The 144179-nt window shown below is 39.5% G+C and overlaps 2 protein-coding genes, 1 long non-coding RNA gene and 1 other non-coding gene across 9 annotated transcripts; 2 read left to right on the top strand and 2 right to left on the bottom strand.

Moving 5' to 3' along the window:
* Positions 1-49475: 49475 nt before the first annotated feature.
* Positions 49476-104491, bottom strand: CHIC2 (cysteine rich hydrophobic domain 2). 6 transcript variants are annotated; one of them, XM_073237607.1, is made up of 7 exons: positions 103755-104443; positions 103450-103506; positions 85031-85085; positions 84730-84885; positions 65178-65234; positions 64952-65011; positions 59275-60992 (listed from the first exon to the last, which is right to left on the bottom strand). In XM_073237607.1, the coding sequence occupies exons 1-7, from the start codon at positions 103871-103873 to the stop codon at positions 60942-60944; spliced, it is 555 nt and encodes a 184-aa protein (XP_073093708.1). In that variant the 5' UTR covers positions 103874-104443; the 3' UTR covers positions 59275-60941. The 6 variants fall into 6 exon arrangements, with proteins under 6 accessions (XP_073093712.1, XP_073093708.1, XP_073093709.1 ...); XM_073237606.1 differs by lacking the exon at positions 59275-60992 and adding an exon at positions 63539-64863 and having other exon boundaries at positions 103755-104472; XM_073237611.1 differs by lacking the exon at positions 84730-84885 and having other exon boundaries at positions 49476-60992; positions 103755-104472.
* Positions 73015-73118, top strand: LOC118968451 (small nucleolar RNA U13). The gene has a single exon (XR_005056106.2). It is a non-coding gene; the product is annotated as a small nucleolar RNA U13 (small nucleolar RNA).
* Positions 104492-127542: 23051 nt separating the features above from the next.
* Positions 127543-132478, bottom strand: LOC140849404 (uncharacterized). Its single transcript, XR_012131152.1, has 3 exons — positions 132342-132478; positions 131098-131226; positions 127543-128114 (listed from the first exon to the last, which is right to left on the bottom strand). It is a non-coding gene; the product is annotated as an uncharacterized lncRNA (long non-coding RNA).
* GSX2 (GS homeobox 2) lies at positions 132352-134403 on the top strand. Its single transcript, XM_036998787.2, has 2 exons — positions 132352-132925; positions 133585-134403. Exons 1-2 carry the CDS (start codon positions 132352-132354, stop codon positions 133923-133925), a joined length of 915 nt encoding a protein of 304 aa, XP_036854682.1. The 3' UTR covers positions 133926-134403.
* The last annotated feature ends 9776 nt before the right edge of the window (positions 134404-144179 follow it).

Genomic DNA, 144179 nt, shown 5'->3' with positions numbered 1-144179 from the left:
TTTAAGCTGTTAAATACATATGTTCCTGCCAGGAAAAAGCCAACCACTTCAAATACATTTAGTCCAAAATATAAAAATATCCCCAGTGTTGTTCTAACCTCTTCTGTGACTGCTTAAATGGTAATAGCGTTCTAGACAATTGCATTTTTCATCCCAAATACTGCCACAGGAAGGTTTGCACAGATTTCAGTTAAAATGATGGACTCAAAAAGGCTTCAGGTGGCCTACTGTTAGCTCCGGGTCCCAGCAGGAAGGCATCCCCGTACAACCTGACAATAATAACAGTAGCAGCAATTCCTAGTATTTTTGAGGGCCTAACTTTATGCCAGGCACTGTGCTAGGAATCTTCAACACATCTCTCTAGCCATGCCTCTTTCTGATCTCCTTAGAAGCTCCAGGAGGCAGATGCTCTTAGCCCCCTCTGGGAGGGGAGGAAATGAACCCAGAGTTGCCAAGGGCTGCTAAGTGACTGGCTACAGCCAGACTCCAGAGTCCAGATTCCTCCCAGTCCCACAGTGTCCAACCAGCTCTTGGTCCTTTTCCCTCTCATTTCTGAGACCAAAAGCAATATATTTCAGGATCTTATCATTCCTCAGAAAGTCCTTCTCAATATCTACTATAAATAGCTCACCTGCTACGATTCATGCCTCTCAGGCCTCTCCCTGCGGACAACACCCCTCCCCGCCATGGTGACATCATAAGGGCTCACTTGAGCCCGGAGGTTCTCAACCAGGGCAGTTTGCACCCCTGGGGACTTGTGGCCACATCTGGAGATATTTTTGGAGTCACAGCGAGGGGATGGCGTCTAGTGTGCCAAGGCCAGAGAGGCTGCTATACACATCCCACCGTGCCCAGGATGCCCCCCCGACAAAGAAGTATCTAGTCCAAAGTTAACAGTGCTGAGGCTGAGATACCCCGAAAACAGAACTCTTTGTTTTGGTCCCCTAAGCCCATTTCTCCTCTAGTCTGCCTGCTGTCCAAAAAAGGCACCCACCGTCTTTCATAAGTTACTCAGACCCCATACCTAAGAGTTTGCCTCAGTTTGTCCTTTTTTTCTCACTCCATTTTTCTGTGAATTTAACTGTGACTATTAGAAAAAGAATTGATTCTGGGATATTTGATTCATATGTCAACATCTGCAATGTTGATTCATTACAATATCCATTCATTCATTCATTCTATCAAAGACCCCCAGGGAGATCACCAGGTGCTCAACCACCATACCAGCTTTTACTGGGACCTTGTAAAGTCGTCTTGCAAAGTCTTACACAAGTACACTTCAGCACCAATGGACAATTCACCTACACGTGTTTAAAAGATTTTGCAAAAACATCAAATGAAGAAAAGTTTAAAGTTAAAACAAATGCTTGATGGCACAAAGTGAGAAGAAAGCCAACCAAACGAATCTTGAGAAAGGGGTCAGAGTCCATATCTTTACTGCCACGTACCTAGGCTGCATGGGCCGGGCTGGAGCCTACCCAGATCCTTGTCCTAAAGTTGCTTAGAGTCCATACATGGCAGAAATGTGTAGGGAGGGGAGGAGAGATTATTTCAATTTGCAGAAATCCTAATTCCAACTGAGTACTGCCTGTCCACTGATCTCTCAAAGACCCTCACCACTCCCCAACTTGTCACCATTGTTCAAAGCTGCAGAGGAGCCCCTGTGTGACACAAAGGTCAAGGTCATGCCACTAAAAGGACACCAAGCACTTCAGAGACATAACTTTCTTTTTCTGAAAAAGGCATAAACAAGTCTCATCCCTCACCTCATCCACTGGGCTTAATTGCTCCCAGAAATCCACTAAGAAGCTTTTTTAAGTGGCCATCTCAAAAAGGAAGCACAAATGGGCATGAGACCATTTGACAGGTCATCCTAGGAAATTCAGGCAAAATTCTGTCTTCCAGACCCAGAATAATGGGAACAAAGATGGCTAGGGAGCACTTCCATAGCCACATGAAGACCTTGCACACTATGGCATGGAGGCCAGACATCCAGCCATGTCCTGGGAACCCTGGGGCTCTCCCCCCACGGAAAGAGCTGGGTTCAGGAGAGGCCTAAACAGTTTTCTTCCACACTAGAGATATGGAGTCACGGATTAGTATCCCAGATTGTTACCTTGGGCAAGTCATACAAGCCCTATGAGCCTCATTTTTCTCATTGGTAAAATGGGGACAGTAATACCTACTTCAGAGAGTTCTTGTGAGGATTAAATGAGCTATTATCCATAGAGCACTCACAATTATACTTTATGTATATGTACAATTTCATGATTACTAGTATTGTTATTATTCTAGCTTTTAGTGCAGAGCCTGGTACATAAGAGAAACTCAGTAAATATCAACTATTATGACTTGGGCCTAGAGTAGACCTGAAAATTTTAGGTGGTCTTGTAAAACCCTGAGATGCTGAGATTCATCCAAAGGTTGCATATAATCATTCGGAAACAACATAGGAAAAAAACAAAAGCTCATATTTTAAGGAACAATAAACATTTATTAGGTATCTACTATTTGCCAGGGACTATGCAGGGCATTGAAAACACAGTGGCAAATTAGAGAAAGATCCTGCTTTCTCAGAAGTTTTTAGTAGCTGTAGGGTCATGCATTCCCTCTGAAAACTTAACTGATTGTATTGACCCTTTAATGCTGAAACCAAGGAAGTGCCTTAGGTCTTGGCAATGTTTTCCCTTGACTCTGGTTACATCATAAAGAGCTGAATCACTGTATTACCCAGTCAACTGGGAGTGAATTGTGAGCTGCATCTGCCGGCCACCACCCCTACCCTCCCCAGAGGTGGTTTATCTAGCTGCAAGCAAATGCTTTGATAAAGATGGGAGTGTGCGCTAGACCTGCAGAGGATCACAATTAGATTCCAACAGGAGGAATAGAAAGATAAGGGCAAGGCATTGTGCTCCTTGTTTTCTTTGTTTTCTGTTTTTTGTTTTTTGTTTTTTTTAAGTACCCAAGATAGCTAGAGAGAGACACAGGACACTGGATCTCCACCTTAACTCTTTCTTTGATTATAAAATTCAGTTTTCTTATCGAGTCAATTCCGAAGGTTCCCCAGAAACCACAATCTCTGGAATTTAACCCCTCCCTGCCTGTGGACCTTGCCCAACATAACTTTCCCACCTACATTTGGTTCAGAGAGGTAGCCGGCACCAGGTTGAATTGAAGGCAAGTGAGCATCTCATCTTGTCCCATGTCCATGTTGTGAGATTATTCAGGGACAAGACGACCACCCGTGGCCCCTCCACTCAACAACCTGTGTTCAGGTTGGAGAGTGGCTGCAGGCTGGCCTAGTGCACAGTGCAGCTTGGTGCAGGGCCTCCCTCCTCTAACTGCACTCAGCCAGACCCCACCAGGCCTCTCACAGCCCGCAGCCAGCCCAGCCTGCCCCTCTCTGTCTTGCCCACCCTATACTCTCTGCCTCACCCTTGTCCACTTAGTTCCCTCTGCCAGAAATGCTCATCTACCTTCAAACTTAGTATCTGCTGATCTTTCCAGACCAAACTGGAGCCTTCTTTTCTCCTGCCACCAGTGCCCCAGGACAGAATGACATACTCTCTTCAGCTTCTGTCCTCCCCATCCCAGGGTGCTCCACACACAGCCCCCTATTATGTACATGCACACATAGCATTTCTCCCAGTCATGTAAGTTCCTAGAAGGCTGGGGATGGGCCTGATTGATTTTAGTAATTTCTGATGCATATGAAGCTTTCAATAAACATGGAATGAATGGATAAATGGCTGAATAAATAAATGACATCAGTCTCAAATTGCTAAAGTTACTCTTCTGTGGAGTCATAGAAAGACTTTAGAGGTCATTTTCCCAACCCAGTTCCACTTCTAATAGCTATGTGGCCTTGGGTAAGTTACTTAACCATTCTGTGCCTCAGTGTCTGCTATGAAAGGTGAATAACAGAATGATCTATCTCAAAGGATGCCTGTTAGCATCAAATGTTGGTGTATATAAGGTACTTTGATCAGCGAGCACCTGGCATATATAAGTGTTCAGTGAATGTCAGAAGTTACCACTGTCACTGCAGCTGCAGGGGCCGAGGACAGGCTGCCCCACGATATGCCGCTTTAGTGTGCAGCTTATATCAGAGCTGAAAACAATCTAGGCCCAAAAGACTCAGACACTTTGACCTTCCCCCACCTACATAAACAGGATTTGGAAGGAGGACGTGCTCCAGGAGGAGCTCTCAGCGTAGATAACTAAATCACAATATGAATTAGGTAGAGAGGAAGGGATGTGGCTAAGTCTGTTAAAATGTCTATGTCCATTGTTTCTCTGTGGCCCAGAAATCATTTCTTTACCAAACATTTACTTTCATATTCCTGTGAATTGCTTCCCTTTTCCTTTGAAGCCTCAGATTCCTACCCTCTTCTTAGTTCAGGATGACATATATACTTCATTGCCCCTGACTGCCTTTATGGATTCCTTGTAGTATATAATTAAATTTTGTTTTATCTCCTGTTAATCTGTCTCATGTTTATTTGGTTCTTAAACCAGCTTAAAGGGTAGTGGAAATTGTTTTTCTGCAACACAGTGATACGATGCTCAATGCTCACCGTGTCCAGAGGTGCACCCGTCCCACCCCTATCCCATCCCCACTGCTGCAGGTTGGCTGCCAGGGTCCCACCTGTACCCATTCTTGGGAGACTTGCCCTCAGCCAAAGGGAGCAGCCTCACCCCGGTGGTTACCCTATGGGCTCCCTGTGCCCCGGCTGCCCCTCTGCAGCTCAGTCCAGGCCTGACTGACATGGGGTACAAAGGCCAGCCCCCTACATTTAGGAAGGAGAGACGTGAAGGTGCAATCAGTGCTCCAGAGCTCCCTGGGGATGCAGATTGAGCCCAGCTCCAGCTGAGCAATCCTGTTCACGGCCCTGCTTCCTCACCCTTTCTCCCAGAGCATCCCCGATAAATCCTTTACACAAGCATCCTATCTCAGGCTCTGTTTCTACACAATCACCGTCATCACCATTTATTATTAGAGAGGATGAAACAGACCTAGAGTGGTCGCCTGATTTATCAAGACCCAAGGTCAAGAACAGAACCACCGGAGGGCAGGCAGTGATGGGAGCTAATTTGTTAATTTAGAGAAGTGCATGTCTCCAAGTCTTCAAGGAGTCTTTTCTAAGAAACAGCAACTAAATGAATTAACTTACAATTAGCTAGAAAAACAACAAAAAGCCTGCAGTACCTGAGGTAGATGCAGAAAGTCATGGCCTTTGGGGCAGTGTGGGAGAGCAGGGCAGCCTCCGTTGAGACCAGATATCCTGGGATGAGGGCTGGGAGCCCAGGCTGACAGCAGGTGGGGGTGGCACCGTGAGGGCAAGCCCACCTTCCTGCTTGGCTTTATTAAGATCCCACCTGTGCAGATACACATACTCCTCACAGCTCAGGAGCCCAGGAGCCCTGAGCACCCGTCAGTCATCTTCCACCCCAGCTGAACATCATCTCCACTGATGACCCCATGCAGTTATCAATTTCTGTACTAGCTCGAGGCAGCCTCCACCACAAGGTCTTTGAGGGCAAGATTCAGGATGTGGGTCTTGGCCCTCCCTCAAAGAGGAACTGCAGCAGTGAGGGAAAATAAGGGAAAGAACTACAGGCACTCACTGTTTGGCAGGTGTGAGGTAGGGATCATTACCATGCTTTTCCTCAGAACCAAGGCTGCAAGCAATCTTTCACGTGTGTGGTCACACAGCTGCCGTGACTGATGAAGCTGGATTCAACCCCAAAGACAGAGCTAACACAGACTAGGAAAACGAAAATATACTCCAGGTGAAGAACTTAAAGACATTTGAAGTAATTAGATGGACATTTTTTTTAGGAAAGGGGCTGATAGGAAACTTCCGCAGGACATGGTGTGGAGAGTTTTTATGTGAAAGAATTTTTTTCTCCTAATTGTAAAAGTAGCATGTATTTGTAAAAAGTTCAAAGAAAGCAGAAGTGTATAAACAGTGTCCAGCATTCCCTCCCACCCTCAGCAATACCTGTGATGAAGAGTGTGACTATGCTTCCATTTTCTAATAGACATATTAGATGGATAAATAGAAGATGGGTATGTGAAATACATACAGACTTGTAACTTTTCCCGTTCTTTTCTCCTTTTTCATATATTTCTCCAATTAGTATCTCATTCTGTTTAACACCTGTAAATTTTATGTCACCATTCAATAAATACCTATTGTATACCTATTGTGCACCAAATAAACATGCTTAACACTGGTGATAAAGCAGTTCTATATTGGAAGACTTTTAGTTTCTTTTTTTTTTTTTGCTGTAACAAGCCAAACTATAATAAACATTTTTTTTACATATATCATTGGGACCTTGTTCAAGAATTTCTACAGGAAATCGATGGATCAAAGCAAATGTACGTTACTACTTGAAAGTTATTGCCCAAACGCTTTCCAAAAGAAAGTCATGACAGTTTATATTTCCACCAGCAACATATGAGAAATACATTTGCCTACATCTTAGTCAATAATAAATATCACTCTATTCATTGCCAATCTGATAGATAAAAGCTTACGTCATGTTTCTAAAATTTTCATTTTAAAAGCACTCTTGTGATTGGTATTTTTCATATGCTTGATAGTTACCTGAATTTTTTTTTTAGTGAAGTACCTCATACACTTTTCTATCTTTTAGAAAAATCAGGTTTTCATTGATTTGGAGTTCTTTATATGTAATGGACCTCAAATTCTCTATCATGTCAGTTGCAAATATTCTTCCCTAATTTGGTAATTTTGTATCCTTCTTTATAGTAGGCTTTTTTGAGCAGAAGTTTACAATGTTACATTGTCAGACTTTACCCACCTTATCTTTTGTGGTTTTTGGTTTTCATATCATGTTAGAAAGACTTTTTCTTTATGGATTAGCAAGCTAGTCAAGAGTTTTGATTTACAGGGATTGATTCCAGTACATGTGGAGCATTACACTGCATTGGGGGGCCAGGAAATTCCTTTTGTGAGGCAAATTGTTTTTTAAAGTCCTGTATTACAATTTAATACTAGGCTAAATATTAAAATTCTAGAAACAAGAACCTAAAGAATTACATTAAATTTAAAGTGAATATCCAGTGAATTGTTGTTTTCTTTTCCAGTGAATTGTTTTTAAATGGGTATTTTTTCCAATTACAGGAGTAATACATATTTATTATAATTGGGGGAAGGGATTCCGTAATAACACAAGGAACAAGTTTCCCTCATGAATGCATTCGCCCAAATAACCACAGTTGATATTTTACTATTTTTCTTCCTGTCTTTTTTCTAGGCTTCTGCACTTATAAAATTTTTCTTTTAACAAAATTGGATTCATACTCTTCTGGAAGGAGCTTTTTAAATTCTCTATCAGATTGTGGATTTGGGGGAGGGCTGAGTAACTGCTGTGAGCTCCATTACTCAGCCTGTGATAGGCTAACCTTTCAGTATTTTTTTCCTAAGGAGAATCTTTTAAGGTAATAAGGCATACACCCAAACTATCTTTCTTTACGTTTCTTCATCCTCTGACATTTTATCATCTGGTCCTTTCTCTTGAAGCCCCTCTTGTCGGTAACCGTGCAGCTGTGTTGCTGGGGAGGACCCACTGCCTCTTCAGCACTGTCACCAGACCCCCAGTTGAAGACCCTTTTAGTGACACTTCCGGGTGCTGTTTCAGGGGAGTTTAGAGAGCTTTTACTTTGTGCTCCTCCAAGCTTGTATAAATCCAGTACTCTGTTTTCCTGTGGACATCATCTCATCATATTTGAGAGATTCTTCATTTCTGACAGATCGCCAGCTTCTCAGAAGTGCCTCTTGACATGTTGGTTCTGCATTTCCGTCACACTTTCACTGCCCTCCAGTTTCCGACAACCCCGGTAACATTTGTTGAACCAGAACAGCCAGATGAGCTTAACTGTGCCTGGTGGTCTGTAGGACCACAGAAAATGCAGCTAGAGGGCGCTCACACCCTCACATATTTCTGAGGAATCAGGAGATGTGAAAGATGTTTGTCTCCCAAATTTAAGAAGCCTACTGTCTTAAAGGGAGGGAGAGCAATGTACCTGGACACACAAAATAACTTAAAAGAAATTGTAATATATTCATTTTCCAAATAAAACTAACATATAGTAAGTACAGCATGTCAAATGCAGTTCTTAGCCCTAAACTCTCCTCCCAGCACCCCTACAGCATAGGTATAACACAATCAAACTTCCCTTTACAGATGAGTGCTAAAGTAATTTTCCCAAGGTCGTGGGGCAGAGGCTAGTCAAACCCAGGCAGTGTGCTCCAAAGCCCACATTAATCAGCATGAACTGGCGTAAGAAAAAAGGCATTTGAGGATGGACATCAAATTAACGGTGGTTAGTCCTGGGAGCCAGGAGTGTTGGGGGGCCACATTATTTACTTTCTACACAAAGCTCTGTATTGTTGATGATTATTTCCTCATGCCTAAACTATTACAGCCACCTTTAAAATTCACTAAGACTTATAAGAATAATATGAGAAAGCATAAGAAATTGCTCAACTATAGTTAAGAGCAGATTCAGGCTGTGTGGGTCTTGAAGAGTATATGTGTAGGGGGTTACTTTAAGAAAGAATTAATACAAAATTAGGATGAAAGTCAGTATGTATTTAGACTGGAAGTCACAACAAATTACAAATTTTTAGAAGGTAAACATAACAAAACTGAAAATTACATACTATACCTCTGTTAACTTTTTCCATTTTTTTTTTGTTTGCATACTCTTTGTATGACTATCTCTTCGTAAGAAGACAATTCTCTAACATCATTTTCACAGAGAGAAAAGATAGCAATTCAAATGCATTAAAAATGACATTACATTGGATTGAGGTATACATAATTGTTAAATCGAATTACCCTTAAACTATGTACAATAACTTATGGATGAATATGTGTGAGAGTTTTGTCACAGGGACACTTAGTTGCTTTGCTCTGATTTAATGCTTTTGAATGCTTTTTCTGGAATTGCCAGACTTCATCAGGACAAGTTGTCTCAGATATGCTTAGACTGATCCAGTATGTTTAGGACGCATAAAAATGCAACTTGGCATGCATAAAAATGCTACTTTACAGTTGATAATATTACTACAGTTCTGTGCACTGCTCACACAAGAATGCTAGTCAGTTCCAGTTTGTACTGATTCTCATTTTAAAAGCATGGGTGTATGGCACATATAATTGTATATGCTGCATTACTGAGTATTTTCCTGAAAGTAATGTCTGTCCTGATTAGATGTCAATAAGAACTAAATATCCACATATAATTTTGTGCATCTGATAACTGAAAGAGCATTCCTCACACTAGCATCTGTTTCTGCACATTCTGACTCTCTTTTTCTTCTCCACTACCCACATGCTTCCAGTGTTAGGTATAGTGGGACACATTTATATAGCAATAAGACCCATGATGCCAGAAGAGTATGTACTGAGAACCTAAGGAGTATTCTTGGAAGCCATTCCTACCCTAGTCTAGCTAACATGGAAATAAGTGTGAACTATATGAATAGAGCCATTGAACACAAAACAAATGGATCTCCAACTCCACTTCCGTTTAGCTAAAGCCCCAAAATGCCCAGGGCTTCTCGAGTGACATGAACTCCTCAAGGGAAAACTGATGGAGGGGAGCTGAGTGGGAGGAGACCACATCCTTAGTCCACTGCATTAAAATATCTTACTTTTGCAATTTTACCAAAAGCATATTATCGTGCGAACTCATGCAAAGGCCACAGTATTGGATGTCATCCTTGAAACTAACAAGCCTTAACACCTAAGTTTCTTTCACTTTCTAGTAAATCTGCCTTGACTGTTGTGAAGACAATAATTACAGCAAGAGCTGAGATCATGGATAAATCAGTGTGGACTAGAGTTATCAAAAAAACTTGATGTAGGAAGCAGGCCCTAGCTAGCCCTTGAGCCATTGGTAGAGTCCAATAGACAAAGGCATAGGAAGGACCTGAGCCACACTTTCTGCAGGTGGCCAGAAAGTAGACACACATATATGTGGATGTAAGATGTGTTCTCCTGCCAATGAAAACATTTTTCCATCCTTGGCTTAGAACTATCTGGTAAGAGCCAATGGCAATACATTTACACAGCACCAAAGAATGAGAAGTGAACTTTCATTCCAGCCCCCTCCCTGCCTCCCCAGCAAATAATCACTCGTAAGAGCCAGGATCAACCAAAGCTTCAGGCATTTGGCACACATGTGTCCACCATCTGCCTTGTTCCAACACAAGGATCCAAGAATACTGGGTTTACACTCCAGGCAAAGGGAAGGGTGGGCAGGGGTGGGGGAGGGCGAGTGGGGACTGACCAGAGACAAAGTTTTCTGGGCGGACACAGGAGGCAAAGCCTGGGGAATTCCTGTCCAACCAGTGTGAGGACAGAAGGCCATGCCCAACACTCATTCCCCTTCTTTTCATTACTGTTGTGCCAAGATGCCCCTGGAGGAAAGCGAAAGGCACCCTGCCAGAGGTCGCAGCCAGCAGTCACTTGGATATCTGGGAGTTGATCTCCGCCACAGTCTTCTAGCTTCATCTTTAGTATGCTGTTTAATCCACAGTTTTGCTCCTCTGGATCTGAGTTCTACTCTGGAATATCAGAGAAATGCTTCTTTGGGGACCTTGAGTGTAAAGACTCTTTTTGCTTTAAGGAGCTCTAACAATGACAGTGTGGCTCAGGCGACAGCCACAACCATCAGCACTGAGGTCCTCAGTAACACAGACATTTGTTCAGCATCGACTGATGGCAGGTACTCCCTTAGAAGCTAGAGGGACAGAGTAGTTCAGGGTTCCCAAGTTCCCCCTTTCCTTCCAGATCATAAAAGTCATGACCCTCTTTTGTTTTCACAAAAGTTAATGTGTAGTAAATATGCAATTTGTCCATTGCCCAAATACCACATCGACTCTGGCTTCAGCTGGGTCAGTTCCCCCCAGGTCAGCCTCACCACTGCAGCACTGAAGACTGTTCACTGGTAAGGAAGCAGTCACCCTGCTGACCAGGTAGCTTGGTGTGGGGCCTGAGTGGGATTCAGAACACTGGCACAGGGAGAAGACAAAGTTAAGGAACAATTAACAAGTTTCAGGCTACATTCATTTCAGGATATAGTTTCAAGTATGAATCTAAAGTTCTTTTACCCTAATTTTGATCTTTCTATACAAAACCATTTTTTGGGTAATTCTTGCTTTCCCTTTGTGATCCTCACATAACCCTATATTTGATTATTAGGTATCTTTAGATCCATGTCCAGCTCTCTAGCCTATTTCACTGACCTACATTTTTATTGTGCTAAAATCACACTGCTTTCACTTGCAGAGCTAGACCCATTTCTCCTAAACTCCACCTCCTTCTCCTCATCCTTTCCCCCCTCCTTGCCCCTCCATTTGGGGGAGATAAGAAGAATAAGACAATTCTTATCCTCCCTAGAGAAGCCCGCATTCTATGTGGGAAAACAGCATTTCTGCCCATGGAATAAGTGAAGTGCTCACAGCCAGTGCTCAAAATATTTCAGCCAGGCTTGCTGAAATATTAAGTTCAAATACAATGTAAGGTATCACCATTATTTCTCTATAAATTACTTACTATTCACTAAAAATGGTCCCAATTACCCCAACACACACACACATATCTTTACTGTTGCATACTGTTGCTTTTGTTTTTCAGATTGGCACAGTTAAAATTGTGTAAAGTAAAATTCAGTGTGGTGACTTCACCCTAGTTACTTAGAAATGAAGAGCTAGTTATTTGAATTGTTGCTTTTGTTTTATTTTGGAGGGAAAAAAATAAGGTGGGGCAGGGATATTATCAGATAAACAGTTTACAGAAATTTGCAGCCATGGAGGGGGTAATGATTGGAATTTAGGGGCTATTTTTCTATTGGCACTCTGTTGACTTAGAAGCACAGGAATGTATTCTGTATCATCATATCTCTTATGAATATGTTATATTTGGCATTTCCAGAGATGTAACAGTTCGATTTAAGAAGACAAGGCTTCTCTTATCTTTATGCAAATCAGGAGGCATGATAGGCAAAAAAAATAATGAAAAGTAGTTTTCTCCAATTAAATTTCTCTGGTGTTAAAAACTCTAAAATTAGGATGTTTTCCAGTAACACAAGGTTAATTCTGGGCCTCCAAATTCTTTAACAAAACTACTTGGCTCTTCATCACTGTGCTATAAACCAGTCTGTCTCTTGACCTAGGCCATCCACATCACCTCGTTAGGGTGAAGCCTGCCTGGACTTAGAGGAGCAGCATGCCGGTGGAGAGCAGCTGAGGGGTCTCCAGAACCTTCTTTGAAGGCCTCGATAATTCTCTAAAGCTGAGTTGTGTGATTGGCCAAAATGGTACTTGCCCTCAACCAGTGTATCTCGAACATTGGGATGCATCAGAATTCCCTTTTAAATCAGGCTGCCCTGGAGTGGAGCCCACGCAGGCCAACTTCCAACAGGTTCCCTGAGAAATCTATGTCCCCAAGTCTGAGGAGCCCCTATTAGACTCTAAGTTCCACCAAGGCAGAAAAGATCTTTATTCATTCTTGTGTCTATGGCTTGGTGCGGCATCAGGCACGCAGCACTTCATAAATATTTACCAAATTGATCCAACTGGTACCAAGTTCTAGTTGGAATTTAAATTTTTAAGATTTTTTTTATTAGAAAATAAATGATTGAATTAGCTTACAACAGTAGACTCACAGACACCAAGAAAGGACTAGTAGTTATCAAAGAGGAGAGGTGGGGGCAGTAGTGGGGGAGGGTGAAGGGGATAAAGGGACTCAATAATTTGCAATCATACTATAAGTTAGTTAGTACAGCATGGAGAATATAGTCAGTGACTCTGCAACATCTAACTATGCTGGTACATAGTAATCACACTAGAAGGGGTGAGGATTTAATAATATGGATAACTGTTGAACCACTGTGTTGTACATTTGAAACCAACATAAGGTTGTATATTAACAATACTTCAATTTTAAAAAAAGAAATAGCTTACAGATACTGTCAAACCGATAAAAAAGGGGTGAGGGTATACTCAACTTGATTTCAAAGAAAATACAAAAGGATACTTAAATTTTTTTTCGCAGTTATCATCGCTACAAATTTAGCTGGTGTCAGGAGTCACTAAAAGCAAGATTCCTCCATGCTGGCTGCGTGAAACATCACCTTGTTTCACAAAAGCCAGAAGCAGTCAGGGGAAAAAATTTTCAGACAATAGACTTGAAGATACGGAATACTTAAAAGTAAAATCCACCTTGAGATTGTGACCCCACTTTCATTCTTTCTTGCTATCTTCCTTTCTTCTTCCCAGCTCGTTCTCTCTTTTGAATCATTCTCTCTGCCTGTTTCTCACTGGCATCCTTTTCAGCTGCCACTCTCTCATCTTCTCAGGAGCCATGAATGCATGACCTGATGCTCCGAGTGAGTGGTATAAAGGCTGCAGCTAGCACAAGGAGAAAGCAGACAGTGAGTCCATTGGACTTCCCAAAGGATTCGGAACTTGAGTGTGGACAGGCTTTAGCTTTGCAGGGAGTAGTGGGAGAGACAACATAGGAGAGCAATTTGTAAACACTTAAATGACCTGAAGCTGGCTGTTGAATTAAGAGTTCTCTATTAGATTCAGTTCACTGCAACAGAACTTCATAGACATAGGAGTGATGGTTAAGGCCACAGAGTCTACAGACAATCTGGTTTCCAATCCCAGCTCCAAAACTTGCCACCTGTGTGACCTTGGGCAGTTTTACTTCTCTGTGCCTTAGTTTCTTTATCTGGAAAATGGGGTCAACAATAGAGTTGAAGTGAAAACTAAATAAGGGTCTAATGAGCTACAAATATTAGTCATTTTTTGGGCATCATTGCTTTTCTTTTAAAAGTAAATGAAAGCAAGAGTTTATAATTTAGTTAGGGGTAGTGGGCAGGATAATATGAACAACTCACACTGATTTTTCTTTTCTGTAAATCTGATTCTTCCTGGTTTTGCTTTTTAAGCAGAACATAGCTTACATATATGTGTGTAATGGAAGGAATATTTATGAAGCACTCTGCCAAAGTGCTTTGCCTAACTATGTTAATTAAGGCTCATAAGCACTATGAGACAGAGATCAATATCCCTATGTAGCATATGAGGAAACTAAGGCTGAGAGGCACTAATGAACTTGCCCGTGGTCCCACAGGTAGTGATCTTGAGCAAAGGCTTGAGCTGTTTCACTCCAATCCATGAACCCTTGTGCTACACCATGAAGCAACCAGAGAGCTTCAAAAACAGTTAACCCAAAGTTCTAACATATGGTCACAACTCTGCTGACCAGCAGAATAAACCATGTCCTTGCCAGCGCCCCTCACTCCCCCACCCAGCTGACTCACCAACAGACTGAAAAGGCAGCATTCCCTAGAGAAGGTCACAGAAATATGGGAAATCTTGCCTGGCAGCAGCCACCTTATCCTTCAAGTCTCCCAGCTAAGTGATCGGGCTCTGGGGGGATTAGGTAATCTTTGGCGAATATGGGATTCCCTTGTTGCCAGGATTCACAGGAACTGTCAGATTTTGGGGTTTCTTGTGCACTTGCCAGACTCCCAAAAATGCCCTCTTAGAGCTCCTATTTTCTAAGGCAGAGACAAGAATGAATTGGGAGCTAATCCATCCATTTACTAAATGATAAAGCCTAAATTTGTCTATCAAGCAGACACCATTACTGTTTCTTCTCTCCATAAGGTATTCAGCAATGGGCAAAAGTTTTGAAGTCTTGTCCATACTGGCTCAGAAGGTCTCATTCCCAGAAGCATTTCAGAGATGGGGAAGTGACTGCTCCGTGACCTTCTTTAGGTAACTTGTAGCCAGATTTGGATAACATCCAAAATCTTACAACTGATCTCTTCTTTTTTGGATGCCATCAACCAAGGGGTGTTTAGGAATGTGTTAATAATTCCCAGGGGAAATTGGCCGGGATTACCTAGTCATGACTAATGAAGCTGTCATCCACCGTTCCTTCCCGCTGTTTAATAATGCCTTCCAAGGAGCACTTTATGAAGATGGATAGTATTGTAACACTGCACCCAAGAAACTGGCACAATGTCAATGAAAACAGAGGCCATCCTATTTCGCATGCCACTCTATTTTTCATTATACTTCACAATAACTTGTTATTAAATGAAAATGAATTTGCCATTAGGGACTAGATACTATTTAATAACTGTTCAGTAATATTTCATGGTTTTTTTTGTAACTAGTACAGTGGCAATGTGAGTAAATGTCATTCTGGATTAGATGAGAATGAATTTTCTAGAACAATCTTCAATGTTTCATGGAACTTCGTTATGAAAGCTTGTGGTCTGGAGCTTAGTTTGCAAGATTCTGACTTTGAATTGGCCATTTTAAAGACAGGAAGAGTGAAGTAGACTGTTACCATAAATGCTGCCAGACATGACATGCAATGGGGATAGGACAGGGAGTGTAAGTGCAAGTACAGTGGCTCTCCCCAAAGGGGCTAGGAGGCCTTCTAGACAGCCATCTCCCCAGTGCCCTCCTCAAAGAGTGTGCATCAGTCAGGAGAGTCACTATGATTTTGCATACACAAATAACAAATAACAAATACAACCCCAGGATTCTGGTGGCTTAAAATGACAAAGGTCTTGTTTGTCTACCTGTCAGGAATTTTTGAAGAGATGATGGAGCACCCACTATCTGGAATGGTAGCAAACAGAGAAAAAAGCTCTGGGGGAGGTTTCAAAGCAGCAACTGAAAGTTTGACCTTGAACTGATTACATGGCCCCAACCAACCCCAGGTGGGAGAGGGGACCAAGAATTACAATCTTACTATGTGCTCAAATGGACAGAAACAGCATATCTGGTGATCAGCCCTAATATGTACTAATATGATTTCAAAATGAGGACTTCATTCAGTCAGTTGAAAGCCTGAATAGAACACCAAGGCTGACCCTCACCCAAGCAGGAGAATTCTTCCTGCCTGACAGGCTTTGAACCAGGACATAGACTTTTTTCCTGTGCTCAGAATCAAACTGAAATACCAGGTCTTCCTGGGGCTTGAGCCACTCCTGCTAAGGGAGAAAATGTGTTTGCTCTGTAGCTCCACTCTAGACAGGCAAAGCCCTTGTGCCAACCCAGGGCTGGCTCATTGACCGAAAAACAGCAGATGGGAAATTCAGAGTTGTGCTACCCCAGGCCATCGACTGCTTACAGCTTGACCTTGGGTAAGCAACTCTGTCTTCGGTTTCTTTATCTGTAAAATGAATGACAATACTTCATGGCACTATCGTGAAGACAAGAAAGGATAATCTGTGTACAGCACAGTGCCTGGCACATGGTAAGCATTCAATAAAAGGTGGCTATTGTTTATTTTTATACCCCAAGACTGGTTGGTGTCCTCTTTCTCCTGGGTGGAATTCCCTCTGATCAATGATGATAGATAGTGGGAAAGAAGCTTCAGTCATGTGAGTCACGGCATCCAGATGAAGACTTCTGCATTTTTGGGTGATGGCAAATAGTCTTTATGTGCCTCAAAAAATTGTGACTCCCTCACAAATATGATAATAACTGTATATTTTTTAAATCCTTGATTGAAAAAAACATATGAAACCAAAAAGCCTCTCTAATTCAGTCATGCTTTAAATGCATTTTGTTGGCTTCGACAGCATGAACACACGTGTTTTTAAAAGGGCATTAGATGTATGAGGCAAAGAATTATTCATTCTAGAGACAATGTTTGGTGGACATCTGGGTTCAGAACCCCACAGTCCCAACTGCAGAGCCAATGGGGAGCCTGAAGCCCAGGGGGATGAAAACACTGATGTGGTTAAGGAACCATATAAGTCAGAGAAAACGCCCTGCCTTCTGCTCTTGCAAGCTTGATGTAGTTGTACTTCCTTCTCATGCTTCCAGCCATGCAGCCCTGCCCAAGCAGGTGTCCCCAGCCAGGGACTCCCCTTGAGGAGTGCCCCTCTATCAACATCAGCCATTTGCTTGGCTCTTACATGTACTCCAGTACGAATACATGACTATGAACTAGTGTTTCATTCTTAAAACTGTATTTCTGAATGTGTTTGCCAGAAAGATTAAAAACCTAAGGAGACACACACACACCTAAGTCAGAGACCTGAATGTCTGGTCATTTCCATGGAAAGGACTGTTGTAGCACCAAATGGCCAGAGCCGTGATACTGGGGACTCAACAGGGAGAGACGCGTCCTCTGTGCCTGACATGTTAATTCTGCCACCTCCTGGGGACAATGCTCCCCTAGGAAGGACTTGCTGGAGAAGGGAGGCAAACCCAGCAGCAAGTTCACAGTCTCACATGTGAGCTGGATCCCCCCTCTAGAATCTAGGGCAAAAGTGGCTCGTCAGTGGATTTGCAGGGACTTGGATGTAGAATCTGATGTCCATAAAGGTAGGCTGAGAAGGAGCTTAGCTAGCACTCTCAACATGCAGCCACACAAATCAGAAAGACCGCCAATGCTCCAAACAGGTGGAAGGTGTGGAACCCAAAGCAACAGGTAACAGAGAGCCCCATATGTGTGGCATGCATGCAGACCAGCAGGAAGAAACTAGTCTTCTTGGCCACTACTCATTCATTTATTCAACAAATACTTATCGAACTCCTGTTAGGGGGTTATACCGTAGGCTAGGCACTTTACTTTTGATCAAACAAAACAGACCAGGCCCATCTTCATGGAGCTGGCTTTCTACTGGGAGACAGATTATTAGTCATAAAATTGCACAAACAAATGCAAAATGGCAAAAGAGACAAATGACGCAAAGGGGAGGTACATGCTGCTAAGACAGCCATAAAGCAGGGTGGCCACTAATGAGGGAGGACAGGGAAGGCTTCCTGGGGAAATGCATCAGGGCTGAAGAGTTGAGGAAAGAAGTTTCCAGGCACAGGAAAAGCCTGTGCAAAGACCCAAGGGTGGGAAGAGGACTCCTCGGAAGATTTTGACCTTCTCTGCCCTAAATAAGATAAACAGGCAGTCATGTTTTCTTTTTGCTCTTCTGTGGTTTCAGTTTTTACTTTTGTTTTAACCTGTCTGGGAGAAAAGTTCTGATGCGTGATGGTGTGAACATCACTAAGAACCTCTGTTAGTTTCCTCACGGATTTGAAATCTCTCCTGCCTTTGGTTCTGTTTCCCACTTTATTTTCAGTGTCAGTGATTAATTTGTGTTCTAAACTCTTTTAATTATTGAAAACTCAAAATATCTGGACTGCAGACCCCACATTCCCCTCGGTCTTCTTTTTGGAAAAAATAAGATGAAAGCAGAAAAGTACAGAGAATAATATAACAGCACCTATCCCATATTATTAACAAATATTAACATTTTAACATTTATGCTTTAGACACATGACTTAGGAAAAGGTACAAAATGTAGCAGACTGACTGAAAGTCCCCAGCCCACTCCCTTTCCTCCCACCCTAGAGGTAACCACCAGCATGAATAATCTTTCAGTTCATGTTTTAAAACTTCAACTTCATATGTATCTACCCATAAATAAAATGTTGTATTGTTTTGTGAGTTTTCACTTATTTTTTCTTGCAGGTGAATTTTAGAATCATCTTGTCAAAATGCCTGTAGACTCCTTTTTGGATTTTTTATTGGAGATGCATTAAAGGGATTTATTAGTTTGGAGAATATTGACATCTTCACATTATTAGTTTTTTCCTCTAGGGACAAAGTATGTTTTTCATTTACTCAAGCCTCCATTATGTCCCTTTTTAAAATATTGTTATTTGTCCCCTTTTAAAAATTGTCATTTCCAGGTAACTTACAGTTTGTGTTGATGTTGAAAATAGGATTTTGTTTGTTTATTACAAATGCCAATTCATTCCTGCTAATATAAAAGAAAGAATTTATTAAATACTTCTTTTATAACTGGCCATATCAATGGTAGTTTTTCTGTCGACTCTTGTGTTTTCCTGGTAGACGATTACACATTATATGTAATACTAGAGATTTGCAAATAATAGTAACTCGGTCTGTTTCCTACTGACAATTACACTCCTTTTTTTTTTTCTTCTTTTCTCAATGAATTAGTTAGGACTTCCAGAACGATATTAAGTTATAATGGCAATAGTGGGTATTCATTTCTGATCCTAAAAAGAGTGCCTCTACTATTACACATTTTTATAAAGTGTCAACAGTTGAGACAGCCTTTATCAAGCTTTTTTCTTTTACAATGAGAGGTTATTTTTTTCCAATCTGTATATATTTACAAAGCAGAGTGATTTTTTTAAAAATTCAAACTCACAGCATTGTTTGGTAATATTTTGCAAAATTGAAGATTCAGTCCTTACCAATGCTCTTTTTGACTATTTGTATTCGAAAGAGCAATACCCTGGTTCTAGTTTTGGCGTTGAAACTAGTTAATGGTTCCATTTGGTATAAGTCCTCTCATTTCTCTGGGTCTCAGTCTCCTCCCCATACAATGGGAAGGATAAGATTATTTCTAAAATTTATTTCACTTTGAGACAAGCAGTGACTCTGTGGCATCTTACTACAGTGATGGACAGTGAATGGGGTATGGGGGACTCAATAATATGGGTGAATGTCGTAACCACATTGTTTTTCATGTGAAACCTTCATGAGTGTATATCAATAATACCTTCATTAAAAAATTATATTAAAAAATTTACTTCAATTTGTTAATAGTTTAAGCCCTATTTTAAGGAAACCTTTATTTTTTCAGTCAAAAAATCTTGCAAAGTCAATCACACCCCAAAATTTGACAAAGCTGAAGATTAAAAGCTTACGTTGAATACATAGAAAACAGAACTGAAGTCTGAGATAAGCAAACTGTAAACCTGCATGAAGTTCATGGCTAAAATTTTCAAAATATCACTCCTACTTATTGAGTATTTACCATGTCCTAGGAATAGTGTTTTACTGACAATATAGCCTATTAATTTCTTATAAAAACTATGAAATCGGTAAAATCATTATTTCTGTTTTATAGATGAGGAAACTGAGCATGGTAGGGTGGGAACTCTGTAGATTAGCTCCTTGCACAACCATGCTAGGGTCCTCTGGTGTACCTTGCTTCCTGTTTAAGTAGCCTGGCAAGCTGAAGTCCACATTTCTCAGACTCCCTTGCAAACAAAATTCTGGATATGATTTAACTTCCATCAATCAGCTGCATTGGTCAGAGACTTGATCCTAAAATGGAATTAGGCAGGGAGAGAGATGGCATGTAAGGCTATGTTTTGCAGATTATTATCCGAATACGAGGCTCTGATGCCTACATATCTGGGAGTGGATCCTGATCCCCAGATGATAGTCAAGACAGGGGGTCCTGGTCCCAGCGTCTAGGACAGCAACTTCCTGAATCTCCAGACTGAGGCAGAGAGTCAGTTCCCTCCACGGGCTGGTTCTACAGGGCCCTTCTGGAAACCACTTGGGCAGGCCAGTCTCTGGCCGCCCCTCCAGCCCTTCCAACAATGTCATAATCACCTAATTCCCTTCATAAATCCCTTTCAGTTTAAACCAACTCAAGTTATTTCTATTATCTGGACTTGAACTAGGATCATTGTAAGCAGTGTAATCCCCTTTTCTCATGTGCGTTCTTCAGGAGATGCCGTGGAGTAAAATGGGCCAGGCATTGATTTAGATTAGTGACCTGAGTTCTAGTCCTACCCATTAGTTAGTAGGTGTTCTCTACCCTCCCAGTGCTAGTATTTTTTATCTTTGACATGAGGGAATGCAGTGTCACCCTGGCTCTCATATTCTGTGATTATCGCCAACCCAGAAGAATATTAAACACCCATGATGCAGATTGCCTGCTCAGCAGTTCACAAAGGCCAATTACCAGCAAGGCTATTTCCCAAGTCTTGGCTCTTCCTTAGTTTAACCCATTTGGCAAAATGCTCTGTGGTGGGCCTGAAATCCAGACCCCTCCCCAGAGAGCATCGCCCTGAAGGCAGGGAGGGTGTCGCACCCGCAGGATTTAACTTCATTGGGAAGCTGCTTAGTAGGCAAACTGAGGGTTACAAAGCCTGTGGCTGCTAAAGATCAAGCCAAGCAAAAGGTCAGGAAACTGGAAAATCAGGACAGGACCACGGAGAATTCTGAGGGCAGAGGTCAGTCACAAGTCAGGGATGGAGGCCAGAAAGTCTAGCCTGAGGCCAAGGAGTCAACAGTTCATAAAGCTGTAGTCTAAGCAAGGAGACAGGGACATGGACAGGCCATCAAGCCTCACCAGCGAGGGGAGACAAAGAACTCAAGAGTCCAGGTTGCAAAGTAAAATGAGGGTCTCCATCCACCTTCCACTTGCCTGTTCAGATTCAAATAACTCAGCACCTTGCACAGTGTGGAAGCTCAGAAATGGTTGTTGCATCAGATTGACTTGAATGAGCAAAGACCTCAGGGGTCATAACAGAGAGTAAATGCTGTCTTGGAAGAGATGTTTCCAGCCCCAATGATAAGCCGGAAGCATTTTCATAAATGAGCAAATCAGCTGCAATTGGGGAGAATGGTTCTGGTTGACAGATGACAAAATATTGAAGTGCATTTGAATACTGACAAATTGTCTGGGAGGAAGGAGAGGGTGAAAACCTGGATTAAGTGGCACTCTGGCCTTAGAAAGGTGGACTTCTCATGTCCCACCGTCTTTCAGGGCGAACAAAGGCACATATTAACAGGAGAGTGTGCCCTTCTAGTTTGCTATCTCCATGTTCATAGTTCATCATCCCCTGTAGCCCATGTCCACTCTCTAAATACTGCTCTTTGTAAATCTGCTCTCGGATAGGTCCTTCCTGCAAGGAAGCTGCTAAACAAATTGTTAAGATACAAATAACTAAAATAACACAATCTGTTTCCCTCCCCACAGGTTGTTGCCTTTTTATTGGCAAACTAACCGTGATGAATTTACACCATCAGGGCAACAGTGTGGAACAGAAACCAGGATAATAACATCTCACCCTGAAGCACATACAGTGGATCTTGTATTTGTGGATTCTGTATTTTTGAGCTCCTTTGTAACCCCAAAATCAACACGTGCCAGGGATTTTGTGGTCACTTGCAGACATGCACAGTGGTGAAAAATCTGAGTCACCTAACCTGAATGGCTCCAGCTGAGGCTGAGCAAGGTGGTAGGCTGCCTCCTTGTTTGAGCTCTCATCCTGTTAACAAGTATCCTTCTCATGGTCCATGCAGTTTCATGTTTTTCATACTTGTGTGCTTTTTATTGGTGATTTCACTAATATTTAATGGCCACCAAACATGGCACGGAAGTGCTGTCTAGTGTCCCTTAGTGCAAGAAGGCTCTGATGTGCTTAGTAGGCAAATGCGTGTGTTAGGTAGGCTTCCTTCAAGCCTGAGATGGCTGTTGGCCATGAGTTCAGTGTGAATGAATCAACAATGTTTATTAAATAAGGGGTTATTCAATGGAAACACACATGAAACATGGTTATGTATTGATTGATAAAAATGTGGCCAAAAGCTCAAAGGAAGCTAATTCTGTATCTCCCCTAGGAAAAATAGTTCAGTATTTGTTAGTCAATTGCTCACAGTGGCTTTATAGAACATAACCACCTCAAATAAGAAGATTGGACTGTACATGTCTATCTACAAACACTTCCTCATCCTACAACTGTTACTAGGGAATGCTTCAGAGACCTCTTGCATGATTGTCACAAAGAATTACAATGAAAAAATTGGGAAACATTTTTCAAGATCCTAACTTTTTTACAGACATGGCTGAAAATTCTCCTTGACAAGTATATGACCGTGAGGCCCACTTAGGACTGTAGGGACTATTCAGGACACTGAGATAAAAGGAGCTCTGTAGTAATTCTGCCTGACTTTTATTTTAATGTTCTACAGCTTTGGGGGATTTTTCTGCCCAAACAGATTCCTGATGAGTGTGAAACTCTCGAAAGGGGCTTCTAAATAAAGAATAATTTCACTAAAAACTGTTCATGTGGAGATTTTACATGGAATCCTGAACAGCAAGTTGGGTCCAGAGCAGAAACGGGGGGATGAGGGGCAGAGGTTGACAAGGGAGTCTTCCTCCACCTCCAGCAGATGGTAGAGGATTTGATTTACTTACTGCGCAGGGAAATCTTTCTTGGCACTCCGTCTGAACTTAGTTTCTACCCTTCCAGAATTATCCTGGCTGGTATTGGAGCCTGATGACTCTCTGGCAAGAGTAAGTTCAAGCGACACCTGGAGACTGCTGCTAACATACACATCTGGTAAAAGTTTTTAATCCTTAGCACACACAGCCTGAGAATCCTGTGTTTGTTTTTAAGCAGTGATACCAGGTAATTCACCTTCCAAAATTGTTTAAGTGTATTGTGATGATTTGAGGAGCTCAAAGGTCAGCAAAAAGTTTTGCTTTCCTGGAAGGAAAGGCATTTCAAGGTGACAGGGGTCTCTTTTCTCTGTATTTCTCTTTCAGTTAAGTTGCAGTGAATTTCTTCTCTTTGCATTTAAATTCATGGCATAAAAAGGAGGCTTTTTTCCTCCCCATCATTCAATGCTGCCCAGGCTCTTAAATGACACATATTCTGAACTCCACGTCCCAGACACACATTCTCACAGAAAAGAACTGAAAGGCCTCTGAGTGCAGCCTGCCCCGCGCCAAGGGGCCCTCCGGCCCGGCCTCCCCTGGGGTCTTCGCAAGCGCCTGGGCAGCTCCCAGCAGAGCAGTTTGTGTGGGAGGAATTTGTAACTGGGGGCTGGGGTCATACGCCTTCCGGTTTTCTACTTACTGACACGCTTTCTCACACAGGGGTCGAGAGTGAGGGCCTCACAAATGCATCCTTTGAGATGAGTTGCTAGGAATGTTTTCTTAATAAGAGTCCTTTCCTTTTTCCCTTGAGACCCTGGGAGTTTGAACCTCAGACCTTACAATCCCTCCACAGAAGCCATAAACCACAAATGTGCTACATGTTGAAAGGATGTGCAAGTGGCCCGCCCTTTGGTCTTCTCCTCAGCCGACTCTTGGGCAGTCTGCCCATGCTGGGGGGGAGAGAGAAGGGGGAGCAGCCTCCTCTACCACCAGGGAGCCGCCAGTCCACTGGAGCCAGCCGTCTTCAGCAGGCCTCTTCTCAGCCCTCAGCCTGGCCCTAGATATGGGTGCTGCTCACGGCAGGTTTATAGGTGGCCTGCTTGTTTGACACGCCCTCTGAGAGCACCTTTCTGAGGAGTCTCATTTGGCCTTTTACAGTGAGCCAAGAAAAGCGACAGACCTAAAGAAGGTGCAGGAGGGTAAGTGGAAGTGAGGGTGAGGCCGGGTGCCCAGGCAGCAGGGCAGAATCCTGGCCCCGGAGAGACTACAAGGTAGGGACGACAAAGGGCAGCCCAGATCCTGACCCAGCCTCACAAACTGTGTTGCTGGGTCTGAAGCACCGACCTGGGGCCTTCCCCCCACACCCTAGCCTCTGCACTAACTGCTCCCCAGCTTGCCTTCTTCCTCCAGCTCTCTGCTCTTTCTGCTTCCCAGGACCAGCCAAAGGAGCCTGGGGTCACGGGTGTTCTGAGTGTCGTAGGGGACAGAGCTGGGGGCCGTGCAGTGTGTGAGGGGAGGGTCCTGGGACCTGCTGGGTCCCCGACACCTGAGAGTCTCTCCTCACAGCTTCTGTCTTCAACTTAACAGCAGTGTCCTCTCTCAAGATGCCAATGTCCGCAGAGGGGGACAGCACTTGAAGATGGAAGCAACATTATCCAAACACCAGACCAGAATATTTTACAAACCACTGTTCCTTTTTTTCACTCAATGAATCTTGTTTCCTAGAAATTTTTTCTACTATCAAAGAAAATCATAAATGCTATAACAAATTTTTTGTAAATAAAGCAAAACTATAGAAGAAAATCTATCCTACCCATATATCCTCCTCCTCCCATCTACTTTGCTGGAAATAAAACTGTGATTAACAATGTGTGGTGTGACCTTCCAGGTGTTTGTGTGTGTGTGTGTGTACGTGTGTGTTTTATCAAAAATGTGTTCCACTTTATGCACTCCAGTGGTTTTTGTTTTCAACTCACTGCATTAAAAACATCTTTTCAGGAAGAAATTATTTAACTCTATCAATATTACATGAAAAATCTTCAGAAGTTACATTTCATTTACTGTACATTTAACAGATAGACTTTATTTGTTTTTTTATTGTCCTCCTTTTTAAATAAAATCACAGGAAGTTAGGGATTTTCTAGGGCAGTGTTGTCTATGAGCACTTTCTGTGATGATGGAAGTGTTCTGTATCTGTGCCATCCAATATGGCAGCCACTAGCATTGTATAACCCTTGAAATGTGACTAGTGCCACTAAGGAAATGAATGCTTAATTTACTTAATTTTAATTAACTTAGATGCTAATTTAAATAGCTACATGTGGCTAGTGGCTATTGTATTTGACAGCACATTTCTAGAAAATCTGGGAAGAATCTATTATGTGCTCCTAGAGGAGTTATAGGAAGAAGCTTTGAAACCAGACTTCCTAGATTTGAACCACAATTCCTTCCATTTAGCAGCAGTGTGACTTTTGACAAATCATTCACCCTCTCTGAGCCTCAGTAAAATAAGGATGGTAATAGAAATCCTTTATTGTGTTATGAGGACTCATGTGAGTTGTACAGCAGTTGAACCAGTACATAGTAAGTGCTCAATAAATATTGGATACATAATTCTTTCCTAAGAATAGGAATGGAAAGGGGAGAAAAACGGGTGAGGAAAGGAGGCTAGAGAGAGGAACTTCTGTGTGAATTAAAAGGTGTTTTATTTCCTCACGGAAGGAGGGTAGACAGCGTTAACACGATAGTCTCTTAATTGCTTAGACCTTACCCTAACAGGGCAGTGAGCAAAAACATGGTCTGGAAAGTGAACTACGTCAGGGCCCCCACCCCTGCAGAACTGCTCTCAGCGAGGGCCCAGCTCAAACCCCGCCTGGGGCAAGTAAGACAAAGCACTGCTCAACAGCCGTGCTGCTGGCCTCAGCCTCAGCCCAGGTGGCAGCACAGGCCTCCCAGGCTTGCAGGCAAACAGCCTGCACGGCTTTCCCAGGCCCCAGAGCACTCTCTGCCCTGTGGCTGTTTGAAGGCTAATTCCGGTAAAAGTCAGGAAGGAAGAATCTAACTTTGTCAGGGAAGTGGGATCCTTCCTCCACAGGGGAAGCAGAGTCTGGTGAGTTGGAATAAATTGCTGAAGTGAAGCAAGTACTTTTCTCTAGGGCTCCTTAAGAGGAGTTAAGGCTCCATTCGGCCTGTTAGCCCTTGCCTCCTACACGCACACACACACACAACCTTATGCCCAGAATGTTCGGAATGTATTTCTCGGGTTATTGCTACCTCCTGAAAGGCCACTGCAGGCAGCAAGATCAGTTGAGCGCTTTATCTCTACTCCCTACCCAGTGAGTGGTTTTGCAATAAAAGAATGAATGAAGGACAGATCAGCAAGTGAGTCCCTGAATAACCATATAATAAAATACATATTCTCTGAACATCTACCTTCTACATTATGAAAATAGGATTTAAATAGGAGATTTCAATATGTTATGGATCTGGATCAGAGTTGATTGTAAGAATGCCAAGAAATACTCCCTTGTCTTAGGAAAAGGCACCAAGCACCAGACTGGCTATCAGGATGCTGGGGTTCAAGTTCCAAGTCTGCACTCCTGCATACAACCTCAACTTGCTTTTTTTTTTTTTTTTTCTGTAAACCATAGGAGAGATTCAGAGGACCTCCAGGACACCTCCAAGCTCACACATTGTACACAGCTCAGACCCAGCTGGGTGAAATGATCCTAGTCATTTCAGGTCACAGTTTTCCCAGCCAGGAGGCCACTGGGCAGCCTTTCTGAAGAATGGCAGGATATTGCCACTCTTGCTGCAACTTCTAAAAGGGCCAGTTAACCCAGTTGTTCGCAGAAAAGTTCACAGCACTTACCTTTTTTTGGATCCAACCCCATCCCATCCCCCCAGACACTAGTTACAGCTCTGGTCACCTCACTGACTTCTGAGGAGGGGGTTCCATCCACAAACCCCATTCAGAGGCTTTTTGGAAACCTTCTGTCCTGGAGCAATGAAGCACGCTGCCTCTTTTTCCACCAAATGTCACAGAGGAAATGACATGCACCAAGAATTTGGACAAACTTTCTTAGAAGAAGAAACAGTGTGAAAATTGCACAAATCCTTGTTACTTAAAGCATTTAAGAAGAAAACTACAGGAAGTGGTAGATTCGGGACATAAAGGACATCATTTGCCTGCCTTATTATCTCATTTTTCAGCAGAGCTGACAGGACAGCTGCCTGTTATTACAGGGCACACCAGGAAATGTTTAGCTGCCAAACAGAAAAGAGTCAGTGAGGGATTAGCAACCCTGTTCATGCCACACAAATAGAATTCTTGCACCTGGTAGTCATGCAGTTAGATTTATCATCTTCCTAGGATATGTTACTTAAATCCCATTTACAAAGAAACAGAAAGAATCCCAAAAGGCACCTTAATGTCATTGTAATTATGGTAAGTATTAGTAACCATTTTGCAGTTTTTAGTCTAGATTAAATTAATCGATGGTGGTTTTCATTTAATCCCACTAATCTTTTATTTGGTTTCCATAATGTTGTAAATTTACTATTCTATTTTGCAAATTGAAAGCATTCTTAAAAATGAAAGCCCCCTAAGAGTTTAATCCTTCAGAAGACTGTGATCATTAATGACGCTGTGTAACAGTAGTGATCCCTTAGCCAGATAGGCAGATCACCTATAGAAGTGACATTTCAAAGAAAGTCAGTAATTTGCTTCTCAGTTTCATTTCCTAATGCCAGGGGTTGGCGGGATCGGGGTGGAGGGCCAGCTCCTTGCGTTGGTAGCAGAGCAGAGATCTGGAGCCCAGAGCCAGACAGGCTGCTGAAGGACAGCAGGAGGCCCTAAATGGCCTCCTTGTTCCCACCAAGAGGGAATTCGCTTCCCTCATGCCAAGCTCCAGGGAGGAATCTAGCAGGAGGAAAAAGTGAGTCTTAGGCCCTGTGAAAACTGCCCTTTAGTATGAATCTTTGAATTAATAAAAAACCAAACTCCTCATGGAATCTTGTTGCTTATAGCATTATGGTAGAAACTAGAGATGGTTAACACTTCACTCCTCTTTTAGCATCTCCAGGGGCCTCTCTGTGCCAACCCTCAACGTAAAGAATGAGACCACATTGGGCCTCACAGTCTGGGAGCACCGACTCTGTGTGAGGTCTCAGAAATGTTTGGGTCTCCCAGTGGGTAGTGGCTCTCCAGGTGTAGTCAGGGATATCCCAGCTGGAGGGACCCACACAGAGAGCACCAGAAGGCCGGAGAGAGAAACACAGGCAGTCAGGTGGGCTACCGAGGAGGGATAGGAGAAGAGGCTGGCACCTGAGGAACGGAGGGGGCAGCTACAGAAAAGTAATACAGTATTGGGGATGTTTGTGACACTTACTCCTGTAGCATGAACTTGAAATGGCCGAAGAGGGAAAGACTTAGGAGACTTGGGATAGTCCAAGCAGGAGCTGCGGAAACTGCACAGCTGTGAGCATGGAGGAGAAACAGGTCCCAGAGAGCTTTAGGGCATAGATTTGACAAGATACCCATTGATGCAGGGAAGAGGAACTAGACTGCCTACCTGGGCACGTGGGTGAAGAACAATAATATTAATGAAGCTGGGGCATTTAGCAGGAGAATGGTTTAGGGAATGCCAAGTTTGAGGCACTGTGTGATATTCAAATGTCTGGTGCATTCAGGTGCTCCTTTAGGGAGTTCAGGAAGTCCAGATTTGGCAGTTATTTGAGCTGTTCTGTACTTACGTGAAGAGAGACAGTGTGTACTGACACTAAATGCAGGCTAAAAACAAGGGTAAAATATAGCCACTGTGGAAAGCAGTATGGAGCTTCCTCAAAAAACTAAAAATAGAAATACCATACGACCCAGTAATCCCAGTTCTAGGAATTTACCCAAAGAAAACAAAATCTCTGATTCGAAAAGATAAATGCACCCCTGTGTTTATTGCTGCATTATTTATAACAGCAAAGATATGGAAGCAACCAAAGTGCCCATTATTAGATGAATAAAAACAGTGTGGCACATATACACAATGAAAATTCAGCTATACAAAAGAATGAAATCCTGCCATTTGCAACAACATGGATGGACCTAGACAGTGTTATGCTCAGTGAAATAAGCCAGGTGGAAAAAGACAAATACCATATGATTTCACTTATTTGTGGAATAAACAAAACAAAACAAAATGAACAAAACATCAGGAGACTCATAGACACTGAGAAGTGACTGGTGGTTCAAGGGGGAGGGGCTGTGGTAGACAGGTGAGGAGAGTGAGGGGGATAAAATGGAACAAAAACTCTCAATCATAATGTATAGATTTGTTACAGGGATAGCATAGAGAATATAGCCAATGATTCTATAACATCTTCCTATGCTGACAGATAGTAACTATTATGGTGGGGGTGACAACTTAATAATGTGGATAACTGCTGAACCACTTGAAACTAATATGATTGTGTATCAATACTTCAATTTAAAAAAAAAGGAATAGAGAACATTTTAACCATAGGTTTCAGGGCGATTCAAGCTCTATCAACTAAAGCTGCAGGAACTAAATTCTCCTAAACAGTCTCATTCATATACTCAATTAATCAAATTCCTTTAAAATTTTTAAGCTGCACTATATATTTAATATACTGGATTTTTCTAGCACTTCAAATGCTTCTACCAAGCAAAATGTTCTCAAGTACTTAGATGACTCTAGCAAAAAAGAACTATAGTAAATCTCAAGTTCTCTTAAGCATTCTGGAATGGTTTAGAACTTTAGTCAAAGGTTCAAAGGTCTCTTTGTACATTTCAACTACAAATTAAACTTACACTCTTTAACTGGGATTACAATTCTCTAACAGGTCAAATCCTCCCTTGCAAATATTTGAAATACCAAATAATACACATCATACTCAAAATTATAAAAATCTCTTCCTGAACTTACACAAATATGCTAACCCTATGAGATCTGACTTACTGTACCACCTAATTAACTCCAAATCTCAGCAGCATTAAAAATGCCAATAAGAAAAATTTACACCATCCCAAACAAGTGAAGGTCACCACTTCCACAGAATGAGCATTCATATTAGCAGGAGGATTTTGGCCAAGGTGTGAGATTCTATTCTCCCTGTGACAGTGAACAACAATATAGTGAACTCTTTTTACAGTTGTCATAGCAAAAGCAACTTCAAGTCCGTGCCCTTTAAAAGGTGGTCTCTCCCAGTTTACAAATACATTATTACTCAGTGTATCTACAATCCAGGCCCTGTCTGTTTGCTTACCATTTTATTGGCCAGAATAATTTACTTATACAAGATTCTATTCTGAATGTCCTATATTCCAGTCTGACCAGGCTGTGACTCTTACAAATATCTAAATGACTTCCCATAAAATTCTGCATCTCTCTCTTTCCTTTGTTGGGCTCTGCTATAATGTGATCGAAGTGATGAAGCCAAAGCAAACTGTTCCCCTTCAAATGATCCACCTCATCTCCCAGGGTGAGGGAAGGTTGTTATGCTTTCTCTTCCTTTTCCCATTAGGTCCACCTCAAATATAAGCAGTTTTGTTTGTCCATTAAGGATTCCACCCAATTTCAGACACAGCAGACCAGTGAGGTAAGAAGTGGCTCAGGCACAAGAGCACTGCCTCGTAAACATTAACGTGCGTATGAATCCCTAGGGCTTCACTCAAGTGCAGATTCTGATGCAGCAGGTCTGGGCTGAGCCAGGATCCTCTACTTGTCACAGCTTCTGGGGCTGCTGCTGCTGGTCCTCAGACACACTGCCCAGGACAGTCTGACAGCTGATGGTATCAGAGTTGTGTGGTTAATCTGGCCTCCAATTTCTACAAATTATGCACAGCAACCATCTAGTTTTCCCTCACTAAACCCATTTCTTTTATCAATCAGTGATCCTCAGTTCATTTTCTCTTTCTCTTCTGTCTCTTATCTCACACACACACATCGTGTCTTTTCTCTGCCCCTTCTCAAACCTACCAGTGAGAATTCAACACTTTAGTTACTTTAAAGGTACTTTCTCTGCAAAGTTAGAGAGCAGGCTATATAGACAACACAAATTTCATCTATGTATTAATAATAATAGTTACCATTTATTGAGAGCTAATTACATGCCAGTTCCAAGAGCTATTTGTCTCCTATAATACAATCCTGTGAATAAGGTATCATTATTTACATTTTAAAGGGTAAGGGAATTGAGGCTCAGAAAGGTTAAGTAACTTGCCCTAGGTCAAAAAGCTAGTACCTGACCCAGGGTGGTAGCTGGTCAGACATTCTCTGAAACTCACCCTACCAGGCCGGCCTTGAGACTAACTTGGACTGAGAGAACATAGCAGAAGTGACTTCCTTGACTTCAGAAGGGCATGCAGCTTCCTCTCTAGCCTTTTTAGAATGTTGTTTCATTATGAACAAAATTTGTCTCGCCTCCTTGAAGACAACAAACTTCATGGGGAGAAATGCCCAGTTAGTATAGCAGTTCCAGCCAAATCACACTCAGGGGGCCAGTGAGGCCATCTGGGACCAGCCAGTGGGGCAAAGACAGCCATCCCAGCTGAGCCCTGCCTAAATTGCCAACACATAGACTCATGAATAAACAAATACTTGCTATTTTAAGTCACTAAAAACAGGGGGTGGTTTGTCATGGGACAATAAATAACTGAGCCAAGATTCGAATTCCAAGGATATATGACGCCAAACCTCTTCTGAGCACATAGCCAGGACCCACCAAACCCTAACGTGATGCTCCATAACTGGGCTGGGTCCTGACTGTTCCTCTCTGAGCTCCAGGCGTGGGCCTCGTGTAGCCACATGTTACTTCTGACTTTCCTGTGTCCCCCTCCTACCCCTGGACTGGCTGCCTCACCTGCTTTTTCTCTGGGTCCCAGTTCTCTTTCAAGACTGCTCTCTCATCTTCTTTGAGCTAACTTCCTAGTAATCTTTATTCAGGGCTCACATTCAGGTCTCCCTTTGACTCTGTAGGTCAGTGTTTCTTAAATTTTATTGTGCTTAAAATATTCTGAGGAGTTTGTTCAAATGCAAGTTCTGGTCTAGGTGCCCTAGGGTAGGACCTGAGATTCCACATGTCAGATGAGCTCCCAGGCCAGGCTGCTGCTGCCCCAGGATCACAGTGTGAGTAGGAAGACTGAGGCAACTACCCCTGGCTTCCTCATTCACACAAATAATGAACAGAGCTGATACAGGTGGCGGCTGGACTCTTCAGCCAAATAGGGAGCCTCAGCTGTGCACTTATCAAGGACCTTCCTGCACACAGAGGAATCTGAAGTAATGTGCTGCTATGAATTCATCATGCTTAACCCAGGAAACAATGTAAAAGGAAGGAAAGAATCAAAGATAAAGATTCTATTTTCAAGGCATTTATTCAACACTACAAGTATTTACCACACACCTATGCCAAACACTATGTGATGAGTATCTAGGGAGGGAGCCCTAGGAGATCCTCTTTTGGGGGCCTGGACCCCCTAAGCAAATACCATTTTAATAATGAATCTTTCTCTAATCACCAAGGGTCTCCTGAATTAGTTGAAGCCTGTGGGCTTTAAATATAAAGCTCTTAGCAAGATGTCCACCCTGGTCTTGGGAATGGGGGTGGCAGTGGGGACAGGAGAGGCTTTCCTAGGGGATTGTCCCCTAAACTGGGTATTAAAGAATGGAGAGCACCAAGCTAAGCAAGAAAGAAGGAAGGAGTGGTAAGAACATCCTGAAGGAGAAAAGCCATTGTGTAAAAAAGGTCTGAGCAAATTATTGAATCAAAGTCAAATCCAAGTGGCAGTGCATTATGTGGATAGAAGTTCAGTAGCATGATCTGGGCTGAAAATGGATTTGAGGAAGTCTCTGGGGGCCTATTAGTTTAAAACAGGTATATCTCATCATTATTTATAGGAAAAAATAAAATGCAAAAGAGTCTATGTCTTGAGAGGGGTAAGATTCCTCAAGGGAGGAACAACCTAAGACAGGCACAGTCGCAGGGGGGCCATCAGGTGAGAATTTGGGGATCAACAGAGGTGAGGCTCAGAACCTCACCCCTCCTGCTTTGAGAGAAATCTTCTGCATCCGTGGATGTTTTGCTGCCCTTGTCTAGCCTGGATTAATACTTAGTCCATAGGCACACACCTGATCACCCTCTTACAGCACTAAACTATGTTTTCTACCTTTATCTTGCATCTACCTACCACTTCAGCATTTTATTAAAAATAAAAATAATAATAATAATAAAGGGAGAAATGTGGGATCAACATATAAATCAAGTACAAAAATCAAACGAATATTCATATTTGACCTGATTGTTTATAGGTCATAATGCGTGATCAAAACCGAAAGTTTCTGTGATGAATGCCCTTGTACTGTTCACCATGTAAGAATTTATTCACTATGTAAGAATTCGTTCACCATGTAAGAACTTGTTCGTTATGCTTCAGAAGATTGGAGACTGACGAGAATTAGACTTGAGATGGATTAATGATTGTACATTGAGCATTGACGTCCCTATACTGAATTTTATTGTTGTTAACAACCATTTGATCAATAAATATGAGAGATGCCCTCTCAAAAAAAAAAAAAAAAGAGTCTATGTCTTATATTTTGAGTTTTGCTCCATTCTTTACAATTGTGCTCACTTCCAGAAAGTGAACTCTGTATTAGAAAGCTTCCATGGGGAATATGTGATAACTGGACAAAGCTGGGCTGACATTTACCTTTGCTGCACTTACAAAGAAAGGATTTGCTAGATAATGAATAGAGCAAACAAAGCAGGGGGTATACTTAATCTACTCCAAGGACACATTTTTTTCAGCATTTGTAAGTTTACTATATGTAAATGTTGTTATACATTAAATTAAAAATCAGCCTCATCTAGTCATCAAAGCAAGTTGTGGATAAACATCTTACTGGGAACACTTGCCATTATAAAAATAAACTTGAATTTAATTACACAGTGCAGTGTTTCATAAATTCTTTCATTAAACATTAAAACTTTATATGAATTTAACCTGATCTCCTAGCTTATCTGACCTGTGAGTTTTCACCAAAGGAATAAATGCTCAATTGTGAGTGACTTACATTTTTCCTAGACTTTCATATGGAAAGGAAAGTTTCTAAATTCTTCTGACATTATCAGTTTAAGCTGGACTGTTACAGTCAAACAAAAAAATTTCAGTTTTAATACAAAATTTAGACCGGATCTCTTTGTCTAATTTCTTACAGAGAATTTATTAGTAAAACAATTTCATTAATGTTCAGCAAAGGGTATCAAGGAATCAAAATGCTAAGCTTGAAAGTAGCCCAGAAATCTTTAAAACTCAAGGTCCTTTTTTTTACAATGAAGCAACTAATGTCTAGAGAAGTGAAGAGATTTCCCCTAAATTCACAACTTTAGTCAAAATATCAGTATAGGTTCATCTCTTGTCAGCAATTCTGAAATCTCAGAGGCTCTTAAAAACAAAAGTTGCTTGTTTTTTAAATTTAGTGCCAAAACTTATTAAATAGCAAAACCTGGCTTAAGGCTATGCATCCCATTTAATATAAATATTCATGCATTTTGCTGAAGAAATACTAATGTTTGATTACGAAGAGTTTTTCAGGACCTCAACAGAGACGTAAATGCATCACACAGCCTTTTACATCTGAAGACTCCTGAGTGATAAAGCAGAGATGTAAATGCATCATACAGCCTTTTACAACCTGAAGCATTTCTGGGTTATAAAGCACACCTGGTCTCAAAGATTTTGGATGAGGTATTATAAATGCCTAACAATAGGTATTAATTGGTGCGCATTTGTGTCGCACCAGATACTGTCCTAAGGTTTTAGATCCATTTTCATAATCTTGATTTGACACATCCACTCTGACCCACCTGCTGTCTTCCCAGCTCACTCTTCCTAGTAGCTCAGTTCCTCCAATCCTTCTAAGCCATGAGGATCGCCCATCCATTGGTCCTTCCTTTTCTCTTGGGGTTGTATCTTGTCTCCTGGTCCAGCTTAAATTCTTCAGGCAATTATCCTGTAGTAATTACTTACTTCATAGCCTCTGAAATTCCTTGCCCTTCTCACTTTGTCCCAGTTGCTTAGCAAAACCACACCCTGGCAAAACCCCATTGCTGGCCTGGACCAGAACAGCTGAATATGTCTGGTGAATAGCTCAACTGTGCTGACTGGCCTCATTTTGACTTCATGATCATGAACCTTTAAGGAGGTATTCATAGCACATTCCCTGAGTCCATCCATTCCCCAACTCTCCTAGAGAACAAGTTCATACTTTCTTCTCCTCCTTTCCTCTCAGCTAATTACTTTGTTTCCTACTTTTCTAAGAAATTGTGAGAGCCAGAACACTTCCATAGACTCCTATAAGCACACTGCCCACCTGTCAAAGGCCCCCACAACTGTCACCTCACTGTCTGTCATCCTAGAAGATCTCCCCATGCATCCATTGGAGCCCATCGCTCCCACCTACTCACGCACATCCCTCTAGTAACTTTTTCTCCTCATTCCTGCACCATCAGTACTCACTCAGCTAGATCATTCATGCAACTGGATCATTAGCACACAGACAGGCTATAATTTCTACCATAGCCACCTCCCCTTCCCCACCACCATCACCACATTTAAGAAATATTGGCCAGATAGGTTCCCTACCTTATTTTGGGTTCTGACAGTCCTTGAGGTCCTAGACAACCTGCTCTGCAGTTACTTCTCCACATCCAGGCCACACTAGCTTCTTTGCCTTTGTGCTCAAACATGCCTGGCATTCTCTCCTGCCCTCTGGCCTTTGTGCAGGCTATGCCCTTTGTCTAGGACATTCTGTCATTAGATACCCACGTGGCTTACTCTCTCACCAACTTCAAATCTTCATTGAAGCATCACTTTCTCAATAAGGCCTACCCTGTCTACTTTTGTCTGCTCTATATAAAACTGTTCCTCTCCCCAGCCTCCCATATTCCCCAACTCTGCCTCTGGAACCCTTTCCCTGCTATTTTTTTCTTAGCACAGAGAACGTTTAACATATCATACGTTTATTTTATTATGTGAATGGTTTTTTCTTTGCCTCCCATTCCCCTACAGGCATCACAAAGACAAGGATCTTTTACTCTGTTCACTGATGTATCCCAAACACCTAGGACAATGCCTGGTACAGAGTAGGCATGCAGTACATGCTGAATGAAATATTTTACTGAAACTTCACAATAACCTTATGAGTTAGCTTTTACATCATTCTTATTTTATACATGAAGAAACATGGCTGAAAGAAAAGGGGTTTAAAAATTGTACCCATGGTCATAAGAAAGGGTGAGAGCTAGTTACCCACTCTTTCTGACTCTACAGTCCACTTGGTAAATGGACATACCTTGTTGTGTCCCTGTATTGTGCCTGCCTCAAGGTTTGTGATAAACATGTTGAATTGCATCCCCCTTAAAATAACCACCATCCTGTGTCAAGGTGTCTTTATTATGTCCCTTTGGGGCACATAACAGTTTGCTAATTTTGATCTAAGATCAAATGCTCCTTAATCTACTTCCTTACTCCAGAAGAAAGCCTGCCAGAAAGCCAACCAGAAGGATTGGGTTTGGTTCATTCATCCACTCATGCATTCAATGTATATTTATTAAGCAGCACCAACTTCTGAAGCTATGGTGAGGACTGTAGATTGGGTGTAGTCGGTAAGCCAAATTTCTCCCTTAAACCACCAGAAGGGAACAAATGCCCCTATCATTTTTGGAGCTAAATCCACAGGTGAAAAATAACCTTTTCTTTAACTCCATGCAAACTAATGACACTCCCCTCAGCCTAGGAAGAGCCTCCTGTCTGGCCCCTGTTCTTGGGCCTCCCTTCCAAGGGAAGTAAACAAGGAAGTTGACAGGGACCAGGCTGGGCGTGTCTGCTGAGTTACATGGTTCACAGCTGGCTAGTTCTGAATAGTCTTGTGCTGGAATTTGGAAAGAATGTATAGTGCTCAATATGAAGCTCAGTTTGGCTTCGGGGACCATTTTAATTAAATTAGTTACCTCTAGAAGAAACACTTAGAGTGCTTAAGCCTAGATAATAGGTACTGGTTCTCATTTGTAATAGGAGTCACAGTATGCAGAGTTCTCGGTGAGCTCAGGACAATACAACCACCAGATATTTAAGGAAGGCTATCCCCTCTTGCTCCCCCTCCCCCTTCTCTTTTGCTCTCTTCTCACACACACAGAGGGGCTTTCAGAAAGGATGCAGACCCTGGCAAGATGTAAATGTCCCGAATTTGTATAAATGCATTCTACTGCTTCATTGACTTCCCTAACTCCTCTATGTCTTGCATTTCAGTCATGGAAACTGATTCATTTTGCCTTGCTTTGTATGGTCTGTGTTTCCAGGAAAAAGGATCCCATCCTTAGTGGCCCTTACTGTTACCCTAAAGTATGGGTAAAATTGTAATATTTCCAGAATATCTCTCCTGGTGTTAATACATCTGCATAGCAACAGGGGTTCCTCGGGGGTGGAAAGTAGTTTATCTCCAAATCAATGTGTAATTACCTGGGCAACTAAGGGCTTATCTGAACCTGAAAGATTAGTGGGAGGTCTTGCTTGCTTCCGCCAGAGCCAGGAAGAAAAACGGCCTCGGACTGCAGTTTGTAAGCAATAAACAGGTTTTAAACTTTGTTTCTCCCTTTGACTGATTTCAGTTTTAGAGGTATTTTGCACTGGGATTTCCTCTCCCTGGAGTTACATCTGGCGGTAGTCAGCAGGATCTCTGAACCCTAAATCTGTTAAAAATGGGTGTGACCTATGGGAAGGCTGCCCCTGGAGATGGTGGGGAGGCCACAGTAGATGCAGTGGCAGAGGGTGCAGCTTCACCTGTTATTATCCCCCCAGCTGTGGGACTCCAGTTTGGGCACCCCTAGTGGGGAATCTGGGGCACCCCAGAACTGGGGAAGGGTGGAAACACTGGAAGCTGTAGAATTAGTAGTCCATGAATTGGAAGACTGCTTGGAGACCCTAGGTGGCCATGTAGCAGCTGGCATTGTAGGGTCTCTTTTCATCAAGATAGTGAAAATGTTAGCGAGGAGAGAGAGGGACTTAGGCGGGAGAGACACACACTTCAGCATTGCTTGGAGGAGCTGGGAGATAACCTATGGGATGACATTAAGGAAGAGACAGTTACTGAAAAGGCAGGTCACACTCCTGGAAGATTCTTCAGCAGCCATGAGAGGGGAGGCAGCAGGAAAAGCCACGTTGCAGGAGGCCACGGGGGAGAGGGAGGAAAGAGTGGTGCCTTCAGCCCAGGAGATGGAGGAGGAGCTGGTTTCCTGGGACCCCTGCTGTGATAGATGACTATGGGGGTAAGGCAATTAGAATGAAGAAAGCAAATTCCATTGGGGGATAGGGCGTTTACCCCCAAAGGAGTATGCTGTGTACATTTCTCCTATCCTGGAATGTATTTTGAGGGTAGATATCCTGAAGGGCCTGTGGTTACAGACCACTGCAGGTGAATTTGGACTGAGGGTACGTGTGGTTAAGGCAATTCTGAGGGGACATGCTAAGCACCCACCTGTAGCTCTGCCTGTACCTCAGCAGGTGACAAATACTAAGCAGTATAAATTGCCTGAGGCAGCACAAGAATATTGGAGAAACTCTACAGGAGTTGGAGAAGTGGGCATCGTAAAGCCCACTCATAGTCCTTTTAATTCCCCAGTGTGGCCAGTGAAAAAGCCAGATGGCTCCTGGCATATGACCGTGAACTGTAGGAAACTGAATAAGGTCAGACCCCTTTGCATGCTGCTGTCCCCTCTATAGCTGACATTCTGGACACCCTCAGCCATGAACTGGGAATGTATCATTATGTAGTAGACCTTGCTAATGCTTTCTTCTCTATTGACATAGCACAGGAAAGCCAGGAACAGTTTGCCTTCACATGGGAAGGCCAGCAGTGGACATTCACTGTCCTTCCACAGGGATACCTCCACAGTCCCACCATCTGTCATGGACTTGTAGCCCAGGACTGGGCCACATGGAAGAAACCTCAAACGGTGCGGTTCTATCACGGCATTGATGATATTATGCTCACTTCTCATTCTCTTTCACATTTAGAAGGGGCAGTTTCTGGACTGTTAAAACATCTACAGGAGAAAGGATGGGCTGTGAACAGCACCAAGGTTCAGGGACCAAGTATGTCTGTAAAATTCTTGGGGGTTGTCTAGTCAGGTAAAACTAAAGTGATTCCTGAAGCATTTATAGACAAGGCCCAGGCTTTCCCTGCTCCTACCACTCTGGCAGTCTTACAAAAGAGTTTTTGGGTCTTTTGGACTACTGGAGAGTATTTATCCCACACTTGGCACAAATTCTGAAGCCCTTATACCGGTGTATGAAAGGGCATCAGGTGGGACTGGGATGAGACATGTGCAGCTGCTTTTACTGCTGCCAAGTGGGCAGTCAAGGCCGGGCAGAGTTTGAGTGTAGTGGGCACTTCAAGCCCCGTGAGCTAGATGTTCATATAAGCAAAGATGGTTATGGATGGAGTCTTTGGCAGCAGCTTGAATGGACATGCCAACCTATTGGATTCTGGTCACAACTATGAAAAGAAGCAGAGGTCTGGTACACCTTGATAGAGAAGCAACTGGCTGCTGTGTACCATACCTTGCTGGCTATGGAGCCCATCACTGGAACTGTTCTGACCAAGGTAATAACCACCTATCCCATTGCGGTGTGGGTGCGAGACTGGATCCAAAGGCCACAAAGTGGCATGGCAGAGACGCCTACACTGACCAAATGGGGTGCATATTTACAGCAGCACAGTGCACTCTACCAGCCTCTTAAGTGGAGAACTCCAACGCTTACTGAGGCCAGTAATCCATACCAGTGGAAAGCAGGAAGAATTTGCTTTTGACCATTAATAGCCAAGAGTCCTTATCAGGAGGGAAAAGCCCCTATACCTGAAGATGGTTGGTATGTAGACAGCTCCAGTCGTGGGCAGCCCCTGAAGTGGAGGGCTGTGGCTTTCCATTCTAAGAAGACAATATGGATGGAGGATGGAGAGGGGAAGAGCAGCCAATGGGCTGAGTTGCGGGCAGTATGGTTCATGATCACCCAGAAGTCTTCCCTCATAGTTGTCTGCACTGACAGCTGGGCCATCTATCAGGGCTTGACCCTGTGGTTACTGACATGGTACCATGCCAACTGGATGGTTGGTCACTGGCCTCCATGGGAGTAAGAGTTGTGGCAAGACCTATGGGCCTCTGGTCAGACTAAGACTGTTACTGTATATCATGTCACTGGCCATTTTCCTTTGGCATCTCCAGGGAATGATGAAGCCAACACATTGGCCCAGGTGTGCTGGCTAGAAGGAGAGCCTGCCTCTGATGTGGCCCAATGGCTACATCATTGTTTGTTGCATGCAGGACAAAAGACAATGTGGGCTGCATCTCACATTGTTGGGGCTCGCCATTGACCTTTGAAGAAGTCAGCCAAGCCTGGAAGGAGTGACTCGTGTGCTCTGAGAGGGTCTTATACTGAATCCCGCATCAATAGTAAAGGGGATGATACCCCTTGTCAGGTGGCAGACAGACTATATTGGGCCTCTGCCCATATCAGAAGGATATCGGTATGCCATGACTTGTGTGGACACGGCTACTGGACTATTGGTTGCTTTTCCTGCACGTCGTGCAGATCAGCAAACCACCAAGTGGGGCCTAGAGCATCTCTTTGCAGCCTATGGCTGGCCACAGTTACTGAGAGCAATCCAGGCACCCATTTTACTGGACATGCATTAAAAGAATGGGTGCAGCAATTAGGAATAAAGTGGCATTTTATGTACCATATAAGCCTACCGGGACAGGCATGACAGAGAGGTACAATGGTTTGTTGAAATCTGGCCTGAAGTCAGACACCAATAGTTTACAGGGTTGGTCAGTTCACTTATGGACAGTGCTACAGTGTTTAAATGAGAAACCCCATAAAGGAGCTTTGAGCCCTGTGAACACACTAACATACCTTGCTGCCTCTCCTGAACAACTGTATGTGCAAATCAAAGAACAGTTATTGAAGGCAGGATGTGGCCAGCAGAGCAACATCCTGCTGCCAGCCCCTACTGCATTAAACCCTGGAGACACTGTTGAATAGACACAGCCCTGGACATTTTGACACATGGATCAGCAATGGCTGGCCCTCCTGGCACCTTGGAATAAAGGCCTGGAAGCTGGCTTCATGTGTATTCCTGGAGTAACAGCAAAGTGGCACCCAAAGATCAAGGTAGTGTACCCGATACATCCAGGAGGTAAGAGCATCTTACAGGGATGCTCTTTATTTTTATGGCCAGTGCATGTACCTCCCATAGCCCTATATATTGACCCATCTGTAACTCCCACAGGGGAAAGTCTGATATACTAGACCAGGATGAGATCCCATTCCTGCCACTATTCTATCAAAGGACCACTCTCTGGTATGTATCCTACCTGATGGACAAGATTTGCCTGTGCCGGTGTCATTAAAACATGTATCTTATTGCCCTTAAGGTTATTTTCTTCTACAGTCCTTGTGGCCTGAATGCGCCCCCTGACTGCAGCTGCTACATGATAATTGCTCTGCATTCTCTTTCGCTTCAGCTGCGGCCTGCCTATGGAATGGGAGAGATGCAGACTTAACCTACATAGAACTTTGAACCTAGCTCAATCCTCCGGCTTGAAGATTATCATGATTTTATAGCTGTTGCTATTATTATGTCATTAGTCTGGACACAATGCTCCAGTTTTCTCGCTCAGGGACCATTGCGGAAGAGGGGGAACAAGTAGATTGTAAGGCGAGATTTCTGGAAGGGTGGCCTGTGGGTAAAATTATAATATTTTCAGAATATCTCGCCTGGCCTTAGTACACCTGCATTATCAACAGGCGTTCTTCAGGGGTGGAGAGTAGTTCATCTCCATATCAATGGGTAATTACCTGCGCAATTTAGGACTTACTGAACCTGAGAGGTTAGGGGATGTCTTCCTTGATTCTGCTGGAGCAGGGAAGAGAAACAGCCCCGGACCACAGTTTGTAAGCAGTAAGAGGGTTTTAAACTTTATTTCTCCCTTTGACTGATTTCGGTTTTAGAGATATTTTGCCCTGGAATTTCCTCTCTCCAGAGTTACGTAAAGGAATAGGTGTCACTACTTTATTATTTTCTCTCCTGTCCCACTGCCTCCTAGTATTCCTTGTTTTCAACAACTCCAGGTTTTTTTTTAAAGATATTGTATACTTGTCTCATTGCAGAAAAAGACTTGATCTAGTTCATTTGTTCCATTATATTTGTTATTTTTTAAATTGCAGGGAAAGGAAGTAAAGTCAGTCCCCTCCGTGCCTCAGTCTTATGCACTGCTCCTCCCATCCAGCTATGCCGCACAACTTTGTCACTAGCAAGAGGAGTGGCAGGGGTAGAGGAGTTCCCTTTAGCCTCAAAAGTCACTCTTTAGGCCTATGTATTATCTTTCAGGGTGCATCAGTCCTTCATGGGAAAATCTTGATATGGGGTCTTTTTTTTTATGATTGAAAGGGAGAATGTTTATAACCTTTCTTTAGTGTGATAAAGGCCTCTTCTCTGAGTTTCATTTACCCTCAGTAGAGCAATAAATGGCCTCTATTCTTGGTGGCAATCCCAGTGCCTGGTGGACATGGCACACAGCTGAGAGCCCTAAAGGCAGTCACTCTGGTAGACTGACAACAGCACTTTTATATGCCATAGGGCTGGGTTTACTTTAATGAGTGCAAAATAAAGACTAGAACTTATCAAATTAGCTCCACCTAGTAACAGTGAGCAAGTGGTGTTGGAAGACATGGCTAAGGCCCAGGCCACAGGCTAAACAGGTCCCATCTAGCTTTGACTATCTAGAGTTATTACTTAGCATCTGTAGTGTAAGTGGTAACTCCAGTGCTCTTAAACTAAAGTTGTGAGAAATAATGACTCAGGAATATTTTACTTCTGGTATATTCTAAATCATTAATAATGGGCAATAGAAAGAAGAAGGAAAACAGGCTTATTTTATTCTTTTTTTTCCTGAAATGACCCTATTCCCAACCTATTTGGCAAAAACTGTCCCATTGTTTTGAACAGTCAAATTTCAAATCTTTTCAACATCATTTGTTTACAGATAACAATCAAGTGGGTAGACCAAGTGCAAACGACCAATTTTTAAAGTTTTTCCGATTCGCTGTGGTACCATTTGTTCTGCACCCTGACTATAACGACCAGAACACTCTCCCTTCTACAGGTAAGAAAGCAGAGAACTAGGAAAAATTAACAGCAAATGTAAGCATGGTAATGGATTAGACTGAGGCAAACTTTAACTCATGAACTGCTAAACTTTAATGTAGTTAGTCCTTGAACTACTCGTTTCCTAAGATTTACAATGTTAGGTTCCAGAAGTTTCTGTATTTGAAAACAAATTTTGAATGAAGAGAGGTAAATAAAATAATCATACTCTGCTTCCCACTTTTGTGTGCTTAGTAAAGTTTACTCAGCATGCACACATTCTTACATTAGTAGATATATTTGGATTAAGTTTCACTGTTTCACTCACTTGAAAATTTAAAAAACTTTCTACATTACTTCAAGAAAGATTGTTCTGTGGTTGGAAAAGTATTACACTCTTGGGACTATCATCTAAACTCTCCTTTGGACAAACACAGAAAGGACAGAAATGTTAATGCTGTTTTTTTCCTGTGGTTTTTCCTCATAGGTCAGTGTGTGTGTGGTCTAAAATCATAACCTATCAGAGACTTACATGTTTCCAAAGTGGACTCAAGCTTTTGTCTTTTCTCTCTTCACATCGCATAATACTGTGCTACCTTTCATCAGCCACATAAGAGAAGTACAGTTGTTTATTTAAATCAAGGGTCAAGACAAATTACTCATGGGAGATTTTATGACAGTGTCTTTATTTTTGTTTTGGCCTCTATTGATAATTTTCTGATAAACTTCATCACTAATGTTTATTTAAAGACACTATTGTCCTTCTTTTCATTCTGAAGTGGTTTGGAGACAATATTTTTTAACAATGTCTGGTATAGATGAAAGGAATGGCCAAGCTGCTAAACGTAAGCAATGAGGTGATGAAGCCATGGGAGAAACAAGGCACATTTTCCTAGGGTCAAAGTTGTGGGGTAAAAGGAGTTTTACATTAAAACAAATATGACTACAAAATTTATTTATTTATTCAACAAATATTTATTGAGCACTTACCGTGTGTAATGTTCTGGGTGCTGGGAATTGAGTGCCGAGAACTAAATGGCCGGTCAAGGCTCCCAATTTCATGGAGCTGAGAGGCTAACAGAAGACCAAATAAGAAATAGGAATAAATTGCAGAGAGTGAAAAGTATAATCAAGAAAATAAAGCAGGATGCTGACCGGGGTAAAAGGGCTCATCGGATTGGGTGTCTAGGAAAGGTTTCACTGAGAAAGGGACTGTTGTACTGAACCAAATGACCAAGAGGAGTTTAGTCATTCTAGGCAGAGGCAACCATGAATAAAAGGCCTCCAAGCAGGACTTCACTGTGCCTTTTTAACCAAAAAGGCCATGCAGCTTCACTGCTGTGTGGGTCCTGGGAGGTAGGAAATGATGTCAAAAGGAAGGCAAGGCCAGATGGTGTAGGAAGTTGGGAGAACAGTCAAGAAGCTATTGAAATTATTCAAGTAAGAACTGACAGAAGATAATGGAAGCTTAGACAAAAATGAATGCAATGCTATGGAAAGAAATCAGTGTCCTGAGGATGTATTTCTGAGGTAAAGTACTGGGAATATGGGAAATGAAGGGGAATGACAAATTCTGGGTTACTGTCTTGAATATGTGAGTGAAAGGAGGTGCAATATACTGAAATAGAAGGAATGAAGAAAGAACAGTTCTCACAGCAAGAAAACCAAGCATCCTGCTTTGGCCATTTCAAGCGTGGGCTGTGCGAGGCACTCACTGCATGAAGTGCTGGGGACAAAATAATAAGGTTCACAGGGACTTGCTTCCATGGTATATCAGAGAACACAGATATTATTCAAATAACTACATTTAATATTTAAGTTCAGTCATGATAAACACTATAAAGGTTGAGCAGTGTTATACTTGGATAAGATGGAAATGTTGGAGTGATTAGACTTTTAAACTTTCAGTTAAACTTTTGTAAAAATGTCCAAAGAATCTGTTGTTACAAGTTTTAACATTCTGATTTACCTTTCGAGTATGAAAAATACTCATCCAAAGTAAAAATCTAAAACATAAGAAAAATCTTTTCACATAGGAGTAAAAAAAGTGCTGGCCAATAGGACTGGAATGACAGTTAATATAAACCTCAAAAATAGACCAAACTGTCCACGGTGCTAGGGTCATAGTGCATTTAAGAGTTGGACTCAGTATTATAATTCCTTAAGAAATATTTTTTAAGCCAATTTAACTTTATGTCAGGCATTGTGCTAAGTGATGAAAAAGAGAAAAGCAGCCCCTGGCACCTGGGAGTTGGCTTGTTACTATGAGCTAGGCCTTGGCATTCTCCTTCTGAAAATAACTTGATCTAACAGAACACCAGTATTGGGCAGGATCATTCTAGGACCCTGGTGAAATGAGACAAATAGAAAATTTCGTCCAGGTACAAACAGAAACAAAGCCATGGTGCGTAGTATAAATACCAAACTTTCCCCCCCTCACCTAATATTACTAATTGCTTGCTGCTGCTTTACTACAGCTTTAACTTTGCTTCATTCTTCCCTCCTTTTAAACAAGATCCATTAAGATACCCAATGATAAAGCTATCCCACTTCCTGAAAGAATCTAAATCAAGAGTAAGCTCTAGTTTCCTTGAACTCTTCCAAATCACCTGACAAGACCAAATTTTTAAAAAGCAGTTGTTTCTTGAAACAGGTTCTATTATAAATCTATTTTACAGCACAAAGCTGTTAAGTAACTTTTCCAAGGTCACATAGCTAGAAAGTGGCAGAGCCAAAATTAGATCCCAGGTTTGACTCTAGCAATTCCTTTATGTTCCAGATAATCATCCAGAATTGTTAAAAGGCTGATCTTTCAGTTAAACAAAGGGTAAAAGTGTTTTCCATACCTGCATTCCTTCGATCTCATCTATTATTTGGTCTTACTGCTAAAATAGTGAGGTCTTTAAGGAATTATGGCTTGTTAGCTTTACAGGTTAACACTGAGGTTTGTTTCGGCTTATTTCAAGTTCAGAATGAGCTTTGTCAATGACAGATATGATCAGGTCCACTCACCTACTACAAATCCTTCAATAGCTTCAGGTTGGAGTTAAGATTTCAACAAGATACACATGTTCCTTCTCCCTTTTGTGACCTTATCCCTTGATAAGCTTCCCCATAATTCATTAATGTAACAGATAATTATTATGTACTAGCCAATCTTTCCCTATTTTTCAGTCATGCAGAACCATTCAGTTTTTCAATGCAATGTATTTGTATCTCTCTGTGCCTTTGTAAATATCCATTAAGTTTCAACCGATCTATCAAAATCACCTTAATCACCTCTTCTGTGGACATCTTTGACCTTCCCATCCAATACAAAATTTATTGCTCCTTTGAAACAATGCACCATGTAATTCCCTTGATTATTGGCACTGATTATCATAAATTACATGCTTCTTTCTCCAGTCTCAAATCTTAAGAAGCGAAGATGTTATTTTCCTTAATATCCTTTGCACTTAACTGGGAATGGACCAAACTTAACACATTCTTTGTACCCTTCCTTCACCAAACCAATTTAAAGTATGACTCTATTAAACAGACCAATTCAAATGTCTCCAATTTCATTAGTATCGTATCTCTAGCTCTGTTACCTGTACTCAAATCTACATTAGTCATTTAGTAAATGTGCATGAGCCATGATAGACAATTGGTGTTCAGACTATTAAGGTAAGACCTATTGTGGATTGGATGGTAATTTATTGACTGGATTTTTATCTCATTGAGGTCAACAGGTCTTTAAGTTACAGCAGTGTCATTTCTTGAAGGTAAATTATTTTTTTAGGAAATCTCATCTGCTATTTCAGGCCACTATTTACATGATTTGGGATAAAGCTTTTATAGCTAGTAGGAAAATAAATGCTGTAACAAAAACAAAAACAATACAATGATTACTTTGTGGAAACAAACTGAAGAGAATGGAAACTAACAAGTATTCTTTTGTACCTTCTGAATTTTGAATTTATGCAAAAAGAAATCGATATAACTAATCTTTAAAGCTACAAATGTAGTTGTTGGAAGTAATAAAGTCATAAAGCCAATGTCAGATAATTAAGAGGCAACTTATCTACTTAAATGTAATGGGCAATCCTATAAAAAAAAGTATTAACAGGGCAGCTTTTAAAAGATTTTTTAAATTGAGCTGGATTCCCTTTTGTTTGAAGAAAAAGTATTTGCTAATCATCCATTTTTAAACTCTTAAGAATAAAATTGGGATAAAAGAAAATAAGCTTATCATGGCATTAAAATAACAAAATAAGTCTTTAAAATTTGTTTTCCCCTTTTTTTGAGAGGTAACTCTGAAAAGCAATTCTAGTGTAAAGAGGTTTGCTTTAATAGTAAATTCTATCTCGTTTAAATTATATTTGACATTCTATTTCCATAGGACCTGTTTTCAAAACTTTAACAATTACATGTAGCAGTTTCAAAAAATTCAAAGTCTAAACCCTCTCTTGTTGAATCATTACGTCAAAACAAACATAAAAATGAAACTCAAATTCTGAAATCTAAATGTTATTCAGCTACTACTGACTTTCTATTTCTGGCCAACACTGAATTATTAAAAACAAAAATCATTTTATCATCCTGTTTTAAGCTATTTAAATATTACCCCAATTGGCTTTAAACATCACCCAAAGGCATACTTTGAACAAATTTTAACATAGTATTTAAGCATCTAGGTTTCAACATTGCTAGCTTCTGTACTTACTTGAGAATATTCTCCAGTTGATTTTGAATGATGTAATGAGTATCATTTGTGATCCTGACACAAATTCATTCCAAGAATGCAATTTTGATAAGTAAATGGGAGTAATTCAATGGGGAAATAAAGGAGATAACCAAGAAATTATTCATGTTTACCCATTCACATTTGAAAATGTGGCTTTCAAGAATGACAACACATTTGAAGCATGGTTATAGGGACTCCATACTGCTGGAAGAAGACAGTGTAAGAAAGACAACTGTCAGGATTTCAGGAATCCTGCAACAGCAAAAGGCTATATTCTTCACTGATGGCTGCTTCTCCAAGAAGAGGATGTCAAACTACATCTAATTTCTGAGAGTGCTCCAGGCATTCAATAAAAAAAGCACTTTCATAAAAGTATTAAAAATTCTTTGATTTTTAAAGTAAATTTTATAGTTTTATCAAAAATATACTTAAGTTGCTAATAGTTTTTAAGTTGTTAAATTCTAAAACTAAATAAGAACAAGTTCTTAAATGAGACAATTCTGGTCAAAGGGCTTTTTTTGGTCAGTTAAAACAATTTTAGACCTTATGATTTTCTGCATTTGAAGCTAACATATTGCAAACTTATGTGATACACGACTTTACTCCCAGAAAATGTCTTTCTCAATGAAGGCCTAAAGCCATAATGTCATTACTACTGATGCCAATAACTAAAAATAGGGCCTTTTCTGTCTTTCACAGGCACCTGCTTGTCAATTACCCTCAACTGGCAGCCTGCTGGATAGCCAGCTCCCTTGAGCAGAGTTCTTAGTTCCAACAGTTCAACTCATGACATTAGCCAGCCACTATTTCCTCCACAACCCTTAAAAATTCCTTGTAAATTCACAGAACTTCCCAAAGTACATGTTTCAAAGAATGGCAAACTGGAGTTGAACTATTCTATCCTAATCTCTAGTGAATGTTGTCAAATAATACATTTTTATATTGTCATTATCAAGATGGTTGATTTCTATCCATTTGGATGCAGAACTAGAATGGTAAGTCTGTGGAAAATTGGTTTACTTCACAGTTGAGCAACGATGCTCAGAGTACCCTTTATTATCCCAAAGCATTTATTATGTAAGGGAACATTACATGGAGTTTATATGCACAGATCTATAGATGACATAAAATAGGATTCACTAAAATTAATGTTGCTACACATACAGTTAGCTTACACCTTAACATAAAAAGGGAATTTACTGGTAAGGAAACAGGATATAGTTAGAATTAGATTATTCACTGTTTGCTTAGAAAGTGCAATGAGAACACACATACACAAATCAGTATTTGTAGACCTGCCTTTGTAATTTAAAATGTTAATGAAATGTAAATTTTTTCTGTACAGAATTCATGAATGTTCATCTCTGGGCTGCATTGTGTCTAACCTTGTTGGGGTCTTTTTTTTTTTTTTATTAGTACAAAGTACCTCATTGTCCATTTCTCTTCCATCTCACCACCACCAAAGAAAATACACTTGACAATCAGAATCAGTACAGTGGCAGTAAAACATAAAATAATTTTTATTTAGAAAACAACACACCCCTTGCATTTTTTTGTAACAAAATCAAGTTTTGGGCTCCAAGCTATTCATCATGAAGAGAATGTGTTTAATCTGATGCAAAGCTAGCTACCCAGCAGTCTAGGCAGGCTGTAGAACGTTTAACTCAGGGTCTGGTAGGCTGCCAACCATTCTAAATGTTTTCACATGGACCAGCAATAAATAATTAAATGTCTAAGTCACAGTTCTCAGGTTGTGAGAGCTAAAGTTTCATCACTTACAGAGATAAGCAATTTGGGGTTTTTTTTTTGTCCAATTATTTGCCTTTCATTTCTCTAGGCATAGGTGATACTACTCATCGGTTACAGAATCACTTTGATAATGCTTTCTGGATTTCAAATAGTCACTTTAAGGATTTTTCTTAATCACTAAGTTTGAAAAAAAGGGAAGATTCTGTTTACATTTATTTCAGGGAAGCCCCCACATTTGCCAACTAGAGGTATACATGGTGTTTTGGCCCTGGCACTGTCACTAACAATCTATGAGCACAGACAAGTGACAAACTTCCTAGAGCATTACAATGTTAAAATGGGAAGCTAAGGTGTCTTACCATAATTGAGAAAAAAAAATTTAAATACTCTTCTTCCCTCGCCTCTAAACTCTGAGGGAGGGCATAGCCATATGTATTTAAAAAAAAAAAAAAACAACCCAATTACCCAGTTGATTCTAATCTACATCCCCACTAGACACCTCTGTGGTTTCTTTCAACTCAAATTCCATCTTTTTAAAAGTGGATAGGACTATGGCTAAAGAGCAAGACCCAGTGCTAATAGAACTGGGAAAGAAGATAGTGCATTCCTACACACAAAACTTCCTTCGAAGCTCTCTTTCCAGGTGATGCCTAATCATTGGTTCTGATAGTATTTACAAACATGCCATGCATTTATAAATGACCTAACTCATTTTGCTCTAAGCAGTATACAGAATACTGGTCAGACAGCAAGGACAAGAGTGCTTGATTTCTTAGTTACATTCTTTTAGAAAATCAGCCTTCAGCCATTGGTAGTGTTATAAACATAAAACTGTGAAGAACTGGTTTTTCAGAGTTTATAAATCTTAGAATACTCCTAGTAAATTTTATCTATCTTTGGGAAATATTTCCTTAGAGTTTTTGTTACATGTTGGGATGCTCTGAGTAAAACTATACAGCTTATGTTTCATGTACATGAGCAGGTTTTCCCACCTCCTCAGGTCAGGCTTTCCAAGTTTAAGAATTTTAAAGTAATTTTTAAAAGTCAGTTTCATGGTTAGCCAGAGACGGGTAAGATTCCTCAAGGGAAGAACAACCTAAGACAGGCACAGTCGCAGGGGGGCCATCAGGTGAGAATTTGGGGATCAACAGAGGTGAGGCTCAGAACCTCACCCCCCCTGCTTTGAGAGAAATCTTCTGCATTTGTGGATGTCTTGCTGCCCTTGTCTAGCCTGGATTAATACTTAGTCCATAGGCACACACCTGATCATCTGATCATCTACATTTGCCTTCTTACAGCACTAAACTATGTTTTCTACCTTTATCTTGCATCTACCTACCACTTCAGCATTTTATTAAAAATAAAAATAATAATAATAGGAGAAATGTGGGATCAACATATAAATCAAGTACAAAAATCAAACGAATATTCATATTTGACCTGATTGTTTATAGGTCATAATGCATGATCAAAACCGAAAGTTTCTGTGATGAATGCCCTTGTACTGTTCACCATGTAAGAATTTATTCACTATGTAAGAATTCGTTCACCATGTAAGAACTTGTTCATTATGCTTCAGAAGATTGGAGACTGACGAGAATTAGGCTTGAGATGGATTAATGATTGTACATTGAGCGTTGACCCCCCTATACTGAATTTTATTGTTGTTAACAACCATTTGATCAATAAATATGAGAGATGCCCTCTCAAAAAAAAAAAAAAAAAAATCAAAGAACTATAGTACAGATGACCCTTTAACAATGGTGGGAGAATGCCAATCCCCCACCATGCAGTGAAAACTGCATATGTTTTGACTCCCCCAAACTTTATGAATAGCCTACTTTTGATGGAAAGGAAGCCTTACCAACAACATAAATAGTCAATTAATACATATTTCATATGTTATATCACTATATATTCTATTCTTAAAATAAATAAACTAGAAAAAAAAATATTACTACCTTTCACCTATAATTAATTCTTAGCTATTTTCCTCATTCTTACAATTCTTAAATTTAGGATTATAACATGGAAGAATAGTATGATTAATATAAAGAACATTGACAAATATAGCCAGAAATACCAAGCTGAAAATATTAATTCCTCCCTGTTTTTTTCAACTTTAGTTATTAAGCTGTAGTTAAATTCTAAAATCTTTAAAAATATTACAGGGAGAAAAAAATGTCCAGAAGTACACATAAACCAAGGTTTGGGGCTATAGGACAAAAACTGTTGCCATATTTTACCTGGAAATTGGGATTTTATCCATGAAGCACAATAGCTGACAAACATCTTTTGGGGAGAAAAAAATTTACTGAAAATACAGTGAATATGTAAGAATCGATTTCCTTTACAAATGCTCTTTTACATTTCTTTTTCCCCACTGGTAGCAAAATGCCTCTGCAACCCATGCTGCTTGCCCAGATCATTCAACATTAGACTGATAATTTAGACTTTAATTTTGTTGAAGTAGTTTCGACAAAAACTGTCATTTTTCATCTTCAAATAGTGTAGGCTTGTTCTTTCAACACTTGAGATGCTTCTCTCATGATCAGTTTTAGATTTCCTCAGACTTGCGAAGCAATTTTTCTTCGTAACTTCTGTATTGTTTTTTACATTTCTCACTTAAAATGTCTAAAATTTCTTTAAGTTATATCAGCATAGTATTTGTGTTGGTTAAAAAACAAAACTGTACGTGTTAACTGTATCTGTTGAACAATGCAAACGTATGATTGTTCCAGAAAGGTATTCCTTAGCACTTCTGCAACTTAAACAAATCACTTCACTGGTTCAAGACACATCTAGTTGGGATTCTCCCTCCACTGAAGACATTTTATATTTGAGTTTTATAGGGAAGTCTTTAGAGTCTAGAATATAACACAAAATAAGATCATGCAACTAAAATTTTCAATTTAATCTAGCTAACATCCTTTTCACCCTTTCAGAGATGTATCAACCTTTGAATATGCTAGTTCTCACAACCAAAAGAACTGGTTCATCCATAGGGCTTCCTTTAAAGGACAACACAGTCATAAGGTGTATAAAGTCTACCCTCAGTTATGCTCTAGGAAGGACTCAAAACACAGATGTAGGGATAAGAAAGAACCATCTCTTTGAGACCTCAGAATAAGTTTCTCACTTTTTTAATGGTCCTATATTAGTCAGTGAGGTAATCTACAGTGTGCCAGCCTTGGCTCCAAAAAGTGGGTGGTCTTTGTGGAGGGAGGTGCTCGCTCACTCTACCTCTGGCAGGAGCCAGTTCCTGCAGCTGGACCTAAGGCAGCCCACAGACTACACTCCGCACATTTCTTCATTTCTCACTTGAGTGCCCTTCTTTAGATTCCCTTTCAACTGCCCACTTTATATCGGCTTCATTACACCACCGCTCCATTTGTAATGTAAATTGAGAAACTCGGGGAAGTTTTTCTTTTGGCCTTGTCTACAGAAGAATACCGAGAGGTATTCAAAACGTATTAACACAAATCAATGGCACCAATAAAAGCAAAATCTCCTTAGCAACATAATCTTGATTGCAAAAGGAGAACTGAGAGCATTTAGCAGAACAGTGGCCCACATGGAATACGCATTTGTCTGGAAGAATCCAGCACAAAGCCTAAAAGAGAGATTTTGAAAAAATCCAAAATTAACTCACAGAGAACAGTTACTCTTTTTTTCAAAAGTACACAATTGGCTACATTAAATCTATCGTGTGCTTTTGGCTCAGCAACATTGTATCACACTGCTTTGCAAACCAAAATTACAACACCCTGCATGCTTCACATGAGTTACAGGGTGTTTTTTGTTTGTTTTGTTTTTTGAGGGTTTTTTCCTTCGTTAATTTCTTTAGTAAAGCAAACAAAAAAGTCTCAAGAAATATTCATCTCACACACAATGCAAAGAAAATTGAATGGCTATCTAACAATATCTAAGACTGTAGGTACAAAAGGCTGAGCTATCTTTTAGGCTTTCTGTGATGGATTCTAAGATAATAACTACTGTGAGCAGTAATGGCATTTTTGCCTAGGTCTCCATTTGTGAAAAAGGAAACTTAATACACTTTAAGAACTCTCACATCTTTCACGTCAGGATGAAAAAAGTGAATGAAAAAATAAATTCAGAAAATATATCAATTCTTCTAAAACTACAGTATTAAAATGATTCAAGGAAACAATCTACATGCACAAATTCCCCTCAGTTTTTAAATGTTTCAAACAGAATTGTCATTTTGTATTTTAACTAAAACAATACAGGTGATAGAGGTAAGTGCATCTTTATTGCCTACTGCAGAGATGCCTCAATGCATTTACAATTAGAATTATGTGTGAGTGTATGCACATAATTTTTTTCTATATATATGAAACTATTTTTTAAAGGTTTACACTATCATCTGGGTCAATCAAGTAAATGAAAAAAGTTTGTATGACAAAGTCATTTGATACAATGTATCAGATAAAATTTAGCTAAATATGTGTATTTACAGGAGTAGTGATTAGAATTACTTCTGCTTCCTAACTGAAATCTTAAAAACCATTGCTAAGCCTAAGCAGAATCATTGAGAACCCTATTTAAGAGCTGTAGCATGCTTCACATGAGTTACAGGGTATTTTTTAAAAGCTGTAGCAGCTTTTAAAATTTACAGGCAACTTAAACATCTGGTGGAAAAAAGGCAGTATGTAAATTGCATTTTTTTCCTATTCCTTTTTCAAACTACAATGCAAGTTCATGAACACACAGTATAAAACTTAAAGCTTAGTGTGCAAAGTTCCTAAACTCACATTCATAATGCCAATTATTTATTCCAATGCTTCTACTACAGGGCAATTTCTGTGTGTATATCCATTCATATGGTCATTTCAACAGATATCATTAGTTGGGTCAATTTCCTTTAAAATGGTTTTTGATCTGTAAATTCCAGACTCCCGTTTCCAACTTTACCTAAATTGCCTTAAAATTTTATGTAATGTATTATAGTCTTTTAAAGACTAAATGCTGTGAATAGCTAGCCATATTTTATTTTTGAGCATGGAATCACATGTTGAAGTGCTACAACAGACTCACCTAAAAGCAAAAACTTAACTAGTCAAAGCAAGCAAAGTTAAAAAAAATCCTCTAGCTCAAATTCGGTCTCCATTTGCTTACTAGAAAAACCCCGTTTATGAAGATCTAATTTAATGAGAACAGATATACTGCAATCAACCAGGGACCAAAAACCAAGCCACCTTCAACATAGCCCATATACATTTCTTGGCAATCATGAAGGCCACCAAATTAGTCTAAAGAAAAAATAATCTCATTTTAACAAGAACGGACCATGTTTGTTCGACAATGGCTTTCTTAATAATGAAAGAAATATACATACCTTTAAAACTTAACTGTACCAGTTATTGTCATTTTTTAAATTTTACTAGAAAATGAATATAACTAGAATACCTGAAAGCACAATTAATACAGGCCTTGATCTTCCGAACAGCTCATCCATAAGAAGTTTCTGATCATTTAAAAATTATCCATGTGCATAAAATCCTTTATTTAACAGTATTTCTGAAAATTGTCACACTTGAATTATAGAAAATAGAATACTTTAAGTAGCCTCCCGCTATTTTCTCAAAGGACATGATAGAAGAAAACTCTTATGTAGAACAATTTTAAAAAATTACCACTGTAATACATGAAGAATGTATAAAGGAGGCACAAAGCTGTGTGCAATACCTGCCCATTGCATAACTTTTCACCCTGTAAAACAGTGTAGGATAACAATGCAGCTATTTCTCTTAGCCAGTAGTATTTAGCAGATTGCTTTCCAATCATACTTCCACTGCCAGTTTCACAATGCTTAACTCCTCTGAGGACAAAATGTCATTAGCTCCAAGAAATATAAAAAGAAATAGAGACTTTAAAGGGCTTTGATAACTTCAAAACAAGCTCTTTTTTCATGAAAACTTTATGGCAATGCAATGAGACTGTTGTAATTACCTAATTAAATAAACTGTTACTAGAGAAAAAAAGATGTGGGCTTTCATTTAGTAAAAAAGGTTTCTTGAGAGCATAGGATACTCTTTCCTTCTATAACATTTTACATTTATAGTGTATTTATGTCAATAAAGAATTGGAATCAATTTTACTGAATCAAGAACCAGTAAGAGTAGAAGAAAAAATCTGCAGTTTGTGGGTAAATGATAGTCCAATAGAGGAGAAGAGCCAAAATACTGATCTATTACTTGTCTTCTCTTGAAAGCTGATTGACATTGTTCCTTTAAAAAAAAAAAAGGAATGGCTGGCTTATCCACCAAAATCAAGAATGCCTGATATGGTTAGTCCATTTAAATATTTCTGAGATAAAGAGCTAGGAAAGCAATATACTATCTATTTTTCTTAAAGAGAAAAAAGCAGTCAACTCTCAAATTCAGAGCACCATGTTTATGAAGTAGAGGAAATGTTTAAAAAAGAAGTTATGATTTTGCTAAAGTATCTAAGATGTAACTATATTTTATAAGGTCCTATTAGAAATTTTTCTCAAGTAGTATATTAATGTTTACCTGATTTTTAAACATGTTATTCCTATAAGTATATATAGGAAGTACTCAAATTTTAAATGCAAAATTTGATAACTCAAGATTATCCTATGTAAATAAGTGAAAAAAAGCTACTCAATCATTACTGTTAAACATCAGCTATTTACTTTTATATAGGAGCTTTAATAACAACAAAATAAATAATTAAGAAATGTGAGGTAGTTACAGTAGCTTCCTTTTGTGGAAATGAAAATAAAACTAAAGGGGCCAAGTAACTTGATTATTTTATAGACTATCATAAGTGAATTCAAAATCAGGATTAACATTCTGGATTTGTTTTCAGTATTGTCCATTAAAGTTACAACTAACCTCTGTTGTTTCAATTTACCATGGGTTGGGGGAGGATATTGCTCTATATTACAGAAATAAGAACACAGAATTATGACTAGTAGAAACAATATTTAGACTTCTCTTAAATTACTATAAAAATTTTTGTACAGGACAAGATAGCAATGCAAGATTCAAAGACAAATCTCACCTCATATAAAAGATATGTTCCTAAAAGTAAAGCTGGATATTTTATTTATGGAAAATTAAGAGTTACTTTATTTCATTTTTAAGAGTGTTATATTAACACTAACTATTATGGGATAATTAATAGTTTGGTTTAAGATTGGCCTTGAGCCTATTCTTTATTCCTTAATACTAGATATAAATCACCTTTCTGGATGGAGCTAGAAGGTATTATGCTCAGTGAAATAAGCCAGGCGGAGAAAGACAAGTACCAAATGATTTCACTCATCTGTGGAGTATAACAACAAAGCAAAAACTAAAGGAATGAAACAGCAGCAGACTCATAGAACCCAAGAATGGACTACAGTTACCAAAGGGAAAGGGACTGGGGAGGACGGGTGGGAAGGAAGGGATAAGGGGGAAAAAGGGGCATTGCAATTAGCACACATAATGTGGGTGAAAGGGGCACAGGGAAGGCAGTATAACACAGAAGAGACAAGCAGTGATTCTATAGCATCTTACTACGCTGATGGACAGTGACTGTATTGGGGTATGTGGTGGGGACTTGATAATGGGGGGAGTCTAGTAAAGATCACGTTGCTCATGTAATTGTACATTAATGACACAAAAATAAATAAATCACCTTTCCTCAGAAATGGTAATTTAAGAATCCACAAATGCAATCACCCTACTACTCCCTCTCTGGAAAGTCTGGACTGATAGGGTCCAGTGAAAAGGAAAACACCACTATGACAATTGGAAATTTAAGTTAAGAAAGTCCCTTTTAAAATCCAAGTACCACCTTAGCAAAATTGAGAGTGTCAGCCATTCATCACTTAATGTGACTGACCCACTTTAATTTGCCTTCTACACACCTAGCTAAAAAATGCAGAATTAATATTCTTACTGGGAGCTTTGGAAAAAGAAGATAGAAACTCTGAACTATGTCCATCACTGGGTGAAGACTCTGGACATCAAGAGGTCAGTAAAAGGACCCACAGTGCTTCAGTAGGAAAGTAGAAGGAAAGAAAGAGTGTCCAAGACTAGATGTTAGAATTCAGTCAGACAGTTTTAAACACTTTGTACTTTTGACTTAGTACTACTGACCAACAGTTGAGCCAAAGAAAATATTTACAGTGAAAATTAGGCATGCAGCTAAAGATTATAATTGCAAAGCACAATATCATAAAAAGCTCAGTCTATGTACATAGTTACATAAAACTAGTGTAGTTTGAACTCACGCAACTGTGGGTCCAACTGTAGGTTAATATTTAGTATCATTCTTTTATAAACAAAGATTGATATGGAATGTTGTTACAGTTTTATACAGTTTGCCTGTATCTGCTAATATAAAGCAGCAATCAGAAGCTCCTTATAAATAACACTGAAAATACAACCATGGAGAAAGTTGTGGTTCTTTCTGATTTAAAATTATTCAATTATAAAACTAGGTTTTCTAGTATGAAAAGGAAGTCATTATTTACTATTATTCAAGGTTTTAAAATTTCTTGATTTTAGGCCAAAATTACATGTTCATATTTTAAATGAATGAAATGAAGAGTCTTAATAAAGCATCTGATGACCATTTTATATAGGCAAAGTAACCCTTTGAGAGGAAGGGGCAATCTACCTTAGAAGCTAAATGTGTCACTTCACTTTTACTACAGTAGCTTTTGGACATGTATTATAACCCAGATATACAAAAGTCATGTATTAAAATATAATAGGGTTTGCAAAGGGCATTATTTGATAAACTAATGTTTCTATACAGTAATGGTGGATTTATTGTAAAACGCCAGTAACTAGCCTATGTAAAATCTAGACATTAGATTTTCTGCCAATAATACCTTTCCTTGGCCAATAATAAAAATTAAAAGTACCTATGGTTCATGTCTTACAAACTTTAGGTAAGAAAACAGGAACTGAAGAATAACAATCATTTAAAATATTTCCTTTGGACTAATGTTCACATAGAGGCATCTCTGACATTTCTAATTTCCAACATAGGTGCTTAGATTCATGATTCAAGAAAGGATAGCCAAGAGAGCTTATACTGGGGGCTAATCAAAAAAACAAGTATGGAAACCTAACCCTAAGTTATGGTAATACCACATATGAAGCATTCATGGTTCTTTTCTATATAGACATTGAAATATAAGAGTGCACATTTCTAGGGAATTAAAGCAATTGACTCTTCTGCCCAAATTAGAAAAGCTTTTAAAAAATCCTACACTTAATACCACCAACTATGAAAATTATCTTAGTTAAAATATTTTATGGGAATAATTTTAAAATGATAATTTATAGAAACTAATAACAGGAGAAAGAAATGTCTAAATAGGTATAGTTTTTCCTATAAAGCTAATCAATACAATGCTCTACAAATTTACAAAATTTTAGATATTGAACACTATGTTGCATAGTATACACATTCATTGTACTTTTCTGCTCCTTCTGAACCCTGAAGCAGATTTTAGCCTTCTCCATAAAATAACTTTTCACACTGGAACCACAAAGAAATACTAGTTTTTGAATAACATTATCATTTAATTGCACTACTTTAAGGTAGTAGGACACACCCTATATACAAGGTAAATTTGAATTCTTTGACCTTTGCGCTTTTCATTGGAGAAGTTATTTTATAAATTCATGATAAGCGTTTTGGTGGGCAATGGAAACAAATAATTCTCAGACACCTCCCCCCGCCCAAATCCTAGTTTTTAAGATAATTTCTAATGTCCCATATAGGACATTTAATTGTTCAAATTTATACAGAATCACAGTACTTTAGAGAAGTGCAAAGAAATACTTAAAAAAAAATACAGGTATATAAGTTAATGAAACTGGTATTTAAAAGATTTAATACAAGGAAAAAAGGTATTATATAGTGGTACCAATTCTTAATACAAATTATTAAGCATAGTTTATATAATTTCAAAAGTTATTCACATTATTGCTTGATACCACAGTTGTATGGAACAAGTTCTTGACACACATTAAAAGTATAATTTCAGGTTTATAAAAATCAAAAATTTACATATAGGTCATTCAGAGGTTCAGAAAGTTTAAAATGAAGATATGTACAACCAAAAGGAGAAAAAAAATGCATGTTTGTATATATTTAAAAGAAACAAGCTGATGTGGTTCAAACTTATATGTCACACTCTCAATTTAAAAAGTATACATAACTAAAAGCAAAGTGAGTGAAAATTATATATGTCCTCCATTTCTTAGTAATAATCTGTTCTAAATATCAATGGGGAATTAAACACCAGCTTATTTTTAATTCTAGAACTTTTGCTTTCTTTCAAAAACTTTTCAGAAACATATATCCATTCTAAAATTGTTAAATTGGGAGAAATATTTTCCTTAGAAATTTTTAAAAGAAGAATCTTCATACTTTTGTATATAAGATTTGATAAATGATAAAAAATAACCCAAATAAGGCCATTATTAATGTCATCTTAATCAAAAATATATGCAGATTGTAATGCTACTATACTTTGTGATCCTGAGCTCTAGTAACCATTAGATACATGCATGCCATTCATTGATTTGACTATTCTATTAAAAATAATCTAATCCTGCCTTACTACCTTTGAAGACAGAATACTTTCAAAACTTTTTGACAGGTCTTCATGTTAGATATTTCTGCTGTAAACAGAGCATTAGGAATTTTATGAGAAAGGGTATGTTAGGTTCCAAAAAGCTATTAAAGAAAACTTACTATTTCAAAATAATAACTATGTTAAATTTAAAAAGGAAGAAAAATAATACAAAGAGTGTGCTTGGTAGAATAGATAAGTAGAGCCTTACAAAGGTGTTTTTCCATAAGGAATTAATAAATAAAGGACTTCATGTACCTTAGTGATAAAATAAAAAAGGCTGGCCACTTTTTATGCTAAGTTCAAATGTATTTTTTTGATAATACAAAAAAGTAGTCGTTGAAAATCAGAATACATAACTGAAAAGAGCACAATAACTTAAGTATTAAACATCTTTATGAAATAACTGTTGCAAAGTTTGACAAAAATGCACACTTAGAACATGCGGTTATTAAAAAAAAAAACAGAAATAAAAAAACACCACACAATTTCTGTAGAACCAATGTTATGTTACCACCAGGAGAGCACCAAGCAAGGCACCATTGGAAAGACAACATACTTGGAAAGTCTCTATAAATAAAGTGAATGCTAATCTGGTCGAAAAATTGGTGTCTTTGGTAAAAATTCTATAAGGATGACCTGTAGAAAGAGAAAAAAAAAGTTTTAAAAAGATTTAAATATATTTTTTTATCTTAAAAATTGTGTAGATATAGAACCTCACCCCACATTTTGAGAGAAATCTTCTGCATCCATGGTTGTTTTATTGCCCTTGTCTAGCTTGGATTAATACTTAGTCTACAGGCACACACCTGATCATCTAAATTTGCTCTCTTACAGCACTAAACTATGTTTTCTACCTTTATCTTGCATCTACCTACCACTTCAGCATTTTATTAAAATAATAATAATAATAATAATAATAATAATAATAATAATAATAAGGGAGAAATGTGGGATTCACATATAAATCAAGTATAAAAATCAAACGAATATTCATATTTGACCTGACTGTTTATAGTTCATAATGTGTAATCAAAACTGAAAGTTTCTGTGATGACTGCCCTTGTACTGTTCACCATGTAAGAACTTATTCACTATGTAAGAACTTGTTCACCATGTAAGAACTTGTTCGCTATGCTTCAGAAGATTGGAGACTGATGAGAATTAGGCTTGGGGTGGATTAATGATTGTACATTGAGCATTGAGTCCCCTATACAGAATTTTATTGTTGTTAACAACCATTTGATCAATAAATATGAGAGATGCCCTCTCAAAAAAAAAAAAAAAGAATATGTACACAGAAAAAAAAAGAATATTGTGTAGATATATTCCACTACTTAAATCAATTTTGAGAGTGCCTCGGACCCACAGAAGTAGAATGCATGCATTAATGAATAAGAAAAGCTAGCATTTACTGAGTACTAACTACATATGAAGTGCTTCATACTATATGGATCTATTTAATCCCAACAACTTTTCATGAGGCATGTATTATCGTCCTCATTTTACAGATGAGGAAACTGATGATGCAAGGAATGTTAACACCATGGATTGTGGACTCAGTGTCTGAAGAGAGAATTATCTTCACTTTAAAGCCTTGACCTTTCTACTGCACTATATCGGACTGCAACTTACCCAATCTTTATTTCTTCAGACTTCCTCCCTTTTATGTACACCAATTCCATAGGTCTTTAAGTTCTGGAGTTGCTCTCATTTTACTGTACCAGGATATGTGATCTCTAGTAAAAAGGTATCGGTCCTTTAACTCATATTTTTCTAAAGGGTCCTTTTCTTCTTCGATTAGCAAAAGTAAAAGTTAAAATTTGTTCCAAAGGACCTTTTACTAGGAAACTAAAGAAAAACTGACAAAAACAAAACAGAGCAATACAGAAAGACACAAGTTGAGCAAAGTTAATTTTTATTTCAAACTTGAACTGTCTTAAATTACAATCAGTTCTTTCCCTTGTTCCAACTCTGTATGAAACAGATGCTAAACAAAAAATTTTTTATTTGAACTGCTTCCAAATTCGATGAACTCCTCATTTATTTCAGAAACTATGCCTTGATATAACCTCCCGGTTTGGACACTCTTTTACATTTAGCCATCAGGGGCAGAAACCTTCATTTTTGCTCTTTGCTTCTCCTGGCTGTTGATCTGCCTCAGTCAAGAAGGTACTTCTATACCTTGTCCCCAAACATTGCTTTCCTAGTTTAGTTATCCTGCATAAGTCTTAGGTACCACGTTTACCACTATTCTGACTTACTTGTCCACAAAATGTTCACGAGCTTTCTGTCTAGCTATTTTATTTGAGCTAGATCCCTCCATTTCTCAGTTTCCTCATCTACAAAATAATTGGACTGAAGTAGATAGATTCTTTGAAGCTCTAAAATTCAGTAATTAAATGTCTAAACTACTTATAAATCAATATTCAATGAATACTTCTGTATTTCAAACATGTCCTCAATCAAGCAGTATGTGAGATTTCAGTTCTTGGGTATAGGCATTACATTCTATAGTATATACTACATAATGCAAAGTAAAGACTATCTTTGACTATGTTTGAATTTGTACTACTTTTAAAGAACATATCATATGAACTCTTCCTTCAGAAGTCACACACAAAAATTTCCCACTCTCATTTCTTCTAAATCATACTGCTCTACCACATATGAATGAAAGAAAAGTTGGTATCAAGCTGGTTTTTCTAGATTGTCTCCAATGTTATACAATCAAGGATAATTATTTTCCCATAAAAAATGAAATTTCTGTTAAGTTAAAAGAAAGTTGAGGCCAAAGAGAAACACTCAGTAAAAGGCCCTAAAATTCATTAGGTGAGGAAGCACACTCCCTTCTTACTAGATTATTTGCCATCTTAATTTTAAAAATTATTTTTTAGGGACATTTAGAAATTATGTTATTCCTCCATTCAACTATCACAAATATACATACTCCGAGAAAACTCAGAAAAAATACACTTTTTAAGCAATTCTTACACATTACTTTTTATTTTTACTACTATTCTGGATATCTTATGAAGGAGTGAGAAATAACATAATGACTTTAGGGGAAGTGTTTATCTAACAATTCATGATAAAGAAAACTATTTCACAAAGTATATCAGTCAGAATGTTTTGAAGGTTAGTAAATTATTTTTAGTTAATAAAAGAATGGCACAAAAATAAGCATGAATACAATGAGTATATTTTATGAATGAATGACATTTATATATTTTTTTCTGGGAATAATTTTTAAGTTTTCCTTTCCAAAGTAAATTAGAAATATGCAAAAAATATACCAATGAAAGCTTCAGTTTTAAGCTTAGTGTTTGGGTTCATAAGTATAATAAATATTTTTTCACAAAATCCTTTAAAACTCCTACTTATCCATTCTTCCCACAAAATACTAACTCTTACCATCGAAAGACTAGCATTTTCACAGGTCAATCTCAAAACAAGTTATCTGAATGTGCTTTTTTATTATAATGAAGCATCAAGTGTTTTTCTTATCATTATAAATTATCATGTTTAATATAGTAGATAATGATAAATCTACATTATTTAGTTCACTGAAAAGAGCTATTCTATGAAAAAAGACATTTTTAAGATGTTTTTATGTTCTAGGCTAGAAATTAAATCTGTATGATAATGAAAGGAAAAATGCTACAGAGAAAGATGATTTTATGGTAATTTCCAACTATTTAAGCACTGTTTTAATCAATTTATACACATACATACATACACAATCTGTGATGGCTTTACTGTTTCAAAGAATAGACAAAATTTGTCAGAAATAATGTGCCAGGTACCTCACAAAGGCTGACTTTAATTTTCAATAATTAACTCTTTCTTTAGATCTTCTTCTTTTAATATAATAACCTTTCCACATTTCAAACATCCAAACTCAAGGAAAAATAAACAAAAACAATAATTTTCTATAGTTTTCTGAACTTCTCAAAAGAAATGTTGTTAAAGTAAATCAAGGAGTCAATAAATTAAATCTCATACTGAACATAAGTTCTAAAATTCACTGAATATAGGTTAGATATCTTTTAAAGGATAAACACAGGATGAGACATGTCTCATCTTCTTACTTTTAAGATAATTTTTACAAAAAAAATCTAATTATACACTGAAAGATTCTTTAAAGACCTCTGAGGTACGGGCAGTTAAAATCTATAAAGGCTAAAGGTTTCTTAAGCTCGAATGGCTTGGCTCAAAGGTTTTCTTCCATACTTGGAAACTTGATTAGCATTATATAAAAAAGCCATATCTGACTTGCTGCGTAACCAAAGTTGTGGTTATTCTTTATACAGCATCTAAAATTTCACACTCCATCAACACATGTTCAGCCTATTTTATCTTGGCAATTAATTTATTATTTTTCAGAACACAGTGAAGCCTTGTTTTCAAGTCATTCATAACTTTATAAATCAGTCTTGCATATGAAACCATGCAACTGTGAACCGTAGAAAATTCTTGCACTCAGGAGATTAAGCTCTTGACACCTTTGCTGATTAATAATCATGGAAAGAATAAGATCAGAAGCAAAATAAATGATCATTTAATAGAGAAACTCACAAAACAGCCCTTTAACTTACATATTCCATCATGTTATTCGTTTCACATTTCCTTTTGCTCAGTCTCCAGTGCAGGCACAGCTAGACAAGTAGGAGAGTAAAAGAAGAAAAATGAGCTCTGTTTTATTGCAGCACACAGACTAACCCATTTGTCCACCTTTCATATTTTTAGTTCAACAAAAGCATCTGTTACCATACTGCGCAATTCAGACCCCAACAGTACGAAGCTGCTCCCTGTGGTACTCACCTTGTGGTATAACCTATTGTTTTCCCATTCTAATAACTTCTCAATCGATCTTCGTGTCTGGAAGACAAATGAGAAAGAAGTTTACTCTTGACTGGTTTTAGAAAAACTTTGTTTTGCAGCTGCTTTCTGTGTGAAAAGGAAAGAAACACAGACAGTGACTGAGTATAGGGTGGTCTATAACAGTATCAACATTCTAGTACTAAAGAGTGACCTGAACAGAAATAGCATCCTATTTTAATAAAGATGTGGTTTTGTTTTTTATTAGCACTACATCTTTTTTAAACTGTTTCAAACTTACTGGCCTCTGATTTAAAACTATTGAAGTATAAAAAGCTAATGTTAACTACCAAATTATATAAATTTAATCCTGATTTCTTTAAAAATATTTTTGTACTATGTAAACAGCACTGTAAGTTCATCAATATATATTTTAAAACCAAGGTTATTTAAGTGTTAGTTAACAAAATGCAAATGGCCTTTAGGGCAAATTCAAAAAGGAAACAATTAAAAGTTAATAAATGAAAGAAATCAATTAGTTATCAAACTACTTTCACATTGTACTTAAAAATAATGACCAAATTTAAAAGCTAATTTATTATTCCACAGATAAAGATTTTCAGAGAGAGGCAAAACTGTATTTAAACAAACAAAAAAATGACAGCAAATCAAACTCTCAATAGTACTGTTAAAGGAATCAAATGAGAAATTTACATTCAAGATCACTTGTTTTTTGCAATATATGCTATGCAGCATGAAATATTCTTATTTGGGAATATGAATAAAAGAGGGGATAATTCATGGTGCCAGGTGTTAGGATGAAACTGACACAGCTGCAGGTGCAAAAAGGACAGTGATGCCACAAGGATCAACTGCAACTTGGTGCAGCTGCAATTTCCTTGCAAAGGAAGAAAAAAAGCATCTAGTGCTATTAATATGGCACAACTAAAGTCCTAATAAATATGAAAATATGCATTTCAAGCAAGGATGAGCTAGGTGAAAAACAGTTGGGATGAAGAGGGTTTTGAATAGTGTTACATAATAAAATAGTTAATATTTATTTAAACATCTACTATAGTTACCTTATTACCTTTGAGCATGCTGAACATGCTGAAGACGCAGCATGTTCAGCATGTGTAGGTGTCAATTGTAGTACACAACTACAACAAATTACATTTTCGAAGCTTATTTCATAAAAATCAGAAAATCAACTTACTCTTTAGGTAATAATAAGCCAATGCAATGACTAATTTATTACATTACTTTTTCTGAACAGTTTTTTTTGGGGCAAGAATTTTAAAGGAAAAAAGTGCCCTTGTTAACAATGATCAGCAGACCTCACTTGTTTCTTTGTAAAGATAGCCTTTTAGAGGCAGCTCTCCTTTTAAATGAAAATAGGGCAGCAGTTATGGTCACACTTTTTGTTAATTTAGGTGCCAGTCAGCCCCAAATCAAAAGAAAATAAGGCTGCAGAGTGTAATTAACATTCAGTTCAGTCGTTTTGTCCCTTGTCTAGCCCCCAAGCTTTGTTAAAATTGCCATCTGAATGCTGAAGGCTGTAGGGAAATCGATTTGATTCTAATCGCACCATGAAAAGAACATGATCTAACTGCTTTCAGCCCTCCGTAAATCTGTACTAGGTCTTTAGCACAATGCAACTTCCAATTTAAAAAGCACTGAATGTCTCGTCAATGACTTTGTGAAGAAAAAAGAACAAGGAGCAGACATAAAAATTCCAATAGTTGTTTAAGCATTAAAGTTCATTTGCATCACAGCGAACCTGAAAAGGGCTGACCTCTCAAACCGCCTCTCAGGTCTATGAAGTTGTAGCCTTGACAAGCTCACATTGACAGAGCTCATTGACTCTGAAAGGCTACTCTATCAATGGGGAAAAATGGCAATAGGTTCTACTCCGAGCAGGCATCTGCCTGCCCACCCGCTGCTAAACCAATGGTAAAACCGATTCAAAACCTGAATCTACCTTGTAATCTTCCTTTCTGGGACCTTTTAATAATAGATTAAGATTACTATACAATTTGAAGTTTTACTTTTACTGATGGTTGAGAAGGGGAAAATGGGGTAAGAAAGAACAAGGATGGAGAGAACAAGATTTCCAAGGCTGTTGTTTTACATTAATGCATAAAATTAAGAGCTTAACATTACACTCTGCAAATACTCACTCAAAGAAAAAAGTGGAGTTGCTATCATTTCATCACAAATTTAAATCCATGCTATAAGGGTGGATCTCATTATGAATGGATCCCATGATGTATATGATACATAAACACACACAATTCAGAAACTTAAAAATACTTACTTTAAATGACTTAACTACCAGTATTTTGAATAAAACATAATTATAAAGCGTGAACCTTAAACTCCAAAATATTTATGTAGGAATTCTGAATCTACTCTTTGCCTCTAATTAGGAGTTTAATGACAGGGTTTGATATAATAATTGTACTTACAATATTGAAGGTTTCTGAACCAAACCTGGTAGGCCATGTTCTGAATAAACATCTAAATATAAAATATTTCTACACACTTGACAGTCTGGAGTAAAAGCTGTGAATTAGCACCCCCTAATCGTGTGGTTTAAGATTTCTTTCCTGCTTGACAGGTGAAAAAAAAGCACTTGCACGTGCAGCTTAATTAATCACTGCACTTGACATTTCGGTGATTTACAGTGAGGAGCAGGTGAGAACATACAAAACCAGAAAGGAACCCTTGATCAAAGTGAAACATTTCTAGCACACTAAGGTGACAAGAATGTAGATTCTAGCAGTAATGAAAAATTTTTAAAAATTAAAGAAAGAAACTGTGCCACAAATTATTTGTTAGTAACAACAAAAGCTTAAATTAAATGGGAAAAAAACTTTAACTACTGGGAATGTTTAATACTCTGCAATTATTTTCAGTTAACAAAATCAAAATATATTTTCAAGATTAAATACAATACCAATTTGGCAGATACTGAAAAAAATATATGACATTTCAGCATTTATAAAAGCTATTTAAAAGTCTTTAAACATGAAAAGAAAGCCTTATAATTGCAGTCATCTAGAAATAAGAGTTAAGAATTTAAGTCCACAGGGTTGTCAGATAGCTATTTCTAATAAAATGTAAAATTCAACTACCAAACTCTATAATGATCACTGGACAAGCAAATCTAACCATATAAAAATGTCCTTGATTTTTTAAAGGTTATATTAAAGGCTACCAAATTCAATACAAATTAAAGGAAACTAATAGGCATCAGGAAAAAATATGTATAGGGTTTGTCAATATGAAATATCCTCGCCCCCCCGAAAAAAAAATCTTTCAGTATTCTAGGCCAGTAGACTTCTAAAAACAAGTATCGTAATTTTCTTAAAAGAATTTGGTACTTGTGAAAAGCACCAGACTGACAGTCATGGGAACTAAAAATCTTCTATTTAACTGAAAGAACAGGGGAAAGGGCAGTACAGCCTTCAGTGCAAGCTTCCCTACAGTGGGCCTTAATCCTTTTCAGTGCTCACACCCTGGGGGTGAGAGGACAGGTTAGTGGTTCTTTACCAAAGAATCCTCAGTCCTCCTGTCTAAGATGATCAACAAGAAACCTTATTTTATCATAGATTATTATCCTTAATTAAAAAGACTAAGGCTCCCAGCTCACAATATGAAGCAGAACAAGTTTTTGATGAAAATGATGTCACGTCACTAACCTGGTCTGGAAGAGGAGAGCTCCAATCATCTGGGCCACCATCCATTCTCCCTCATCATACAGCTCACTTTTTCCCCCCACAAATTTGTCACTTCACACCTTGCTAATTATATTTTTCTCACTGGTGAACTATTTCTAATATAGCCATTCAGCAATGCTTTAGTAAAAAATAACAGAAATTCAAAAACATCATTTCAATTCTTAAATAGACATATTTGTTGAACAGATTTAACTTGAGTAATAACAAGTTCCAATAACAGAAGGATAGAAATTTGGGCACCTATTTTTTTTGTATTAAAGTATCATTGATATACAATCTTATGAATGTTTCACATGAACAACATAGTGGTTTCAACATTCACCTGTATTATCAAGTCCTCAGTGCCCGCCGCCCCCCCCCATTGCAGTCACTGTCTACCAGCGTAGTAAGATGCTACAGAGTCATTAGTTGTCTTCTCTGTGCTGTACTGTTGGGCATCTGTTTCTATTGCTTTGGTTCTTTTTAAATTTTTGGTAGGTTTGTGAAAATAAATCACAATATGAAAATTGCAAAGGAAGTAAAATAGCCTGAATAATTCACAAATGGCTAAACTATGATAATCAACAGTTAACTACAGCAGGCATGACATACTCCTATCACTGCTTGAGAAAGTGGTTTTTCAAAGAAGTGGTTTTCTAGAAGTTGCTAATAAAAATCAGTGGAAATCTCATGAATTTTAAAGTTCTTAAAGCCAAAGAAAAAATGTTACGTGTTAAAACTGCTAATAAAATTTCTCTGAACTGTTACCGAAGAAATAGCACTCAGTCTTTAGAACATAAAGATGCCAAGATATGTTAAAATGCATAAGTAGAATATCTCACAAATAGTTATTTATAGAAGTTCAGCTACTTTAATTTGAAATTAAAATTTGAATGGGATTTATTCATAACATCACAGAATGTCAAAGTGCAATTTCAAGTGTTTAACTTCTTGTTGAAAACAAGCTTAATTTTAAACTCCTAAGTTTATAATGCATTAACTAAGCTTTAACTTGAATAATGCTTTAAATATATTCATAATCTTTTTTTAAGTATTTTTCAAAAAAGAACCATACTTATCTTCTGACATCTGTGCAAATTCAAATTGCTACAAAAGTGAAACAAAAATGTTCTTAGTTATAAGTCATTAGAAGGAAACCATATAAAATGTTAATTGAATTATTTCAACTTTAGAGAAAATTATGTGATTCACTTGTTTGTTCTGGATTAATATAAATCTTTTATTATAGTGATATGCAAAAAATTAAAAGGCATTCTCAGTATGATGATAAATGAAAAATCTGGATCACCAAAAAGACAAATTAGAATCTGATCAGATTCCTCAAAAGGATTTTTAAACAAATGGCCTTCTTGTACTTAAAAGGCTCCTTTAAAGATTTTTTATGTGAACATTAACTTTTAAATAACCTAGATAAACTAAAACATCCACCAAAGTATCATAAGAATAACCCTTTCTTTTACTAATGTTTATTAAATGTAATGTTCAAAATGAGGTTAAGCTAAACGACTGCAAACATTTGGGTATGAAAAATAACCTCTTAATCCTGAGCAGTAACACATAGATACTAATCTTAAATAAGGGATTCTTACATGCAATTTCTTCAAAATTTGTGACCAAGGCTAGTGATTCTTAACTTTTTTAGGTTAAGAATCACTTACCTGACTACTTTGTGAATAATGGAAAAGGCACATATGCACAGATATTTAAATGCTGTACACAATTTTAAGGGAGTTATTCACTAACTTCTGGTAACATTTCAGAAAATACTAGTTAACACCTCAAAAAACTAAAACTGAGTTTCAATTGACAGTAGAAGATTACAAAAACTTGTTCATAACACAAATAGAGTTAACTAAGCCAATTAATCAAAAGTATTACTATCAGGGATTTGTAAAAAAAACACATAATTACACAAGAAAGAATCACTGGTTAGGACCAACTAGGTAGAGTGGAAAAAAAAAATCGCCTGCTCATTGATTATAATGAATAACCAGAGAAACCAAAAGAGGTAAGGAATAGTAATATGTATCTGACTCCATACCAGCTGTCTTCCCTTTGTTATTTTACTTAATCTACATGGCACCTTGTATTCCTTTCATTTTACAAATGAAAACTATGGCTTGGAGGAATTAAGACACTTAGCTACACTAGGAAAGGATCATGCTAGGATTCGAAACAAGGATTATATAGCCTTCCTTCAACATTATGCTCTTTCCATTATTCTACAGAGTTATGAATTTCTAAAGAACCCATAACTTGTCAAATAATATGCCTATGACATGGAGATATCTAAGCCACCAATCAGGCTGTCTGCCTTAAACAACCAACTTACTCTAAAACTAAACTTTTCCCAGCTCTAATTTTCTGTGGTTCTAAGGTCTGGGAAATACCTATTCTACTGTATTCTGCAGTCTCAAGGAGATTTATCCAAAGTGTCTTTTATCTGGTTTTAACACCTTTCCTCATGCAATAAAACATGACTTGAGGTATATTTCTTTTTTATAGATTACACAACACAGGTTTATTTTTAAAATCGTATTTTTAAACCATCAGAAAATTCCAGAAGCCATATGAACTAGATGAAATAAAATCCAGAGAAGGAAAGAGCCCTTCCTAAATTATTTGATAATTACTGGCCATTTTCTTACTTTGTAGATTTCAGGAGTGGGCTGAGGATCAAGCCTGGCACAACAAGTGGAACACTACTGGGAGGAAAGGGAAATCAACAGAGCTTCTGCAGGTTGTATGGGCTGGCTCAATGGACCGGAAATTAAATGTATCTTAAAATGCAAAGCCAGTTTTCCCTAGAAACATTACTGAGTTCTGGGGCAGCATGGAAGGGTGGCGGACCAAGCCAGAAAAGCAAAAAAAAATTATTCAGTCTCCCAGTGCTTAGGAGAGAAAGGAGGATCTGAAACATGCACATGATTGGTCTACCCCTTCAAGACACTTGAACTTGAATGAGATGGAAGGCTAAAAAGCCAATCTCAAAATATCCTAAGGTATACAGCTTTTAGGGTGAGGAGACAAAGACCTGCCAGGCCTTAATCAAAAGTCTAGAACAGCCATACCAGAGAAACAGAGAAAACCAGAGGTGAACTGAATCTTACTAAACTTGCAAACCAGACTGACCAGCTCAGTCTCTGATTAATGATCATTCCCTTTTACCTTATCTGCCTAATAGAGGAAAGAAGGGATCCTTGATCGTGGAAGATCTCATTTGGAGCTTCTACTTCATTTTGTATATAATATCTAGTACAAAATAAAGAACTGTAAGAGGTAGGAAAATGTGACCAATCATCAAAAGGAAAGAACCCACAGAAACAGACCCACCAGTAATCCAGGTATTGGTGTTAGCTGACACTCAACAAAATAGAGGGAAAAGACGGACAAAAATTTGGGTGAAAAGATGAAGAGTTTAAAAAGAGAAGTGGACTCTATAAAAGCATCAGATGGACATTCTGGAACTGAAATATACAGTATCTTAAGAACTCACTGAATGGGTTAACAACAGCCTGGACACCAGTGAAGATAGGCAAATCTTTCTACAAACCACCAAACCAATACTATGTCCTAAATATTCATAGAGAACTGAATGTCAGCCAACTTCTGGCAAATCACACTTTTGAAGGAGTTTAACACATCTATAAAGTCCCAGTGCTAGCTCTGCACATTTAAGGCTCAAAGTTCATACTTTTTTGAGTATCCTCTTTTATGATAATAGTAACATATCTTTATTACAATTAAAAACAAATTGTCAGTGCTGTTCACACTAATGGCTATAATTTATTTAGTTTATATTAAGAATGAATTTTCTAAGTGTCAAGCCTAAGATATTCTTTCAAATTAAATAACAATACATTCCTCCTCAATTTTATGATACAGGAGATACTGAGGAAAGGGCAAGAAACTACAAACTGAGCACCTACGGATTAACATAGAAAACCCAAATCTCCCTTCAGTGAGAGTCCCTGTCCCTCCTACACTGTTGGGTTAACTCATTTCACAGCATTCTCAATCTAAGAGTAAATACACAAGTTTCACGGAAGAATATAGTATTAGGAAAAAAAAATACTTTATCGAAAATCACGTGCATGATCCTTTCGTAGTGCATAAGAATGATGACTGGGTGTTCATGCTCTTGTGTGACATGTGCCTCCCTCAAACCTTGTTACAACACAGGCACATTATCCATACGATGTGAAGGAAAAGAAAAAAAAATCATGTGCTATTATTTGCTAGGGAGTGAATAACTAATAACTTTTTTTCAAAGACAGGTATGTTGGTTTCTATTTACTTTTGGAGAAGTAAAACAGAAGTAAAAGCAATATATCAACTGTCAGCTGTCCAACTGGAACTCTGTATAAAAACTGTTTAAAATGTACTTTTTGGACATTACATAATGATAAAGGGGTCAGTCCAACAAGAGGATATAACCATTATAAACATATATGCACCTAACACAGGAGCACCAGCATATGTGAAACAAATACTAACAGAATTAAAGGAGGAAATAGAATGCAATGCATTCATTTTAGGAGACTTCAACACACCAGTCACTCCAAAGGATAGATTGACCATACAGAAAATAAGTAAGGACACAGAGGCACTGAACAACACACCAGAACAGATGGACCTAATAGACCTCTATAGAACTCTACATCCAAAAGCAACAGGATACACATTCTTCTCAAGTCCACATGGAATAGACTACATACTAGGCCACAAAAAGAGCTCAGTAAATTCCAAAAGATTGAAATTCTACCAACCAACTTTTCAGACCACAAAGGTATAAAACTAGAAATAAATTGTACAAAGAAAGCAAACAGGCTCACAAACACATGGAGGGAGGCTTAACAACATGCTCCTAAATAATCAATGGCTTAAGGACCAAATTAAAATAGAGATCAAGCAATATATAGAAACAAATGACAACAACAACACAAAGCCCCAACTTCTGTGGGATGCAGCAAAAGCAGTCTTAAGAGGAAAGTATATAGCAATCCAGGCATATTTAAAAAAGGATGAACAATCCCAAATGAATAGTCTAAAGTCACAATTATCGAAATTGGAAAAAGAAGAACAAATGAGGCCTAAAGTCAGCAGAAGTAGGGACATAATAAAGATCAAAGAAGAAATAAATAAAATTGAGAAGAATAAAACAATAGAAAAAATCAATGAAACCAAGAGCTGGTTCTTTGAGAAAGTAAAATGTACTTTTCTACTGCACCTACTTTATCTACATTATGGTCTCCTTCCTTTACAATGAATGAGTTTGTATTGTCAAGAAACACAAATTCATTTAAGCATTAGAAAAATAACTAGCTGAAAGAGATAAATCTGCTGAAAATCTAAATAAAGTATTGTGAAAGCTGATATAAAATGCTTGGACACTGTTATCATTTATAAATCAACTGGATAAACTCAGTTAAGTTCCAACAACATTCTATGAGCCTGAACCTCTTAACTTACAAAATAATGATCTTTTAAACTCCTTCCAAACCTCCAAAATCACCCACTTCTAGGTATAAAATCAAATTATGATAAAAAATAGCTTTTGTATCATTACTGGAAAGTGAAAAAACAGATGAGATTTGAGTTATAAGCCTAAGTCATGGCTTAGTTTTATAGGCTATGAGACCTCAAACAAATCACTTAACTTCTAGGCCTCAGTTTTCTCACCCTTAAAATAGTAATAATATGAATAAAACCTATTAGCATTTGGTGAAGATTAAATTACATAGTACAAGCAAAATGATTAAATCAATCCCTAGCATATACTAAACACTCAGTAATTATTAGATGCTATCATGGTATTTATAAAACAGGATTGTTGTCAAGATTAAAAGAGAAAATGTATGGGTTTTACAATATATGCATGTACCAAATCATCATGTTGTACAATTTAAATTTGCACATTTTGCAACTGTATTTCAATAAATCTGGAAAAAAGGGGAGAATGTATAGGGTAGATCTTATGTTAAGTGTTATTACAAACACAGAGGAGAGAGAGGGAAGGAGGAAATTATTAGAGGTTGTGATTACATTTATGGCATTCTTTATAGTGACAATTTCATGGGTATATACTTATCTTCAAATTCATCAAGGAGTATACATTAAACATGCAGCTTTTTTGTATTGTCAGTCATATTTCAATTAAAAAAAGAAAGAAATTCAAAAAGAGAATGCATATAAAACATCTTGCTAATATCAGGTATATACAATAGATTTCTTTTCTCTGAAAGTAGAGCATTCCTATAAAAGTTTTCTTAAGCCACAATGGAGTAAAGCAAAGAAACAATTACCATTAATGAAATATTTTCTGACCATTTCCAGACCTAAAAAATAACCTCTCTTAGGTTTTTCTGATACCTTGGGCCACATCTTGCTAAAAGATTCACAGAGTAAATCAAGATAAAACACAGATGCTCACAAACACAGTTCAAAGCTGTGGCAGCTTGATGTGGAGACACTGAGTATATAGTTCTTGGGAAAGGAGTCTGGTGACACCACTCTCATTTCCTGGGGTCTGTGATGTCTCTGTAATGGCTCACTGCAAAACAAACCCTGAACACTATTTTTGCTTTTTGCTTTTTTGTGAAAGTGAAAATTCTCTTCAGATTTCTTTTGGTTAGTGGAAACAGGTACTAATGAAGGTCTTTCATAAAAGGGAAGTGGCATAACATCAACTTGTGAAAAACAGGGGATACTTGTAATCATTATCCTTCTCTTCATTTTTTCCTTGGAGTCTATTATTCCATTAATACCACTACAGTTTACATTTTATAGCAAAACGTCTTAAGTTGGACATCAGGAATTTAGCAATGTAGAGTGATCTGTATTATAAAGCAAATGTTAGTATCTTAAATTACATTAAGGCAGGTCTAAAGATCAAACATCTAATATTATGTGAAAAGTATTCTTAAATATAAAATCAAAATGTTTCTTATTTAAATATGCAAATGTATAAGTTTCTTTCTTCTGGGTACATGATAGAAATTTCTGTAAATCATATTTTATATTTCTACATCTATTACTGTACATTAAAACAGCATATAAACCTTTCTCTTTCACAAACATCAGGCTCCTAAAACCCCTCTGTAATAAGAGCATATGAAAGTGGAGAAAAAAGGAAACTGAAGAATATTATTGACCATATGAAAACCTCATAAGTATTTGTTATATTTACCAAAATAAAACAAACTGGATAACATTTAAAAAATTAGCAGTGACTCTCTATATCTTCAAATCAATAATAATGGCTATCATAAGAATACATTTCATTCATCATCCCTTGTTCACTGAAAGTTTTCAGGATTTTCCTTCACTAAAATTTCATTAAGATGCTTTTAAGTTTGTTTGCTTTGTTTCATTATCTACAATATATTAGAGGAATTTTTCTTCAAAATATTCACCCAAAAGTTCAATGCCATTCTCATTTTATGATTCAGTTACTGAATATAAATGCTCAAACAAAAACCCAGAGTAAATTTAGAGTTTTGAAAGCTCTGGGTAACTTTTAGCCCTGTCAATATACCTGAGTAAGTATATTTCAAATTTCTCCCATATACAAATTTTTGTAGCATTCTTAATTATGACTCACCCAAGTTCACTTAGCCTTAAATCTCTTTAGGTCTTACAAGGCTGCATTCTCACTCAAAAACCCCCATTCCTGACCTCTCCCATTTGGCTTCCCAACCCCTAGTATACCCCAAACAAAGCAATTCATAATTACCAGATAACTAAACTTCAGCATGAAAGAAAGATATCCAGAAGTAAATCAAAGCACAATTTATCTTAGAAGAAAAACAGACTGGATACAAACCCTTCAAAGTTTCAAAAACCAACTAGTAATTATCTAAAAAACAAGCCTCAGAGAAGAAAAAAAATGGTAATAAAAAACTAAACAATCTACATGAAAATATTTTACTGAAATGTTACTATTTAGATTTGAAATATGAGAACTTCTTTACTGAAAGCTTGGAAGCAGAGATGTTTTGTAGACCGACACAGCTCAATTTTCAAAGGATTATCAATTTTCAGAGCTGAAAAGTATCTGAGAAATCAGTCAGCCTCTCCTTTCCTCAGACTAAAAGAAAAAAAAGCACAAGTCGGGGAGGGGGAGAGAAAACCTTTAGCCTCAGAGAGGTTTTTATGTGACTCTTAAGGTCACCCAGCTTCAAACAGTGATTTACTAGGTTTACACTTTATCACACTGCCCCTGCAGAAAAAAAGTCTGTTATTTACTCTTAAAAAAAGATGCTTTTATTTACTTAGGAATCTTGTTTTTAATAATAAGGATCATATCTCCTAAAATGTTACAATCTGACTACTTCAAAAGCCAAAGAGTACATTCATTCAACAAATACTTACTGAGCACAAATAGATGCTAGGCATTGTGAGAGGCACGGGGGATACAGTAGTTAATTAGCAAGACTGACACTGGGAACAATAATAATAAAATGATCATAACAACAACTGCCATTAATTAAGCACCTACTATAGGCAAAATACTATACTAAGGATTCTAGAGGCACTTGCTCTAATTCTTAAGATAACACTGCAAGGAAAGATTAATAGCCCCATTTTAGTCAGGTAAAAACTGAGGTTCAGAGAGAATAAACTGATCAGCCACTTAAGAGTAAGTGCCATTTTCCAAACCAATTCTCACTAGAACCAAAGTGCAGAACACATGTTGCAGCCTACTTTCCTATTCCTAAGTCTCTGATACAGGACTAAATACAAGTTAAGAGTATAAAGGGGAATGGAAATACACACTATTTACAAGTCTATATAGAGAGCACTTTTAGAAAGCCATACAATTCTGGTCACCATATGTAAGAGAGAGATTAAAGCACTACAAAACCAAAAAGAGGTTAAGACAACTAACAAGATTAAGAAGCTAGTGTATAAACTGTCTAAAACTTAGGGTTTTTCAGTCAGAAAAGATAATGGCTGAGAGCACATGTAAACGAAGCCTATAAAGTCACTGAACTTAGGATATTATGTATGTGCGTGTGTGTGCGCGTGCATGCGCGCGCAAAATATCTCAGAAGACTGAAACTAATACTTTAGGATGGAAACAAACCAAAACAAACAAGAAATACTACAATACAACATACATTAAAATTATGAAACTTGTTTCCTCAAAAAATAAGCAGGCTGAAAGTACACACAAGTCACAGAGGGCTCACTAACCTGGACATCAATTTTCTTAACTATAATACTACAATTAAGGCACCATCAAGAAGCAAAATAGAAACAGAAATATAAACAAAAATAAGCTTTTACAAAGTAGACATCATAAAATCTAATGAAGCTGAAGCATTTAATTCACTTCTATGCTCCTTGGACTCTTACAGAGAACCTACTAAAAGGCTGAGGCTTCCTTTAAAAAAAGCTGTTTTACTGTCTTCCAAGTGCTTATCACTACTTGTAATGACCTCACTACTTTTTGTCTATCTTTAAAGTCCACAAAAGGAACCAAGTAACTTATAAACAGTACCTAAATGCATCTAGAAAAGTACAAAGCCCACATTGTGGGTTCAGAAATATTAAGTGAATTAATTAGTAAGTAACTTCCAAAGAATGGCACAATAATAGCAGCATAAAGAAATCTCAGCAAAAATGAGCAATTTCATTAAATATATATGCTTATCTTCCAAGAGTTATCAACTTTATTAAATAAGTCATTTTAAACATTATTAAAACAAATGTTATATAATAAAATGAAAAATTCAAATGAGTATTTGAGATATAACACAAGACCTCAAATACATGTTGTCACTGTGATTGCAAGTGGCTACTTCATATTTCTAGACCCTTAGACACATATTGTCTTTGTGATATGCTACTTCATGAAAAATATGACAAGTAGTTACAAACTTAAACTGTGTACTTACCTAGCGCATATTCCAAACAGACTATATGTTCTTTGAGTAAAGCATTAATATGTATCTTTCTATCCCCAGCACCTTAACATGGTACTGTTATGTCAAGAACACTTCTATAAAAAGAGGACCTTCAGACATTCATTTCAGCAAAGACAAAGAAATACGCACCATATGTACTCTCTGGCCTAGAACAACCAAAAAAAAGAGAGACAAAAATATATAAAAGTGTTTTCAAGACAATGGACAACAGACAACAAACGACAGTGATTCCTTATAGACCAGAAACAAATGAGATAGCCCTATGAATTCCCACGCTATTGAAGTAGGAGAGATTCCAGGCCACAGCAAAGGAAGGGAGAGCCTAGAAAAAGCCTGGGACTCCCTGAGAAACAGAGCTGAGAATCTTGGAAGACCAGGGCAGCTAGAAGCCACAGCACATGGTACCACAGAGGAGAGTGCTACACAAAGAATGAACTCCAAAGATCAGCAGATAGTTCCTACTGAATATAAGTGAGTATTGAGCAGCAAATGCAGGTAAGAAAACTACCAGATTTAGAACAAGGAACTACTGGGAAGGACTAGAGGCAACAGTGTCCAAAACTCACAAAGGTCCAGCTCAGGGCCACTTTCCATCAGACAGACTAGAAAGCATCAAAATTCCTAAGCCATTGAGTCTAGTATCCAGGATCTTATCTCACTAGTGAGAAATAACTACTCCTAGACTAATACTGCTCTGATTCAAGAAGTTAAACACAGAATTACCTTATGACCCCACACTCTTTGGTATATACCTAAAAAAACGGACAAGTACCAAACATGTACATGTACAACCATGTTCATAGCAGCACTAGTCACCTTTTGGATGGAAACAGCCTAAATATCCACCAATGGATGAATAACTAAACAAACTGTGTTACACACATACATACAATACTGTGGAATATTATTCAGCCATAAAAAGAATAAAGTATCAATATATGCTACAATATGGATGAACTTTGAAAACATCAAGCCAAGTGAAAAAAGCAAGACACATTAAGGTCATATATTGTATAATTCCATTTATACAAAATATCCAGAATAGATAAATCCATAGAGATAGAACACAAACTGGTGGTTGACAGGGGTGGGAGGGATAGGGTAATAGGAAGAAACTAGTTAATGGGTAAGTGGTTTTACTTTGGAGTGATGGAAATGTTTTGGAACAAGACAGATGTGATAGTTGCAAAACAGTGAATGTACTAAATGCTACTGAATTGTTATCCACTTTATAATGGCTAATTTCTGCCTATGTGAATTTCACCTCAATAAATTATTTTTGAAAATAAGAATGCAGAAAATGAAAATGGAAACTAAAAACTGGGAAGAAAAGAAAATAGCAAAACAGAAGACTTAAATTTAGCCATATCAATTATCACAATAAATGTAAATGCTTCAAAATCCCTAGTTAAAAGGCACAGATTATCCGACTGAATAAAAAAAGCAGGACCCAACATATTTTTATAAAAAATGAACTTTAAATAAAGGCACAAGTAAGTTGAAACTAAAATGATGGAAAAGCTGTGACATGCTAATATTAACCAAAAGAAAGTTGGAATGACTATTATTATTAGACAAAGTAGATTTCAGGGAAAAAATACGATTAGAGATGAAGAGGTCAATCCATGGAGTAGACAAAAAACCTGTTAAATTTATATACCTACTTAGAGTATCAAAATAAATGAAACAAAACTAAGAATAAATAGACAAACCCATAACTACACAAAGTCTAAGACTTTATTCATCCTTTCTGGATAAATGCTAGAACTAGGAGACAGAAAATCAGTAAGAATACAGATGATTTGAACAATGTTATCAAAAAACTTTTATAAAACTGACATTTATAAAACACTCCACCCCGTAACAGATGAATATACATTCTTTTCAAGTGCACAAGGATCAATTACCAAGACAGTTCATATTCTGGGTAATAAAACAAGTCTTAATAAATTTAAAAGGATCCACAACATACCAAGTATTATCTAACTACAATGAAATTAAAAAATCAGTAACAGAAAGGTATCTATAAAATCCCCCAAATATTTGGAAGCTAAATAAAATTCTTCTAAATAATGCATTGGTCATAGAAGAAATCAAAAGAGAAATACAAAAGTAAAATTAATGAAAATTAAAATATAACATATCAAAATGTGGGCAATACAACTAACAGTTCGAGGGAAGGAAATTTATAACACTAAAACATCAGAAGAAAGGTCTCAAATCAATGACCTTTGTTTCCATCTTAAGAAACCAGAAAGGAAGGAGCAAGGTAAATCCAAAGTAAGAAGAAATAAAATAATACAAGTCACACTGAAACCAATGAAATATAAAAAAAAACAATCAATAGAAATAATCAATGAAACCAAAAGCTGCTCTCTAAGGTTAATAAAATTGATAAACCACTAACCAGACTGGTCAGGGGGGGAAAAAAAAGAGAGACACACACACAAAGAATAATTTAACTTCAGGAATAAGTTAAGATGCCATCACTAGAGATTTTGCAGATAGTAAAGGAAAATAAATGAACATTATGAACTGTATGTATATTATTCAACAACTTAGGTAAAATAGACAAATCCCTTGAAAAACAAGCTTGGAAGCTCAACCAAGATAAAACAGATGACCTGAAAAGTCCAACATCTATTAAAAAGATTGAATTTGTAGTTAAAAACTTCCAACAAAGAAAACTCCATGCCCAGACAGCTTCACTGGTGAAATCTTCCAAAATTTAAGAAAGAAATAACACATATTTTGCACAAACTCTTTGGATAACTAAAGAGGAGAGAATACTTCTCAATTCATTTTATGAGGCTATGATTACCCTGTGCCAAATTCAGATATTACAAGAAGAGAAGAATACAGAAAAACATCCCTTGTGAACATAAATGTGAAATTAAACAAACCTAGTCAATCAAATCCAACAAAAATATAGAAAGAAAAAAGAGACATAATCGAGTGGAGTTTATTCTGAAATTTAAGGTTGGTTTAACATCCAAAAATTTAATCAATGTAATTCGACACATTTCTAAACTAAAAAGAAAAACCATACAACCATCTCTAAAGAAGCAGGAAAGGCATTTGACAAAATCCATTATCTATTTCTGATAAATAGTAAATAATAAACTATTGAAACACAAAACAAACAGATGAATCTCAAATGTAGTAGCTAAATGAAAGAAGCCAGATTCAGAAGGCTATACATACTCTATAATTCCAATTTACAAAATATTCTAGAAAAAGCAAAACTGTAGGGATAGAGAAGAGATCAGTGGTTCCAGGGTTTTAAGAGTCAAAGAGGTTATGACCACAACCACAAAGGGTAAGACAACACAAGAAGTTTTTTGGAGTGAGAGAATTGTAGTGCATCTTGATTGTGGTGGTGTTCACACAACTCTATTTGTCAAAAATCACAGAACTATACACCAAGAAGAGTGAGTTTCACAATATATTAAATAATTTTCAAAAATAGGCTAGTGCAATTTTTTTTTAAAAAAGGTAAAAGCAATTTGGAAGTCTAAAAATGATAATAGGACAGATTAAAAACAAGGTCTCCAGAACAAGACCAGGTCATAAAAAGAGGCACTCAGTTGAGGATAGGTTTCAAAGGCAAGGCAGAAACGTAGTTATTGAAACTGTTGAATAATGTCAGAAAGGTGAAAATGCTGAACTGCATACAGAGTGCACCTCTGGTCCTCATTTATCTTACAGTCTGAGACAATCACAAATGAGGACAAAGGAAAAGTTCAGAGGCTGGCAATCAGGCAGAGTTTTAGCCTTTATTTATACTAGTATCTCTCAATCAAGGATTCTTAAAATGGAATACCTAGATAGAATTTCAAAGAGTTCATAAAAATGGATGAACAAAAATATATCTTTATTTTCCACTAACCTCTAACTAAACTAGCATAATTTTTTCTTAGGTTATGAATGTATGCAACTAACTGTGGTAGACTAAACAGAACCTGTATCTTTATCACTCACAGAAATCAAAGCTTTTTCCTATCACATCATATTACTTTGGATCTTCTGCTTATTTTGCATGTATTAATAAAGAAACATTTATAAATCATACAAGGGGTTTTAGAATTCTAACAACTATATAATTGGTTTCCTCTAAAATCCCATGTATTTTATTTTATATATTTGGAACATATTACATCTTTTAAAATACAAATAAAACATTATTCTAAGAAAGGGTTCACAGGCTTCCCCAAAGTACTAGGGGTCCATGGTAAATAAAAGGTTAAAAATCTGAGCTCTAAACTAATCATCCTGCCCCCATCTTACAAAGCAACCCTTTTTCAAGACCTCTAATACTTTGAATACATGCACGAAGGGTCACTTTCTTTATGGTTATACAATAGTTTACACCCACAACAGCAAAATGCACAGCTTTTTGTCAAAGCAGTTCATATAAAACTAAACATATTTATACAGAGAGACATTAGACTGAATACTACACTGTTAAAGGAAATGTACTTTCTGAAACTACATAAGGGAATAGTCTAAAAAACATTAATCTACCTTATGGCTCAAATAAAAAGGAACTTAACCAAAGCCTCTGAAAAATTACCTTAGGTTGCTGAGAATGTGTGGAGAAAGATAGTAAATTTAATTTTGTTTACTTTAGTTGTCTAAATCCTACACTGTGCACACACTGAAGTATCTTGTTTAAAAAAGTAGAAAACAAAAGACCTCAAAACCTCAAAATCACACATTTCTACAGTAATAAAACTCTATAATTCTTTGTGTTAAATAACAGCAAATTGCCAATCAATGAGATACAGCAGTCATTTAAACAATGGAAAGATCCAAACAGTAGGAGGGATGCAAGAATCTAAATTATAAAAGCTTCAAGTTAAACTATGCATCTCGGGAAAAGCAGAGATTTTAAAAAGTCTATGATCTGAAGATGATCTGGTGAGAACTATGGGGAAAAATATTCTTGTAGAAAACCAAGTATTACAAATATTACAGTAAATATTACAAAAATTCTATTATCAAGACTATTTCCTTCCTATCACTAAAATATTATATAACAGAAATCAAGGGAAAAACAATTTGCTTTTCCGTATTTCCTATTTTTCAACAATAAAATGAAAAGGAGCCATACAAAACCATTCAATTTCAACTTAACAATACTTCATTTTCATACATGTAATTACCACAATTTTTTAGAACGTCAACAAAAATGCATTGCATTCAACTTAATTTGCCATTATCTCTACCCACCTCTTGGAAATTTTTTACTAAAACCAGTCAAAATTATGACTCCTTAGATTATTTTTTCTGATTACAGAATCACTATGTATTCATCTTGGGAAACTTGAAAAATACAAAACAGCAACAACAAAAAACAAAACAAAATTCCTCATAATTTTACCAAACAGAAAAAAGCATTTACATAAAGAAACTTTATTTCATCAAATGGGTATTGTTTTACATATTAGTAACAATGCTATTGATCAATATTTATTAGACACTTACTTTTAGCTGTTTATCTAAGAGCTTTACAAACAATCCTGCTCAAGTAGGTAGGTGAATACTGACATTTTACAGGTATGTCAACTAGAGTCTAAAGACAGGACACATGCCTGAGGTCACAGAGCTAAGTGGTAGACCTGAACCCAGCATTCTTGATCACTATACCATACTACCATTAGTGTATGTATACAGAATGCTGCATTCTAGTCTACTATTAATTTCCTATGTCATAAAAATTATGATAGCTATATAATATAACAGCATGTAGACATCATTTATTTAATCACCCCTGTATTCAGGATAGTGTGACTCATTCAACACAAAAAATAAAACTAGATAAATGCAAGACTGATCGTCTACTTCTAAATTTAAATTAAAATATATAATTGAACTTACTCTTTTACTGAGGCAAATAACTGGCCACATACTGCAACCTAACGTGCAGCAGCAACAAAGGCAGCCGCAAAGCAGCCAACGTACATTAACGGGAAGGTTCTTCTTAAGACAACTGTTAACTCTGTTGATGCTGGCTTTAAACTCTTCAGGAGCTACCTAAAGAAAGATTTTAAGAAATAACAACACTGCAATATTAATGTCAATAAACATGTCTCAAGCATAAATTTTTTCTAATTTGTTAGGAAAATACTTTAGTGTTTGAGGCATATAAACAGTACCTAAATAACTGATAGACACTCACTTTTCCAGTTAATGAAGAAGGGAATTCTGATTCAAATTTGTTGCTCAGTCCAAATCTATTAAAAAAGAAGAAAAATATATTATTACATGTCATCACTGGGAAAAAAATTAGACCATTTAACTTAACCGAAGGTCAAGTAAATAGAATGCAGAGTAAGAATGGAAGTTTGAGAGACAAAAACATTGTAATCAGCAATCTAGGAAATCTAACAAACAATTTAAGGAGCTCAATCAAAACTTTTGTTTAAGAAGCTGAGAATACAAAAAGGACTGACTTCTTTGGGGCTATCTTTGTGAACCAAGTATTAATGAAACAGAAAACAACCCAATTGTCCAATTCTGTCAAAATACTAAGAGTCTCCCAACTAAGTAAGAGAAGCTAAAATCTCTGCTTTGAGTACTCTTTAGGTCAAGAGCATCTGTTAACTCAATAAAGCAGTAATGTGTAGAAATATAAATTGACAAGCTAGAACTTTCTGAGCTCAATTAATGCATTCTATTACAGCCAAAAAATGCTTTAAAAAAAATCCATCTGGAACAATCAGATAGCTGGCCTGGCTACTTAAATTTTCAAGTACTAAGATATTTCCCATCATACCACCAAAGAAATGGAACCAAGGTAGTGAGTTTTAGTACCTTTAAGCTTTTAAATGTCTGCAAAGATCATAAGGATTGACTGGACACGTGATTATTTCTTTACATAAATTACTAGGAAAGAATAATATCTTAATAGACACACTGGTAAAAGACTGCACCCTGGAACAAAAATTAACATACTTAAATATGACTTTTGTGGATCCTAGAGCCAAAATATTTTTCACAAAAGAAGAAAAACAAAAACAAAAGAAAAAAAAAGGACAAAATATTTTTCAGTTTTACTGAGATATAATTGACATACAACATTATGATTTGATATATGTATATTTTATAAAATGATTACCACAATAATCTTAGTTATTAACATCCCTCACCTCACATAGTTACAATTTTTTTTCCTGTGATGAGAACGCTGAAGATCCACTCTATTAGTGACCTTTAAATACACAATATTATACTTTACGTAGCTGGCAGTGATTAAGAGGGATCTGCTGAGATATTCTGTATAAAACAGCTGGCCGGGTCAGGGGTTTCTAACTCAGTCATTAGTGGAGCTAGATAGAGAAATCAAGTAAGGTGGGCTGTGTGAAAGCAATAGAGTGGTATAGACTGGCCAAATGGAGGGTACATAATTTGTGTGTGTGTATAGCATCATGGGTCAGATCCAGCTGGTTACTATCACACTAGAATGTAAGCCTCTTTTGGAAAACTGCATAATTTTTTTCTATGAGGAGCTGGAAAACTAGATTTCTGTGCACTATTTCCCACCTTTAAAATACTGTATAAATCAAACAAAAAACTTCTGTGGGTCAGGCTGTGCTTTGCATCATGATCTAGATCCATACTATGGATGCCAGGTAATACGCTAAGTTATAGGAAAATTTAAACCCTAATATCCTTTCTTTCCAGAGCCTCAATAGTTTCTTATTGGCTGAGTGGCTGATGGTGATTCTCTGCCCAGGGAGCACTACCTACTAATTGCCCTGCTGTTCTGCAGGCTCCTTATATGTCAGGCTAGTAGTTACTTCTGAGTAAGAACTGGTAGTTCCAAGGACATTCTTTAGGCACTCAGTTCCTCTTCAGTCATACTTCTGGTTGTTTCTTAGAAAGAGATAGTGATTCGTCCTCTTCCTTCAACTCATTCCCAAAAGAAATGTCCCAGGAAAAATGACCAGTGACATAATTCGCACTAGATGGGTGTGCTTAGCTTTCTCACCAGCCATTAACTTGGGGCTGATTTTTCCATTCCTCTTTGCATTTGTTTCCATCTGCTGAACAAGAACACCCAGAAGGAGTGTCAAGAAGATGCTGTTTGGATCTTGTTGACCGCTTTGGGGTCTTCCCAGACCATAGGAGTGAATCTCAACTGCAATTTGGTTTCCCTTTAGAAGTCTCTAAATAAAACATTTAATATTTAAATCAGTACTTCATGATTTTGGGCAGAATGAGCTATAATAATCAAGTACCCTTTCTTCATCTCCATTTGGAATATAGTACTCTGCTATAGGGGTGCTCACACATGTGGTGCCAGGATCTCTTTTTGCTCTTTTAAATCCTTGAGGACCTCAATAAGCTTATTAAGTTTATGTGGTTTATATTTGTCAATATATTAGATCAGACAATAGAACTAAGACCTAAAGCATTAAAAAAATTTATTCATAAATGAGCCCATGAAATGCTTAAATAACATTTTTATGAAAAGTAACTGTTTTACTTTTTTTTGCATTTTTTATTTTTTTTTAATTAAGATATCACTGATATACACTCTTATGAAAGTTTCACATGAAAAACATTGTGGTTACTACATTCACCCATATTATCAAGTCCCCCCATACCCCACTGAAGTTACTATCAGCGTAATGAGATGCCAGTCTCTACTAGTCTTCTCTGTGCTACAGTCTTCCCCATGACCTCCCCTACATCGTGTGTACCAATCTTAATACCCCTCAATCCCCTTCTCCCTCCCTCCTCACCCACCCTCCCTCACCTCTCCCCTTTGGCAACTGCTAGTCCCTTCTTGGAGTCTGTGAGTCTGCTGCTGCAGTTTTGCTTCATTGTTATACCCCACAAATGAGGGAAATCATTTGGTACTTTTCTTTCTCCACCTGGCTTATTTCACTGAACGTAATACCCTTTAGCTCCATCCATGTTGTTGCAAATGGTAGGATTTGTTTTCTTTTTATGGCTGAATAATAATCCATTGTGTATATGTATCACGTCTTCTTTATCCATTCATCTAACTGATGGACACTTAGGTTGCTTCCATATCTTGGCTATTATAAATAGTGCTGTGATAAACATAGAGGTGCATATGTCTTTTTGAATCTGAGATCTTGTTTACTTTGGATAAATTCCTAGGAGTGGAATTCCTAGGTCAAATGATATTTCTATTTTTAGTTTTTTGAGGAACCTCCATATTGCTTTCCACAATGGCTGAACTAGTTTACATTCCCACCAGCAGTACAGGAGGTTTCCCCTTTCTCCACATCCTCACCAGCATTTGTTGTTTCTTGTCGAAAAGTAACTATTTTTCAAAAATAAAAACTTCTGTAATGGAAGTTGTTACATTTTCACATAACTCTTTAATGCCTGACAATGGAAGACAGCTAGAGTGTCACATCTCTTTCTGAATTCAATCTATTGTGATATGCTCTTTTGGTTGATGTTTATAAAGAGAAGTGGACCTCACCAGATATGTAGTTGGAATATTGTGTATATTGTATGTATTCTTCTTTGATACTCCAGGCATACCTCATTTTATTGCGCTTTGTTCTATTGCATTCTGCAGATACTGCATTTTTCACAAACTGAAGGTTAGTAGCAGCCTTGCATCAAGTGAGTCTATTGGCGCCATTTTCCCAACAGCATTTGCTCACTTCATGTCTATGTGCCATGCTTTAAACTTTTTCATTATTATAATATTTGTTATGATGACCTACCATTGGTGAACTTTGATGTTACTATTGTAATTGTTTTGGGGTGCCATGAACCACACAAATATTAAGATGACAAACTTAATGCTTAATGTTGTATGTGTTCTGACTGCCACCAAATGGCCACTCTCCCATCTTTCTCCCTCTTCTCAGGCCTCCATAGGCCCTGAAATACAATAATATTGAAATCAGTCCAGTTAATAATCCTATAATGACGTCTAAGTATTCAAGTGAAAGGAAGAGCCCACATCTGTCACTTTAAATCAAAAGACAGAAATGATTATGCTTAGAAGGAAGGCATGTCATAAGCTGAGATAGGCCAAAATCTAGGACTCTTGTGTCCAACAGCCAAGCTGTGAATGAATGCAAAAGAAAAGTTCTTGAAGGAAATTAAAAGTGCTACTCCAGTGGACATATGAATGGTAAGAAAGTGAAACAACCTTCCTGCTGATATGGAGAAAGTCTAAGTAATCTAGATGGAAGATCAATCAAGCCACAACATTCCCTTCATCCAAAGTCTAATCCAGAGCAAGGCCCTAACTCTCTTCACTTCTATAAAGGCTAAGAGGAGAGGAAGCTGCAGAAGAAAAGTTTTAAGCCAGAAAGGTTGGTTCACGCAGTTTAAGGAAAGAAGCTGTCTCCATAACATGGAAGTACAAGGTAAAACAGCTATAGATGCTGCAACAAATTATCCAGAAGATCTCAGATAATTAAAGTGACCACACTAAACAACAACAGGTTTTCAATGCAGACAAAACAGCTGTATATTGGTAGAAGATGCCATCTAGGACTTTCATAGCTAGAGAGAAGTCAATGTCTGGCTATAAGCTTTAAAGGACAGGCTGACTCTCTCAATAGAGCCAATGTAGCTCTATTTACCATTGGCTGAAGCCAATGCTCATTTACCACTCTGAGAATCCTAAGGTCCTTAAGAATTATGTTAAATCTACTCTGCCTATGCTCTATAAATAGAACAAAGCCCAGATGACAGCATATGTTTACGGCATGATTTGCCAATTATTTTAAGCCCACTGTTGAGACCTACTGCTCAGAAAAAATGTCCCTTTCAAATATGATTGCTCATCAGCAATGCACCTGGTCACCCAAGAGCCTTGATGGAGATATACAATGGGATTAATGTTTTTTTTCATTCCTGCTGATAACACAACACTCATTCTGCAGCTACTGATCAAAGAGTCACTTTGACTTTCAAGTCTTATTATTTAAGAATTACATTTTGTAAGCTATAGTTGCCATAAAGAGTGATTTATCTGATGGTTCTTGGAAAAGCAAATTAAAAACCTTTTGAAAAGGATTCACCATTCCAGATGTCATTAAGAACATTTATGATTCATGGGAAGGAGTCAAAATTTCAACAATCACAGGAGTTTGGAAGTTGACTACAATCCTCATGGAGCACTTAGAAAGGTTCAAGACTTCAGTGGAGGAAGTAATGGCAGATGTAGTAGAAATAGCAAGAGAACCAGAATTAGAAGTGGAGCCTGAAGATGTGAATGACCTGCTGCAATGTAATGATAAAACTTGAACAAATGAGCAGTTGCTTCTTATGGATGAGCAAACAAAGTGGTTTCTTGAGATGGGAGTCTATTCCTGGTGAAGATGCTGTGCAGACTGTTGAAATGACAACAAAGGATTTAGAGTAATACAGTATAAACATAGTTGATAAAGCAGCAGCATGGTTTGAGAGGACTGTCTCCAACTTTAAAAGAAGTTCCACTGTGGGTAAAATGCTATCAAACAGCATCACATGATATAGAGAAACTGTTCATGAAAGGAAGAATCAATTGATGGAGCAAACATCATTATTGCCTTATTTTAAAAAAGTGCCTTAGCCACTCCAACCTTTGGCAATCACCCCCCTGTAAGTCAGCAGCCATAAACACTGATACAAGACCTTCCACTGGCTAAAAGATTATGACTTGCTGAAAGTTCAAATGATGGTTAGCACTTTTTAACAAGAAAATATTTTTAAATTAAGGTACGTACATTTTTTTAGACATAATACTACTGCACACTGAAAAAACTACAGTATAGTGGAACATAACTTTTCTACGCACTCAAAAAATTCACTTGACTCACTTCATTGCAGTGGTCTGGAACCAAACCCACAATGTCTCTGAGGTATGTCTACATATCAAAATTTGCCGAGTGATAGTTTCTTAAGGGATTTTTTTTGAAATTCAGAAACTGAAACTGTATCAATGAACTTTTAATACTGCTAAATTAAATCCTCTGTTATATTTTGCATTTTTATTTTTTACCCATACCTGATTTTGTAACTTCATGCATTTGTCCCTTGGAAAGTATTTGTAGACTGAATTATACAGATCTTCCAAATGTTGGTACACTTCATTGTTTGATATCAATAACATAACATTCATTAATATGACCACTGATGTCATCAGAAAGGTTTTCAGGTAGCAGGAAGCTGCCAAGATCAAGGTGGCAGATACAAGTTTTCCAAAATTCTAATTTTCATCTGAAACTTTATTATTGGCAACAAATATTATCAGTTATTTTCCTTGAAGTGACAGCCTTGATTTATCTAAAAAAAAAGAGGCTGAATGTTAACTAACACTACATAAACAAAAGAAAATAGTTCATTTAATTTGCACTACCACCTATACCTTAAAAACTACTACAAAGCTGTATTACAGTTGACCCTTAAGCAGTTACAACACGGGAGTTAGAGGAACCAGCCATCAGCACAGTCGAAGATCAATGCACAACTTCTGATTCTCCAAATCTTAACTGCAAATAGCTTACTGTTGACCAGAAGTCTTACTGATGACATAAATAGATGACTAACATATTTTGCAAGTTACATGTATTATACACTGTAGCCTTATAATAAAGCTAAAGAAAATGGTTTTCCAAATTATCACTGATCTCCAAAAAATTTTCCAATACATTTATTTAAAAGAATCGACTTTTAAGTTGACCCATGCAGTTCAAATCCATGTTGCTCAAGGGTCAACTATATTTTAATGGATGACTTTTTTCAATGTTACTGGGGGAGATAAATGATGGCTGTGAATTTTAACAGGTGTCCTTGGTATACAGCGGCAATAAAAGTGGGAGAAGGAAAAAGTGGAGCAGAGGAAACAGAAGAGCAAGAGAAGAAATAAAAAGAAAACGGGGACTGGCAAAGTACTACCATCAACTGTCTTACTGTTCAATACCTATTAAATGTCAATTCACTAGGCAGTATGAAAGCAAATGCATGCACTACAACTACATCTATTCCTAGCATTAAAAGACTTTTCTTGAATCATGGTTAAAATACTCACAGCTTTAGAACTGATAAAAGTTTTAAATTATAATGGCAAATATGATAAGAAGGTAAAATACATTCAACTTAATCTATTTCACCTATTACAAGTTCACAAGTCTACTAGTACTTGGAGAAAAGAGAATTCATTCAAATCACTACTGAGCACCTTTTATGTAATACTTCATGATCATAATGTCCTACAACAGAAGGCTTACATAGCTTTTCAAAAAATTGTTTAGAAAAAGAAGGCATGTATGTATAAGGCCAATTTTTACTTTTATGTAATTTAAGGTAACTTTGAAAGTTCCTCGTAAAGCTTTTGCAATTTTACATCTAAATCCAAATAGAATCTTAAAACAGGCTTGTTTTAGTCATATCCTACTTATTTCCATTTCACTGTCATTTGCTTCCTACAACCTACAGGCATAACTCGAAGTATAAACCAATCCGATCTGGTACCCTGTACTCTAATCTTCATCCAATTCAGAATCTCCCTTTCCTGAAAAATATTAAAAGGAGTTTGGAAGGAAGGATCTAACTCTGAAATCCCTAATCAGTAACTCTAACCTAGATACCTCCTTATTATCTTCTCTTTGAAATAATTCTTTTCTTCTTCACTTTAACCACTCTTTATTTAGAAATCCTCAATTATAGCTTACTCCCTGGAGTCCATCCTCCAGATTCCCATAATACTTGACTTACATTCTCTCTGGTACAGATTCCCTGAAACTATTCACAATAGAGAAAAATAAACAAAATAACATGGAATGTTAAGTAAATTATAATCTCAGTATAACAGAATATTAAACAACTATTAAAAATGAAGCTGTCAAACTAATAACAAGGAAAGTATATATATTAAGTAAAAAAGAAAATACAAAAATGTACACATCATAATCTCAAGTGTAAAGAAAACTTACAAGATGACAGAACCTTCAAGAATATAATATGGTAGTATATAATCTTAGAACATGTTCATACCCTTTGACTCATTCTACTTCTAGAAATGTACCAGAGAAATTACAGTGACACAGATATGTTAATGAATAAGCAAGTATCCTGCAGTGCCATTAGTAAGAGAATATTAAGAGACATTTTGTTTCATGTTTTTTTCTTAAAATAGGATCTATTTTTCAGATGTATAGTAATTACTAAGTAATTACTTTAGAAGTATTTCATAGTATTTTTTTTCTATCTGAATTTTTTTTTGATATTAACTAGGTATTTTAGCATAAGTATACAAGGAGTTGTGGGTTCCCTAATCAATATCCTGAATGCACTTCAACCTTTTCTATAGTTCAAGTCCATATAACCCCTAGGCCTTTCATTTCCATTTTTAATTCTTCTATGTCTCTTGTATCTCCTCAGATTAATGTTTCTTACAACTCACTAACACATTATTATTTTGAATTAAAATGTATTTTTTACCCAGGGTGGATTTTCCCTTTAAATACTTAACTGCAAGAATAGCTTCCACTTGTTTTGTTCTGTATTTATTTTGCCTGCTTTGGAGTTGCAGTGCTATTCTTTAAACAGTGTAAATTCTAAAACAAGATAAATGTCCTACAATTAAATTAATTATAATACATTAATATTAAAAGATACTACTAAGCTCAAAACCATATGTACTAGAGAGTAGTTTGTTAACTCTGAGTACCTGACTAGGAGCTCCCTATGCTCTGGACAGTTAGACCACAAAAGGGCATCTGTTTTAAGAACAGCTAATTACTGGACTGGTCAAGAGCATACGGGAGGCAGGGCCCAATTTGAACACTAACTCAATCTGATCCTCTTTCTTGAGGTATCAGAATAAAAGACAATTTGAACATTAACTCAATCTGATCCTCTTTCTTGCGGTATCAGAATAAAAGACAATAGTTGGTAACATGAAGCTTTGAAGCCAAGATACAGTAAATCCATGAATAAGTAGAAGTCAATAATAAGTTGGGCCAATAGTAAACAGAAACTATGAGATAGAGGGAAAAAGGAGTCTGCCAATTCCTGTTGCAACAGCAGAAGCTGAAACTCAACATAGATTAGTCACTGTGACCGACCACTCTACCAGGGAGCAAAGGACACATGCTGCTGAGAAAAATGACAGAGTAACTTCATCAGAGCTGCACTGTATCTAAAACAACGTATTCCACTCTCCCTGAAGCCCGGCTGTACAATGGCAAAGATTCCTATCTTCCTTAGACTCCATGCATTCTTACAACTCCTACCACTTTCACTGCTTAAGCTCCCCTTGGTGGTTCTATTCTTAAAATCTAATAGAGCCTAGTGGTTCATGCTTTTTAAGAACCCATAATGACAGTGACAAATGTTCCCAATATATTATATATATATTTCATGATTTCCAACATTTCAGTAATAATATATACTATTTTAAACTAATATTTCTAGAAAAAATTTTTAATAAAGAACAAATACATCAAAATATTAAATGGCCTTTGACTCTTGGTGATTATAGATGGCTTATTTCCTGCTTCACTTTACATCACTTTTGTGTTTTCATTTTAATTACAAAAAGGAGTACTAAACTTGAAGAAAAAAACATGATTGAAAGGATTTTGTCTTTATTTTTAAGTCAAACTAAGGAAATACATGACAATCGATGTCTAGATTTCAAGCTAATTTCTACTGGCTTTAAAGTATGTTTTAGAGTACGTTTTTAAGAATTTTTAAAGTATGTTTAAATATGTTAAATGTATTATAATGAATTAAGAAATTAAAGAGAAAAAGTAATTCCTAATTCTACATGAGTAGAATCTCAGAATCTGGGAGCTAAAAAGGACTACAACTGTCATTTAGTCCAAACATTTTATTTTACAGATGAAGAAACTGATACAAGAGGCAAGCAACGTGGATCTTATGGATCTAATTAACATGTAGGATCTAGGCTAGAGCCTTACTCTTCAGAACTCAACCCAGGGGCAGGTTCTACTAAAGACAATGCCTCCAGTAACTTACTCTGTAAGCACAGAAAATATTTATCTCCTTGAACTAGAAACTTCTAAATTGAGAAAACATCTCAGAATTGGACATAAAAAGACCTCTTTTCCCATCAAACAGAAAGTATACAATTAAAACTAGTACATAACAAATGTTAACATTTTCATATGGATCTAGAGGAAAAAAATGTTTTTGAGCTTTTCACATTTGTACTTAAAATCCCCAAATACATAGGATTTTGTTATAAATGTTTGTGTTGATGAGTAATATAGATAACATGTAATTTTGTTGCTTTTGGTTCAATAAAATAAAAGAAGCAGTTTAAGCAAACAGACTCTGGAGCCAGACTGAATTGTTATCTTGACACTGCCATTTACTAGATATATCACTTTGAGCAAGTTAGTTACCTTTTCTTAGTTAACTCATTAAATGAGTTCACATACATGAAGTACCAACAATGCATGACATAAACCCTATATAACTGCTTTTATTATTACAAAACAATGTGTCTGCTGTGTTTTTATTATCATTATCCTTCTAATAAAGTAGGCATTATCACTTAATATCTACTATGGATGACTTGATAAATTAGAGAATGTCCAGATCTCAATGACTTCACAAATATCCTCTTCAAACAGCTTAGCAAACAGAATAGCCAATGATCAAATTGCCTAACGTTATCTGTCAAACATTTTCTAACTTTTGCCAGCCTCTTTGTTGGTCAGGGGGTGGTATGAATGAAAACAGGGTACACAGAAAGATGCTGGGTTCAGGAAAGCCAGGCAATATTAAAGCATTTGTAGCTCTTATCAATAGGAATTAGGCCAGAAATCCACAGAAGTGAGACTAAGGCTGAAATGCACAATGAAGTTATCGTGGTGAAGATGAAAAGAGCAACAGAGTGACAGGAATGCCCAAATTCTAAGCTTGGTTCAGATTTCAACTAGGTGTATTTTCTCAGGAAAGCAAATCTCCCTTCTGTTTTTATTTGCCTCAGGTAAGACAACTGGCCTCCGAGGGTCATATATAGACAAAAACAGATGCTATCCAAAAGAAAAGGAAAAAAACAATCACTATGGCAGATGTACTAAGAAGACCATAAAGGCTGAAAGGCAAAAGTGGAAGTAGGGAGAAGAAAAGTATCTAGGGTGAGTAAGGCAGAAAAGAAACAATGACAACTCACATCAGCAGTGGAGATGGTAAAAAGTGGTAAGATTTTGAAGCTAGAGCCAATGGGTCGATTTCTTGACAGACTGGATGCCGTAAAAGAGAAAGAGGGACATCAAACATGTATCAAAGATTTCTTAGTCTAAGCAAATGGAACGTCAGAGCTGCCATCAACTGAGAATGGGAAGGCGGCAGTTAAAGCTGATTTGAGGGTAGATTATGAATTCAATTTTGGATATTTTGGGTTCTCAGACATTCAACCTGTACAAATCTATAGGCTCACAATGTTTATCTCCCTATAGATATGACAAGACCTATGAATATATAACTACAAATTTCAGGTTCTGAAACATTAATATATGGGTTATACAGATGGCAAGTAAAGAAAGCACTTATTTCCTAACGCTGAACTCCTAAGTTCAATGGAATCAGTTTTTTAGCTATTTTGGGAGAGAAAGTTGTAACTGTAGAAGAAATTAACAGATTTAATGCATAGAAATCATCCTTAAATTCATCTGACTGTCTTACTATATGTCAGAATATTAACATGGTCCAAGGAGGGAGGGACAGAAATGAAAAGTGTACTGTTTACCCAGAAGATGCAGAACCACTGGAATTGAAGACTTGTATATAAACCTAGAATAAGTCTAAAACTTTTAACTGTGTGGCCAATTCTGAATATGTGGGTTCATCCAATTCTGTCAAAGTACAATCTTATTCATAAATCAAAGACTTAATTATTTAAATTATCTAACATAAACCTCATCACTATACACAGTTCTGTAACATTCTAGCATTAGAATTTTACTAATTTTCTATTAAGATTATATTTTCAAGTATTAACAGATAGATTATGTATGTTGTTAAACAGTGAAAGTTAGGTAAATGTATACTGATTAAACTTCATGATTTCAACTCTTAATGACACAAGGATTCAACTAATTAGCTCAATGGTTTTACATTATCTGTACCAAAGGAAAATATATTTTATATATTTTATATCTATTTTTTGAGTACTCTTCATACTTACACAAATCTTATGAGTAACAATGATGATAAATTATGTTCAGTTGAGAAACATATGGTTCAACTGGTTTATAGTACAGACTACCAAAAATACCGTTTCAGGTAACATTTACAATTGAATAGTTTAGAAAGGGCAGAGAAAGAAGGCTGGCTACATAAGAACTCCTTCACTGGACTAACCAAGGACTCCACTGTAACTACAATGCAGATAAAAGAGAATAAAACAAGGAGCTCTTACAAGAAGTAAATACACGTTCACTTCTTAGTAATCAAAAAAAAAAAAAAGGCAGGTCACCCCCAAAGTCCAACCAACCAACTCTAAGCTAAGTAAACTTCATTTACTAGATTGTAGAATGGAAAAGAGCTCATGAAGAAAAGATCATTTTTCTAGAAAGGCCTTTGTGAGAAAATTTCAGTCCCTGTGTACCCAATTCAGTTTTAAGTGTAAAGATATACAAAGCACTATCTTTTTCTCAAATCTAATGAACAGTTCACTGTCAAGCTCCATACATCTTGTAGTTAAAGGATATCACTTTACAAAAATCTTCACTTCAAATCTATGATCTTGTAGGAAAGCCCCTCTCCACTTCCAGCATATGCTGTTCTCTTGGTCGCGTATGAGCTGCCTTGTGGCAGTGAAACAGGAAATGCAGGTATGTCATCAAGACAGCCATGAATCAACAGTTAAGGGCAGCCACAGTTGTCTGACCTCACCCTCCACATAACAAAAAAAAAAACAAAAAAAAAACTACAACTGGGGAATGAGATGGCAAAAGTGGCCACTGCTGTATTTTTCCATACCACAGGAAAGTTGTGAGATCTGATGACTTACAGCCAGAACTGTAATATCTCCTTTATCCAAAAACCACACCCTAGATCAGGCCATTGTCATATCTCATCTAGACTGTTCAATAGACTCCTGACTTCTTAATAAAAAAACTCTCCCCATTTTCACTCAAATCCCTGTACAATCCTTTCTGGCCCCTATTGAGCTCACCAATCTCATTTCAAAGCACTATTTATTCCCTTTGTCCATTACATTCTAGCCATAAAGCAGAAGTATCCTCTCAGTCCCTCAAGCTGGCCAAGCTTATTTTGCTGTTCTCCAGACCTGGGGTGCTCTTCACAGGACTCTTGCATCCTTTTCAAATGTTAACTTTTCAGAGAGGTTTTCCCTAATCACATTATTTTCAATCACAGCACTCTACTGATGTCCTTCACAGTAATTTTGAGACATCATTTATCTACTGGCTGTAAGTTCCAAGAGGGCAGAGGAACTATGTTTCAGTTGTAACTATATACCCAGAGCCTCACTATACTTTACATGTCCAGTGCTTTCCAGATGTGTCTGATATGAGAATCACCTACATTCTTATTAAAAATAAAAATTCCTAGACTCCTCTCTTAACAAATCTGATTAAACATACCTGTCTACAGTAAGAACCTAAAATGTTTATTTTTAAAAATGCCCTTAGTGATTCTGATAATCAGGCAAGTTTAAGAAATCTTGCACTGGGATTAAGCTAGACTGCATGAACATGGAAACACTGGTATAAAATCTGATTTTATAAATGGATTCAGAGACAAATTATGAAAAGTCACAAAAAAAACCTTACACAGAAGATACTAGAGTAAGGATACCTAAAATATCCGTTGCTACATGCTATATTTAAAGCTTAATTTTATTGAGAATGAAATCTTAAGTAGCTTCATTGTAGTAAATTAGAAAGAAGCCAGGCATACATACTGTAGAGACTTAAAAGATTCCCTTCTGAGTATATAGTTGGTCTAATATCCAGGGCCTTTAAATCTGTTAGGAATATAATAAACTCAAGCTGGATTCAAAAGCATCTCTTAAATTTAAAATAGTATCCTTCAGATAATATTACTGAGTAATCTTATTTAGAATTATAGCATTTGATTTACCATCATAAATAATTACATGTAATTTACTTTTTTACCATTTAGTCCCCCTATTCCACTTAGCTCATCACATAAAATTTGAAGTGCTAGTCAATTTCACATTTGTTGTCAGGCAGCAATCCAACACTGAATTGTTTGGAACACCACATGAATTCCAGATTGAAATACAATAAAATTTTGAAACAGTTTACTACCTTATTTCTCATTTCTCAAGCTTAAAAGAAATTTCACCCATTAAGAAGTTTTAGTAGTTGGTCCAATTAATATGTTTAGCATTTTTTTCCTCTGATCCATCAAAGATATGTTCAATGCTATATTCTAAATAAAACTAATTTCCTGTCAAATTATAGAGTAAGAAAAATCTCTGGTAAAAAAACATCTACCCTAATTTGATAATCTCTTCATAATTACCAAATTTTGTTGAAGAAAAAAAAAAGAGCCATTCAATCTTTCGAATATGATTTAACAAGAGTTCTATTGTAAAATAGTTTGCCTTCATTAGGAGGTACAGAGGGAAGCAAACGATTATTCCACGGCAATGCTGACAAGATCCAAAGATGCAAGCAATTACCTCATTTATTTAGAGAACATTTCAGGACCTATAATATTATAGAAACTGCATTAAATATTGGAGAAATAAAGAGCAATAAGCACAATCCCTGCACTCAAAAAACTTAACAGCCTTGTGGAGAAATATCAACAAGGTGTTCAAAAATCTCAAAACAGAAAGTTTAATCTTTAAAAATGAAATATGCCTTTTACATTATACTGGATGGAGAAAGGAGGTTGGAGTTACAAAATTTTTAAAAATGGTTCAATTGAAGTGCTTCCGTTATTTGGGCAAAATGTTCAGGTCTCTTGTTAACCATAGCATGTAGTAACAGTGTTGAAATACTGATACATTTCAAGATAATTTTATTAACTCTACCATTTGAAGGGTTAGTAAATATTAATGTGTTTTTGTGGTATCTCCTATGTAAAGGTCCTATTGTACCCCAAAGTAGTTTCCAAAATTTTTCACTTCAAGTCACATTTCTGCATCTTTCCATTTCCCACAGCATACCTGAGATGAAGACAAACAAAGATTGTAAGTCCCACAGCCACAGATAAAAACTGGTGCTGAAAGATGAGGAAGATGGTAGGAAGATTATTACCTCAGAAGAGACTACACAAAGACCCAGTAATTTAGTGAAATTATAAGAGAATACTATTAGAAACAAACCACATAAAATAACTTGGCTCTATGACAGGACTTAATGTTAGAAGTCAAAGGTTATACATGCCCTATGAAAGTTCCAAGTTTGATTATGTTATAGGAGGGCAGGAAGTGAGACAGGAGCAAATAATGTCAGTTACAATGATTGATTAGCTAGGAACTACTGGCCTAAAGCTAGCTTTAAATTCTAACTTTTATATTAACACACCCTTTAGTGCTATCATCATTGTGAAAAATCAAGGTCTTCAACAAATTATTATTATATTTTGTACAAACTTATTCTGAGAGATAAAGAACTCCCTAACTGTAAAATATTAACCAACTGTGAATACTACCTAGTAAGTTAATCACTTTTTCCTCATATTCATTGCATAATAAAATGAGAAATCACACACACAAAAATAGGAAACTTACTTTTAACTGAAGTGTAAGTTTAAGACTTTTAAATTACATGTACAAAAATATTATGTAGTAATAGGAAGTTATCATTTCCTGTCTTCCTTTAAATACCACTATTCCTCAAAATACGCTATGGCACAAGATTTCCTCCTGATGAAGCCGCCACCCTGGTCCACATTGCTACCTGTAAATCTAACAATGAAGGAAATTATTATTCTCACCCAGAAAAATGTCAAGAAAGAATATATATCATGATGGAAGCACAGTACAAGTCTGATTTAGAGTCAATATAAAAATATTTGTATTAAAAACTACATTAAAGCAGATTTTGTTGACAAATTATGTATTTTGCACCCTATGTCCCAAAGATCTGATTATGCCCGAAAACTAAGCAAGAGCTGCCTGTATGGGAGAAAATGGAAGGTAATTTACTTTCTTACATCATTATAATGACAAGCCAAACAGTGGTTTTGAAAATAAGAGTAACACTGTAATATATTAAAGTAGGGAGTTAGAAAAGAGCAGAAATTTTCTATTATAAAGGCCAACCCAAAAGTGAAATCTGTGAAAAACACATATGGATGGATCTACATTTTTCAGATTGATCTAGATTACAGATGGTTCAGTTTACACCATCATTTACTTTCAAACTGGTAAGGAAAGACCAGAACAACTTCTTAAAGAAGGCATGGAGGAGAGTAGCAGCAGTGACAGATTTAGCCAGTTTTCCTGTAACTGTTTTAATAGCTCTTCCCATTTATTTTTAAGGCAAAAATAATTCAACTTGGTACAGTATGCCTGTGAATTATGCATGACAGAGTCATGTAAAATAAAGTTTTGTATTACTATTACTGTACTTACATGTCACCACAAAACAGGCTTAGGTTTTCAATGCAGAAAGATGCTTATTAATTCCCATCACAATATATTTCACAAACTTAACCTCACATAAATTGTTTAGAAATGGAAAAGTAAGACCACAGTGAATCACCGTTTGGGTTGAAAACGGCAGTTCAGATTTAAATATATTTCTCAAAGTAGAACACTAGATGTATGAAGGACAATCAGTAAAGGCTAATATTTACTAAGCACAGTACCACACAATGTTATGAATTCATGACGTGTTGTCTCACTTAATCCTTAATAATCTTACAGGTTAGGGATTATAACTATCCCCATTTTAACTGAAGAGACATAAATAATTTACCCAAGCAGCAGCAGAGGGTAGATTTGAACCCAGAGCCTAGAAACAAGGTAACCTAGAAGAGAGGGAAGTAGTTGAGGGAGATACAGAAATAGTAAGTCCCAATGTAGGAAGGCACACTGTTTACTGGTGGCATAGAGTTCCTCTTTATACTGTGGAATAATGGTTTTCAATCCTGGCTACACATTAGAATCACTTATGGGACTTTAAAAAAAAAAACTGTCCATCCTGAGGACCTCATTCAGATACTTGGCCCGAAATTGGACTGACCTGCAACAAAAGCAGAGATACTTTTTTAAAGCCCCCAGTTTAACATATCTAAGTAGCCAACTACAATCAAATTTACTGATCATCTATTTGGTTCTGAGTACTTTGCCTACTGTATTTTCCATTTACCCAATAAAGTGCTTAGCTTTTCTTTTCCTTAGAGGAAACATTACAACCATAGCTACACCTTTTTAAATAACAAAATGTTGCTAGCTTTTCTTTGACATGAGGAATGCAGGAGAAAGGGTGGGGAGTTAGCACGAAAAGTCTGAAAAATGCTTCTTTAAGTACCTATATACTCCTTAGGTTTAATACAATTTAAAAGAAGTCCTAAGGTTAAACTAAATGGCAGGCTCTGAGAGTAAAAATGTTCTGTGATAAATGTTAAAGAAAATATTTACCATCCATATTTGGTTGTATTTCTTAATTCTGCTGGTGGTGACAGTTAAAACACTAGGCAACTGTTATCGTGGTGATAAATCTTGTTGTCTTTTCACCATGCTGTGACAGCGATTATACAGTGTTTTACCCTGTTAAGTCACCTGAATATAAACTAACAGGTGCTAAAGAAATCAAAGCATTACATAAGCATACCCAAATAACAACATGGCTGGGCACATTATGTACTGAGAAATACAGGATTTTGCTGACAATCTTACATGAGAAGTCTGTTTCACTAAAAGTTATTCACTGCACATCCCACTCACCCTATACCAAAAATACAATGAAAACTGTTACAGACAGCCTCAGACTTACTGGCCCTTTTATTTTACTAAAAAGTTGAAGCGTAGAGATATTTGACAAGCATGCAAGTTTGGCCTATGATTGGAGCAAGAGATTCAAAATGATAAAGAGTATAAATACTTCAAATTGTATAAAATTCTGTACTCAGAGAAACATTACCAAACTTCCTGCTTCCGGACAGCTCATTATTTGGGTCTAGTCTTCACATTCCTCTATTAGTCATGACGTTTGGAAAGCACTCATTCCTCATTGTTTAAATAATATCAGACTTTTAAATGTTGCTAATCGGACTTACAGGAACTCTCATCAAATGAAGAAGTCAATCCAGAGTTCATGCCCAAAGGAAGGATTTAGATTATAGAGAATCCTCAGTGACCTTAACAGAGTGTATCCGTCACGTAGATTTTTTTTTCAATTTTAACTGTAAACATGTACCCTTTTATCTTATACAATTACAGTGACTTGCATTAGTTCTACAGAAATTGACTCTGCAAGAAACTCGGAAGACCTATTTCCCAGTGTGAAATACTGGATATGGGTGAAAGACGTAATACACGACAGTGAGCCTCAGTACGGACTGTCGCTGGGGTCTCACACGGCCCAGATCTGGTCTCTGAGCCATATGTCACCACGCTCAAAGGCACAGACGCGGAGAGAGAAACCCAGGTAACTGGGTAAGAAAACAAGAAGTAGGCACCTCATAAATAAGTGTACTTCCACCCCGAAGCTGAAGAGGCGGCCCGACGTGCAGACCCTAAAGAAAAACCTTGTCTTGTGGGATCCGTCACCTTGCCCAGGCCTGTAAGGCCTGGTGAAAGGGGTGTGAGGGGAGGGAGGGCACGGTCTGTCCCCACTACCGAGAGCGCCACAAATGAAAATAAATCAAGTTTCCACTTCCCGGTCGCCCACTCTTCCTGAAGGCCGAGGGGGCTCCCGAGGAGTAGGGGACCACCCAAGCCCCGCGTCCCCCCCGCCCCGTCCTCGCCCTCCTCCGGGCCTTACACGGTGACGTGACCGGAACCGCGGACCACCACCGGGTCCGGCGAGTACTTGAGCAGCTGCTCTTCCAGGGCCCGCTCCTCGTCCTCCTCTTCCTCATAGATCTCGTCGAAATCCGCCATCCTGAGCCTCCGAGGCCCCCTGCCCACTGGGACCTGACTCCAGGGCCTGGGGCCGGGATACGGACTGGAGCGGCGGCGCAGGCTGAGCGGAGACGCTGCCGTGGGCTCGGAGGCCGCAGAGTCCCCTCTTGGCTGTCTCGGCTCTGGCTACAGAGGAGATGCTGCTCCCGCTATCACCGCCGCCACCGCCATTACCGTCAGCAATAACAGCACAATGTCAACATCCGCCCAAGGGCCGACACCTCTGCCGCCGCCGCCGCCGTAGCAGCAGCAACTCAGGCAACCACAGCAACAAGCCTAAGCCACCCGCAGCGGGAGCAGTCGGCTAAAGCATCGCGAGACTTCCCGGGAGTGCGGGCGGGCGCGTGGGCGCATGGGTGCGTGGGCGCGTGGGCTGGACCGCGGGCTGGGGGGCGGGAGCGCGCACGTGAGGCCTCGCGCGCTCCCAGGCCTCCTTCCCTCCTCCATTTCCACCCGTCGACGCTTCGGACGCGCCCTTCCGCCGGCGTGACCCCGCCTTCCAGCAACTGGATCGTGGACCCAGAGGGTGGCCTTGGAGGGCAGAAGGCTATTAGACCGACTCCGGACAGTAGAGTGTCCACCGGGACGCTTAATTCCCCAAAGTAATTTCTAACCAAAACGACTAAAAATAAAAGCCCTGGTTGGAAGATAATTTATTTTGGCGTGGGATTGATTGCCAGTGTAACTAATAATCGAATCTCACTTTTTGTTGTTTTTTTTAATGTGTAATAAAAAGCAGAGTCTGTACTTTCCCAATTCGAAGAACCTAACAGACACGCTGCAAATATTTTTGTTCACTATAATACAGGTTTTTTCAAAACTTGTCCCAATTCAAACATCTTGTACCATCATCCCCTTAAACATAGTTCAATATGTGAGGCCAACAATGTTATTTTTTTTTTCTTACAAGAAAAACTTCGTCATGCATGAAACAAAACTGATAAGTTCTCTGGATTCCAGATTGCAAGATGCGGTTTCCTGCCCCGGCTACCTCATCAAACATAACTGTTTTTCTTCTGGTTAAGACCTTAGGGAAGCCCTTTCTCTTCCTTACAGCTCCTCCCAGAAAAGAGAGGAGAGAGGAACTGAAGGGAAGAAGAGTTTAATGTATTCCGCTTACTTGCCCAGACAATTAGTAAATGCTAAGTGTCACTTCGGATACTTGATTTCATGGTCAAGAACCTGCCTGAGCATACATATCATCTGAGGGGCAGGAGCAGGCTCCTTAAAGAGTCCTGCATAATGAGCATATACTGTGCGGGCAGGAAAGGGTAGCATAGTGGACCCAAAGCTGGCCTATTACAGTGTTCACGTCCTGCAGTTCCCTTCTCCTTAGATGGGTCATTGTTGAAGTTGAGAAAGTGCAAAAGAGGACAAGAACAGAGAGAAATGCCAAAAATCTCCTCCTGGAATGGTTGAAGGAAATGAACATGGTTAGCTAATAAACGATGAAGGGAAAACACAGTAGATGTATCTGCTGTATATCTCCCAGAGTACGTTTATTCATCTATTCCTTCAACAAATATTTACTGACCTCCAAATATGTGGCAGGCACTGTGCATGTGCATGTGTGTGTGTGTGGGGGGGTGTATCTGTGTATATGGATGAGCTAACAGTCCCTGCCTCCAAGTGCACTATTTATCACTAAGGCAAGTGCTTGTTATTTTGTCAAGTGCTGCCAGAGTAATATATAGAGGGTCTAACATAGCACAGAAGGTAGCATCGTTTGGTAGTTAACAATGGGCTTGGAGCCTGACTGCTTGCCTTTGAATCTCAGCTCTTCCACTTACTGTGTGACCCTGCACAAGTCACATAACCTCTCTGTTCCTCATGTATAAAATGAGGATAATAATACTACCTAACTCACTGGACTGCTCTACAAGTTCAATGGATTAATACATGTGAGATGCTTAGAAGAGGGCCTGGCACACGGTAAATATGGGACAACAATAGGGCATCTCTAGTTCCCATTCAGTTAATCAGTTCTATGAGGATCTGTACAATTTTTTTTTGCATTATATAATGCTTTACTATTTATGAAGCACATACATACATATCATTTAATATTCCCCAAGAACTCTGTGAGGTAGCCAAGGAGGATATAACTTATTCCCTACTTTCAGAAATGTTATGTGACCTTCTCATGGCCAAATGGCTGTTTAGTAATGAAACTCAGAGTTTCGACTCCAGTACAATGGGTAGGCCAGGCTCCTGAATTTCCTTCTTGGCAGGAAGCAGGAGACCAGTGCTGCATTCAGTTAAAGAGTGTCTGCAAATGGGAGGGTATGAAAAGGGAACTAGAAGAAGGAAGGTCAGTATGTGCCAGGCATGGCCCACACCCAGTGTGCTGTGACTGAGAATTCACCTTTCTGTGGAAACAGTGGCCAAAATAAGGGGCTAGTACCTCAAAGTATCTAGGTCATCACATAGCTGACAACTTTCCAAGAGCAGAGGATGTCACCCATGCCTCCTTAAATCTCCAGCACTTTCCACAGTTTCTGCTTCAGAGAAGGAGCTCAATAAATGTTATGTGAATTGAGATATATTGTTACCAGCACTATTTCTAGAATATCATGAGTTAACTCAGCTTCTGATAAATGTGAGAACCTCTCCCTTAACACTGGTTCTGTGTGGTAAAAACGTTCTTATTCTAAGATCTATTCAACAGAGAGATCTCTGTAACCCCCACTGCCTCAGTGTGAAGTGGCGACTGCCTTATTTTTGCTCTTCCTATTTTGCTTTCCTTTTTCCAGCTCTGAAAAACCTGTCAGAGCTAGCAAAGGGGTGCGGGGCCTGGGAACAAGGCCAAGAGGGTGCAGGAAGATGAGTCTCCCTGATGCTCATTGACATCATAGTCCCAAACTCCTCCCTCAACCCTCCAGGATCCTGTTGCACCCCTTCCCTTGTCTCTACTGAACCCCCTTCTCAGTACCTTGTCCCTCATGCTCAGGTGCTCTCCTGCTCTCTGCTGGATGGAGTCCTCCCTAGACGGGTTCTGCTCCACACTCCTGCTTCACACACTCTCACATTTACCTTCAGACCAAATGGTGCCAAACCAAAGAGGATAATGCCTCAGGGCCCTCATAAGGCAACAAATATTCAGTTGTTTTTAAGGCAAATATTCCTAGATTTGTAAACTTCCAAGGTCTGTCACTACCTAGCTAAATGATCTTGGACTGACTCAACTTTCTAAGCTTCCATTCCTTCACCCTGAAATGGAACTTATGTCATGGGGTTATCAAGAATGAAGTGAAATAATGCACATGCAGTGGACTGTACTGTGTCCCCTCAAAATTCATACGTGGAAGCCCTAACCCCCAGTGTGATGGTATTTGGAGAGGTCTTTGGGAGGTAATTAGGTTGAGATGAAGTTGAGGGGGTGGGGTCCTCAGATGGGATTAGTGTCCTTATAAGAAAAGACCAGAGAGCGTGCTGTCTCCACAACCCTTCCCTCACTGTAAGGACACAAAAAAGAGATTGTTACCTTCAGGTCAAGAAGCTGACTTGCACTAGGAACCAAATAGGGCAGCACTTTAACCTTGGACTTACAGTCTACAGAACTGTGAGAAATAAATGTCTGTTGTTTAAACTACCTAGTCTATGGTATTTTGGTATGGTAGGCCAAGTTAAGACAGCATTTAATCCCTCATTTGTTGACTCATTCATTCATTAAACAAATATGCATTGAATTTTTCCCATGTGTCATACTCTGTGCCAGGAACTAGGAGTGGTAAACAAAAAACAGTCCCTGGCTTCATGGAGCATAAAGTCCATTCTGGAGGGCTGACAGATAATTATAAAAATAACAAACTAATAGAACTGTGATCAGTCCTGTGGAGATGTACAGGGGACCGTGAATGTCGTGAACAGACCTACCTGTCTCTGAGAAATCAGGAATTCTTCTCTGGAGAAATGACATTTAAGTTGATGAGTTAAGCAAAAGTGTAAGGGTAGGGAAATAGAAGAAAGGAGAAAGTTCCATAAAGTGAGAACAGCATATTTGTCTTAGAATACCACCTAGAACACTGGGTGGCTTATAAACAACAGAAATGTATTCCTCTACCCTCATGACATAGTCATCTACCAAAGCCCCAACCTCCTAATACCATCACATTGGAGGTGAAGATTTCAACATATGAATTGTGGGGGAACACAAACATTCACTCAGTAGCAATGTTTAAAGATCCCAAGGCAAAAAAGAGCATGGACCAAATCAGGTACAAGCCAAAGCCAGTGAGGCTGGACCACAGTAAGGAAGGCCGAGCCAAACTGACGTGGGATAAAAGTGGCTCTTGGAAACCTGAAGCCTTGATAAGGAGTCAAAGTTTACCCTAGAAGTAAAAAAGCTGCACTGAGGATGTGAAGCCAGACTGTGACATTATCAAATGTGCATTTTAAAATCCCCAAACAGGAGACCAAGAGCCCAACCTACCCAGCATGCATCCCCTACTTCTTCTGACAACAGCACACAACCCCCTGTGTCCAGACGATTTGTGGTAAATCGTAACTCCCCCACTCTGAGTGCATGTGACTGGGTTAAGCTGACCACATACTCAGTCCCAAGAGTGCACAAATGGCCTTGGGCTGGCAGATAAGACAGCATGGGTTACCCTGGGGCACAGTAATTGGTTTGAATAGATACACAATTCATATAGAGCCAATGAGATTCAATATCAGGACTTTCAATAGAACTACTGGGGTGGGGGAGTCTCTTTTTCTATGAATCTACTAGAAGCCATAGTGCTCTTGCAATGGTAGAAACTTGCCTAAGAATGAGGAAAGCAGGGCCAAGGGATGAACCACGCGTGATGTTTCAAGTCCCCGGAGTTCAGCCACACCTCAAGATGTCCCAAATTTGTCAGAGAGGATAATAGATTCAGTCTGTGGAATGTGACACACCTAGTAGAGATGTCCAGTAGCACATAGATAGATAAAGGTAGACAGATGGATAGATGTGCAGATGGACCGATAGATAAGACAGAAAGGAAGAACAAGAATAAGGATGGAGGGAATGCTCAAAAGAGAGGTCTTGGCAGGAAATAAATATGTTTGGTATCCATCAGCTCAGAGATGGTAACAGTAGCCATAAAAGTGACCAGGATGGCTCGAAAGCCAAGAGAAGAGGTGGTCTAGGGAGAGAGTGAGAAGATAAGAGGATCTAAGGTGAAGGCATTTCAGTGATTAGAGATGGAGAGAGGGAGAGTGAATGACAAAGGAGACTGAGGGGAAGTAGCCAGAGTGGTGAGAGGTCAACTGCAAGTGTGGTGTTAAAGTAAAGGGAGAGAAAAGTAGAAGGAGGTAGTAATCATCCCTCTAAGTTGCAGAGCTGATCCAAACAGTGTCTACTGTGTTTAGCAGAACACCAAATCCAGGAGAAGGACTCAGCTTCCACAACCAGCAATTTGACAAACAGAGCCAACACAGAACCCCTTGATTCTACAAACACGTAGACAACCTTGATCAGATATAATCATTTTAAAAAGAGTAATAAAGGGGAGAGCATAATTCCCTACTCCTTAAGTGTAGACTACACATAGAGACCTCCTTCCAAATAGTGCATTATGAAAAGGGGGCAATTTTATTTTATTATAAATAAAATAAATCTGTGTAATAAATTTATGTAATAAAATTTATATTTTATTGTTAGTAAAATTTGCTGATTTTATAGTGGTGACACCTGATAAACACTACTGCAGCCAGGTAATCAAGGTCAGCATCAACAGCCATGAATCACATTAACACACATACCTTTGATTTGATATAATGAAAATGACACTTAACTTTCCTGATCTTCCTCAAGAAGCCCACAACCCCACTCTAAGTAAAAAAAAAATCATTAGATGAATTCTAATAATGAGGTATCCTACAAAATACCTCAACAGTATTCCTGAAGACTATCAAGGTCATCAAAAACAAGGAAAATCTGACAAAATATCACAGCCAAGAGGAGCCCAAGGAGACATGACAACTGAATGTAATCTGGTACCCTGGATGTGATTCTGGAACAGAACAAGGAAGTTAGGTAAAAACTAAGGAAATCACAATAAACCATGGACTGTAGTTAATAATATTGTATCAATTATTTGTTAATTTTAGCAAACATACTGTAAGATGTTAATAATAGATAAAATGGTGTGCAGGAGTATCTGTACTCTCCATACTGTGCTCCTGATTTTTCTTAAAGTCTAAAACTGCTCTAAAAAATAAAGGCTATTAAGAAATAGTCATCCAAGAAATATTGAATTCAAAACTGAGGAGAAACTTTTTAGTACCAGAAGCAAAGATAAAGCTTAAAGTTTGAGTGATAGAATGATAGTTTGTCAGGTTATTAGTTGAGGAAGGGATCATACAGACTACACTGAGGAGCTGGGACGAGGAAGAGTGGGGTGGAGAGGCTCAGGGGATTAGAGACCAGAAGTAAGCCCAAGCAGCTAGAGTCAAGATTTTTGAACACTCTTGCTGTGATCAGAGACTTGGACATGGGCAGGTTCATGGCAGGACCACCACAGCCAACCAGCAAGAGCTGCCAGAGAAACCAGAAGAACTGTGCCCATGGGCCCACAGAAGCAGTGTGAAAACTTTTTCTGCTGGAATTCAGTGCTGGGGAAATAAAGGTCTCTGGTGAAAAATCAAAGCCCCAGGCCTATACCCTGCTTGACTGCCATATCTAAATTTACACCTAATTTGTGATAAAGAAGTGGCCGACCTAAGAAATTAGTTGAGGAAGGGATCATGTCTAGCATATGACTTCAAAAAAAGGCAAATGGGATGGGGTCTAGAATACAGTGCCTGGAACATAGTAACCATGCAGAATATGTTAACGATTTTACTTCTTAGTATTCTATGGCTATTCATGTCTAATTACAGTGATAGGGACTATAATAGTAATAATAATGTATGATGTTTTCTGTTCTTGAACCTGATTTATTTGGATGGAGTAGATGTGATATTAGGAAATGTGGTTCAGGAACAGAAATATTCTGTTTCAGAGGAAGAATTTTAAATTGCATCAGAAGAGCTGTCTTGAGAATTGTCTTGAGAAATTCAAACTTCTCAGTCCTCTGGGAAAGTGATTGAGGTATTTTACTTGGTCTTTACTCATAGTATAATTCAAAAAAGAAATGAATCCCCTCAACCCACACTGATCATTTCAAAAATTCTTTTTGGCATAAAATTGGCATGATGTATCCCAAGCTTAGAGTTTATGGTTCTAAGAGTATAAGCAGTAAAAAATAGCTCTGTTGCTCCAGTGTGCAAGGGTTAAGAAGGGTGCATACAGTACAACTATGTGTGAAGCCTTTGGAGAGCAACAGAGATTCCATATGCTTTCCTAGTCATCTCCCCAACTGCAGTGACTGAGGGAGAGGGGGAGAAGGTAACTAGTGTTGACTGGGAGCTTCCTGAGGACAGATCTATTTTGTTTAGGAAAGGAAACAAACATGTATATATAGTGTACATAGTATTGCAGGCACTCTTCTAAGCTCTTCGCACATATCAACCTATTTAGCCTCACCAACATCCCTATAATGTAGGTAGTATTTTCATCCCTATTTTACATATATGCAAACTGAAGCAAAAGGACATTAGATAACTTGGTCTAAGGCCACACAAGAAAGTGATAGAACCAGGATTTTGAACCTAAACACTATGTTTCCTCATCCCACATTCTTACCACTATGCTGTATCATCTTAAACACCAGCAGAGAAATATTCAGGTTATTTCTCTCTGTCTTCCCAATTCCTACAGCAGAGCCTGGCATATAGCTGGTGCTTTGTAAATATTAACTAGATGGCTGCATGTATAAAATCATCCTGTTTTCATTTTTTCCTTGATCATTTCACACTGTATATACATATTTAGTTCAGTGTCTGCCTCCAAAGATTTTTATAATAAATCTGTAAAATCCATGTCAATTCTCTCAGATTACACTAGAATAATATCTATGGCTACTCACATGATTTAAATTGATGCTATAAATGTGACATACAAGTTGTGCTGGGTTTTCTTCAATGCTATCTTTTAAATTCACAAACTTCTGAAGACTATTCCCAACATCATAAGACTAAAGTAGAGCCCAGAGGCCATCTCATCCTCACTGTTCTCTGAAACCATGCTTTAGTCTAAATTATGTGGTGCTTCCTTCTCTATTGAACATCACCAATAATTATATTAAATATCTGTATCATATTAAGCATATACAAAAGTAGTATGTTTTTCCACAGCTCTTAAAGACTGGATTCTTCAGGGTGTAAGACTGTGTCTTAGCTATTTTTTTAGCCCAATTTCCTTGAATGCTGCCTGGAATCCAAGTCATTCAATACATCTTCATCTGTTAATTCCATTCCAGTCTCTGGGAAGACAAAACAGTTTACCCTTTCTTCTATGGTATAGTCCTTCAAATAATTGACAATATCTTCACCTGAAATCTTTTTTGAGCTAACCATGTCCATTTAGTTCAACCATATTTTCTCCAAGAAGGTAATTTCCAGTTCCTGACTCTTGGTAGAGACAGAATTTGACTCCTGTCAGCTTTGTTTGGTCAACAGCTTTTTCACTATTTGCGGCTCAGAAGAGCCAGGCATAGTGTGAACTGACCAGTGTGATAGGCAGCCCCCAGGATCGTCCCTGATGGGTCTCGTCACATGGTGTTCACACCCTTCTGCAGTCCCCTCCCACACATAGCAGAGCTGACCTGTGTGACCAAAAGGACTTATGAAAGTGACAGCACGTGACTTCTGAGGCTAGGTTACAGAAGGCATGGCAGCATCCACCTTCTTCTCTTGTCACTTTGGGGTAGTCAGCTGCCGTGTCGCTAGGACCATCGAACATCTCCATAGGGAGGCTCACCTGGAGAGGAAATGAGGCCTCCTACCACTCATGTGAGTGAGCCTTCCTAAAGGCAGCTTCTCCAGCCCAAGTCTCCAGATGGCTGCAGCCCCAGCTAACATGTTGACTGTAATGTTATGAGAGACCCTGTACCAGACCACCCAGCTAAGTGATTTACCAATTCCTAACCCACAGAAACTGTCAGAAATAACAAATGTTTATTGTCGTCTCATGCCACTACATTTTGGGTTACTAGGTTGCATAACAATAAATGACTATTATAGTCAAGTCAGAAGAAAGAGACTAGAACTTCCTTCATTTCATAACCCTGGATATCATAAGAAAGAGTAAAAAAAGAAAAATTGCATAGATTGATCAAACTATCCATTTTTAAAGTTTTGGGGTGGTGTGTGTGTGTGTGTGTGTGTGTGTGTGTGTGTGTGTGTGTCTATGTGTAGAACTTTCTTTGGTATTTTTAGTTGTTTTATTTCATGCCTCTATAGCATTGCCAAAGTGCCATACTTAGTTTTCATAAATACGCAATGCATAACTTTTGAAATACTGGATTTCACTTTTAAGGCTTGAAGGCACAACCAATTTTTGTTCCTCAATGAGTGTGGTTAAACGCTATTCTCTACCCTTTTGGAACTCTCACTTGGAACCAATGGCATTCTTACCCACTGATATTCAGATTTTTCTACACTTCTTTGAATGTGGTACAGGGAAGAGTTGGATGTAATAGCTATAATCATGCTAGATTTATCCTGTGATTGAGTTTAGGCAGCACACAGCTTCATTATGCAACCTTGAAGAGAACTTGCCTCTGTGTTCCCTCTCTCACTGCTCACCCTCACCCCCAGTACATGACCTTGCTGTGGTGATGTTTTCTTATAATGTTTTCTCATATCATTTTGTTTCTGAATGGCTGCTTTTTACATTGATACTTCTGAGATTTCTTTCTTTTCTACTTTCAATGGCTAGTATGCTTCAAACTCTTCTTAAAACCTGAGTTATTTATACAGAACTAAAATTCTAACAAAGAAACTCTTTCAAGTAAGTTAACTTTAGGGTTTCAATATCCAATGTGTTATGTTGCTACTAGTAACATTAAGCACTTAAGGAAATGCAGGAATATTTTTAGTCTTTAGGAGATTATCTAGTAATTTAGCATTTGATGTATTTAAAGATACCAATGTGTCTTTTGAAGATGTAATGCACTGTGAAATAATCTGAAAGGTTACATGAAAATGACCTAGACCTGGAGGGACAAAATAGTTCTAAGTAAATGTCTTCAGAAATCTTGCTATTATCTTTTTTGTATTTCATTGAACCACTGGAAGACATTTGGATATGAACATATACAAGAACAAAAAAGTCTTTATTCAGAAAAATAAGAGAAAAAGTGAGGCAAAGAAAAAAGACAATTTATAAGTGGAAATAACATTTATATCAGTATTTACACAGTGCTTATTAACATTTTACAAAACATTTTCATTTACAATGTCTCATGTATCCTTCACCAGTTCAGTGAAATAAACAGAGGGATATTATTCCCAATTTATAAATTATGACTTCTCAAGCTCAAATGGCTCCTAAAAGGCTGAGATATAATGAAGATCTAAGACTCCTTTTGTCTGTGGGTTTCTACTACAAGAAAAGGAAGATAAACAAAAAGGAAAAAATATAAACTTAATAAGAAAATGAAGCCATTTTTACACAATATAATGAAGAATAGCTGAGTTGTTATAAAAGAGATCATTTACCTCCCTACACAGCAATCCCAGGATGATATTTAAGAAATAGGAAACTGGATTGACTCAATACTTGTTATTCTCAACTGTGCAGTGGATCTAATTATAGTACTCATCACGCAGAGGTGTTGGGAAGATTAAATGAGATAATAAATGTAAAGAATAACAAGTACTCAATAAGCATCAGTTACTACTGATAATGATGTTATTTCACATCATCGTGGATAGAACACTAGAATGAATAGTATTCATAGAGGACACATTCTAGTAAATAGAATACTAGAATGAAAAGTAGTAGATAACGCATTTTCATTCTGCATTGTAATCAGCCTACTCTAAAATATCTTCTTTCAATTCTCTTATCTAGAGCATGAATACAATATTCCTTTCTAGCTGCCTTTTTCACAGGAACAATTCACGATGCTGGATCACATCCTGAGCACCACAAAGTCCTATAGAAATATAACAACATAATGCAACCATTTAACCATTTCTCTCTTCTGTTCTCTCTCTCTCTCTACCATTCTGAGCAAAGCCACACTGTGGGGCAGTGGAAAGGGTTTATGAGCAGTCATTCCTTCAGACCTACACAGTTGGCCGGCAACTTAATAATTCAGTGGCTGAAATGGAAAGGAGAGTCAACTTGACTTTGCTTTAGGAGATCCAAATGAGTAGCTCGCTTTATCTACGAGAGGTTCGCTGAGGTTCCAGTTCAGTGGCTGAACTGGAAAGGAGAGTCAACTTGACTTTGCTTTAGGAGATTCAAATGAGTAGCTCGCTTTATCTACGAGAGGTTCACTGAGGCGGCAATGCATGCATCTGCTAAGAAATGGACAGATTATTTTGCTGCCAGTTAGCATAGTGTGTGGCTTATGAGAAGTTTGTCCACCAGAAAATACTTCCTCCAGAAAGTGGAGGTGGTCCACTTTGGCCCAGAGATCCCATTCTGCCCACAGTGTGAGGTCTTTGTAACTTCCTTCCCACAGCAGCCCTCCTGTCACCCCACCACGAACCCACAAGGACCTGTTGTTTAAGGGCATGTCACGTGGGCAGGGATCCTTCCTGTGTCACAGAGCAGCTGATCATTCATGATTAGAGCATGACTGTTGACTAAATCAGAGCCCATTGGACTACACCCTGTGGCATCAGCATGTGGTTCTACCATGTCCTGCATGATTTGAGATGCTTCAGGAATGATGTAACTTAGCAAATGAATCCAGAATCAATGCTCTGTAGATGTTAATCTCAGATCATCTCCAAGTGTTGCCAAACCACCCAGGAATGGAATGCTTTTCACATGTTGATTCTATAATTAGTGCCCAATAGTGGAGTTCTTTTCAGATTACTGAAAGGAGTTTACAAACTTCAGGTAGCTGAAGATGATACCATCACATATGTGTCAAATGTCATTTTGATAAATGCCATTGCCAAAGGGTCAGACACTATTTTCCGTTCTCATTCCTAAGATAATCAAAAACAACATTTTGATAGCTATTTAATTGAGTTGGGTTAGGCTCATAGGACCATAGGGAATAGTCCTATAATCCTTTTTAATTCCCCTTTTGTTTCTGGATCATAATTAAAATAACATACAAACAACTTTAGTAATATAGTTTGAATTATATTTGTCTATATTGAGCCTTCTTTTCATTTTCCTGTCCATCCAACTTTAAGAGGCCTTCTTGTGATTTATTAACTATTATCTTGGCACTTTTCCTACATATTAAATTATATAATCTTAGAAATCTTACTGTAAACTTTCTCTTCCAGGTTAGTATTAAAACTTCCCTTTCCAGAAAACTGATTTTTATCCCTGTCTTTTGTTTTCCTTCATCTTTTCTGTATTTTCTTTCTCCTAAGATATATTATTTCTTTCTTTTGATCATAATCATAGTGACCTTTTTTTTCTTTCCTCTTCCTCAACTAATATCTCAAAGTTGTTTTAATCACTCATTGGAAAAACAGGTTAAAAATGTAAACCACATGCCATTTTTCAAAATTAATATTTAGGAAGATTCCTTTGTACTTAGACTACATATCAGGAGATATAAAAAATACTGCTAAAAATAGGAAAGATCTTTGTCAATGGGATGCATATTTTATGCTCTCTAGGACACTGGTTAACCACCATCAAATATCACAATCTGCATTTCCCAATATGAATGTATTCTGAGGAAATCTAGTCTAGTCTAGAAAATATTCTAGAAAGTTTTCTAGAAAAAATAAAGGAAGAGTGTTTTTTCTTTTAGTTTTTCCTTTTTTTGTTTTTAGCATCAGCTGCTATGCTCTAAGTTGCAATTAACAAAACTGAATTCACACTGTCTCAATAAATAAAGATATTTATTTGTTTTACTGATGGTTAAAGTGGAATAAGCAAGGTGCAATTTGATCAGGCCTTCAGTTCCATTTCTAAACTCTGTTTATATCTGTATATTAGATTCTTCCTCTTCTCTGCAAAATGACTGCAGCACTTCCAGCCCTCATATTCACACACCACACACTCTCCAGAGCATGAAAGTAGATCAGTGTTCTTAAAATCCCCTCAAAAGTTCTGAGACTTGCTTTTATTGGACTTTCTCAGGCCACATGCTATTTACCAAGCCAATCATGTTGGAAGGGATAATATGCTGATTGGTTTAGCCTAGATCACATGTTCCTCTTTGAAGCTTTAGTGTCAACATCCCCAGAATTCCAAGGCTAAAACCAAACATTGTGATGCTGTAGAAGCAACTAAAAGGTGTCCATTGTAAATAAATTTGTGATATATTGGTTTAAACTTACTTCTTAATTCAAGCACAATTGTGAAAACAGGAAAACTTCAAACATGGAAAATAAGCATTAAGATGAGACTAGCCCCATGGGAGCTGTTATTATAAAACTTAATATAAGAAACTGTTAGAACATAAGCCCCATTAGGAGAAAACTTGTTACATTCACCTCTTTCCCTGAGCACCTTAAAGACTGCTTGACATATGGTAAGCACTCGATAAATATTTGTTGAAATAGTGAAAGAACTGGTTTCTAATAAAGGCCCTTTGATCTGAACATTAGCAAACTTTGTTCTCAAATGAATGGAGAATCCATTAAGCTCTAAGAAAACCCCTTCTGAGGAAATGGCACGAGGAGGAGTGGTTTTTCCGAATTCTCCATGAGGTCTGGCTTTGCATTTGCTGAGGCAGATCCTAGTTTCCTTTACTTCCCTGTCTGTCCTCACCAGAACCACACAATCTTCTGAAGGAAACTGAGTGTCCATGTGTTCCTGAAACTTATAAGAGCTCATTTAATTATAGCCCTCAATACACAATCAGGTAAGAGGAAGAATGGAAAGTGATCAAGAAAATACCAGAAAACTGTATTTGTCCTCTAAAAAATAAACTTGAAAAATATGGTGCACTGGCAAGATTATGAACTGCAGAGTCTCAAAGACACGGTTTTGAATCCAGGTTCTGCTCTCTACTAATTATATGACCCCAGGCAAACTGCTTAACCTCTTTGAACCTCATCTGTAAAAAATGGGGATGATAAAACCTCTTCACTTTTTACTGTGCCAATCAAATGCAATAACATGGCAAAAAGCTTAGTACAATGTCTGGCACAGCAGACAGTGAGTGATAGTTATTATCATTATTATTATTATCTAAGAAATTTCAAATTGACTTAGAATAGTCCATTCAACTCAACCATCTCTCCAGGTGATGCTGAGGGCTAGTCTATAAGATATTGCTCTGGAAAGATTAAGGGTATGCATAAATAAGTCCTAAGAAATCATGCCCCAGGATACAGTATGTAGAGATAAAATTTATACTTACCATGTATATAAATATGGAGGAATTTAGAATGATTTGTTTTCATGATTAGAAAGAAAAAGATCTATGAAGAAGCTCTAGTTTTTAGGAACATTTAAAGATTAAATATGGATGACTGAGAAAATGTTGAACAGTTTAAGTGGGGAAAGGTGTGGGTAGTAAGCCTCAGCTATAGGGTTATGTGTGCATGGATCACAAACAGGCCTGCCTGGTAGAAGCAGAGAGACTGATCCAGAATGTAATGGGATGAGGGCAGTTAGACAGGTAATGAGGTGACTGATGGAAAATTAACAGGACCAATAAAAAGTTATAGCTGATGATAAATGGTGATGCTGTATATGATTATGTGCATTAGTTTACCATTTTCCCCTCCTCTTTCTACCTACATAGGATCTCAAAGATGAGCAGTCATCTCTCTGGGGGTGGATATGACAGACCATTTTGCAAACACTTGAAGTTCTTCAGGAAACAAATGTCTTGTGACCTGGAGCAGTCACTTGGGATACTGACAGCCACTGGGAATCTGAGCAATGTGGTGGCAATAAGCCAGGACCAGTCCATAAACATCTGGCTGCCCTACTTGATGCCCTTGGCATGCTGTCAACAGGCTCTGTGGAGATAAGGTTGAGTCAGTCAGAAAATGTCTAAGGTCTATATAGAAAAGGAAGTCTTTCAGAAAGAAAACAAGGCAGGGTACCTGAGTACAACATCAGGATTTCCCTACTTCACTCCATTTCTATTACATGGGAAGGGCTGAGGAAAGAGGCTGGGGCAACTTTCTAAGGCACCTGGTTGGCTATAAGGTATTTTTCTCTCTACTCCCATATTTACACCAAGCTGTCTTACAACCTTGATTTGGTGTTCAAATCCATTGTATTCCAGTCAAATGGTAAATACTTGCTTACCCCTAGATAGATTAACCAAAAGATTACACAATTCCTGAGAGCAGGAATTGAGAGTCTGGAAGAGTCAGCATTCAACAAATACATTAAATACTATGTGCCAATTACTCTGATAGGTACTATACCAAAACAATGACCTTGAGGGCTTTCTGGCCAACTAACCATCACCTCAACCCTCAGTAAATTTCATCTTATTTTAATGCCCCACTGATTATACATAGTTAAAGTACTATAGACTGAACATCATTTATACTTCCAGGCCCAATTTCTCCTAAGTTCAGATCCATATTTCCAGCTCCTACTATATATCAAAAATGTCCCCTCAGATACTCTGACAGTACTTACAACTCAAAATGTTCAAAACTAAATACTTTATCGTCTCCTCCTTTACCCTCTCTAGCTGCAACAAAACAAAACAAAATCCTTATCTTCCACTTGTAACCACTATATCTGTCCACACCATCATCATTAATACAGACACCTGGGCTAGTAATCCAACTACCCACTGACTCATTTCTCTTTCTCTGCCTACATCCCATCTAATTAGAAACCAAGGGCCATTGGTGCTCCTTTTCAAGTGACTCTTGAATTGATCCTCTCCTGTTCTTTCCGATCACCTCTGATCAGTGTGACCCTCCTCATCTTGAGTCTGGACATGAAGACTTTAACTGCCTCTGGTTTTTCTCTCTTCCAATCCATCCTTTACAATGACTACAATATAATCATTTCAGCTTTCCACTTACAGTCCTTCAAAGATTCTCCCCCTAATATGGAAATCTCATACTCTTTACCTGCCACTCAGACCCTTTGCCCTCCACCGCTAAGCAGCCCTTGCTGTTTTTCCTTTCTGCATGCAGCTGTTCCACCTCCACACAATACACACCCATCTTCTAGACCTACGCTCACTAATGGTCTTTGGCCTCGAAGGCTCTTCTTCCTAGGGTTATTGTTGGTGGTGTGGTGCTTTTCATCTTAGAAACAGGTCAAGGCACAATCCCAGAGTCCCTGGTGCCGGCTGAAAAAAAGAATGGCTCTCTCCTCTGTAGTTTCAGATTGTTGCATTCTATTGTCACACACCCATGAGAATTCAGTGAGAGCTGTGGTTAGGGTCCAGTCATCTTTGTAGCCCCAGCCTTGCAGATATAGGCACTCAGTAAATAATGGTGAAGTAAACTGAACTGAATTTAAAAACGATAGCTCTATTTCCAGAAGTTTGTCTAATAATATGACCCAGGCCTTATATTTAAAAGTAGCCATTATTGTGATATGTTTTGTCTTTTATTGACAACCAAGTAAGAGTCCTGGTTGGGTAGGGCTTTCCCAAATCATTCTCTGTCCAATATAAATGGTATTGTGAACATGATTGGGTACATTGTTTGGAACTCCACTAACCCACTTGATCTAAACAAAGAAAGCACAGGTAAAAATCCCCCTCCAGAACAGCAATGATGTGGTTAACTTTGGCTGCCACTGCTCCTTGCTGAACTGTGTCTTCTGCATTCATGATAAGCATCTCTATTGCTTTAGAGTATGTGGAACAGAAAAAATAGTGTATAACTGAAACATGTATTAAATTCTAAATGGCAATGGCATGGAGATAATCTGTGAATGACCAAACATTGAATTAATATTTCAATAAACAAATTATTCTTTTCCTTTCCTTGTCTCAAATGTTTGAAGTTTTCCCATTCACTTAAAAAAGTAACAATTTATACCTTTTGAGGGATAACAAAGAAGTAACCTTCAGTTATTTTACTACATGTGAATATTCTTGAGGAGAAAGTATTGTCTTTAAAGCTTATTCAAAATGGATAATTTTATATTTACATCTATTTTGTAAATCATATTACCTTTTCTTTTTTTTTCTCCTACTTTTGGAGTTCAGTTCGATAAGCTGTTGCTCTAACAACAGGTAGATTAACTGACTAATGGTTATTGAGCTACAACCACTCTCACGGGGATGTCAATTAACACTAGTATCTGTGGAAGACAATGGTGCTGTGTGTGCTAGAGAATGAGGGACACTGTCTTGCTCAATCAGTTTGCAGTCAGTGAGCTCATCAGCTAAATCTGATGGAGTGACAGAGAACCCAAACATGAGGCAGGACTGTACTGCACTGACTAACACAGTATGCTGGTTTGCCCAGAACAGTCAGAGGAGGCAGGGCACCCATCCAAGGCAGAGATTCAGGCCAGACTCCAAATGAGCTCAAGCTAGCAGACAGTATCTCCTGTTTTCAACCCCATGCAAATTATAAAAACAAGAGGGTGTGGCCATTGTGGTTTATTCCCCCAAGTGCCACTCAGTACAGGGAGGACCCCAGCTCTCATCCCAGGACCAGGATTTAGAAGGATTCCCAGTGAATCCAGTAACCTATTAGTTTTCCTCATTTAACCAAGGGGTCTAGGATAGAGAACTTGTCTCCAACAAAATGACACGCTCTGATTTATACCCTAGTCCTGGATCTGATTTGGGAAAGTCCTTTAACCTCTGAATACCTCACTGCGGAAATGGGAGTTTGAAAAAAAGAGTGCTATCTAGCTCATATAATTGTGCAGGTCCAATGACATAGCATACTTAAGAGTCTATGTAAACTCCAATGTACTGTGCAGAAGGAAGATAGAGCTGCGATTAGGCACCTGTCTAGAGTACAGGCTTTCTGCTTTCAATTCCTCCTCAAATACTGTTGGAGCACCTACCACTCCAGGCACTGTTGTTAGTGACCCCAATGGGCATAAATATCCTCCAGGAGCTTTCCCTCTAGCAGGGAGATTCAGACAGTAGACACATAAACTCAGTATGTTACATAGCATGTTGAAAGTGACAAGTGCTTTGGAAGAACAAAACACAGTATGATTAAGGGTAGGGGGAGTGTACAGGGCACAACAGGGGCTTTGGTATTTTCAAAACTGTGAGAAAGTGACATTTGAGGGAAGACTTGGAGGTGAGGAAGTGGCTTGTAGGGAAAAGTTCTTGGCAGAGGGAAAGGCCAGTGCAGGAGAGGATCCTTCTGGCTGCTGAGTTGAGAACAAATTGTGGAGGCAAATGGAAAAGGAGCCCAGCCAGGAGGCTATGCAGGAGACTACAGTGTGGTTTGGACCACTGTGACAGTGGTAGGAGTGTCAAAACGGGGTCAGTTTCTGGATATGTTTAAAGGTAGAGCCATCCGAACTTCCCAACAGATTAAATGTACAAAGAGAAAGAGAGTAGTCAAGGAAGATGCTAAGGGTTTGGGTTTGAGCCACCAGAAGACAGAGTTGCCAGCAACAGAGATGTGCGCATATGGAAAGAAGATGAACTCCTCCCCCCTTTTTCCTCCTACTTGCTAGGGAATCTTCCTACTATAAAGGTAAAACTGTAAAACTGAGACAGTCCTACTTGATGACTGCTAGAAGGGACCGACCGCTTATACTACTTCATTTCTCTGGCTCATAACATGAGATGGGCCAGCTGGATAATGACAAAATTCTTTTTCAGCTGCTAAATTCAAGACCCTAGGTACTGCAACTAATTCTTACACTTTTCAAGATTTCTTTTTGATGCACTTTTTTTTGAAAGAAGTCTCAGTAAGGAAACTCAAACTTTGAAGATTTAATTTGGTTTAAGATAAAATTATTTTGTGATCCTAAAAACAAACACCTAACATAAAAAAAAAATCTTAGTGAGACAGTAAAAGAAAAAAAAAAGTATGTCCTGCAATTGTTTATACAATACCTTGTTCCAGAGAGGTACATAGCTAACCAGGAAACATAGTTCTTATGTCATATTTAATCAGAAGTTTTGTTTGCAAGGTTAAGTTACAGCATACATTTTGTGTCTCTGAAAATATTCCTTTCACTTTAATGGAACATGAGTGGCCTGGAAATGTTTCTAAGGCTGCCAGAACATTTGGCTCCTCTGGGTTCTTACTGTCTCCCCCAATACTTGTTCATTTCCACTTGACAACAAACACTATTGATAACTAGAGAGGGATAAAGACCAAGCATGTGATACTCAGCCTGACGCTAGAAAAGAGTGTAACATAATTATACACAAATTAATTTAAATCCAGGGATAATCTCTTAAACTTTGTAGCTTGCAAACACATCTCCCCTTCTCCACAACATCCTATCAGGCCAGGACACCATCACCACAACCATCAATCTAGTTTGCATATATTGAAGGTCAACCATGTACCAGGCATTGTGTGAAGGGCTTGTCATGACAACTCATTAAAACCTCACAGTCACCCTGTGAAAAGAGTGCCATTATAATTTGCATTGTTGCCAGAGGGGTATCACATCCAGGACCACCCAACCCCAAGCCCAGGCTCAGCAGTGCAGTGAAAGAAATGAAGATGGAATTCATTTGCAGTTATTTCAATGCATTATCTTATTGCTATCATTGTCTGTCTCATATCTCCCTGTCCCTCTATCTGCCAGCAGAGGCCAAACTTTGTATCACCTACATTTTGCAAAGCAGTTACCCATGAACAGAACGCCCTGTAGAAGCTCCACAATGAGTGAGACGTACACTATCTGGCTCTCCTGGTTCCCCAGCACCTAAAGCAGATCCTGGAATAGTGTACACACTCCGTAAATGCTCATTGAGTAAATGGATGGAAAAATGATTCCGGGGTGAGTGAAGAAATCTGGGGCTAGGTGAAAGAGCAGACAGACCCCAGGCGGTGATCCCAGAGTTCCTTCCGCTCCCGCAGTCCAGGTCTCTGTGCAGTTCCCTCCCCACCCCCACCTCCGTGAGAACGAAGCAGTTTCAAGGCCCTTAAACACCTGCACTCTTCACTTTTACACTTATACACACGGGCGATACTCACACTACTCACACTTACACTCTTCACCTCGTCACACAATTGCAGACGTATACGTTCACTTCACACGCACACCCCCTTCACACTCTCACGCACGCTCACCACCACTCACCCGCTCGCACTCTTCCCTCGCGCGTGTGCACACACAGGGTTCACGCGCGTCCTCCCTCCCTGCGTCCCCGCTCGCGCACGCGCAGCTGTGTGGCGAGGTGCGATGTGGATAAGGGGGTGTTTGGGGTTTGGCGGTTGCTGATGGCGGTGTTCTTGGGCCGTGGGTTCGGTGCAACCGCTTAGAGTCGCTTCGCTTTCCAGTGAGCAGTAAGTTAGCCAGGGAGAGGGAGACACCGAGCCCCAGAGAACCATACAGACAGACACCAGGAAGGAGTAGGTTGCGTTCTTGCGCTGTGAGGAGTCAACCGCAGGGGAGGGACGCCCTGGGAGTGCCCCACACCTTCTCAGAGCCTATTTACCCTGCGCTAGGGAGCAGCCTCTCCGGCGGCTTACAGTTTATGCCTCCCTGCTTCATCCCCAGGTAGGGTGGTGGGTGAACGAGGACGGACTTTGGACTGGCCGCGTGCTCACTCCCTGTGGCCCTGGGGACACAGTACAGGAGGCTGTGGGCTAGGGTGAAAAGGGGAGCAGGGTCTCAGCGGTAGAAACACCTCGGTTTGAATCCTTTCTCTGACACTTGCAAGTTGTGTGGCCTTGGACACGTTCCATTTGTCTTTCTGAGCCTCAGTCTACCCATCCGTAAAATGAGGAATCAGTCATTCAGCAGATATTTATCTCGCTTGTAATACATGCCTGTTCTGGTCTCAGCGTTTGATAAACACTGTTGAATAAAGAAAACAGACCCAGTTTTTGCCCAGGTGCAGTTTGCAGCCTCCTCCTGGAGATTAAATGAATACACATATGTATTGATATGATGGAGTCTTTGGAAGTAAAAGAGTAAGATGTTACTTTCACTTTGTCCAACTGTCTTTTAGCACTTACTATGTTCTGGGCTCAGGTGAATAAAAACAATCATTTTTCCTATTCTCATTCCAGTTCCAGTCTGTGCCCTTTCTGTCATATGGGCCACATTAAATTGGTCTTTGTAATCTTTAAAATATAGGAAAACCACTCTAACAAAAAGTAGACAATAAATCAATGAGTAAATAATAAAAGGTACTACCTTATAGGGTCATTGTGAGAAATAAATGACTCATTAAAGGCTTAACTCCTAGCCTGGTACATCGTATGTGTCTAATACATGCTAGTATTTTTTAGTCCTACTGACTAGTGATTAAAACTCCAGGCCCCTAAATCAGGCAGAGTCTGAGTCCTGCCTCTGCTATCTCGAGTTGTGTGACCTAAAGTAAGTCTTTGAACTCTGTAAAGGCTTAGGGTTCTCGTCCAAGAAACAGCCATGATAATGGCATTTTATCTGGCGTGGTAGTTGTGCAGAATAAATGAGGTCATGCAGCAAGGCTCCTGATTCAGAAGCAGGCACACAACGAGGGGTCAGAAAACAGTAGGTATGAAGACTGTCATACTCAAACGGCACCTGTTTTCTCCTCTACAAAACAGGTCAGCAAAGCTAAAAGGTTTCTCCAGGCCAAAGGAGTCTTGAACTTTAGGGCACAGTCCCAAATGGGAACAGACAGGATGCAGGGTGCTTAATGGGGGTGGAGAGTGGGAGGTAGTGAAATTCCCTTGGCAGGCCCAGATTAAGGCTGCAGAATGGAGACAGTAAGCCCAGAAACCAAGGGCTCTGATACTTCATTCCCAAACCTGAAGGGTATATGGTCCTGTAACAACCAGAGACACCAGGAGCTCTTACCAGGCACCAAGTCCAGGGCTAAGCAGTTCTTAATTCTTCGCAAGGATTCCAAGGCAGCAGGCATTTTTCCTACTTCACAGATGCAGAAACCAAGATTCTCCCACCAATCTCCCTCTGACGTCCTTTCAGTTCTTGCATTAGCCAAGAGAAACTCTTCCCAGCTTTTGTGCACCCTTCAGTGGCCAGAAACGCATTCCCCATCCCACTTTCCTAGGCCACTACCTGATCATCTGAAGGTCACTTCAGATTTCAGGTTTATCTACTCCAAGGCCCAGTGGGCTTTTCTTTCATATTCACTAGACCTTTTGTTATTCACCAGCTCTAAGTTGATTTGTTGATTTATTGAACCTACTGGAAATCCCCAGGGGACAGGTCTTGAATAGCAAAATTCCCTGGCCCAGAGCCTGACAAATAGTAGTTGCTCAATATGTACTTTACAACTGTCAGTTGCTGACTGAGGCTCTGAGAGGTTGTTACTCTCTTCAGGTTCTAGGATAAGTGGGGGTAGGTATTATCTGTTATTTCTCTATCCTCACCTGCATCAGAACCACGGGAAGCTTTTTTTTTTTTAACTCCAGTGTTCTGGCTCCATAGCATTAAGTCAAAATCTCGAAGGCATCCATACTTTTATAATTCTGTCCAAGAGACTTTTGTAGACGGCCAAAGTTGAACACTAGAAAGACCAGGTAACTAATTATTATAAAGGATCACCCTCTTTTCAGTAATTTTTTAAAAAGTGTCTTAAGTCATATTACTAAGCAGTATTTTGGCCCAGAATTTTCAGTAAACTTAGACCAAGGGAAGTGAGGAATTGGTATGTGTGTGAATAACTCAGTCTTCCCGTTACACTCCCAGCTCCCCCCACTCCCAAACAAAATCTACCAAGTCTGAAAAAGGTAGTTTTTTAAAAATGGCAAGCATCAAGGAAACTGGAGCATGAGGAAGGGAGATGGAGCATTTGCTTCAATTATCTGGATAATTGTTCCCTACCTCAGGCCATTGTTACTGAAATGAAACAATGTTCTATTGGATACAGTCTCAGCTTTTTCAGGCCTGCTCCCGCAGTGCCAAGCACACGCTGGGCACTGAGTAGAAGCTCAATAAATTTCATTATAATGACAGAGGAGAGCTTTAAGGGTGGGGGAGGGATTCCTTGTTAGGCTTAAGGGTTTGGCGGTAGGCGAATATTAATTAAGAGGAACTGAGGAGCAGAGAGGAGGGTGGCAGGGACCGGGCACCATCAAAACTCTGTTTGGAGGCTCCGGACATTGGGCTCTTACTGAAATTCTGAGCCAAATCCCTCACTCTTCTCAGAAGCCTCCTCCCACTCCCTTCTTCTGCAAGAGCCAAACTGGACTTTTGTGCCTGTGGTGAGCACAAAGACGAATTCAGGTTTCCCAAAGGCCCATCCACCCTGAATGAAGGCTCTGCTAGGGAGAAGCAAGGTCATGTTTGGGTGGTGGATGAGCACAAGTCTCAGCCTGTCCTCTCTGCAGCGCGACCTTGCATTAAAAGTAACAGTATTGGGGCAGCTGAAGGGACAGCCGGGTGCCCAGGCCTCTCATTGCTCAGCCAGCATAGGAATGTGGGGGCTGACTCCCAACTGTTCCTCTTTCCACCCATCTCCTGGCTTTTCAAGAGGGGCTTGGGTTCTCTACGAGTATTTGCTAATTGCAGTTTTGGCTTTAATGATTCTTTTAACTCCCCCAAGCAGGCTTGCTGGTTACAGCCTTATCTGGGACCCTCATTTTCCACCCTGGCTATACATCCTGTAAACAATCGTCCTCCGGTTCCTGAAAGGAGAGCAAGCACCCCATTTCTGCTTAATGTGCATCTCAGTTCATCCAAGGCCGGCGGGCTTTTGATGGCTACAAAGCAAGTTACGCCCAAAGAGTGTCTCTTTGCTCAGATTGACAACGCTTGGCTTCACGTTTGCAAGTGAAACGGGAAGAAACCCGGCTGAAACTCCTACGCCAGAGACAATTCACTCCACCCTGCTCTGCGCAGAGCTGGGGAATGGGTCTGGGGTGAGGGAGGAGGGAGAGGAGTTGGTAAGAAAGGGTATGGGAAAAGTGTCCTGATTCTCAGCCACCATATAGAAGAGGGGGGAGCAGGACTATTTTCTCTAGTGTTTCCCTCTTATTTTCATTTTTTCATTTTGCTTTATTGGCAGATTTACCCAAACAAAAAAATAAAACAAGAGCGTTTTCTCCTCATCTTCAGCTAGGTAGCTGCTTTCCTCCAGCCCCTGAAAATGTGTCTCCTTCATAAAATCCAAATTTATGATTATTCAAATGTTGGGGACTGTGAAAAGAGAGGAAGAAAGAGAGAAAATTAATATTGCAGCTGTTCTTCTGATTAATGAGAGATAATTGCTCATGAAAAGTCACCCCTGTGGCATTTTGTTGTCTCCTGGATCTTTGTTCTTTTCCACTATTATTGAGGACTTTCTTGAAGACTAAGCGGTTCTTTTCAATTTTTGGGTATTCAGAAAGGGTTGCCTGGTTACAGAGAATGGGGAAATCTCGGGCTATATCGGGTAAGATGTGCCACAGACAGCAATATCACAATGCCACTTGGAGAAAAGGATGGATACAAGTTAACGATGCGCTTTCAATAAAACATTCATAGACTTGTTCACGCTTTGATAATGACCTCATTAAAGGGAGCTGGGGGCAAGTAAGTCCTGTCTTCTGTTTGTGTTCAGCTAACAAAACCCAGCTTTGAGATCATTCATTGCTTTGGAAACTAATATGAAATCAATGTAAGAGGAGCAAATAAATCCGAGGCAGCCCCGCCAACTCCTGGGCTGTCCCGCCCTGTTCTCTGCCTCTGTTTGGAGCTGGAGAACCATGTGGGCAAACGCTGAAACTGAGAGAAAAAAGGACTAGCAAAGGTGGGGGGTAGTCTTGGGGGCGGGGGTGCAGAGGGAGGAACAAAGTGGGAGTTAGAGCCAAAAAATGGCTAAGCACATCCGTGGGTCAGAACTCTAGGGCCTAGGATGAATAAGGAACACTAAGTCCATACCCTTTGTTTTTCCTGATTTGCCCAAGAAATTGGAAGAGAGAAAGAAGAGGGGAATGTGGCTCAGGTCAGGTGTAATCCCAGATTGGGGGGAAAGTACTGGAAGACGTTCAAGAATCAAAGCTACAACCAAGAATTCAAATGTCAAGTTTCAACTGGGAGGAAACTGCTCCTCCAGGCTCAAATTAGAGAGTCCAGAGGCAAGAAGGTGGAGACTCTACTTTGATTTTCTTTTCCTCAGTTGAGGGTAAAGTGGGGTATCCTGACCCAGTGTGGGTGGAGAATGGAGGGGGACAATTTTGTTACCTTCTCATTTGTGACATTGTTTTGTACTCAACGAAGACAAGCCATCTTCTCTCATCCTGAGCAAATGGGAGGAAATCAAAGGATGCCCCCCCCCTCTTAAAAATACTAATTTTCTCCTTGAATTATGAAAGAAACTTAGGTAACAGCCTGTACTGTGTGCCTGGCTGCTTAATACCGAATAAATCCTTCCACGTGTCTCCCTGAGTTGTGGCAATTAGAGCTCATTATAGGCTCATAAGAGCTCTCGTTTCAGGGATTTCTTAATGGACGATGAAATTTTATCGGACAGAATCACTGAGAAATAAAATTGTGCAGCAGTGGGGGAATCATGGGTGCACGCTGACAGTCTGCTAAGGATCCCCTTCTTCTCTGAGTGTATTTGAGGGTCAGTTGTCCTGGGGAAGGGTCTGGCAATGCTGCTCAGGGCCGTGGAGGTGAGGCTTCCTTTGGGGAGGTGGGTGCCAAGGTACAGTGGAGCTGGATTCTCAAAATGGGGCTGAGAGTTGCAAAGAGAACTAAAGAGAAGAGTCTGAGAAGAGAGACTCCAGTGTGGAACATGACTGCCTTCGGCGAGCTCAAGCAATTAACCAAGTCCCCTAACGGGCAAGTTTCTCGGAAGTGGTCTGCTTTCCCTTGCCACTGCTCCTCTTGCAGCCCTAAGCAACCACAGGTGCCTCTCACTTTCCTCAAAATTCCTTAGCACTCCAACTGGATGATTCCAGTGTCAGACAGAAATTGAAATAGATGCTCAAGCTTTGTAACTGAGATTCTCTAAAATAAAATGGCCCTGCCTCCTCACAAAAGGGCATCTTCCAGCTCATTAGCATAGGAGTTCTTCCCCGAGAGCATGACTGGAAACATTGGGAACATCGTGACCCAAACTATCAGCCAAAAACAAATCTTGGAGAGCCCTTTACCTCACCCAGAGAGAAAAAAAGGAGAGAGAAAACTATTACTCACAAAGAGGCGTGTGTGTGTATGTGTGTGTGTGTGTGTGTGTGTATGCTTGCAGAGTGGATAAATACATAAAATATGTATTGTATCAATTTTCTAAAATGAAAAATATAGATATACTTGCAAAGCGAATGGGAAAATCATGTCATCTATTTGGACAATTTAGACCTGGTAAGAACACCCTGACATTAAGCATCTCTCAATATTTTAGCTCCCAGTCTTCTTTCTGGAGCTGGAGTGACTCTGCGGACTGCCTGGATTCTCCTGACAAGAGCGAGGGTGGGCTGGGCCGGGCGGGTTGGGCCAAGGCATCTGAACACTGGCAAACAGTGTGCCACAAAAGTAGTTACAGCTGAGCCGCCCCGAGTTCAGCCCTGAGACTCCTTAATTGTTGTCACAAGATGTTGGATTAGCACATTTCTGGAATAGCTGTCTGTTTACACTCGGGAGACCCACCGTCCACTAACCGCTTTCTAATTGAATTCTAATCACATTCAAATAGCTCAATAACCAGCCTCAGCTGCAATTCATAAAACTTTAATTGCCATCCATAAATCCTGGGTTCCCCAGAGCGGGGCGTCCCTACAACCCAATTACACTTCTCTAGTAGGCGAGAGAGACGGTCATGGAAATGGAAAGGGGAAATGAGACACAGAGGAGAGAGAGACAGTCATGCCTCAAACCAAGAAGCTGCTGCTCCCCTAGGATACGGGCACTTGGTTCTCACAGGTGGCGGGAGTCCTATCCCCAAGTTTCCTAGCACTCTTGTGAACTCAGACCTGAAGTTAGCTGTTTTGGAAAAAGGGTCAGACTTGTAGCTATTTTCATACTCCCTACTCCAGCCAGGTTTTCTACTGGGGGAAAGAAGAGAAAGCTTTCCCTTAGCTGCCATGCCTTCCCGAAAGATCAATTGCCCCTATTTTGGCAGCCCCCCTTTCTCACTTAGCCACTGGTGTACAAGTTCTCCACCGAATCCTGTGCCACTCCTAGAAATTTCCCTTACCAAGCCATTTCTCCTGACCCTTGAGTAGCAAGATTCTTCAAATGGCTCAATTGCCTTCAACCTTTCTGAGCTTTTAAAGAGATGTGGAGGGGAGAGTGCTTTGTGGATAGCCGGCCAGCTGCCCAAGATCTGCAAAATACAAAGGGGCAAGAGATGGAGGCATCCCAGGCAAAAGCCTCCCTCATCCCCTGCCCAGTCTCCAGGAAACTTGGGTCCTCTCTCCAAAATCCTTGGGATGGAGGTTGTAGGGTTGGTTTGGAAATGTAGGGAGAACGGAAAGAGTGCCTCTTCAATGTCTCTCTTTTCCCAAGTGAGAGCTGCCGACTAGAAAGGGACCCAAGGAAAGGTCGTTAATACGAGTGGCCCCAGGAAAGACCCAAGTACAAAGACATTTTAGAGCCTCTCAAGCAGGAGAATGAATTGCTCCGCAGCTTTTTAGCTGGGAGGTCTCACGGTGCTCGGAGTAGGTCATGAACTAACCACCTTAATGACCTTGGCCAAGTTAAAAAGCTGGAGGACAGTTTTGCGTGTGTGTGTGTGTGCGTGCGCGCGCGCGCGCAGGGCTCAAACCGCGCTCCGGGACGTTACGAGGCCGGCCGCAGCCTGCACTACACTGCTCTAAACCGCCGGCCTCATACTTGACCGCAGCTCGGCCATAGTTGGCACAGAGGAGCAGGGAGCATTGAGCATCGCTGTTAAAAATGCCTCATAGTTCCCCACCTGGTGCGCTTTGCAGCCGGGCGCAGGGAAGAGTTGGGCTGGGGCCCAGGCTAGGGAGAGGGGTGAGATGGAGGATGCAACTCTGTGATTTCTCGAGAAAGAAGCGTGGAGAAATGGGGAGGAGGCCGGCCTCCCCGCTAAATTAACAAAACCTACACTTCGCAAAGTCTTCCCCATCCCCCTTCTCCGAGTTCTTCCCTGCCGTGCTCCCGCCCCTCCTCGCCGCTTCTGTTGTGACTCCGGCAGCCTATCCCGAGGGTGGGGAGCTGCCGAGGAGCCAGAGCCGAGCGGTACTCCGCAGCATCACGTGCCAGAGTGGGGGCTATAAAATCCTGGAGCCGGGGCGCCGGGCGGGGGACGTGAGGACCAACCCTCTCCAGGGACCCCTTTGTTCGCAGCCCAGACGCCGGCACCTCCACGTCCCCAAGGACTTGACTGCCCGCATCCGCGTCGTGCCCGGGACAGAGCTCAGAACAGGAGAGGGGAAGGGGTGCCACGGCCGGCCGGGCCCTCCAGAGACCCACCATTCCCGACATGTCGCGCTCCTTCTATGTCGACTCGCTCATCATCAAGGACTCTTCACGGCCCGCGCCCTCGCTGCCTGAGCCTCACCCCGGGCCAGACTTCTTCATCCCGCTGGGCATGCCGTCTCCGTTGGTGATGTCCGTGTCCGGGCCAGGCTGCCCGTCCCGCAAAAGCGGCGCGTTCTGCGTTTGCCCGCTCTGCGTCACTTCGCACCTGCACTCCTCGCGCGGGCCTGCCGGCTCCGGCAGCGGAAGCCCAGGCGCGGGCAGTGCGGGGGTCGGGGCCGGCGGGGCGGCGGGGGCAGCCGGGGCCCTGCCCCTGCTCAAGAGTCAGTTCTCTTCGGGTTCTGGCGACGCTCAGTTTTGCCCGCGCGTGAGCCATGCGCACCATCACCATCACCCGCCACAGCACCACCATCACCACCATCAGCCCCCGCAGCCCGGCTCGGCCGCTGCAGCAGCGGCTGCGGCTGCGGCTGCGGCGGCCGCGGCGGCCTTGGGGCACCCGCAGCACCACGCACCTGTCTGCACCGCCACCACCTACAACGTGGCAGACCCGCGGAGATTCCACTGTCTCACTATGGGTAGGGCGGGTTCCCTGGGCACCTGTGTGCCGCGCCTTCCCGGTTGCGAGAGTAAACTTTACGTCTCCTGTGGAGGAAGAGGGAGCCGGGGGCAGGGTGGGGAATAAGGAAGGGCTTTTATGTAACTGTGGAATTGTCCCCAGACATTCCAGGAAGGTGAAAATTAGCTTGCCAACCTCTCCAAGCAGCCTGGCGCGCTTCACTCCTGGTACCTGGTGCCTGAGTCTTACGTAATATGGGGGCCTTTGGGATCTCGAACTTGAAGGCTGAGGCTAGAATTTGAAAGGCTGAGGTCTGGGGTGGGTGTGTTTGAACTTAAGCTTGGCATTGCAGGGTCGAGGCTCGCTAAACTACTTTAATACTTTTGGCTAAGCTGCCTGCCTTCTCTTTAGGCTTGAAGGGAAACGACCTGAAAAAGACAAGATCCCACCCCTCTTTTAATCCTCGGACTTTACGTCCTGCACATCAAAGGCCTTCACTCACTTTGGGCATCTGTTGTCTTTTCCGGCTTAATAATGATGTGCCCTGAAATGCCAAAGGGTTTGGTGCAGTTACGGGTGTTTGGTTGAGCCTCTCACGCAGGTCCTTGGAAGGTGCACTGGAGGTGGGGGCGCGTCACCTGAGAATTACCTCTCTACCTTCTCTTGGCCCATCTGCAGGGGGCTCGGACACCAACCAGGTACCCAATGGCAAGAGGATGAGGACTGCGTTCACCAGCACGCAGCTGCTGGAGCTGGAGCGGGAATTCTCTTCCAACATGTACCTGTCTCGACTCCGGAGGATCGAAATCGCCACGTACTTGAACCTGTCGGAGAAACAGGTGAAAATCTGGTTTCAGAACCGCCGGGTGAAGCATAAAAAAGAAGGGAAGGGCACGCAGAGGAACAGTCACACGAGCTGCAAGTGCGTCGGCAGCCAGGCGCACTATGCGCGCTCAGAGGATGAGGACTCCTTGTCGCCTGCCTCGCCCAACGAGGACAAGGAGATTTCTCCCTTATGAGAGACGGCCACCCACCTCTCACCGTAAGCTCCCGCCAGACTCCACAACGCCAACGCGGTGGGCACCCGGGGCCAAAACCCTTGCGAGTTTCACGGCCCCCATCTGGATAAGGACCTAGACTAGCATTCCTGGGAGCGTCTGGGAGCTGGGACTGACGCTTCACGTCTACTTCTCGACCTACTTGTTTGGAGCTCCACTTGCAGTTATAGATCGTTTTTAAGAAATGTACATAATCTAGATTCAACTCAGACTTGTCATAACAGAAGAAACAGGGTTGGTTTAATACTGTATGGGGGTTTTTGAAAGCGCCTGTCATTTCCCCTTTCCTCCTGTCTTTCAGAACCTGATAAGAACACGGGGTTTCTTTTCTGTTCTTTTTCTAAAGGAAAGCATTGAATTGCAAATAATTTAGAAAATTAAGCCCTGTAGGTCTTGATTTCTGAAAATTTGGGGAGAATTTAAAATCCAAGTCGCTGGAAGTCCCTTTTATGTGAATAGTTTTATATAAAATTTATATTTATATTTATTTAAATAAATGAAACAAAATCAAGGTTTTAAATTCATGGTGTTTGGGCTTGCCACCTTCCCCTGTCTCCATCTTCCCCACTTCTAGAGGAAAGCATGGATAGGGGGGAAAAGTAAGAATTTAGAGGAAAGTGTTGACTAAAACTTGGTAATGTGAGTGAGTCTCTTGGTTGAGGAAGTTTGTGTCTCTACAGGATTTCTGTGCAACAGAAACTTCTGCCAAAAAGACACTCTCAATCATGATGCTGCCTACCAAGCAGTACGCCCCAATCTCAAAATAACCCTCAAGATGACAGGGCAAGTCACTCCACTAAGAGTGACACTGACAACAACAGGAAAATCTTTTAATTTATTTAGCAGGGAGTGGTAAAAGTCCTTAGCTAGTTTTTATTTTCTATGGCAGCCACCCCCCAACCCTACTTTAATTTTTTTCTCTTCCTCAACTCTCAGTTCTAAAACCTGAATTTGGAGGAATTTGAATAGTCAGAACAGTTTTAGGAAATGCAAACATCCATCCAAAGGGGTGGAAGCAAACACATGGAAACTTACAAATGATGCTGCCATGACTAGAAACATGTGTTCCCGGTTATTTGTCTAGCTGAGAAAGTGGCTGGCTTCCATCAATGCCAAGAAAACAAAAGGACAGAGAAATATTCTGTCTAAAGAGTTAACAGCCTCACTTCTCAAAAATAGCTCAGAGGTGCCTTTGGGCTCTTGGCTGTTGTTTTCTGGTTTCCCTAACTTGGACCTGAATCGGCCCTCTTCTAGTTCCTCTCTTCCTATCACTTTGCAGAGTGATTCCTGAAGCTGGGTCCTGCAGATGACTTACTCTGGTTCTGACCTCAGCAGGGCAGCCTGGCCCGGCTTCTCAAGGTCGCCAGGGCCTGTCACCTCAGGGAGAGAAATGAAGCTAGAAACATGGAAACTAGGAGATCTCAATCCCTGCAAGCTTAGTCCCAGTAACACCCACTGGTGTTATTTCTGATTATTTTCTGCAAAGATGCCACACAAGAGGTTCAAGCCACAGGAATTGCTTACAACACACATGCCTTGAGGTCTGAAGGAACTGCAGCCTCACCAGGTGGGGCTCTAAAACTGAGATCAGGAAGCTATTTTAGGAAGGAGGGGAAAGGAGGGATAGGACCATCCTTTCCCCTGCCCAAGAACTCTCTCTCTCTCTGTCTGTCTGTCCTTCCCCCCTTTCTCTCTCTGGCTCATTTCGCACTCCCAAGGCCCATGGTGAATTCCCATTAGGGTACCGGCGGGTCGGCAGGAGGGGGCAGGGACTGCACTGTGCTGCACTGAATAGGGAGCTGTCCCGGCTTTGTGCAGAGTCCTGGGCTTGGTGCTGTGCAGCGGTCACAGGCATGTGGCAGGCTCCAGCTTAGGCCTGGGAGGCTCAGTCCCTGAATCTCTCTGTCACATGCAGAGCCTCAGCCCTTTGCCCCACAGGCTGTGATGGAAAAGAGGAGCCTGCCCTAGCTGGCTTTCCTGAAGATCCTGTGTCCCTCCTTTCCAACAAACAGGCCTCTCCTGGCATGAGTATAGGGGTGGGAGAGAGTTCCGAAGCACAAAGAACTGGGCTTTTAAGGAGGAGAATCCCTTTTCAGGGAATAATAAGGACAGAGCCTCTGGCCAAAGTGAAGCCTCAGCTGGGAGGTGGGATAGCCCACCCAGCACCTCTGTTGCAGGTAGTTGGGCCTGGCCCTCTCTGGGTCCATGCTCAGTGCCGCCCTGTGCCTCTGCCACCCACTTGCCACACTCCTTGCTGTGTGACAGGTCCAGCTGCATCACCTGGAGGAGACATGGTGCCCACCATGTCTTTGCTTGGTTTGGGCTGCTTGGATAGTCTTGGCCCCTCTCCTTACTGTCTTCCAGGAGATAGCTTACAGTAGAAAGAATAAACAATGGATTCCCTACCAGAGGCACAGGATTTGGACAAAGATACTTATCTAGACATTGGAATTTCTCCAGAGAAAACTATTCCAGGGCTCCCAGGGAGATTCTTCTAGTTTTAAGACATTCAGTGCCCGTGGACCTTCTTGTCACCTTCAGAGGGGGACATGAGGTTTCCTTGTCTACTGGGGTAGATTTTTATTTCTCTCCACATCCCTACCCCCCACCACACCCCCAGTAATCACTTGATTTTTTTGGAGTTTGCAAATCAGAGTATGGCTTTGGGAATCTGCTTTGAAAGGTTGAAGTTTCACCTTAGGTTAAGAACAACTAACTAAGCCAATACTCGAACACACAAATACTCTGCTAAATAATCTTGATATCTAACACTCCAAGTGAAGTGTCCTCAGATTTATTAAATGGGAATGTTTAAGATGTGTGGGATCCCCTTTGACAATTTTTCTACCTGGGAAGCACTAGATGCTAGCTTTTCAATATGCCTCCCTTGAACACGGAACTCTGTTCCCCCACCACATTGCTTCTTATTACCTATAAACACATAATCGAGAGAAAGAGAATGAAAATACAAATTACAAATTAGGATCTTGCACCACTAAGAGAAAAGAAGTGAGCAGCAGTAGCCATTAGTGGGGTTGAACCCACCTCTTTGAGAGCAAATCCTGTGGTGACTTTAAACAGGAAAATAGCCTGATGAGGGAACAGAAAGCAGGAGGATGACCTCCTGCCCTTGTGCTCTGACCCAGTCCAGACATTCTGAGCAAGCCCAGAAGAGCAGCAAAGACCTTTCCCCTTTCCCCTCCTACTCAGCAACCAGTCCCAAGCCCAAGGCCAAGGGCCTAACACAGAAAGTAGCACTCAGCAAGGCTTCTTGACTGCAAACTGCCCAGGGTAGGAAGGACCCAGCAGCCCATGCCTGGGCTGTCCATGGGCCCAGATAATAGATACACTGATGATGGTAGGACCCCTCCCCTTATTTTGAAATGGTCATCATAGCTTAGTGCCACCCCCCGCTCCCCAATCCCTCAAAGATATCCAAGGATATTGTAGGAGAAACAAAAACTTGGGGATGTGAAATCTTTGATTTCTGGCTTTCTCCTCCTTCCCCTCACCCCTATTCCCCACCAATTCTGCCCAATTTTATCTAAGCAGGATAAGAAAAAATGCAGTTGGCTTGTTTCACCTTGACTGTGGTCAGAGTACTTCCAGAAAGGTGATTGTGGTGACTAAAAGTGTCTCAGAGGGGCAACAGGGTCTGTGTGTGTATGTGTGTGCATGGGCATGCATGGGGTGGGTGGGGAGGTGAGGGGGAGAGAACTCCATTTGTGGTGGTCATGTATGTGGACAGAGTAGTTAGTGTCACCAGATTTTTGTTTTGTTGTGCTTCCCACCTCTACCCTCTACCTTCCTGCAAGTTCCCCTTAATTTTCATGGCACTCCTTAGGAGATTTCTTTGAGGTGGGAAGGGTGCTCAGAGTTGGCCTGGAGAGTGAAGGAAAAAAAAGCTGAACAAGGAGGGAAACTGGAGAGAGCTCTGGATAGAATTCACAAGGGGCCTGAGAGTGTGAGAGAGCGGAGGAGAACTTTATTTCCAATAGAACCTGTTTGCTAGAGGAAATTGGAATTAAAGGAGCAATCACTGCTTTAAAAGGAGCTCCTCCCACCCTCTCCAAACACAGCCTAAAGCTGCCCTAGACACTGAATGCAGCTCAGTGCATCAAAGCAATTGTTCCTGTTTTCATTATTCACAGCATATCTTTGAATGTACCTGTTAGGGTGACAGACCTCTTAAAAGGGAACATTTTTTTCCATGCAATTAAATGGTGCTTTTACTAGGCTTCTATTAACATAATTTAATATAAATCTATTTTATACATCTTTAGGCTCACATTACTGAAAATTGAGCTTCTTTGAAAAAAAAAATGCCCACGTCTCTTCCCTAAATTAGATGGAATAGATCTAATCCAAAAACTTGTTCTTTTCAACCAGCTGGAAATATTAAAAGTAGAGGAATCTTTTGTATTGTCTTTTGTTAATGGTGGAGATGTGAAGAAAAGAGGCAGCTTGTCTCTCAGAAGATGAGAAATTCTAGAGGGACACAGAACTCCCATACCCAAGGCCCTGTCACTGGGAGTGGGTAACAGGCTGGAACTGGGGACAACAAAAACGGAAACTTAAAGAGATCTTCTTAGTAACAGAAAAAACAAAAGCTAACCTGGACTCGTATTTGGAAGCAACTTTCTTCAGTTTGGGGAAAGAAAAGCCAAAGTCTATGAGACTTCAGTCCCAAAAGCTACTCCGTGTGCAGGTAGATATGCTTGTCTGTTTGCATAGCTGGGCTTCTTTTTCTCAAGTGCACCCTCCAAAATTCTGGGCATCCCATTGTCTGAAAATATAGTAATGTCCATGCCTGACCATCTGCATGGGGCATTGCTTTTCTTCAAGCTGAGCCCAGCGGTTCCTGAACCCTTGTCCTACCTTTGTTGAGCCTTCCCAATCCCAAACCCAGGAAAGCCCCAGGGCTCCTCTGAGTGAATCCCCACAGATCGGAAGTGTGTGCTGTGTGCTCAGGAAAGTAACTAGTTTCAGATTAATGAAGCAGTGACAATTTCAATCTGCTTAAAGGCGGAGGTTGGCACTGCCCAGGCCTGAGCGTGGGGAGCTCGCCAGGCTGGGCTTTATATTGTCCGCTTTTCTGAAGAGCAGACAAAGATGGATAGAGAGACATTGAAAAGCAGGGGGCGTATTTCAAACAGCCCCATAAAGGGGGCTGTCACTTTAAGACAAGAACCAGAGTGCTTTGATGACTTTGTATTAGCTGCGCCATTTCAAATAAGGGACTCAAATCTCTAAGACAGGGAGGGAAAGGGAGACTGAGAGGGAAGGGAGAGGGGAGGGAGAGAGGGAGAGAGGAAGAGAGGGAGAGAGGGAGAGAGGGACTGGGGCAGAGCGCGGAGGCAGAGGAATGGAGAATGTAGCAATATTTAGAATGTGTCAGCACTTGCAGTGGGACTAATTCTTAAGCAACTACTTGATTTCTGAAGTTCAAGGAGAAATAACCCACAGCAGGTGCAGAGAAAAAAGGCAGGTGGGAGCTGCTCCCGGTGGGAAAGAGCTCCCTTGCCCGTGGACCACAGCCGGCCCCGAGGAACAGAAGAGAGCTTGGCCTCAGTTTCCTGGGAAGGGCTCGAGAGGGACGCGCGGTTCTGCCCGCCCGGGACTGCTGAGGATTATAATGGAAATTTTTGAGCGTGAAAGAGAAAGAATAGGAAGGAGGGGGATGGCAGGCTTTTGGAGTCCACCTTCACAAAGACTAATTTAAATTGTTTGGGGTCTGGCAGCAGCAAGCCACCTCCCCCCTTTCCTTCTTAATTAATTAATGACCACGATTAATAATTATTAGGGTCTTGTTTCTTTAGACTTCAAAACGCCTTTGCCCAGGGGCTGAAGAGTTCCTTGAGCCAGACACGTGGTTTTAACCCGAGAGAAGGGAGTTGAGTGTTGGCAGTGTTTGTGGTCTGACACTGTGTCAGCATCTCTTGGTCTCTCTGGCTGCTTTTCTGTCTCTGTCTCTTTCTGCCTTGGAGTCTCCCTTTCATTTGTTCTCCTGGACGACGTCTCCATCCTCCTCCAGTCTATCCTGGTCCTGGATCAGTCCTCCCAACTCCTGAATCCCAGCTGGGCGGCCAGAGGGGAGCACGCCGAAGCTACGGCCCTCTCCCCACTCCCGGCGCCGGCATCTCGGAACCCCATAGTACTGTCGGTCACGAGTGGGCAGCAGAGTTATTTCACCTAGATCAAGAGTTACTGACAGTTTAATTTTTTTTTCCCTGCCAAAGAAACTTTTTTTGAAGACACGGTAACAGGGTTGGGTAGATCGTCTCGCTTTGAAGGCGAGCGAAAGGGCTCCCCCGACAGTGGCGCTGGAGGGAGAAGCGTTTAGTCACTGTTTCACTAGGCACTATTTGAACCTTGCAACATGTGGTAATTTCTGGGGCAAGCTGAAAAAGGGGGATTATGTAGGAGGGACACAAGGAAATTAGCGAACGGTTAATTTAACTCGTTTTCTGCTAGACTTTTCGATACATTCCTAATTGACTGAGGGGCAGGTGAAGCTCCCGCCCCATGCAGGCTCATTCACGGTGGGAATAAATGGTTCTTTTTCAACTCACACGGCTCACAATATATCATCAGGGAAAAGACATGCAATGAATACGTTGATTTTTTTTTATTAATGGAATTACACCCTGCCACGCAGGTGTGAGGGTAAAAACCTATACCGCAATGAAATAAGATTAACAATGAAATTAGAATTTTATTAGCTTTATATGTCACACAGACCTGGATTTGAACTGTCAAAACAAGCAACAAGAAAAGATATTCTGAAGGCAGCCCTGCCAATCAACCAGGAGAAATGAAACAGCCTCGTATCCAAATCGTAATCAGCTTCCAGTTCCTTCAGTACCTCACTTGGGCTTTATGCGGCGGCAAGTGGGCGGAGGGCCTTGCGTGGTTAGCGCCTGGTGTCTGGGCCCTCAGCGGGTAGCTGGAAGCACCTCTCGGGCTCGGGATGCCTCGCCTAGAGCAGGCCCCAGCCGGGGGTGATACAGGGGCCTGTAGGGCCGAGGCCTCCTAGAGGTCAGCCGGAGGGGCCAGGCCACCGCGGCCTGTGGGCCTCAGGCTTCGCATCCCCTAAAGCAGCAGCCCTGGCTGGCCGTGACCCTAGGGAATGCAGAGAAAAGTGGAGATGAGCGGCTGGAGGCGGAGAAGGGTGCCCCTCGGAAACCGCGCTGAGTTTTGTTACACTGGGCCCCAGGGACGTGCGCGCTGCTACCTGGGTCTGGTAGGCGCAGAGGTGCCCTATGCAAATGACTTACTAGTAGGAGAAAAAGAACTACTTCAAATGGCCCTTTGTAACCTTCTATAGAAAATCGAGGTACTCTGCATGACAAAGCACAATTAAGCTTTCTATTCAGGAGTTCTGCAGCTGGTAGCCCATTGGGAAAGTGGGAGGAAACGCGAATATATTAATAGCGTGGCAAAAGTTTTTGTGTGCGTGTCCTTTTCTGGGTCGGGGGTGAGGAGGGGCTGTGGACCCGGAGGGGAAGAAGGCTCCGCCTTGGGTTCTTGCCACCTGAACAACAGCGCCTCTGCCCACGTGGAAAGGCCAGCTTGTCTGGCAGCCAGGCTTCTGAATGGTCGCGGTGACCCCGGTGCACAGAACAGGGCTGGGTGGACCCTGCGGGCTCCAGCGCCCGGGCGGAGCAGGGCGCGTGCCCCAGCCTAGCCTCCTGCTGGGCCGAGACTCAGCGCTATAGGCTCTTTTTGTTTCCTGCGCAGGAGCGAGGCTCCTCAGCCGCTGTGCTCGCGACAGGCGCGGTGCAGGGGGTGCGCATAAGGCGCACCGGCGGGTGGGGGGAATTTTCCGTTCATTTTTCCCCACCACTCCTCGTCCTTAGCTGAGGTTATCACTTCCTAATCGTTCATTTCTGTAGTCCCCAGAGAAATTTTTTGCTTCTTAGTAAAGGAGGGCCCCTAGTCAACTGTGCTGGTTGCTGTCCCTCTGCGCCTCTAGAACCAGCTCCACTCTCCTCTGTCCTGAGAGATACCTGCAGACACTGACCTCTGTGGATTCTATTATTTCCTCAATTAGCGACAGCACCTACAGTCTTTCGTCTCTGGCTTCCGTTTGGGTTTGGTGAATGAGTGAGGCTGCAAATAACAGAATCGCCCGAGCAGAGAGCAGAGGTATATTGTCTCCCGGATGCTGCGCTGTCCCAGTTCTGACAGTTGCTGCTACTCTCTAGAAATTCCCTTTCTCTTGAGAGCCTCTTTTACAAGCCTTTAGCCCTTAATCAGAATAGCTCCCCTGCTTTCATGGAGAAGAGTGGAAACGCAGTCTGGCTTCTACTAGTCCCTTGTTGCATCAGAATTCTTGTTAGTTCCCTCAGCCCTACCCACATCTCCGTGCATAGTAATTTTGTTGAAAATTTTCCTCAAAAACTCCCAGCTCAAAGCGGTTGCCTAGTGGCAGACCAGCCATGTTATGCTTGAGTCAGTCTCTTGTAGAACAGCCAGGTCAGTTGTCTCCTCACTTTTGCTGGGATAGCTGTGAGAGAAGCTGTCTCAGCCTATTCCATTTTCAGACAGCTTTGATCATTAGGAACACTTCCTTGCGATGACTCTTGTAATTTCTATCCCTGGCTCCAATCTAGTTCTTTCTCCATGGGGCTTCCAGGTGTCTTTTTCCTTATTGCCAGCTGCCAGGTCCTTGATGGCAGCAACTGCATCTTTCATCTCTACATCTTCAGCATTCAACACAATGCCTAACGCATAGTGGATGCCCAATAAGCCCTAGCTGGATTAATGTCATTCTGTTTGCAAGTTTCCACCAGTTGCCTCTCATATGGAGGTTAGAAACAGCTATATGTCATCATAGCTGTATATACACATATACGATAAATGTGATATAGAGGATAAATATATACATACATAGGATAAATATAGATAGGGTATAGAGAAGGTTCTGGTATCAGTCTGCATGCTCTGTCATTTATGAGTAGTAGTATGACCCTGGGCAATTTACTTAACCTCTCTAACTTCCATTTTCTTCATTTACAAAATGGAGATAGTTAATAGTTTCTGCCTCATAAGGATGTTGAAGATTAAATAAGGAAATATTTGTGAAGATGTATAGATACTTAGGTAAGTTAGAGAAGGTCTAACTGGAAAAGCAACTTTTGAAAAAGACCTGAAGGGAGTGTGGAAAACTGACATTATGGCTTGCTGGGGCAAGAGAATTCCAAACCAAGGTAGCAATGCATGCAAAGGTCTGATGGGACCATGCCTGAAGTAGCTGAGGGGCCATGAGAGGCACAGGACCTAGAGTAGAGTGAGTGTGTGTCTGTGGGTGGGGGAGAGGAAGACAGAGTGGTGATAGTGTGGGTCCTGTATGTCAGAGTAAGAACTTGGGCCTTATTTTTAGTTCACTAGAAGCCTTTGGAGGATTTTGAGCAGAGGTGTGATAGTCTATAAGGTCTGACTAATCAGGATCAATTTTGTTGCTGTTTTGAAAGATGCTGTTAAATTAAGCCAGGTAAGAGGATGGTGGGGAGCAGGGTGAAGGTAAACAGGCATGGCAGAAGTGCTAAATTCTTGGGTTTGGTTTGGCAGAGTGGCCAGGATTTGATGACAAACTGAATCTGAGGAGCAAGAGAAAGAAAAGGATCAAGGATGACATCAAGGTGTTTACCCCACACATTTAGAAGAAAAAAGGTGTCCTTAAGAAGAATACAGGAGGAGAAATTTAAGGATATTTCAAGTTTGAGATGACAATTAGACATCAAAGTGAGAATATCATGAAGGCAATTGGAAAAATAAGTCTAGAGTTCTGAAATAAGGTCCAGACAGGAGACATGAATAAAGAGTCATGACTATAATGACAGAACTAAAGGCATGTGACAAGATGAGCTTGTAAGGGGGTAAGTGTAGAGTAAAAGGGAAGAAACCAAGGACTGAGCACTGGAGAATGCTAAGGCTTTACAACATGGAGAAAAAGTCATGGAGATGAGAAAGAGCTAGCAGAGAGAGAAACAATGAGGTAACTTGTATGACTGACCCAGCTTACTGCCTGGAGAGGATTTCCTGCCATCAGGGTAGGTAACCCAAAGGAGTGCCTGCAGTCTCCCTGAGTTGAAGAGACAGAATTCAGAAATAGAGAGACCAAGGTGGTTACAATTCTTAGGACATAGTATCTATGGAGTAGCAAACTGTTCAGAAAGAAAGTTCTAGAAATCTACAGAAACTTCTCCTTGT

Source organism: Manis javanica, chromosome 5 (genome assembly GCF_040802235.1).
Source record: "Manis javanica isolate MJ-LG chromosome 5, MJ_LKY, whole genome shotgun sequence".
Taxonomy (NCBI): Eukaryota; Metazoa; Chordata; class Mammalia; order Pholidota; family Manidae; genus Manis; species Manis javanica.
This window is presented reverse-complemented; position numbering and strand designations above follow the sequence as displayed.

Bases quoted from the DNA above. Each gene is read 5' to 3' on its own strand.
- GSX2 (XM_036998787.2), top strand. From the start codon at position 132,352: ATGTCGCGCTCCTTCTATGTCGACTCGCTCATCATCAAGGACTCTTCA. The intron at 132,926-133,584 runs GTAGGGCGGGTT...GCCCATCTGCAG, and splicing joins ATTCCACTGTCTCACTATGG to GGGGCTCGGACACCAACCAG.
- CHIC2 (XM_073237606.1), bottom strand. From the start codon at position 103,873: ATGGCGGATTTCGACGAGATCTATGAGGAAGAGGAGGACGAGGAGCGG. The intron at 103,507-103,754 runs GTAAGGCCCGGA...GTTTTTCTTTAG, and splicing joins GGTTCCGGTCACGTCACCGT to GGTCTGCACGTCGGGCCGCC. The intron at 65,235-84,729 runs GTAAGTTCAATT...TTTGTCTTCCAG, and splicing joins TTATTTGCCTCAGTAAAAGA to ACACGAAGATCGATTGAGAA.